The following is a 118663-nucleotide window of genomic DNA, read 5'->3' as shown; positions in this document are numbered from 1 at the left end:
AGGCACATGACTTACCATAGCTTAATATTAGTAACTAAAGTTCCTCAAACTTTGTAATCTTCTAATTCTAATTTTCACTTAAATACAATACGAGCGTATAAAAATCACAAACCTAACCGAACCTATGTTACAGATCTGCATCTCGTACTAATCTCGAGTAACTAAGCCCGAAGTATGGCCCGTAGTTGAGCGTAAATCTGGGACCCTTTAATTGGAAACAATGGTCCGACGAGAATAGATTAGAGCGTTGAAAAGGCGTGCACAATCGCGGCACGCTTCTGCCGCGCGTAGATTTCACCCGAGGGAATCGTCGATATCGCGTGATTTAATTTGTTACAATTAGGGCAAAGGGTCCCTTAGGTAGGACAGCACAGAGTGCCCGGCCAAAAGAGCGACAGAACGTGACAGACAGAGGCAGTACGAGCGAGTTCACCGCGCCCTGCTATTAATATCAGTTAACGACCCGATATGATCGCTCGTCTATACTCACAGACAGGCTGCCATCGGTAGGTTCAAGCCATGGGGTCGAATCATGTGCTTGATCCATGGTTTCGACCACGATTCACACTGACATCGATCCACTGAGTCACCGGTTAGAATCCATCCTCAGCTTTCCGGCTAAATCAATCTAGAATCTGTCGTGGTTGCCTCACCTGGAGAAGAATAAAATGGTCTGACTGGTTCGGGCTATTTATTAAGCATTTCGAACGGAATTTATCTTGATACGTGGTGTATGTGAAAGTGGAGATTGAAATTGGTATCGTTTTATTTGTAATTGTTTGAAGGTTTGAAAGGTGAGTCCGTAAAGTAAAATATTCAAGTTACGAATATTTAAAAATAAATTACATTTAAGAAATCTATATGTCCTTAAAGATTCTATTGAGATATTATTTTTGCAGTATTTTACAATACGACGTAATTTTACATTAGCTGTTGCGAATACAACCAATTTGTAATTTTGGACTAAAAGGTTAGGTTTAAAGTTAAGGTTAAGACTCCTTACAATTAATAAAATGCATCGCCTCCTTCAAAAAATCAATAATTCAACGCTTTTCGAATATTCTCTCTTTCAAAACTAACACAAAATCTATATCTATAGGAAACATAAGAATCAAGAATTGGCTGTCAAACCCTATGGACATAGGAAAAGCGGCGTCGGGTGCACGCAGAGAACGACCGATAACAATAGACAGGGGCCGTGCTCTATCTAGCAGGCATCCGGGCCAACGTCGAAACGAGGCTGGTGCCGCGCGCGGATTACCATAAGCATTCATATATGCAGCGGCGCATTATACTTGCATACCCGGCATAAAGGTGGCCGTGTCGACGCTCGTATTGGACAGCGGCCGCAGGTATATGTATTGCACCGGCTGGCCGGTCGGCCACTTACTTACGTGTACCGAACCGCCTTCACGAGTCGCTGGCACGCGAGCCTGATTGACTTGTAGATGAGGCGACACAGTCGATATACGCCAAGTCCACCGTCCGACTCTGAAACCCCCGTCATGGCTACCGATGCCCGTGCAATTCTACCTCCTCCCCTTTTCCCTATCGGTTTCTCTGTATTGTTACGAACAAACCAAGGATACCTACATGTGTATACATCGATTATATTTTATGATATAACACTACAAATATCAGTTAGGATTGATGATTTAGTATACATTGATCTGTTTGTATTATTGTTTGCAACGTGATTGAAAGTATGAAATATATCACATACTGCATTATCGTTTACCTTTTTGTTAAAAACATGAAGCGTATTGTATATAAGATGACGCGCTAATTAGTTAGATTCAGAAAAATATATACAATGAGCTATAGTGTTAGTATAATGTTTAGTATAGATAGAATGGATTAGGTCAGATTTAACAAGATGTATATTCCAGATAATTAATAGAAGCATTTAAATTATATATGTATTACAATATTCACAATGTCTAAATTAATTATGGACAAATATTACGGAAAATCATCACATTCCAAAATCTTCAAAAGCAACTCTCCATTACGAGGCGTCTTGAGGCCATCGGTAGCCATGGGATTTCTGCATCGTAGCCACGCACCCCCACGAGCATTTTCCGTCTCGCTCTTCCACTCCCTCTCGTCGAACCTCCTTTTCCAACGTTCCCTCGCAGCCACCGACCGTTATCTACTTAATTAATCTCCGCCGACGGCGGCAGCCGACTACCAGGGTGGCAAAACTCCCACCGTTTCTGCAGCCGTAACGAGCCACGACAACGAAAGTGTCGAGCGCCACCCCCTTAGTTCACTCCAGATTCGCGACTCTCCCCATCTTTTCAAACTGCGAAAATTTAATCGCTTTTAAAGAACCTTCATGCGATTTATCGAAGGGGATAATTGAAAAATGGTTGAAGAAGTGAAATGATTTTGGAAATAATAGTGGGGTGAGGATTTGAAGATAAAAACGTGAAAAGAGCGAAAAAGAATCAAATACTTGGTGTTTAGATCATTAGAAGTAATATTCTTTATTATTATTATTATACATCTTTTCTTTATTAATATTATTATTAGTAGTGGTAACTAAATTAATAACCAAAAATACCAAAAACACACGTTCTGAATATTCTTCTTGGTTTTATATCATTGCGCAATATACTAGTTTATCAGCGAATTATATATTTTAAGATAAATATTCCAACAGATTCAATCATACAATTTACTCAGATCTAAGCGGCATATAATGCAAGTTGAAGCTATAAAAATTACACTGATAATAGCCGGCATGGAATGATTTGAAAATGAGAAAACAAGCGAAACGGGTGACAAATACATTATTGAAAAAATTGGATGGGCCACAAATGAAAGGAACAATAAAGAAGGTAGATTCTACAAATAAGGAATATAAACGTAATACGTATATTTTCATATTATTCCCATTTTACTTACTCCAAAGACAATCAGTTTAAATCACAAGAGAATTAAACACATTTCTCTAACCAATCTTAATTATTCCAGTAATATTCAAAGGTTCTATTAGTTCAACATTGATGACCGTTGTTCCTCAAAATTCCTCCAAATCCCGCTTCAAGCGAAACTCTGATGTTTGAACCACGACGGAACACCAGTGGCGACATCCTGTTCAACCCACATTCTCTACCACTTGCAAGATCACTTCGACGAGTCAACGCCTGTTAACCTACCATCGAAACAATTTACCATGAAGCTCATCAGATCCACGACAGTTACCCTCCGAAACAAATCTATCGATCGCTCCCATATTCCGAACGAAGTCCAACAGCGAGTCTATCGGCGGAGCAGACAGATGTCTCAGGTCGACGTTGCGACGTGTGCGGGGTGGCTCGTGGCGTGGTGCTCGGTGGCGTGGTACGACACGGACGGTGCGCCCCCTGATGCGGGGTGGGCAAGTATTGATTGGGTCGGCGCGTTGGTCGCGGCGTCCGTGTCCAGAGTGCAGGAAGAGAGGGTGGCGGAATCGCCAGGCGCCATCACGCGGGGCCACCGCGACCGTCGTCTGAAGGGCCGTCCAGCCAGTGGCCGCGATCTCGATTCACCGAAAAGATGGTCATGATGGCTGGCATGGACGACCACGAGCGAAAAGTCGTCCTCGAGTTCTGCCACCTGCTCGAGAAAAGCAAGCAGCTGTTCAACGGGCTACGGGATTTACCACAGTACGGGCACAAGCAGTGGCAGGGTTACTTCGGGCGCACCTTTGACATCTACACGAAGCTGTGGAAGTTTCAACAGCAGCACAGGTGAGTGAAACTTGAAAAAAAAGGAAGAAGAGGAATAAAAACAGCAAGATAAAGAAATAGATAATGATGAAAGAAAAGATAAGAAAAATGAAAAGCATCATGCAACATTGTGTCGCGTATATACCACACGGAGGCCACACGGTGAGTCATCGTCGGACGAGGGTGGCCGCTGGCGTGGTTGAAGCCATCGATCACACGCGTACGACGTCCTCCACGCCACGAGGTCCTTCGACACGATCCGCGACTCTGTCAGGATAACGCTGAAACAGAGCTGTGTTCTCTTGGTGTTTCCTCTATCTCCTCCGGAAGGGCCTGACGGGCCGCGAGAGCCCGCCTCGCACGGAAAGCACACGCGTGTATCTACACATACGTGGGAGACGTAATAGGCAACAGGGGAGTAAAACGGGGATCGGTTGCGCCCGTTCACGAAGGATCACGGCACGGTCCTTTTACGCGCTCGACCCACCATGTGACGTGAACGTGAATGGAGAATCGTGCGCGCGAGTGAACACGGTCACGCGTGTGCGTATATAGCTATCGTGTATCTCTGCCGCTTACTCAGATTTTCATCACGATCTCCCTACGAGATATCGGTGCTTTTAGTGGGTTACACGTTATACTTCGTACATCTACAAAGACAGGATAATCTTACGGGTTTCATCGATTGTCGTTTTCCTAATTTTATCATTTTCGGTTTGGTATAACTGGACTGCGGCTGTTTGTACAAACGCTTTTGTTAAAGTTTTAGTTTAAGAAATGAAATTTAAGCTTTGAATATTTTATGCATTTTTTACCACTTTGCACATTCCTTGCATTTTTGCATTAAATTCCCCATAAATATATAAACATCCGTAGTCTAGTTATAATGCTAGCATTATAGATATCTTTATACTTTATTAGGTAGATCTGACACTGCAACTGGAAGAATAGGATCTAGCCAGAGATTTGTTTCACTCTTTAAATATTATAACGAATATTGGACTTTGGATATTTTATGTACTTTGCATATTATGTACACTTTATACACTTTTGAATTTTTAAAATCCACAACCCAGATATTTCTATCGTTTGGAATAAGGATTGGAGATACGAAGAAACATCGAGTATATTATATTAGACTTTTATAATTCTTGAAGCAGATTTTATATAGCGTGTTGTACGTATGATATAATACGTGTGATTTAATTTTATAAAATTCAGAGAGTATGAAAGATAAGGAGATATATATACATATATATACGAAGGAAATATGAAATTAAATAACGTTTTACAAAATGGATATATTTGTGTGAGAAAATTATCTATGTATTTAAAAGATACGTTAATTTCAATTTAGTCTGCTTTCACGTTTCCTTTGTACATCTTCCCTTTTTATACGCTGAATTTTGCAGAATGAAACTTGAAATATCCTTTAAAACGATCGCTTCAGGCTCGAGTGTTTCAATACCTTTTGCTGAGAATTAAAAGATACATCAGTTAACATAGAAACTGCACATGGTTTCTTTCAACATTAGATCTATCAATCTCTAATATGCACTTGGGAATATACTATATGAATACAGATGATTTCAATGAAAATAAATAGATACATACATATAACTATATTTAATAGTTTTCTATCCCAATATATCTTGTATGTTTCAATTAATTGTAAAGCATATTGTCAATTATTTTATTGTTTAATTACTTGTAAGATTCCAATGTCCTTGATAGTTCAAATCTTAAAAAAGATAGAGCTTCTTTAATATATTTTATTACTTAATTAAATGGAAAGATCAATGCCTTTGGTAGATCTAGTATTACAAAATGAAGTTGTTACTTAAATCTTTGAAATTCTTCCATTTGCGATGAAGATTTCTACATTATATAATAGTTTACAGTAATTATGCATTAAGAAATTATATTTCCATCTCTAAAATTACTAGACTCTGTTCAATTGTGTTTCAGATATCTTTACAGATCATATTACATGATTTTTTCTTGTAATACGATTTAGAACTTGCATGATCTTTACGTGATTTCTCCGAAGAGTTCTTGTACGATAAAAAGCACGTGACTTGAATTCTCGTGGCTATCGCTACGCGAATGCATCCATCTATGTTCAATCTTTTATATGATTTAATATACTTATTCCAATAACTACGTATTTCTTATTTCATAGCAATCATTAGTCATATTAGAGTAGTAAAAATATGGTAATTTAATTGGTTATTAGTATTATTATTATTAGCGCATGATGGAAATTAACAGGTCTTAATTCTTCAATATTTAATTATTGCAAATATTGTTAAAATTTCGTGTTCAGTGTCATAAATTATTCACGTAACTTTTTATAAGTAAAATGCACCGTGAAGGCCATTGAAAGTATGAATCTGAGACTTACGTAAATGTTAAAATAGTTCAACGTCGATTCTGATGATCTTTCATTGGGGAATAAGTCAAGAAAGGTCAGTAAATGTCACCGATAATAATATTTTAATAAAGATTATTGAATATAATTTACGGTGAACGATAAGGGAAATACTATTTCAAAGGAAACTAAATCGTTCTACGAGTATTCGTCACTTGACACAAATTGAATGAATACATAAAATGAACCTTGAACGTAGAATTTAAAGAATTTTTTAATTCTGAAACTGATTATTTATTTATTTATATATTTAGAATTAGTATAAAATACAAGGCGACAATGTTTATCTTCTTTACAATATATTTTCTTAAAAAAAGCGAGTCAAAAAATATTTTTCATTCGAAAAAGATAATTTAATTTAATTAAAGAAATAATTTAACAAACAACTATCATAGCACACGGAGCGGCTGAAAGGTAAAAGCGTTTCCAATTTCTTCTCCTTCCGTTTCTTGTTGTCTATAAATTGCAACAGAAGGAACATTACGATCGCCACGAGGATCTGTGTCACGTGGTTTCCGTCGTACTCCTTCTGGACTATGGGAATGATATAACGATCGTGCAAATGTTTGCTGCCGTAGTCATAGTATTCTATAACTATTTAGTTCACATGTTACCTTTAAATCAGAATCAATTATTCACTGCGTTTGGTACAAAATATTGAAAGACTGAAGAATTAAAATTAAGTTTAATTGTTTCTCTCTAGCGAAACTTTTTTAATTACAAATCGCTTGTTCCACTTTTTCTCTGAACCGTTCATATATATAAAGTATGATAAATTACATATTATAGACCAATCACATTATTCCATCCCTTTCCAGTCATCATTTCATTCATAAACTCACCATAGTCTCTACCCATAACCTCTTTCACTAAGTAACAGTCGAAGCTAACCCTAGACCGATTCGCTTGGGTGAGTTTGCTTCGTTGGCCCACTTGGACCACGTTACACACACGTCTTTATTTACCCTTTCGATTCTGTTGCACTGGATGCCCGGTAATCTTCAGCCCTTTGTACCTTTCCTTTTTGATCGTAAAGTGTCATCAACATGGGCCGGTTGGCTGATGGTGCGACTCGACAAAGAGTCAATTGTCTATCCGGCTATTCACACCGCTCGCGTTCGTGCAGACATGCGACACCCAACCGCTACGGTACATCTCCTATATACACACACGTACGATATACGTGCATACGTAACACGTGGCTGCAGGTATAGATAGGTAGACACGCGATCGTGCCGTGTCGACTGTTAATAAATATCGGGGACGCTCTTTCAGGATCGGTTCCACACGTCAAAACAATAGGGAAAAGTTTCTCGAACGTACGGCCATCAGTTTCAAAAGTATCGCTGGTATCTGCGCTTGTATTATGTTCCCCTGTTTCTCTTTCCTTGTTGTTCCGTTTGTTTAGTTTTTTTTTATTGTGTTGCAGTTTCCTTGTCCCTTTTTTGTCGCGAAAGGTTAGGTATTGAGACTTTGTTACTAGCGTTTCTTTGATCTTAGTCTAGGGAGGTGTGATTTCTCGTGAAAGAAAGTATTGTTAGGTTTTGCGAGGATTTTTTAATGATGATTGTTCAATGGATGGGGTTGGAAGTATTGTATTTTTGTAGCCTAGCTGGGGAAGGTTTTAAGTATAATATAGAATTTTATACAGCGTTCTCCATAGAAACGTTAATGTACCTCTCTTCCTTTATTATCTTAACTTCAAAACTGAAAATACGTGAAAGCAAAGAAAGATCAGTACGTTTTTTATAATTCGCACAACAAGATTATAAATCTCTTAATAGTTAATATTTGAACAATTGTACTCATTTCAAGCAATAGTTATTTATTAGAAGATCCAGAAGTAGAAAGACATAAAAATATAAAATTATACTTCTTTTCTTATATCTAATGGCTCTTGTTTCTGTCTTTCATACATATTCTTATATTCTCATTCTTATATCTTTATTAACTCAATATATCAATCAACACTCCTACCAAAGCGCCTACCAGACCAATAACCATAAAAGGCGCGCGTGAACACACGCGCGCCCACTTCTTGCAGGACGATACTGGATACGAAGTACGGCCTGAAGAGGTGGCAGATCGGTGAGATCGCGAGCAAGATCGGCCAGCTCTACTACCATTACTACCTTCGCACCAGTGAGACTTCGTACCTTCACGAGGCCTACTCGTTCTATGCGGCGATTCGCGGCCGCGCTTACTATAGCCGTGCCGCCAAAGAGGATAGGAGCGACCTGATGGTGAAGAAGCTCAGGTACTACGCCCGTTTCATCGTCGTCTGCCTGCTGTTGAATCGTATGAAGCTCGTCCGTGAATTGGTCCAAGAGTTGGACGCCCAAATCGTTGATTACACCAGCACCTACGAACCGGACGATCAACTCGAGTGGAATTTAGTCCTCGACGAGATCAAGGCGTTCGTGAAGGCCGAGTCGGCCGTCGGAGTAGTGCACTCGGACTCGAACCCGGTTATACTGACCCACAGGTTGGGGCCTCAGACCTCACCGCCAGTCGAACGTACGCCACCCATGTGCCTATCCCTGCAGGAGATCCTGATCGTTGGCAATTGCGCCGACCAGGTGAAGTTCAGTGAATTGTCGATGGACATGTTCAGGATGCTGCAAACGCTGGAAAGGGAGCCAAGGGACGACCCTAATCACCTGCACGATGCGTCGCCGGCAGGAAGAATGCCATTCAGGCCTGGCGCGTATCCTGGTGCCGAGAACGGTGCCCCGAGGCGGGACAATCCACATAAGTACCTGTTGTACAAGCCCACCTACAGCCAGGTACAGGTATTCCTCGCGAGCGGCTTCAAAGAGCTGCCCGCGAACGGAGCGCTGTTGCTCTACTTGTCCGCCGACGGCTGCTTCTCCACCGTCAAGCATCCGGAAGAAAGTGAGTGTTGCCTTTGATCGCGACCGATCACGCTTCCGCGAGTATCTTAGAGCCTTGGCTGAGCCGTTTTTACGTTTTGCTGTCAGGAAAGAGATATGGAATAGATGTAGGCAGCCGATGTAGGAGTAGAGCAGATTGGAGAGTTGGAGGAAGTTTGATAGATGGTTGATGTTAATGGGTTTTTCTTGGGAAGGAAAATAAGGAAGAGCGTTTTCCGTGGTTGCAATATTTCTATTGTATAGTTAGTCTTAATAGCTATGAAGTTTTATTAGCTTTGTCGATTAGAGTTGTTTCATAAAATGTACAAAAACAAATTATCATTGGGCTGAATATTTTTGACGATTCCTTGAAATATATTCTCACCGACAGACACGTGTCTATCCTAATTTGAGAGTACTATAACCACATCCGTGTATTGATAAATATCATGTGCAACACAAATCCAATATTTTATATATTTGTACATTCTCGCACTAATCCTAAAGCCAACATTTCCAAATCAAGTTTTACATAGCTTTCTTTTCTAAATCTGATACCGTATCTTAGTAAATTTGTAAAACTTCTTATTCGACAATTCAACTACCTCCACGACCTGAAAATCTCCAAGTCGAAACAGTTTGCGCCAACTAATAACCAGTTGATCGATCAAAGCATGTTCGCCTCTTGTCAACGAAAATAGTTTCCGTTTTAAAAAGGCGGTTGGCCTCCGGTCGATTCCGTTGATCGGCCGAAAATTACTTATCACGGTAGAGGGCAGTCGTTGATGCAAGGCTAAAACGAATCACGCGCTTGACGAAGCTGAATGTAAACGCGTGTCGGCATTTTCGGTCAGTTTCCTCGGCCGGTAATTCGACCGGTCGGGTAGAGCGGGTCTTCCGTGTCCTATCGATACGTCTAACTCTCCTGACGATCCTTGAACGACGAAGAAAGGATTTTTCCATGTCTATCATACAAAATATTCGTATTCTGTTCAACGAATTGAATCTAGAGAGGTAAATAAAACCACGTAACCAAAATCTAGAGAAGATAGGGTTAAATTCACAATTCTAAGGTATTATAAAATATGTAGAAGCTATTTTTCCATATATTAATCTTTTAACTGGAAAGAGTTAATTTAGCAGAGATAAAATCGAATTTAATGAGATCTTTGTTGCTTTAATTAAATTACTGAAAAATGAAGCTGCTTCCTTTGTTACAGCAATTAAATATATTTAATCAAACACGCTCAATTACATATATATGTATACTAGTAAACCGCGGGTATTTATATAGATCCAAATTTTTGTATGCTCAGTAGAGACTTTTTTTTATAAATATTTTTGAGAATATAATTAAGAAAGGAGATATTCGATCAGAAAATTGTTTTATCTATCAAGCGTTATACACTATACTTTGTATATTTTATATATTTTTTATATCATGTGTATTTTATACAATTTTGCACTTCCAAATTTCCTAGAAATGCATAAAAATCCGCAGTTTACGGATAAGCCGTGTCGCAACAGTGTTACACGATGCCTATTCCACCGCACGTAGATCTACCTTTAAACGCATGCCACTAATTGGATCATCGAATCGGACTATCACCTTTCTCCGATTCGTTCAAGGGCTTCCAGTGAGCATACGGCACACGAGCCGCACTCATCGTTGATTTAGTTACTGAAAGGAACGCTCTTTTCGTTAGTAGTATTCGGATTATGTATAGTCGAGTGGGAAAGACCGGAAAGTGTTTCTGCATTTGATCGGAATTGATGATGACAATCAGTTGCAGTAGTTAAATTTATTCTGGCCTCTGTTTTTTTCCGAATTTTGAAGATGAAGGTTTGGAAGGTATTGTATTTGGAAGGGAATGGTATGCTTATATAATGTTTTTTTCAAAATTAAATAAGTTGTTGGAAATTGAGTTGAGGTTAGGGTAAAGCGATGTTAACCCTCTATAACACTATGGAAGTTACATGTACCTATTTTTTAAACTCTATTTTATTTCTACTTCATGATTTTTTATTACAATAATTAATTCTTAGATTTTAGATTAATACGAATAACCTGTCATATTTTTGTTTCATAAGCAAGTTAAGTTTTTGTTATAAAAGGTTAAAGAATAACTTACATGGTTTTTGAATGGATTCAATTTTTTATAAGAAGTATAAAGAGCAGGAAATCTAATTATTAAGACATTTGTGCTAGGATATATTTTGTTTAGGCTATATTACTTACAGTTTTAAAGATTGGTTAGAATAGGAGGCTTATAGAGTCAGAAGCTTATATGTATATAATCATAGATACATATAGAAGATACTAAGAACTGCAGAAAAAATTATTTAGCTGTAGACAATGCTACACTAGCTTAGATGAAGTATTAACTACTATATAATAATAGTTGAAAATTTCACAGCACAAAAAATCAATATTTAAGTATCACACTTCCCTATACAGATTCAAATGATATCTATGAAATTCATAAATGAAACATACATTTTGAAAAAGTATAAATATTTATACTTTCATGTATATAATTAAGTGCATTATACATTACAAAAGGTAAAAAGTTCTATTTAAATTTGCAGACGAAATTCACATACCCCTAATACAAAAACTAGCACTACTAGTAATTCTACGAATTTCTGTTATCTAATAGCAACAAAAATTATTCATATTCAACCAATTTGTTGAGAACAATTCAATTACACGCCTAAAAATAGCCTCTTCTCGTTAACACGTTAGCACCACATTGTACCACAAAGAAAATTCCCCAGTGTCACAATACAGCTTTCCTTTCTCCTTCAGAAATCAACGCCTTTAATTGGATTGGCGAAAAGATCAGTACAAGGTGTCCGCGACTCGAAGGAACTTGAAAGAACACACGCTAGCGTCCTCTTCTTTTTCGTTTTTAATTAGTGGGCATCCTCATGAAACTGTTATGAGGATCGAAAGAAGACATCTTGAGAGTCGGCTTGCGAGATACACATGACCATGACCCTTCATCGCGGTGCATGTTGAATTAACTAAATAGAAAATCCAGGTCGTTTAGATGGTTTCCTAATATTCCACGTGCCACGACGTTCAACCGCGACGATCTATTATCTTCCGGCTGATCTGGAATAATTGTCCGTCATTCATCGCATTTCTGTCCTGGTTTAATTAGTAATTCGTATATTTAATACCAGAATTCGTTATGCAACGCTTTCGATGTATTTTGTGATACATGTACACTGGCTCACAGAAATGTCTGAATATGTACTTGCTATGAAATCTTTTATGTATACATATATTGTATGTGCTATATAAAACATTTTCGAATTTCATCAGTAGCATAATCAGTGCTGATTTTTTTATAAATTCATATTTTCATGGATATAATTAAAAGAGTAGGATCTGAGTAGAGATCTGGTTTACCTGTTAAATATCATAAATAGTACTATACACAAAAACAATACTGTATCTTTATACGTTTATGTTTTGTATGCTTTTGTATGTTGTTGCATATCATAACGTTGCATATTCTTACGTATTTTTGTATCTTAAAATTATTCGCAATTGCATAAAAATCCGCGATACAGCAATAAGAAACAACTGTTACAATATATTCATTTTCAAACTGTTTCATATAACACACATAATACATTCATAAAAAGTTTCTATAAGTATTTACTTTCGCGAGCTACTATATTTCTATGTGTTCTCGGTATTTATCAGTGTCCGCATGTAAATGTAAACAAGTATTTATTGTCGTGTGGGTATTTATTATCGCGTGTATCAAGAGGTAAATTGGTGGCAAAGTTTTGGGATCGTGTTTGATTTTACATACAGGTTAAATTACACTATTAATATGATAATATATAATAGACGTTTGTATTACATTACAGGTATTTTGGTTCAAACTTTGGAGTATTAAATCTCTGCTTTTCCGTTTCGACGAATAGAAAGATTTTGAATATCTCATTATTTATCAACTTTCATAAATTTGAAGAGTTTTTAATGATAAGAAACACGATTGTACCACAGGACGTAATGAGGTTAGGAAGGTAAATAAAAATACTTTCCTTCAGAAGTTACTATTATTCATATTTCTAACTTTTATTATACTCAAAAACTTTCGTTTCCAAAGAAGTATATACATATAAAATAAAGTAACGTTGATATATTTTCCAGTATAACATGCGTATCTCTACAACTTGAGATGAAAACGTCCGCAAATCCATAACCTTCACGTGACCCGTTTTCATCAGTAGAACCGAAACACGCTGTAAAATTTGGCCACCTATTTCCAAACGGATCTTTTGTACAGACTACTTTATTCTGTATCACAATTCCTCTCCAGTCATCGAGCAATCTCTCTCTTTCCCTTCCTGCTGTTCTCTTCAAAGTACGTAACACTTTCCACTTATCGTCCATTTGTATGTTGCCTAAATGTTACACGTAAGATACCTTTAAAAGGACGAAGGAAAAGTGAAGGAAAAAAGAAAGAAGAGAGGAGGGATAAAATAGAAGAAAAAAATTCGAGTCAAGACCGAAGGTCGACGATGTTGAAAAATTCAGCGAGCTGACCACCAAAGGAACGCTCGGAAGCCGGTATTCAGAACGCGGTGAGGTTACAAGCCGCTCGAGAAGGCGAAAACGGTCTTTCAACGAAAGTAGAGTAGCGCATCCGTGTCAAGGTCATTCCGCGATAGAGATTCCAAGCTGTCGGCCCAGTGGATTCTAAGTTTGCAATCAATATCGAAATACGCGGTGGCGCGTCGATATCGAAGAAACCCCGCCGGCTACATTCGACCGACAATTCTTTTGCCTCTTTTAAGTAAATCTCGGCTTTCGGTGTGGTTAAAAATCTCACTTTTATGGTTGCGATAGGTTTTACAGATAAACGTTGGCACTATATGACTATGGTTACAGTAGACGTGTGTTCTGATCTCAATATATCAAATATGAAGACCATAAGGAACCAATATAATAAGTCCAGCTTCTTTGTTTTTTTGATTTTTATGTTACATAATGTTAAGCAGAAAATATTTTAATATGGAAAGAAAACAACCTGTTACATTTAAAGATATCTCAAAAAAAGGTTGATATATGTATAAAGCTCTGTAAAAAATCAACAATATGATTAGAATGTTAAGGCAGTCAATATTTTTGGAATATTTAGCACAGTAACATGCGTATAAACATAGATTCTTGTTATTTTTATTTTGGCTTTCAAAATACGCATTCACCATACTGCTATAACATTAGACAAGAAATTAAATTTGACATTTTAAATTTGCATAGAGAACATATATAGGGTATTTAGTGGAAAAAACTAGGAATGGTCAGACGCGCGGGAAACTAGGTAGAATTTAAAAGCAGAACTGGTACGTTCCAAAAAGCGCGATACAAATTACAATGTCGTGGTACGATCTAGTCCGGACACAAATAAATCTTCCAAGGATACAGGCAACGATTTTGGTAACGCTCCAATTTCAAGCGGCGAGTCTCGAAAACCAACACGGTCCGACAAGCTTCTCTGCTCATTGTTTCGCCGAAATGAAGCTCGTTCTTTCAAGCCGGCCGCGCGTGAACAGCCGATGCAACTGATCGCTGTTTTATTTATAGAAACGCTCAGTGCGAAAAACAGGCCTAAGCAACCGCAAGTTTCAGTTTTATAGAGTATTCGTTCGGGTCCTTATGGAAGATTTGTTATAGTTTTAAAAAGATAGATTACATTATAATACTTCTGGTTTCAATGTTTTAAATCTCCGAACTTTTTAATTTTTTAACCCACATGTTTTTCATTTTTAGATTTCGGAGCGTTGAGTGGTTAAACTTTTAAATTTTGAAGCTTTAAACTTTCAAACTTTTAAATTCGGAAGCTTCAAATTTTTAAGCTTCTAAATTTGGAAACTGTGTACTTTTTCAGGATTTTCAAATTTAGAAGCTTTGAATTTTCAATTTACTAGATTTGAAAGTTTTGAATTCCCAAATTTTTAAATTACAGGGCTTTCAATTTTTACACTTTCACATTTGGAAGCAATGAATTTTCAAATTTGAAATCTTCCAATTTCCAAATCTTTTTGACTTCAATACTTTGACATCTCAACATTCCAACATTTATATTTAAAAATTTTAACTGCCTTAGTCCCTAATTATAAATCTTAAGCACCAAATCCCCATATTCCTCCCTACAAATATCCTAAATACTCCCTGCAACCCGAAATCTGAAAAGCCAAAACCCACATGAAACACAAAACGATGCCAAGGAAGGGCGCGTCGCCCGATAGTTAGGGTGCCGTTTCCACGTGACATCACGCCGCTCCACGAAACCGGAATTGCACGATGTTGATAAACCTTCCGATTTTACAGTGGGGTACGACCTGGGTGGCGTGTCCACGTGTAGCAAGAGGGACCCGGAGCACGGGAAGAGGCCGACAGGTGGCAAGGAACCGCACTGCCTATACCCGGGTGACCTCTATCCATTCACAAGAAAACCGCTGTTCGTGGTCGTCGATTCGGACAACAGCTTCGTGTTCCAACAGATACCTCGTTATTTCGGACAGCCGTTGATGGTGCTGATGTCGCCCCAAGACACGCCGTCAACGTTACGCGACGTTCGACACGGTGGAAGCCTGTTCACTCTGTTTCTCCACGCCCCCTTAGCCGCGTTTTGCCTTATATGCAACATCGGCAGCCTGGCCGTGCATCACTGGGAGCGGTGCCAGCGTTACATCGAGCGATTCCTCATCGAGGCCTGTCAGCTCGTCACGCGCTCCAGATGCGGTAAGGATCCAGGACGTTGTTTTTGTCGCCTGACACGGCCTGGAAGAGCTCTGCTCTGGCTTCTTTCTCTGTCTATCTATCTCTGTCCCTCTTTCTCTTCTAATTGGATGAGGAACGGGGAATGGGGCATATCGGTGAAACTTTCTTGGCTCTGGTCTGGCTGCCTTCGATCCGTGGACTGGGTGATGAGAATATTGCTTTTAGAGATTTATTAGACGGATCTTAGAATATTTAAACGATTGTAAAGGTTGTATAATAGAGTTATGTTTTTTGGAATAACGATAATGGAAATGAATTTGATACAGTATTTCACTCTTTGGTTTTCTGTAGAGGATTTTGTGATATATGTTTGAAGATTGTAAGGTCTCTCTAATAGGACATTTTGTAATTAAGAGATGTGGAATAGTGCAAAGGTCAATTGGATGTTATATTTACGTGCGAATGAATTTATTTTGGTATCATCTATCTTTTTTTTCCTCCAAAGGGGCAAGGATCGATCTTCGTTGAAAGGAGTGTGAGCTCACAGAGAGGAAAGAAATCCACCGACGTAAATTTCTTTAACTATTAAATTCATCGATTAGCAAACACTATGCAATCATATTTCAGATCTTTTTCAAATTCAAATCATTTACAAAAATTACCATAGTATTTCTCCTTATATCAATTCATATACAAGAAGTATGTTAAGTATCGACCCATTTATGGGAAACTTCTTTTTTAAGAATAACGTTTAAGTTCCTTTTAAAAAGTAAATACAACGTATGTCTGTTAGGAATTATAAAAAGAAATATTCTTTTATGCGGATACTCAGGCATTCAATTCCACGATTCTGGGATAAGCGCCCTGCTCTTTTTCATAATCTCTTTATCTTTTACCAGATATCGTTGACCTACGTGGCGTGGGTGCCAAATCACATAAAATTAGCGTGACAGCAGAACGCGTTATCTTCCACAACCAACGTCATCTTCTCTCAACATTGTTTCGCTCGTCAAACGACTATAAAGCTCCCAGCAATAATTTAAGTGACTATAATAATCGACAAGCTTGCAGATTTGAACATTTGAAAATTCAAAGCGCCACGTTTGAAAATGATAAAGTTTAGAGTTTAAAATATTGAAAACTCAAATATCTATCTATTTGATAGAAGTTTATATTTAAAAAACGCTACAGACTTCTCGATCAATCCGATGGTTATTCCTTAATAACGATTATAATCGGCTTTGCTAATAAGGAGTGCATTAGAAGAATTCTCGATCCCAGTCTTCGAAATCGTCTCGGTTCGTTCACCGGCAGCCAGAACGCGCCGAAAGGGATTTACGATTGCGTTCGAACGATAAACAGAGCTGGCCTAGATCCAGGTCGTGTTTATCGCTGAACCGGCAATCTTTCCTCCTAGACGCGTGATCTAGGGTCGGCTACAAAGGGGCTCTCCATTGTTCCTCTCGCGACAGCGATATGTCGTGTGTGAGTTTTGAACGTATGAGTGGCTTCCTTTGTCGCAGGCTCCTCTCTCTCTCTCTCTCCCTCTCTCTCTCTCTCTCTCTCTCTCTATCTCTATCTATCTATCTTTCACTCACTCACTCACTCGCTCACTCTCATTCTCTTTATAATAATCGCGTCGTTAAGTAAAGCTTTGTGCGGATACGTTTAATTCACTTTACCCTTAGAAAGTTTCACCGAAATCGATCGGGACAGCCAGCTGGCTATCTAGCTTGGCAATAATTCGTTCAAAAGTTCGAACAACAACTACAACAACAACAACAGGTTCTCTAATAGCAGGCAACAACAGCAGCAACAGTAATATGCAAATTTGTCGGCCATATCTTTGGATCTGGAACCGTCGTCGAACTTTTGTTTAGAGAAAGATCGTGGACGTCAGCAGGTGATTTCCAGTATAGTATGACAAATTAAGGACCAATTTTAGAACTTCAAATTAAGAACCAAACCAACGCAACGTTTCATTTCCAATTGTTTTAATATCAGTTTACATCAGCGAATTCTGTTTCCTAACGTTATGACTATGAAAAGGAATTCTGTATATTTTTCCTTATTTCTTTCAGCCAGATTCTATTATTTTATGAAATTCTATAATTTTAGAGAAATTTACGTATCTGTGGTGTTGGTCCTCAATCGATTTCGAAGTGTAGTCCAACCGAGCGATCGTGACAATGCTACTGCACGTCCTCGAGCGTGTAAATGATAAAAGAGGATGGATTTTCTCACCACTTTCTCTTTTGTCTCATGTACTTCAAATTTTCAGACCATAGCGTGAAAGAAAAAGATATAGCTTTCGTAGGAGAATGTTCTTTATCTGTATATGCCAATTGTCATAATTTAATTGTCTTCCCATCCTCGTTAATTACATCCTATGACATATGGGAACGAATAGCGTAATAAATGGCTGTAATGACGGTATAATGAATGACGGTAATGTAACTGCGCTGATGAAACATTTTCTGAAGATTTTCCACTACTTACTCTTAATTTCTCTTTTTAGCATCACGACCACCCGATTGGACTATACAGTTCCAAGTCTTACCAGGAGAATAAACTATCCTTGTCATGCATATTTTCGTCTGTTTAACTAGAAACAGCGCTAAGGTGTAAACTAACTCATCTAACAATTAATCTAATTTTCTAATTTAATTTTATTTGAACGCAACTATTACTATCTACTATTACTCTTGTACTTTTTATTTACTTTCTACTATTTTTAATTTCATTCATCTGATTATTACTTTATTCTATTTCAGATTAAACAGGAAAAATTTTGGTTTAGAGATACAATCTCTTCTCTTATAAGCAAACGTAATGCTAGCACAATAAAACTGTTTGTAATACCAAAGCTATTGATATACATATAATTTTATATTATAGTAGATAGGAATTATTTACTAGATGTTTAATATCAAAGATATAAGTGATTTTTATTTCCTATAATACAAATTCCATATTTGATATTACAAATGCAAAAGAAAAAAATTTAGATGAATATAATTACCTTTATAGTTATTATTCTTTCCTATTTTTTTAAATAGAAGATAATATGTATGAAGGAACAAGGAAGTTTTTTCTTGAATAAGACTTAGACAATGTTGACTTTCGAGGACTGAAAAATTCACCTTAGAAAAAATGTACCTGCCAGGTTTTTCTATCTGGAATAAGAGTTACCAACACTTCTTTTGCATCGAAATCGAAATAAACTTGTCGCAAACATTCGTAGAAATAGGGAAAGTTTATTTGCCCGTAACGGAGAGTTCGTAAAAATTTATCAAGTGCAAAAGGGTCGAGCTCGACGATGGAAGTTACCGGCGAACTGACGTCCCCGATCGGAACATAAATCGATTTGCTCGAACGTCAAAATTCTGAAACGAAACGAACGAATGAGCGTACAGAGTGTTGGAAGAGTCTCTCCATGAATCGGTTGCCCGTTAGCGTGCAGTTGGAGGTGTTTAAACCTTTCACTTTTCCATGGTATTTCCCTTCTTTCCTCAAATATTGAAATCATGTTGTTTTATGTTTCCTTTTATTCCCATTTATCCCATTTCTTTTTCAGAATTCTGAATAATAATATGGCAAGAAGTTAGAATGTGCAGGAAGACAGAATAGTAAAATTGTGTGGCGGGGATCTACTTTTTAATTTAATCCTTTCATGCTTAGTATTGTTTATACGCAAAATTGTATTTTTCAATCGTACTTGTACTTGTCAATTGTAACTAAACGATACTTACGTATAATTATTTTCGGTAAAACAGGTAAAACCTAATCTTAATGCATCGTGTATTCCTTATAACAAGATGAGGAAAATATGTTCTACCATTGATAAAAAACAGTTTCTCCCACAACTCAAAAGATAGGATTAATTATTTCGAGCGATAAACAAATTCAACGCAGTAATGTTACTACTCTCATACAACAAACTCTCTCACAATTTTGCTATTCGTTATTCACCACATCTTTCTAAATTACAAAGAAGAAACACCACAAGCTTTAAAACATTTTCCTAAAAAAAATCCGAACAACCTCAAAGGGCCTCGTTTTAATTTCTAAAACCACCGACGCTCTCTAAGAGCGAAAAGCAAAAAGAAGAAAGAGAAGAAAAAAGAAAAACAAATGCAGAAACTCCAACTGCACATCCATCGTACACAACCACGGAGACACTTTTACAACCATTTGTACATATGTATGCATGTCCGTATGTATATCAAAAAAAAAAAAAAAAAGAAAGAAAAAGAAAAACGTACCAGAACCCTCGGACCTGACCGAGCGCTTTTATCGGTCCACGCAGAAACCAGCGTGTTGCAATTCTTCGGCGACGATTTCCTACGACTGTTGCTGGTGCGCTACGTGTTCTGCGACGTGGTGTTGAATCTGCACCGGTCGTTCAGGGGTCGACAGCAGAGGCCCCGTTGCCATCCACCGTTGCCGGACGCGGAGGTCCTCGAGCATCCCACTCTTCATCACCTGGTGCTTGATCTGGCCGCCTGTCTTGACTGCCGCGACCATTTCCCGGACAGCAACGAACTAGCCTGACCCAGGCATCTTTCCTGCTCGGCCCCCCATGAGTCCACATCCCTGTTGCCGCCGTACAGCCACGACTACGATTACGATTATTGTAACTACAATTGCAACAATAAAATCGTTACACTGAGACCTCATTAAACCGCGTCTAAACAAAAAAAAAAGTAAAAAAAGATTTAAAAAAAGAAAAGAAAGAAAAAGGAGAACGAGGATAAGAAAGAAAATGAGAATCGAAGGAGTCGAAACGAAAAATGTGTATGTATGTATGTATAGGGAAGGAAGAGAAAGATAGATGATAAGTGAAGAACGGAAGAAATCACGTGTGTACAGTTCACGTGCACGTGTATCGTCGTTCGATAAATCACGGGAATTAATTGGCCGCTCGTGTTGGATATCGTCGACGCCGTCTCAGGGTAACCCGGCGTCGTACTTTTCGTTCTATCATCGTTGTTCTCGTCGTCTGTTCGTCGATGATCTCTCGATGACTTCTGGATTCTCCTTGTCAATAGGTATTTGTCGATTGGAAGGTTGAAAAAAGACACACGACGCCGGGTAACGACGCGTTTTTCTCTTCTCTGCGCGCGAAGAAACGTGTGGATACGGAAGAGGAAGTGTTAAAGAAGGTGGAGGAGCAGGAGGAGGAGAATGAAACGAACGAGCGAAGAAATTATATTCGTGGCTTCGTGTTTCTCCTTTTAAGGACTCGTTCTATGTTAATCGCGACACACCGCTGCCAGTTTTTTGCTACGGACTAGTAAACGAAACACAAAACAGAGAAAAAAGTCTATATGTATATATATATGTATATGTATATATATGTATATATATGTATGTATATGTATATATATGAACATACAAATATATATATATGTATGTATGTATATGTATATATATGAACATACAAATATATATATATATATATATATATATATATGAAATATATAATATATTCTGTCACTGCGTCGATGGTAAAAAGAAAAAAAGAAACAAAAAAAAAAATTTGGACGAGAAAGATGAATAATTATAATACGTATGAAAGAGAGAGACATTGTGATTCTCAAGTTGTATGTATAGACGAACGGAGGAGTGAATTTGTACGCACTGGTGCTTTGTACGATTTTAAGAAGCTTTTAGCGTGTCGTCGAATGACTCGGTTCGGTTTTTCCGTATTTTACGGTTTTCCGTTCGGTTCTCGGTTCTCGGTTATCCATTCGAATCGCAGGCCACGCACCTTCCCAACCCTTCTCTATCTCTTAAAAAAGAAAAAGAAATGAAAGAAAGATGAAGAGGATTGAAAAGAAATGAAAACATGTTGAAATTTACGGTGATTAATCAATTTATAGAGAAATAAAGGGAATTTCGTTATTTCAATATATGTAGTATACTGTGAATGCATTTTACGGTTCCTGGGTATCAAATTAGGACCACACGCAGAAGTTTCACATATGCTATATCAGATAAATGACAAGTTGTCTTTGACTGTCCAAATTATTAATAATTATAAGTATATATGTAGATAATTATGTATATGTAACATTAATTTATTTAATTTATTTAATTTATTTAATTTTTATTAGGTCACATCGGAGAATATTTGTATTCCCATGATCGGACAGTTTATTTGGCTTCAGTACTATTGGAAATATTTGAAATATGATCAAATCACTTGTTTACCCATTGTTGACCACTACATTATTCAACTTGAAAGCTTTGAGTGGTCCTAATTCCATCATCCGGGACTGTAGAACCATTCGGACCGCGAATTATGCCATTACGCAGTAAACCTATATCCAACACCTCTCACGATACATACATATACATATGCAGTAGCTCATAAAAGTATTTGAATACTTACAAAAGTATGTGATGCATAAAACAACCCAAAATTTCATTAGCATTGTAATTATCTTGATAAAATTTGAAACCAATCTGAAAATGTACATAAAAATTACAAGATATACATTGCAATCATATATGTATATATATATTAAAAATTTAGTATACAGCATGAACAACCATCAAACATGTAATAAGCGTTAAAGATGGTTCCATTGTATATCGAGGTTTATTAATGTAATGAATAATTGACTGTTTATTAAATACCTTTATGACATCTGCGAAATATATACTTGCACTTAATGTCTTGTAACTTTCATATACATTTTCAGATTTATTTTTAATTTTATCAATATGATTACGACAGTTGGATCTCATTAGAGTGCTGTCAAAGTGTTTTACATAACACACATAACAAATTCATAAAAGATTTCTACAAGTATCGGAATTTTTTCGTGAGCTACTGTACATACACATACATAATATATGCGTACTTTATTGTAGAAACGCGGGTCCGAGACTTTGCGATTCTATTTTCGCTGATGTGTCCGCGAAGCACAGGTTTTCCGGCGCTTTTTCTCCCTCCCTTTCTCTCTTTCTCTCTCTCTCTATTCGTTCGCGTCTCGTAATCTTCACCCACGCAGACAACGTCTCTTTCTACGGCTATCCACCTGTTTTTCCCTGTTTGTTTCTCCCATTGTTATATAATTCCCTCTCGCGTGAGGTGTTTCCGGTTTTTCCGGATAAACCGAGGGCAAATAATCCACCAGTAAAAATGCGCAAAATATATTTACAGAAAATGATATATACACATGTCAAATTTAACTGTAAAAGTTTTATCGCAAAGTTTTAGGCGAACATTCTTTTCTTTTATTATGTACGCTACCAGACAGAAATTTGGTATCATTTCCTTCTAATTGCAACTATGTATATTGAATTTTTTGCTAATTTTCTAATTAATTTGAAATTAGCAGCTTCTAAACTGCGGATTTCTATGAATACAACTAAATAATTATTATTTATTTCTTTTATTTAGATCCATTTTAATGTTATAGGTCGTTGAAACTGTCCACAAATTGGCTACAATGTTGCAATAAATTAAACTAATAAAAAGCGGATGTTAATATCAGTGATCTTAAACAAGAAAAATAGCAGCGTTGAAGATAATATTGAAAATGATCTTTTTATCATCATCGGATGATATTAAACATGCTCAAACTATGCAATCATCATCTGAAAACTGTTTTTATTTTTTTTCACTATCAATGAAATTACAAGTGGAACACCCGGTATATAATTTTCCTACAATATTACCATATTTCTTACTTTCATGTTTTCCTATTTTTTCTTTCTTTCTTTTGCTTAACCCTGCAATTTCATCTTGCCCATTTCACGCTTGTTATCTTCCTCCTCCGTTCATTTCGATTTTTCCGTTCACAGCTCTACACAGTGGCCCGCCGACGTCACAAAGTGCCAACCGCGAGGCTCGTTTATTTATAAGCAAAAAGTAGAGCGACCAGAACGCGAGAAAGAGTGGCTCTCATTGAGTCGCCGAGATGACGATTCGCCGAATTGAACTTGCTCTCTCCTATATGACGGACAATTTAGCTTACAGGATGAAGGAACAAATGGAAGACTAAGAATCATAGTGGTTGTAAGTTCCTTTGCTATAATTTACTAAAAGATCAGTTATGTTTTTTCAAATCATAAAACAGCACAGAATGCATGCAATATGCAAAAATACATAGGATATGTAAAGTACTTGTTATAGTATGTGAAGCAAATCTCTACTTAATTGTATTTATATTATAAAAATATGAATCTGCAGTTATATAACTTAATTAAGTATAAAACCAAAAGAATGATACATTTAAAAGTTGAAGTACATATTAGATTCAAATCCTCAAAATCTTGACTTACGCCACTATGATTTCCATTTTTAAATAGCTGTAGAGAAAGAAAAGAAAAGAGTACAGAAAGAAGAAAAAGAAGATAAAGAATCGAGATGGAAAACGAAACAAGTTCATTTGTGTTCGTGTGTATATAGGAAATACTATGTACAATCTAGTCTTTATAAGAAAACGAGAGGAAAAGATAAAAAATGGAGTTAGAAGAAAAAAACGAGGGAAAACGGAGAGGGGCAACGACTTGAGAGCAGAGTAATAGCAGTTTTCTCGGACGAACGTTTGTCGAGTATTGTTGTGTTTAAAACTATACAGAGTGTCCCAAGTTTTTCTACAAAACAAAGATGTTCTACGAGCAAAACTAAAAAAAGCCATAAATATAAGTTATTTAAAATTAAAAAGTTGTAATAAAAGTTTTAATTTTATTTCATCTCAATGAACGAATTAACTGTTTCTATCAGTTCACCAGATGTACTACTATTTGATTGATATATCTTTCTTCTTTAAAGTTATTCATATCTAAAAGCCCAATTGGTATGCTATTGCAGACCAAAATATTATTCTTTTTTTGATATTTCACATTTCTACTATACATTTTTAATGAAGTTGTAAATGATTTATATAACATTCCTTATTCATAGAATATATAAAAATTATTAACATTATTTTGCATGAAAAATCTGGAATACTCTGTATACATGATTCGCGGTCACTGTATCATAACACATATACATGCACACGAAATCTCTGTCTATCCTCTATGTTTTGCAAGAAAAGAAAAGGAAATGAAAAAGAAAGAAAGCGAGATCCAGAAGAACGTACGAAATACGCTGTGCGTGTCCTATTATCACGGATACGACGATTAACGCAGAAGTTTTTACGTTAACCGTTTATAATGTCCAGCATTATTAAGCGAGCAATGTACCCGATCACATATAAGCATACTTGATATCAGAGACCATACGATTATCAATCTCTATGATAGTCCTCTGGTTCCTGGGTGTCATTTAATTCTATCATTTAATAGCCGAGTTTATTTCTTTGGTTTTTTATGTCTTACTGTTAATTTCATTATAAACTGCCGTTATTACATATTATTATATTCTTGAGAATATTCGACCTTTTGTTTGATTATCGAAGAGAAGAATTTTTGAGGGAAATAAAACTAATTGAGGAAACTTTTTTGATAAAAAGGGTCTATAGGTTTATGGCAAATACATACACTTCCAGTTATAAGTATTGAAACACTTACATGTTATATTTATTGAAAAACTTTAACACATTTTACTTTCTTACATTATATTTTGATATAATTATAAACACAAACGTAACTAATATTTAAAAAAAACTAGTCACTTTGTTATTAGTCAATTTACTATTTTGTCTTCTGGACCCTTTTTCAACAAGGCTCCTTAATTATAAAATTCATTCTCGATGAACGAACAGAGTATATCTAAGTATATTTAAGATTAATATAAAGGAGTTATAAAAATAGTAGTTGAATGAGAAAGCATATTTGGTGATTCGTATCACAAGTATTTTTGCATATAATTGGCGAATACATAAGTAGAAGATTTCTAAAGTCTTCTTGTAATATTGTAAAAATGATATTTTATAAATTAATAAGTAAGAATCTTTCATAAGTAAGAATCTGCCTTTCTGTACAAGATGTTTTATAACATAGGGAACTATGTAACTTTAATGGTAGATAGAGGACACGAAGGAATGAGAAAAGTTTGCATAAATATGTGCCCTGTTTAACCTTTTTCTCGAATCATAGTCATTTTTGTACATCGATAATGTACAGCTGCTTAACCATATGGGAAGTCACTTTCGGCCTAAATTCAAGCCTGCGGTTGTCATGTTACAGCGCCGTTACACTGGATTACGTAATTGGTGTTCCAAAAAGAAAAATCTATTTCTTTAATCGTTAATATTAACTATATATATATATATCGCTAAGTTTAACTTGTATTAATGTCGAAATGTATCAAAATACTATAGTTTGTCTTTATGTTAAAAGTTTCCCAATGTTTATGCATTTTTTAAATTTACTAAATTTATTAAATATTTGCCATTAAGTTTAAATATACAAAAATATAAAGAATCTACATGATATACAAAAGTATCTAAAATACTCTTTTCTCATTGCTTTTTATAGAGATATAAATTTGCAATAACTGTCCACAGTCTACTCATTAATAATTTAATATGAAAAAAGCTAGAACTTAAGTACAAGGACAAACAGGGTTCGCGTTTACACCAACTTTTTTTCATTGTTTTCGCGACTACATCCACTATCGAACGAGGTTCCACGTGTTACAAAACACCCCTGTATCATTGTTAATTATAGTACAGGAACGATAAATATTTTTCTCACTTGACATTCCTATGCTATGGTGTACTAAAACGGCAGAAATCTCCTAAAAATATTCAGGACTTACTATTAACTCGAATAACTACCTGCATTATTCCAGAACACTAACATCTTTCAATTTTTATAGTTCTTGTAATATTCACATGTTTCTTTAATTAAAAAAATTAATCATTATTAATGATATTTCACCATGAAAAAGAAATCATAATTAATTATATTTCACCATAATTCTTCCATCAACTGTACTAACATTATACTAAATAGTATTAAACAAATTGGCTGTAAGAGTATATACTAAAAGATCGACGTTTACACCCGGAAGCCAGGACTATCCGTAGAAACAGCCAAGCGTATAAAGAGCCAAGAGAATCATGTTGAACGTAATGTTCGCGATTTTATTTTACCCATCGACGGAAACACGCGAAAGGAAGACGACGTGGCTCCATGATCGGGTGCCAAGTCATGACATAATCATCAAATTTGCACGCTCGATCATTCTGCGCGACTCTTACGATCCTCTACGTTTCTTTCATGAATCCGTCATAATATACACTGCTAGCCATAAGTACATATTAAAATACCTACTTATGTTTAATACAAATTTAATACTTTTCGTCTTTCCTATTTTTTAATTATTTCATTATATGATTATCATAATCTAGATTGCAGATTTGCATGCATTTATGGACAATTTTATTATAAAAAAATGTACAGAGTGTATATAATATGGGAAGATATATAAAATTTCTAATGTAATCTTCCCAATGTAACATTCAGAAGGTGAAACAAATTTTTACTTATAATTAAGTACCATTTTTGTAGTTGCATTCAAATATGAAAAATATGAATTCGCATAAAAAGCCTTAACCTAATTATTATAATTATAACATATAATTATAATACAATATAAAATCTCATAATAATAAACCAAAATTTGTTAGAGTTTTCCAATAATTGTAATGAATAGGTGCCCTAACATTTATGGCTGGCAGTGTAACTTCGATAACTCTGATTCACGCGCCATCTACATCTGGCGATCGTCGATTATTCTTCACAAAAGATTTTGGATCGGTGTTTCGTTCGATTAAACGTTTTGTTCGTCCACTTCGTCTGGTTCGATTCGTTAACTGCTCCAGATGGTTCTGTTGGATCTCGTGTTCTTTCATAATAATTGTTTTGTTTGAGTTTCATCAGGTCGGGTTGTTTAATGGATGCGATTAGTGGATGAACCCGCGTTTCAATGATTTTTAAGAAAAAACGAGAATGTGAATGGGATATTGTAAATGTAACGAGAAAGTGCTTTGTCGAATACTTTAAGGATATATTGTAAAATATTATGGGTAAAGCGCGTTTTAATAATTCTGGAAAGAAAAAGAAATGTAAGATATGCGAGTTTCTTGAGTGATTTCGTTAAAAACAGCAACGGAACCCTACGACATAATTCGAGAAATTGTTCGACGATTCAAGAAGGCAAGAAATAGAAAAAAGGTATTAGTATCCTCTCTTTGAACGATCGGTAACTAAATTAACCTACCATGTGATCGTTGTTTAATCCTCTATAACCAGGATTTTTTTCAGTTATTGAAAGATATATTATAGTTAATTAAGATTTTTAACTGAATGATAAATAAAGAAGACGAAGTTTAAAAAATATATGTATACGATTTCTAAGTTTTATAGTGTTATAGAGGATTAAGAAGCTAGTAATTTTGTTATCACCCTTTCCCATAGGAAAAATGAAACACTAAAACTAAAAAGTTAAAAGTACATACCTATAAGAATTCATTTTTAATCTTTAAAAGTTCACAGTTAAATTCAAAGAGTTAATATCTTTAACAATTCCCTGGAATTTCCTTGGAATTTCCTATCTCCTAAAAAATCTATAAAAAGTAAATTTAAATACAACAAAATAAGAAAGAATTATAATATATACAGACTATGAAATAATTTTGAACACTTAAACATTATCAAGATGTGCAACCAATTCTTTACTATATTCAAACAATTAATGTCTTGAACATTTTTCTATAACTGTCCATCCCTTAAAAAGATCATTAACAAATCAGATTTAAATCAAATGAGATAAAGAAATATATATAAATCAAGAAATAATCTTAAACAGCAAAACTCAATAAGATTTTCAACCAATTCTTCGTAATATCATTACATCACTTTTCAAATCCAAAAGATTAAACATTTTTAACACGTTCAACGTAGTGTCGATATATGTATGTATTTTTTTTAATATTTTTTATCAACAATCTAACATATGTTCTAAATATTCTTTAAGTAAAACCAAATAAGGAAAATCTTTCTCGAATTGTTTTCTTCACGAAAGGTAGAAATCGTAGAAATTCTTCCGCATTGAACGTGTTAATCTTCACACTACTTTTCCTAAAATCGCAATCCCTAGAGCGCCATATAAGGGAATTGAATTCCCGCGCGCCGAAAGCTCCTTACATGGCGCATGCGCGAAAACCGTGCAATTGCCACGCCGTCAGGTGGTACGATGATACGCGCATGCAGGTGAATTCTGGTCGGCTGAATTAATAGACATTCAAGACGAAATGTTTCTATAAATAATCTTGATGCCGTGTTGCGTAGATGGACCAGAGAGGGTACAGAGTCGCCTAGAAGCCGCTGCAGTGGCGGGCTGCTCTAGGTAAACCAACTCTCCACTCTCTCTTTCTCTCTTTCTTCTATTTCGTTGTTTCTGCCCCTCTTTCTATCCTTTTCCCCGTGTAACGTACGGGGTGGTGACGGCGTCACGTAACATCGACTCACCTATAACCTCCAAGAATCTTCACCAAGAATTTAAAGCAACTACGTGAACCAACAAACTAGAACTACTTGTAAAAGAGAAAGAAAATATACTAAGAAACGCAACGTGGATTCAAACTGGAGGAGGAAAGGGCGCGATCGTGAATAGGCCAGACGCGACACTTCAAATCAGCCAGCACATCGTCATCAGGTAGGCAGAGAGGAAGAGGAGACTGGAGGTGGACAAGTGGAAGTTCAGGGGGTGGGGATGGAGCCGGAGCAACGTGGACGCACCTCACGAGCGTCGTCGACGTCGAGCCTCGGCCGCGAGGTCCGTTGTGGCTGTCAGTACTACCAGAGCGACTCGCTTCTGCCGGAACGACGTGCTCTCCACGGTAGACCGCCGTCCAGGACGATGCAGCAGCCACCTGCGGTCCGCTGCAGGTCAGTAACAAGTCAGACCAAACATTTTATTCTACCACCGACTAATAGACCAATCTTGGAATTGCGTCCAAGTATTTGAAACACAGTTTGGAGCTTGTCTATTGATAGTATTCTTATACCTCTGTATGTATAAATAATACGTGTATATTTGTATATATGTTATACATGTACATGTATGTATAATATTGTCTACGTGTCTCTAGTTAGGTTATATCTAGCTCCACGTTTATGTATGCACGATAATAACTAAGCAACGCTTTGAAGCAAATGCTAGTAATTTGGTATCCAGGCTAGTTCATTCCTTTTCCAGCTGAGAATAAATGAATATTCCTCCCGATAGGTATCCCACACGCATAGATACCAGTCGATGTTGTATAGGTTACGCGTCTCAACTATGCTCGCGTTCCACCGCAGCTATTTAAGGTTCGCCCGGCTGGCTATACATAGAATCCTCGGTCAGCTCGGTTCCGCGTCCAAACTCCTCTCGTATCCCTCTGTCTATCTTTCCAATGATGTATGTGAATATACCTATGGGCGGAGACAGTGGATGACTGTAATGTACAGGTATATACATGTGTGCGTATATGTATATGATTGGAATTGTATGTGATTTTGTATGTGAATGTATATGATTGCAGGTGTTCATGATTGGAAATCTGCGTATATGTATGTGAGTATAAATAATTGTAGATGTACATGTGGATAAATGGTATGAATGTAGATATATACTTTTGTTCATAAGTTATAAGATATCTAGTACATTGAGAATAAGAATAAATTTTGTTACAATTATGAAAGGGAGTTGACACTTGTTAACCATTTATATTACAAAACAAACTATATTATATTATAATTACCATATATCTTAAAACTTTGACACAAACTTTATCATTTTAAATATTTTCTTCAAAATTAGCGAGTGACTGATGGATGAGTATGAATATGAGAAATGTACACGTGTAGGTATAATTTGATGGATAGGGAGGGGGTTGATGACTGTCGGAAGCGAAAGGGCGCGATTCTAACCTCCAAGTTTAAACTCGATGAAAGGGATGGATGAATAGACACGACGCGATTAAGTGGGCATCGAGTCATTGTATCGCGATAATAACAGCACTGGTATCGATGATCGGTCTGTGAAAAGTCGTGATAACGCTCAACCAATCAAGACAAAGATAACAAGGGATTCTGTGTCGAGGATTCTTCAAGATAACCGAGAGTAACCTGTGCTGGATGATTTTTAGATGGACTGTCGAACGTATCCACCTTTATAGAAAAAGAGGCATAAAAGAAAATAAAAATTTTAACAAATCTAATTTAAATTGCGTATGAATATATTCGCATTATTGCTGCAAGTATAGTTGATTGAAAAAATCTGGAGCTAGATATTTTTGAAAATTTAGTATTGGAAGACTGAACGCCTTTTTATTTAAATTATAAGACATCTTGAAATTTATGAGGTATGTAAGAAACTATCAGCAATATTCAATTTAATATAAACAATTTAAAAAATTATATATAGAGTGTCACAGGGTTTAACAACCAAACTTTTTCAATATATTCCATCTTATAATCAGTTTTATTGTCTGTCATACTATACAATTAGTCATAGCAATTGTTAAAATTTCTTAACAAATTTTTAAATAATTTATGTTTATATAACATTTTGTGTTTGATTATGTATCGAAAAAGTTTAGCTGTTAGCTCTAGAACACCTTATACACATATAATAGCTGTAAAAATATTTTTTATTAATTGTTACAAAGTACAATTAAACTAAAATTTAATATTTGAAAATTTAAGAAAGATTTAGTAGAATTTAAGAATTAATTAATATTGTCACTGTAACAGTATTCCTGCCGCCCTCGAAGAAAATTATACCTAAATAAGGATGTGTCTTCCTTCAATATTGCCCTTCTGAATGAGCCGTCTGCAAATTAACCCTGTGATCAAAACACGAATAATCTAACTCACCGCTGGAAGTCTGCGGTCTGTCCGACTAGTGGCTACTTTTTCCACTGTGACGTCGTCTTCCAGTGAAACGAGTTTGAATTGGTCAGACCTCGTTCCCTGGCGTTTGCTCAATAATAAGACTGACTCTGAAACTAACAGTATTCGTACTAATGGTACAAACGTAATCATGCTCAAGATAAAATGGATAACATTAACAGTTATTTAACGTAAACGTGTAAATTAGTTGATAAGTGTTTTTTGTATAATTACTCAAGTACTTAACGCCCAAATTTATAAGAAAATAATTAATACAAAATAATTACTACAAAATAATAACAATATTTAAACTGATCATTAACTCCAAAGACTTAAGTTAGTACGTAACATCAAAATTCATGCTGACAACTAACTACAAGAATCACTGCACAAATTAACAAACTTTAAGCTATCACAAATTACAAATACCACTGCAAAGATCAAGAAAATGCAAGATAACAAATAAGTAAAAAGACTGTACTATGTGCAAAGATTAACAAAACTTGAATGACCAATTACCTATTATCACCAACCTAAAGGAACCATCTTAAGAGTTAACAAAATCCAAATTGTGGATCACATCCAATAAACCAGAATAACTTCAAAAATTAACAATACCTATAATCATCATTTCAATCAAAATTAACCATTTGTACAAAAGTCATCAATTACCTCCAAAAGAGAACCGCTTTAAGAATTAACAAAGTCCAAGCTACAGATCACATGGAAAAAGATAATTCTAAAAGTTAATAATATCCAAATTGTCAATTAACCATTTGTATATGAACTAATTTTGAGAGAAAGAAAGAAAGGGAGGAAAACATGCCAGTTAGAGCGAGAAGAAAACAAGTGACTTTTCGTAACAGCGAGCACGAGTACGAACCGATCGCGGCGCCGTCGCCATCGCCAAAGCCGGCGACGGCGCCGGTCGTGCGAATCACCGACACGGATGTGGTGCCCGTCGCTGACAGCGACGACAGCATCGACGACCGGGCAAGGTTACCGCCGGAGCTGACACGGGCCGGCGATGTCGTCCTTCCGTTGGACGGCAAGATCGAAGACACCGCGATGGAAGCTCGCGAGCTCGTGGAAACCGGCGACACCTCTGAAGAATTGGAGACCCCGCAACAACTGCAGGAACGGCTCGAGGAACGATTTTTAAGCACTGCTACTCCAGGCGCTGAGTCCAGGACCGATGGAGAAGTCAACACTAGTCAAGTGAGTAATTTTTTCTGAATATATAATTTTTGCATATACTTATGTACAGTTTAATTTAATTGATAATTTTTATTTATAAATCTTTTATTTACAGTTTTGATCTATCTTTTCTTTCTTGCAAAATAGTTTTGATGTATGAAGTGGGTTATTGATAAATTGGAGACATTGAGAATTTGTATTAAAGTATCGAAATAGAATATTGAATATTGAAAAGACAGAATTATTAAATATATTTTCAGTTCCATTGTAATATTTAAAAATTTTTGGTTTCCATTAGATTAATCATAATGAATTTTCTGAAGTTGATATTACCAAGTATCTGCTATTAAATTAATGTTATTCCGTGTTTTTATTTATTAACTTGATATATTTATTTTCCTAAGATTGTACTACTAATTATTACTAAAATTATATACAGTATCTAAGAATAAGATACATCGCGTCAGCTGTAACTAAATTCTTCCAATGATACGGATGACGCACTGACAGTAGGTCACTAGAACTGGAAGACTCAGTTTCTGAATACTTCATACGAATAAGATTGAGTCAGCAGAATGTGGAAATTATTTTGATATGGTGAATTCATATTCTTGAAGTTACACTCTTTAATATTAAAAATATCAGCTACATAAGTATCAATATTTTTCTAATTAATATTTTTTCAAACTTCTTATGCAAAGTTTAACCTCGTCCATATTTGAATCTATTTACAATAACTGTTTTCTTGCCAGAAGTATGCAGTTCCAGTCTACTTAAAACATTTACATTTGAAATTTTCTAACTTTACATTTTTCCAATAAGAATATTTCCAACATTAAATTTCCTACACATAGAATACAATAATAAAATTCAGACAAGAATTTTTCATACACCCTATATAACAATATTCAATCGTTTTTTTCTTTCATCTTCCTACCTTAGGTCAAATTACTACCTTCATCATCTCGAAGCAAACATTTCCAAGCCAAACATGAAAACCAACAATCTCCTTGGTTAGATTTACCCGGCAGTTATCCCAGCAATTCTCCCCATCCAAAACAACAAATCAGTCAACAGTAACAAAGTATGTAACAATTACCTTGTCACGATTTGGACTCTTTCTTTTTTTTATACCTTTTTTTTTTTTAAGGAAGTAATTCGATGCTCATCGATCAGGAGAAGAATTTTCCAAAACGAACACGAATTAAGGAATGTCGCGCGAACATTCATTCGTTTGTTGCCCACGAAGGCCTATATTTAGCAAAACACGCGTATAAAAAGCATTGGAGCCAACGTGTCACTGTCCGATGGCCATTGTGCAATCGCGTCGCATACGTTCCAGAAAACTCGGGCTTTTCCCATTCGTTACACAATCTTATCTTGTCTCCTCATAAATCCTCAAAAGATACCTACCGTATTTAGCACAGTGAATTGCCCTACGTTTTGTTTATTTGTAATTATAATGTTTCTAGAAAATTTTATCACAAAGATTTTTGACATTTATTTATTTGTTTTTGAGAAATATTTTTCTAGATTCTAGATTCTAAAGTTCAGAAGAATATCCGACTCCACATGAAAATTTTCTTCGGACAAACGCGAATTCACCATCGATGAATTCCGACGTGCATCTGGTCGATTACGCAACACTTTAGAGGCTTTGGTTAGCGAAAAAATAATAATTGATGGATAGAAATGCAAGGTCTATTTCGAGACGCAGTAGTTTCCGCGCTCTTCGCGAACTCAAAGCGTTTCTGACTCATTAATATTGCGAGATGTCTTGGAAATGCAGTTTGAAAGAAAAGGAGGTGTAAGTCCAGTAACAGTAATCTCTCATTGTGTCTATTTCTGTTTTGATTGTAACGACTGACTCCTGTTTTACTATTTGAGAATTTTGAAGAATATCGAAAAAATATGAAAAAAAGAAAATTATTAAGTTTATTAATTCAAAGATCATTACATTATATAAAAAAAATATTGTTATATTTGATAAAAAAGAAAATTTTATTAATCACAAAAGTGATAAAAAATTTGTTAGATTCTATTTCTGGAACTTCACTAAGGTTTCATACAAAATAAAACACAAAAGTTTCACTATTTCTCCTTTTCTCTTATCCTTTTGTATCCTCTTTTCATTCACATCATACTATTTCTACCAAAATTTACCACCTACCTCACAAACCAATGTCCCCAATCTGTTTTCCTTCTCAAACGCTTCTCCAAACTCTAACATTACGTTCCTCAACCTGTAGAAACGGAATTCGATTGCATCAAACCTAATGAAACATCTCAACCATACCAAACATTGCCATCGGCAAGATAGCTCACAATAAATCTCAAGCATCTCTGCAACGTCATCTGCATTCAATCTCGATCCTCGTGTGAAAGAGAATCCGTTCGATCGCTTGACGAATTAAGCATACCAATCTTTTTATTTCAGGTAGACTCGTTGGCATTGGAGGAACTTCCTCTCCGTCGCGGTGCTCGCGGCTTGCCCCAACGGCTAAAAACGCAAGCTAACAAGCTACGTTCGCGTCTGAGAAACATGCAACGACCCACGTTCGCCTTCACTGAGCGACAAAAGCAAGACAAGGCCAAAACGACAAGCAGCGGCCGCTCGGACAGGTCCAGATCCGATAAGAGACCCAGTCGAATGGATAGAATACGATCTTCCTTCTCAGAGAGACCTAGATTTAGCTTACCTGATCGCCCGAGGTTATCCTTGCCAGACAAATCAAAGTTTCATTTACCCGAGCGACCGAAATTCAACTTTCCTGATAAGGCAAAATTCCATCTACCTGAGAAAGCAAAGTTCAATATCAAAAAGCCTAACATTCGACTACCTAACGCTCTGACTCGCAAGAAATCCCCTGTTCACGAACAACGATCTACAGATTCCACGATGGGCTCCAAGAAGAATATCTTCGACTTTCCTACTTATCCGCGGATATTCGATAAAAAATCAAAGAGCAGAGGCGAATACGCGACCTCTACGCCAAAAGATTCGAGGGCACAGTCAGCAGAGAGTGCTACGTTTCCACGAACACGTAAAAGAACCGACAAATGGACTCAGAGATTTAGCAAGACCACTGCTTTTGGTGACGAGGAGCAATCGAATGGAGAATCTGCGGCAGAAAGGGCTCAACCTTGGCGACATCCTTCCCTGGAGATGCCTAGATTGTCTATGAGTGAAGAAGGAGCAGTCACGATACCCTGGGAAGAAAAACACAGGGAGGAAGAGTTTCAATATATGGATTATGAACAGGAATCCCCAGAAATTTCTGATCGTCAGCCGCATCCAAGGTCAGAAACTCCCAGGACAGAAGAAGAATCGTATAACAGAGATAGACCAGAGTCAGATCTGATATTGTATCCAAATGAAAAGGAAATATATCAACGTGATGCTAGAGAAGAAGATGTGGAAGAAGATCAAGAAGAATGGAGACCAGAGGAAAAGATATCTAAAAAGCAATTCAGACCTATTCCAAGATCCAGGTCCTTAGAAGAGGTTCTTCGAGCCAGGCAAGAGGGTTATGAAGGATCTTTTGCAATGATGGATCCAAGAAGATATGGAGTACACAAGACACCATCCGAAGAAGAAGAATACGAAGAAGACATGGATGAAGACGAGGAACATGAACCATCATCCGCTCAATCGGATAGAGAACAACAACATTCGAGTGCCAGCTCCTGTGATCGACGTCGACATGGGGTTATTGAAGAAATTGATTCCGACGAGTTCTTCCTACGAGAACGTGGACTCAGTCAGGATGACATGACTCTTGGTAAATATTTAAATAGTGAAATCAGAGATGTTTTGAGAACAGAAGGAAATGTTTTAGCCAATGACGACATGGTACCGATTCCTCCCATGAGAAAGAAGTCAATAAGAAAGCAAAAAGAAGGTTCCGTGGAATCGTATGATGTAATGCCACCAGTCAGGCCAAAAAGGGATCCAAACAAGGTTCGTCGGAGCGAATCTACGGATGAACAGTTCCGTGATCAAACCAGTAGCGACTCCAGACACAGGATAGTCTACCAGACAGAAGGAGAACCCGCGAAGCTTCCAATTGAACCGTTGGACGATATTGTAGTAGTGAAGCCTATGCGCAGAAAATCGAAATCCTTACAACGCAGTCAATCACAACTTCCTGTGGATACTCCTCGTCCACCATCACCAACGCCAGTGGCACCAACTCGGCGGAAACGATTGCGTAAGGAACTTGAGCGTAGAAATGACGAAATAGAACCTATTTGCAATGGACACACCGATTGGACCAGTGATTCTGCCCCTGAGAAACCTCTTCCATTGCCACCTACAATGACCACAGAACAATTAGAGAAACAAGAAGTATACACAGCTGAAGAAATCATGACAACGAGTGAAGAGAACATTCAGAAGCTTGGAACGAGACTTCAAGGAGAAAAATATGTGGAGCCAGCACCTATACCACCAAAAAGAAGATCTAGGTCTAGGGGAACTTCTGTAGCACTTGATGAAGATAGGACATCTCATGGTGCAGAGTCATTGCCAGAAGCTGGTTATGTGGAGGAGGATATTCCACGAGATGACCTTGATCTAGAAAGAGAATTAATAGGTTATGCCATTATAGAAAAACGAGAGAAGCCACCTAGACCTCCTCCTCCGAGGAGAAAGAGGGACAAATTTGCTACTACTCCCAGATCTGTTCCTCCTAAACGTCCCCAAAGAGCGTACAGTACTCTTGGCCCAGCTAGATCTAAGGAGACTAATATATTAACTGACGATACTTATGACATGACCCTGCAAGAAACTGAGTCTACTCCTTACATAGAAATCGACTCCGATGAAGGAGAACACAAAAACCTTCGTAGCAGTGAAGTTTTGAGTAAAATGCAAGGACGACCACTGCCAGCTCCACCTAGACCACCAAGATCTAGAAAAGATAGATCTATAGAAAGATCCACTCGTGAGATACAACAGGAAATTGCTATGGAAACGACCACTGCCACGCAGACAGATCCCTTACCTGATGACATGGTGATAGAAGAAGAAGTAACACAGGCGAAGCTACTTGTAGCACCATCCAGCTCAGGCTCCCAGATTATGGTATCCACAGAGAGAATACCCAGTCCATCAAGTATGAGCACACCACCTGTTCCTCCTTTACCAATGTCTCAAAGATTACGCAAGGATGAACAACCAGAATCTTCATACGATACTGTCTCATTAAAATCTCCATCTCCAACTAGAGAAATGGAAGCTTTTGAAGATAAACACTTATCCGCGCCACATCTAGGTGAACCGATTCATAGTGACGAAGACACGCATTTAAAGTCCATTAGATCCGCCCTGTTTTCAGATGAACCTGTGAGGATCAGCAATCTAGAAGTTACTGACCTAAGAGTGGATCGTCTGAGCGTTTCTCAAATTGAAGCTGGTAAAATCGTTGCATCTGAAGTGGATGCATTGGTCGTTACTGCGTCTGAGTTGAAGAACGTAGGTGGCAGCATGGAGGAGAGTCTGTCTCCTTCTATTATTAGGGAGTTGATGGCTATAAGAAGCCATTTAGAGACTGTGGCTGCATCCAGGATTCAGAGTCAGAAGGAAGAGAGCAAAACGATTGAGGTGAAGACAGACATTCCCGTTGCACAGAGGCGGAGCGTCGAAAGGAAGCCTGAAGAAGAGTCAGTTTGTCGAGATGCAGAGGAAGAGAAACCAAAGAGCGAGGATCAAAAGGTTGTTAGAAAAAAAGTAAAGGATACATCAAGCACACATACACTATCGGTCGCGCAGGTAGAGGACAAAGAGTCGACACACACCCTAGCAATTTCGCAAGTAGTACCGAGTAACAAAGATACTCCTAGCACACAAACATTACTAGTTGGTCAGGGTACTGAAGATAAGTCCTTACGAATTCTAGATACAGAAACCCCTCTTTCATTGAGCCCGGATACTATTAAGGAGTCCAACATGGAAGAATCCCGCGCGTCCCTTCCCCCATCCGTAACGACCGCCATGGAAGAGAGCACGGAGCCCAGGGTGTCTCTGGATCTCTTGTCCGAAACTAGCAACGAACCAATGGATCCCACCTTCGACTCTAAACCTTCAGAGTCACAAGAATTTATGACGTCACAGGAAAAGGACAAAGAAATTTCGCCAGAAATCAGCGAATGGAAGATACGAAAGTCAAGGTCCAGGTCGCCATCTCCAATAGGTATCCCTAGAACACGACAGACTGCTTCTCCAGTTAGATCACTACCACCTGCCATCTCTGTGACTCCGGACACACCAGACAGTATCGTGAGTCACGGCATTACCAACGAGATGCAGCCGCAACGTGCTGTAATTTCTTACACTTCATACACAGATCAGTCAGACAGAGAGAGTCAAAGAGAATCGTCCCAATCGCCAATTTCTCCCTTTCCTATAGGGGGCACTCATCTCATAGCGTTTCCAGCTTCACAAGTTCCGTCACAATTTTTATCCCTGACCAGTCCTAGCCTTGACACAGAACCGAGTATTGCAGACAGTACCAGGCAATTGATCAGAGTTCTTCGATTAGCTGGTTTAAAAGTTATGAGACATTTTGTCGGATATATGTCGTCTATGGTGGGAGAGGAGTCGAGGGAGAAGATCAGAGAAGTGGAACTAACGCTGTGTGCATTGTTGCTTCTGGTTGCTGGCTTATTGATATTCTTCTTCAGCAACCCTCGAACAGTTACGCATCATCATCATTGGGACTATTTTAACCCACCAAAATAATGAGGTACAGATGGTGTAAGAACACTATCTACGAATAAAATCTATGCTATTATGTTTGTTTCAATTGTCCGTTGCAAAGTGATTTTATATACGCATAATGGGCATTCTATTTTTACGATCGATAAGGAATAAGAAAGTAGACCTAATACTTGCAGTAGAGTAATAAGTACACGTATTTAAAGACAATGAAGATTTGGTCATGCAATTAAGTAGTTAGGTTTGTACTCTATAGTTAATTGTTAAACGCTTGTTATGTGTTGGACAAATATGTATGAGTTACAGCCAATCAATTGACTGACCAACTTTTCCCAGGCGAATATTCATTGTGTTAAATGATACATGTGAAAGAAATAACACCTACCATAATTTGCTACGAAAATACTTGTATTTAATTTCTTAAGTAATGAATATGTATAAATACAATGTATATACATACATATATATCATGTATGTGTATATGTATAATCCAATTACAGATACCTATTACCAAAAACAAATTTTGCAACGACTATTTTTTTATCGACATAGAGACTTTGTAGAAAGAGATCAAATACAAAATATCATCTAAAACTCAGCGATTGACAAAGTATAATACGTGACAGAAAATAAGACAAAGTTTTTTATGTCTTGTTTAACCATTTGACTAGATACGAATATACAATATCAGTTAAGATGCACTTGAAGAAAATATTTTTTGATACCTTACAAACATTAGAGGCTATGTACAATTTTATTTTAAAGTAAGATTCCATATACTGTAACAACAATAGACTCTAAGGAAACATAGAAAAATTAAAAAATATTGCGTTCACACAAAAAGATCTTCCTCGTACACTATTAAATCTCTCCTATCTTTGTGTGCACTTTTCTGTGAATAATTCGCCGCAATCGGCGACCACATGGAACTAGACGTAGCATCAGTCATAGCTTCTATTATGGGTTGTCTTCGTGCCAGTGATACTTTCAACTGAATAGAAGACACCATACTGCCGTCCATTTCGCTAATTGCTCTTTCGGCAGCTTCCGTTTTATCAAACGTAACAAACCCACGGCTAAAAAGTAAATAAAAAAAATAATATAAATAATACAAATTTAAACTTCCAAATAGGATAAAATATCTGGAATTAATAGTAATTACTTTTTTTCTGTTTCCATCGAAATATTTATAATATTTCCAAATGTTTGAAAATGCTTTTTTAAAAAATCTTCCGATATCTTGTAACCACATACAAATATTGTATTTCCAGCTCGTGGCTTCATTTCTTGCTTAGATGGTGATTGAATATCTCTACTATTACAATCCTCTGGGTCTTGAGCACTTACAAAACTATCGTACAAATCTTTAACTCTTGGCCTTACTGTTTCTGTTTCTTCTTCTTCCATTTGTGTGGCTGAGAATGGTTGATATGAGCTTACCGTCTTTTCTGTACTGTTTAATTTTCTTACTAAACCACGTGGTCTTTTAAAAGATTGTTCTGGCCGTTTAGGAGTTTTTGGAGCAGTAATTACTCCAGATTTTATCAATTTCTTGGCAACTTCCCTGGCATCCCTAGCTTCTGTTGGCCGCTTTGGAGCTTGTGGTATTCGTTCAGCTTCTTGCTTTGGAGCTTTCAAATCTTGCAATGCCTTTTTCTATAAAAATATTAAAATAAAATACATAAAAATTACACAGAAAATAACAAAAACTAAAAACATTATCTGTAAACATATCAATAACTTCCTATCGTAAAATAAAATTTACTAGAGATTTGAAATAAGAAATCAAGTAATTTAAATACGATTTATTCTAATCATGCAAATACATAACAAATAATTAATTCGTAGTATTAAAAATTAAAATATTTATTACAACATTAAAATGTGTAAACATAACCTATACCTTTCTTTTAAGCTTATTATATTTCGCCTGTAACATCAATTCTTCTTCTGTTAAATTAGAAGGAAAGTGTAAGTACACCATATTTTGCATGTAATAGAAACAAGTATAAATTTCTGTTTATTCGCACAAAAATTTTAAGGAAACATTCAAAGTCAAGAATCACTTAGCGTCACTTTTCACTTCACTGTTGGCAAGCATGAAAATGAAAATGAGTGAGATTTCTGAGAGTGAAAATTTCTTTAGATTCATACATTATAGATTTATCTCCATCTCATTTATAATAATATTATACCAAATAATACAATGAAATAAACAATATATATTTTCTAGAAATATTTTTTGCTCAATTGTAAAAAATTGGATAATTTTTAGGTTATGTTGGAATATAAATAATATTTTTTTAATCAATCAGAATTAAATAATAGCTTATAAAATTGCTAATAAAGTTACAAAACAAGATTTTTATTTAACTATTTTATAGAAGAGAATCTTTTTCATTAAGAAAAGGAAGGAAGATATGAATTTTTGCGATTTTATCATCAAAATGATCGATTTATTTCTTCTATAAAGTATTATATATATAGTTAGATGTTACATAAAATAAACAAAGCTTAAATCGAAGAAAATAGATTCAAGGTACTATTTATTCAGTCCATTTCAAACGATTCACGTAAAGAAAGCATATTAAATATGAATGAACGTAACAATCGGCTGAGATAAAAAGGAAACATCGGTAAAATTCAAAAAACAAAATTCAGTCACTTCGGTATTCAATTATTAATAATTATAAATAATAATTTGATTTCGTAATCATAGTATATGATACAAAGAACAATATTCGAATTGTCGATGATGAAAAGAATTCGATAGAAACTACAATCGTAACTTGTAAAGTCCGCGCGCTACAATTATCGAGCGTTGAATTTATCCGCAAAAAGGATATAATATGATTCTTCAACGTTGTTTGCATACTCCTCCACTAACATAAATATACGTAAATACCTTAAATGTTTCAAACGATTACCAAAAAGACAGCGAAATACTCACGTCCAATTTAAATATTTAAAAAGATACTTAAGATAGTAGTAGGTACACACAAATATCGCGAGAAATCAGCGAAATATTAAATATAGTCTTATCTTACAATAACAAAGAGACATTCCATTTTGTTCGCGAAGAAAGTTTGAAAAGTATTAATTTAATAACACTCGAACTATCTAAACGAAAAAAAAGAATTTCAAATTCATTAAATGAATCTTACAGTCTTACAAACGATTCGTTAAATTGGTACAAATAAATATGAAAATATCAGTTTAAGGATTGCAGAGAATGCATAAGTTCAGTTTCAAAAATTTCTCAGCAATTTTATAAATTTCCAAATTTATTATTCGCACATACCCACTATTATGCACAAGGGTCACTGTTCCAATATTTGGTAATTACAAAAACAATCATTAAACAATATCAAAGCCTAGTTCGTTAAATTACAAGTAATTATAGATGCGAGATAATATAAAACTAGAGTATATTAAGTAGTAATGACAAACATGTAATCAATTATTAAACAAGAAACTATAAAGCTATATGAAAGATAATTTTTTAAGTTTAGGTTTTTTAATTAATTTCCATTTTCAACTTTCCCAATTTCCTATTGTTTAAAATTTCTTTACATGATATGATAGGAAAGAAATAATATTTATTATTTCTTCCTTTCTTGTACATATCGATATATACAATTGCTTCATTACTAAAATTTTAAATGTTTATAATGAAATGATAAATTGTCTTAAATTTAATAAATTGAAATACAATTAATAAGAATTAGATAAATTTTTCAATTATTATAATGATATCCATCAACAAGACTTTCATGGCATTGAACTTACAACTTTTTTTATTTGTGTTTTCCTTACTCTATAAACATCTAGATTGTCATGTTTATAACAAGTTATCGCATAATCATACACGAACGATTTGAACTAGGCTTTCATGTAACAAATATATCATAAATATAAATTACAGCTATACGTTGAAAATTGTGAGAGCATTGTAAAATTGTCATACAACAATCAATATCAGTATATCTCAAAGGTAATACATATTTATACTATATAAATTTCTTCTTTTTTTTTAATTTATAGAATTTTCAGTATCTATCGATTGTTGATTAATTAATTCAATGCACTCACCTCGTATGGTGAAACAATTGCAAAGAAATAATATAGATAAGTCTTAGACAGTCTATCAAAACGTTCTAATAGTGACAGGAAGTAACAACAACTTCGTATTTAACCCTTTCAGCACCAAAAATTTTCTAATAGTGTGGAATTAGCAAAAAAAATGCCAAGTTGAACTGGTGATAAATGCAAAAAGGATGATGTGCTATGTATATGCATTGCATTATCATACATTTTAATACAAAACATATTTTTTATATGTATATATTTATATATATATTTATATATTTCTGTTTATGTATGGTGATATTGATATGAAGAAAGATATCAATATTTGATTCATAAGTTTTATTATTTACAAGCAGTGGTCTACAAAATGTAAATTTGGTGAACTTCCTTCCAAGAGAAAATCTTTTATTTTCATTATATTGAAAACTCGATTCGTAGGAAATAGCAGCAATTGCCAAAAAATGGCTAAATGTTCTTTTTTGGTTTTTTTCTAGTGGTACAAATTTCCATGTACCAATAACGTGTAATGAATGATAAACATACATAATTAAATAAATTAAAATAGACTGTATAGGATAATATGCCTGGCCAAAATTGATCTCTATGTTCATATTGATAAATCTTTTTTTAACTTGATAATAATAGCGTCAAATCTATGTGTAAATAATAAGTATTATGTAAATATGTAAGTATGTAAGTTAAGTATTATGTAAAATTGTATTACCAATTATCAATAAATCTCGTAGAACGTATTTGATTCATTCAAAACAATAACATACATAATGTTGTTTCGAAGTAGTAATTTCTAACGAAATCCAAGCGCTACTACTACCAAATTAAATGATTGAACTCAGGACTTATGATATTATTATATTATAAGAAGAATGCGATTTAACCTATACTGGCATTAAAAGGGTTAATTATTGTTGTGTCAGATAAATGTTTTCTTCTCTTTTTTTTTTATCAACAAATGAATATACTCTGTGCTGCATTTCGACATTAAAAATCTTTAACATCTTTAAACAAGACGATTAGCTAAAACGTTTTGATACAGATATGTGAAGATATCAAAATTCTTAGGATTAAGAAATATATCAAGGAATTTGTGAAAATAATGTAGCTGCAGGAACTCCAATTATATGTACGTCAGTTACACACACACGTATTGTAAGAAGTTCATAGTGTAAATTCGGATTATCACCAAGCAATTCAATCTCCCCCCCTTCTTTCTTTCTTATAATTCACTCTTAGTCAGCACTTGCATTATTTTCATCAGTATTTGTGCTCTTGAATGAGATTCTATAACTCAGTAATCCGTACGTTATTGGAAGTTTCATTATCCTTATGATCTCGAAACATATTAAAACGAAACGAGATAATCGAGGTCTGAAATCCCTTGGCAACGCGTAGTGTTTCACAAAGTTGCAGAATTTTACGAATCCGATCGATTCCAAGAGCCAAAAGGCTTTAGAGATGCGGAAGCTTTGAAATATTGAAGACTTACTGAAGCACAGAATATTTTGTAATTGTTGATTACTTAATTCCACAAATACCTGACACGATTTAATCACTTTGTACGCAAACGTTTCATGCTCCCACACATGCCTATTTAACAAATGTTTTTCAGTGTTATTAAATGTATGTTCAATGGAGGATCATTCACCATCCAAATATATTCTAAGCGCTTTCTCTTTACGCGCATTACAACGTGACGCGGAAGAAAGTGGTAAAGAAGGTGATACTTCTCGAATTGCGATTTCATCGTACTCTTCTTGGGTTAATGGATGTGAAGTTTCCCTGCTATCTCTGTTAGACATAAATTTTACGAATCAACTATTCTGACATCTCATTATAATCTTTTAGTGTATACCAGTATATAATTATTTCATACATACCTATATAAGAACACAGCACCATCTTCAACATTAAATTCAACAAGAGTTGTTAATCCAATCCAGTCTTCCTCATTCTCAATTCGTACAATAGGCATATGTACTGAACCTTTCCCTCTTATTATATTTATATGTTCTTCAGGTATATCCGATATTAAAGATAACTAAATCAAAATTCAATATGGTCATTTTATTGAATTCTATTACCAATTAGTTTTTTGTAACTAGGAAATGTACAAGATATCCAGTTCACTTACTTTTTTCATCATTTCTTTCAAGGTCGTTTCATCTAATACGATTTCTTGTGGTGGACCAACATGAAATTTTATAGGATACCAACGTCGGACAAAAACAATGACTTGATTGCTATTGGTAACTGGATCTTTATCAGGTAACTCTTGTACAATCATTTCAAATTGAGAATAATATTGAAAATCTTTAAACTTTTGATGATCTAAAAGTACTTTTGAAGGTAATACAAAACACTTTTCCCTTAATCGACATCTTTCGTATGGTATTTCTATATTATATCTTCTTTTCATTTCTACAAGAATCTCTTTTTTCGCCTGCCCAACAGTCATGTCTTCCGAGACTATCCATTCGAACAAAAATTTGCTCTGTAAAAAGTGTCGAAAAAAAAACATCATTTATAGTAAAAAATAAAGAATTTTTATAAAAGATCTTAATAATTTGCGTATTCGTACCTTAGCCGAATCAAGGAAAAACTGATGTAATTTTACTGTAAATTCACCATTACGTAAAGCCCGTCCTATTTCTATCCAAAGTTTCTCTCCATCTTCATAAGAAACAAGTTGACTAAGTAAACAGCTACATTCTGATTCACCACAATCATCAAAATAACGACAAATTTTAAAATATTCTGCAGGTACACCAACGTACGGCTCTAAGTTTTTCTTCAAAGTATTGAATATCATTCTTTTATCCACTAATACTTTCAAAACTGTGAACAAAATAATCATCATTAAATATCTTCCCTATGTATTTCCCTATATTTCAAATATTTTATGAAACAAGTTTAAGATACATACATTTCTCATTATGATTTGTATATGGGGTGGCTTTGAAATAATATTCTGAATCATCGATGATATTATCCCAGTTTTCAAGTCCAACTTGGTTTAACATTTTAATGGCGCGATTACTTGTACTCGATGGAAGATAAGGTAATTGAAAGTCTTCGTCTCCTGGAGCATCTCCAACTAAAGTTTTGTCACTATCACTGAGACTACTATCTTCGCTATTACTTTGTTCAGGAGTATGCCATTCCTCACCCTCTACCAATTGTGGGCTTGCATTTCTTACTGAAGTATCTTCAACAAGCTTTCCACTTTTTGAAGTCTCGTTGCATTTTGTACTAGCATCTCGATGTGGTTCAGCAACGCTTACTTTGGATGGACTATCAGTCACAGGTTTTTCTTTGTCTTTATTCACTTCGTCTAACATTGGAATATTTAATTCTTCCAATATTTCTGCATTCAACAAAATATGATATTATTATTTAACTATAATTTTAGGAAATATTATGTTAGTTTCATAATTAAATATAATAATCGTCTTACCTTTGTTTGAATTAGGAGGTAACTTTATACGTAATGTTATAATGTTTTCTAACTGCTCAGCAATGCCACATATTGTTGTTTCAAAGTAAGATTTGTTACACTCGACATCGGCATTCGTACATACAAAAACTTTAATTAAATTACAAAAGTCCGCAACTGCTAATATAGCGTCGTCATTCTGTACGAGTATAGCATCTGTTCCATGTTTTCGTAAAACTATTTTCATGTCGCCCGGATCCATATTAATAAATTTTCCTACTACCTGCTTATATTCTCTCACTGTTTGTGTAAATAAACCTCGTACATTTAATGGTCCTTCAATAAGCTTCTTTCTAGATACGTCGACAACGTACACTTTAGTTACAATACCTATCAAATAACAGAAAAACATTATTTTTCTTTCTACTAAAAAAAAAATATATATATATATATATATACATATGCGTAAATAAATACATACCACCTCGTAGGTGTGGCTCGAATTTTTGATCTTTATCACGTATTTCTAATAATAAACTATACCGATTCACTCGATTACCCCAAATACTTGCGAACGTTTCATTTTCTCTACCTTCGTAACTAGCCACGATTAACTCATTATTGTGATCATAAACAACTAAACGACATTGATTTAAGCTCACCATTCCTTCCAAGCAAAAATTCTTATAAACAATCTTTGTCGTTTGAGCCCATGTAACATTAGGCGAAAAGGAAAGTCTAAAATTCAGTTTCTTATCTTCTGTAGGATGTTGACAATATACTTTCACCTTAGGTGTTGCAAGATCTTTTTCACGACTCTCCCTGTCGTTATCTTCATTTTCTTTCATCTTTTTCAACAATTCCTGTATATGTTTTGGAAAATCTTGCACTTGTATGGGCAAAGCATTGCGAGCAGAATCAATTTGTCTATACATGAGCATGTACGCATTAGTACTACTATAAGCTCCAGTAAAATATGACCTGGTTGAACCACCACCATACGTTTTCTGAATATCGTCATGAGTTATCTGTAATATAATCACACATTTTAATACTCCGTTTTAAAAGTATTACAATATAAAATAAACATTTGCAAATACCTGTGTTACGCTTTGATCATTGAAACAAAACCATTCGTTTGTTCTAAAATCTTTTATATAAGCATAATAATGACCACCACTAGCACTACCGCTATGAATCATAATTGAGAACAATTCATAATTGTAAGGTCCTTTTGCTGCATTACTGCTACGATTTTTTTCATTTTCATGATTATGTACAGCACAATTCGACGTTGAAGGTCCATTACTCATATCTATACCTAAAAATAAACTACTTGAATAGGTATTAATTATGGAATGCATATAATTTATGGAATCAATATACCTTCATCATCATCTTGGTCATGATTTGTTGAATGATTACTACTAGGAAGACTGTTTTCACAGGGAGGACAATCATCATCTAATGTGCCGCTATCTGTTATAGAGTTATCGTCGCATTTCACTAAACTAATATTTTCATCAGTACTAGGAGATTCTTGATTTGGCATAGAAGCAATAAAAGAATTTAAATTTAATGTATCTGGAAAAGTAACCCTAAAATTAAAAGTTTAGTATGAAAGTATAAGACTGATAAAAAATGATTAACGAGAACAATTTATATGCACTCACTTATCATTAAGTTTTATTCTATGAAAGGTTTTGAAATCAAAATCGAATCGTTTAAGATGAAGTGTCAGAAGATAGGGAAATTTTGTGAATTTTAATCCTTTATGAGCATCACATTTTTTATTACATTTTTCGCAATGATACTGATTACTTCCTTCCAAAATTTCATGCTGAACAAATGCTCTTAAAGCTTCTTCCTATTACAAAAATAAATTTTTATATAAATTTAATTCATATATTAGAATATAACATTATATATACTTACCACACTTGTGTATGCCACATTACTACCAAAAGGTCTTACTGGTAATGGTATATCAAGAAAAGTGTCTTCTCTAGATTTTTCAGTACCACACTCAAGACATTTAACATAATCAATCATCTTTCCTAACAATATAAAAATCAAATTAGAAACTCATTTCTGATATATCTAGATGTTTCAGATATATATATATATATTTATCCAAATGGTGTATGTATATACATATATATATATACCTTCATAAAGTCTGTTTATTAAATCAGCTTGTTCCGTATTTTTAAATTTTTGTTCTAAAGCATCGAACATAACTCTACATAGTTCTTGAATGTCATGTTGTTGCCAAGCTTCTGTAGAATCCCAACCAAAACTTTTTGTTAGTGCTGTAGTCTCCACTGCTGATTTCGTTGATGTCTATAAACGTGGATATTTATTAAATATTTTGCAACAACCATACATTTATTAATCTTGTAAATATCTGTAGATAATATTAATACCTGTAAATTTAAAAATAATTTCTGTAGTTGATATGGAATACTATTAGCTTCATCTTTTTCTGATCCTTCTACATATTCCCAATTATACAATGCATTCCGAAACTCAGGAGTCATATATAAGGCTTGTAATAGACTATTTAAGTAACATGTCATTGCTTGATTGACTAAACCGACATAGCCTTTAAAAAATAAACAATTAATGATAATACACATCTTATTACAAAAATATAAAATAAATATTACATACTTGTTTCAGACTTAATAAGACTTTTGAAATCAACATTATTATCTTCACCCCACACTGATGAGTGATTAGGAGATGGTGGTGGAGGATTATATGCATTATATGCAGTCTGTTGGCGAAATTGCTTCTGCATCAAAATATCTGCTGGATCCATAACTACAAGTGTGTGCTTATGCTCAGTTGATGATTCCCGATCAAAGGAAAAATCCACACCAATTTCTGACATTGTTTTATCTTTCTTTTCTGATAAATCGATCTAATAGCAATAAAACAACTTTAACTTCTACATGAACAAAACATTAAACCATTGATAAACAACTAACAATAGAACAAAAAGAGATATAATTACTAACCAATTTTCCACCTGATACTAAATACAACTTAAAACTGTCTGGTTGTATTTGACACTGCTCTCCAATATAAACATAAAGATCCTCACCACGAGTAGATTCATGAAGCAGAAGTCTGTCAGTAGTAAAGATTTTATTTTTAACTCCGGGTAGATTGCACTGAATGAAACATATTTGACCAGCTCTACAAACCATGGTCTGTAATAAAAAATTAGATACAACATACAATATTTGAATGAAATTTCTGTCTAAAAATAATATATATTAGATATCAAAGAAGACACAATATAATACCTTATATAGATTCTAAAAAAATTATGTAATTTAATATCATTTTAGCTTACACAACATTAATTAGTATTTGTTCCTTAGAAAAGAAACAAATTACTTTTAAACAAATTATACATTAATTGAAATACTTCAATATGAGTAGCATGAAAATATTAAAATTCCAATAAATAAATTATACTTTACTTATATCGTTTTTAATATATATTAAGATTATTAATCAACAAAAAGACTAAATAAGTATTACCCTAAATGTATGTAAAATAAAGGAATAGTCGCTTTTAATTAACAAATATGATATTTAGAGATAATGTTACAAATGGATCAGTAATTTTCAGACAAATAAAATTGGCATTATGCCATACTAAAGGTAGAAAATGAGCGAGATCTACGCAACACAGTAAGATACTACTCTGCACAGTATGACACAGTAAGGAAAGCCTATAGAGCCTCCAGTTATATTTAGAATGTCTAAACGAAGACTTGGAAAATGGCTCTCTTCTCCGACATCAGAATTCTCCCCTCTTTCCCTCTTTCTTCCTCACTCTATTGCCACTTCCCTATTCTACACTTTTCTTTTTGTACAACTGCCAAATAAATGAAAGTGAGTTATATTAAGTTTAAAAAAAACTAGACTTAATTTCCTAATAGAAAATTAAAAAAAACAAAAATTACTTTTTATTACAAATACAAATGATAGTTTATGAACATAATGTGGTATAATAATTTTTTGTTAGTGTAATAAAATATAAAGAATAGTCTACAATTACAATGAATACAAGTCATTCTTGATATTTATAATATCTCTCAGCAGAGTTACATTCACTTTTAATACTTACTGGCAATATATATACGTAAGAGTCCAGTCCACGTATACTTCTTTATTGTTTCAATCTAAAAGATTTCAGAACAATATAAAATTACAATTAACATTCGATCGAACTCAACATTTCAAAAAAAAAGTTTTAAAAACTAACATTTTCAACTTGAGATATGTATATGTACAGATATATATCGTATTAAATTACATTTCACCAATAACTTCTTATTGTTACAGTCGCTGAAAGTAGCAATAAAAGTCACTTCTTCTTACATTTTTTGTAAACACAAACAAGATGACCATTCTTTTCTTTTATTCAAACCAACAAAACTAACGTTTTCTTTAACGAGGAATACGTGATCGAAATTTAATGTCCTAATCCTTAGCTAATCTCATACGAATAATGTGTTAAAACGTCGTCGTGTAACAGTACTTCATTTTCTCTTAATAAAAACAACACATACTGTAAACAAGTCACAATACGAAGAATCCACGAAATGCCAAGCACAGACAAATATTTTTCACACTTTTACCGGTGTTACTGTGTTGTGGAGCCAATTAGACGAGAAGATGACTGTGTTAGCGCGGTTGAAACGAAATGTTTATGCGATGAAAAAGCGATTGGCTAGACGAACGAAAATCGGCTGCGTAATAACTCAGGAGATCGGAATGCGCTCTCGTGCCAGTGGAACCGAGTTAAAACCCTCGGAGCCCGGACCTTCTGAAAACGCCGGAGACGGATCAAAAATGATCTAGTATATGCATCACTAAATTTTCTTATTCTTTGTCATTATTTTTGAAAAATATTTTTTTGCATTAGCTCAAATATGACTCAGTACATACATATATAAATTTAACACATATAAAAAAAAAAAAAAAAAAAAAGGAAAATAGGTTTTTAGCATAGGCTCGAATGTGACCCGGTATATATACATATATGTAAATTTTGTTATCTTTTCGTTATTATTTTCGAAAAGATAGGTTTTTAACGTCGGGTCAAAGTGATCCATCTTTAAGGGTTAGAACAAGAGTTTAAACGTACAAACGTTTTCATCACACGACGAACGAAACTATTGCCTGTCGATATGTATGACTGTTGGATTATATTAGTTAGCCTAAAAAGAAATGGAAACATTCAATTGATGCGACGCCAGTTTGTTAACTAACCCGACACTAATAAGAATAAACGTAATAAAAATCTTATAAAATGGTTTGCCAAATACTCTGCTCTTGTTTCATCTCAACTTTTTAAAATGACTTACTCTTGAATGACTCTCGCATTTCACATTCGTTAATCATTTTTAGGTTCTTTTATCATATGGATGAATAAACGATGTAGTTTTCTTGTATGTCGATAGAGAAATTTTTCGGTGTAATACTTGAACTCTTACCGAAATCACTAAGAGACATGTGCGACGTTCACTTTACGCCATATTTTCTACACAACACAAGTTTAGTGCTGCCATGTAATAATGCTATTATACCAGTCGAAAGCATTTAAGCATAGAAAAGATGTAATGCAGATAAAAGATTTGATGTATTTTTATAGAACTTTGTTTGAGGAGTCTGTAGCCCCCTTTGATATTTTTATGTTACTTTTAATACCACTAATAGTGATGTACAGTTATTTACGAAAGTATATTCGAACATTTAGAAACCTCTTATAAATTTAATATGTATTATATGTGTTATACGAATTAGTTTTAAATTTCATTAGCACTGTAGCGAAACTCGAGAATAATGATTATATTGGTAAAGTTTTAAAGAAATTTGAAAATGTATATATATATACTTGTATATATATAATTTATCCAACAAAACGAGGCAGTGAACGTAAACAAATCTTAATTGCTGCCACGAACATACAAACGTTTATACGATTGTGGTTGCTGCATTTAATTACAGCCGCAACAATCAAGTTTTCAAGTTCAGCAATCAAGTTCATTGGACAGATCATAAAAGTTTTATATGATACATTTTCTATTATAATCATGTTCAAATACTTTTGTCAGCAACTGTATTTCTAAAACGCTTTGAAACTCGTTGAATTGAGATCATAGATATATAAAGATAGAGTACCTAGTGAGTTGAAAAAGCAATATAGGAATAGAAAGAGAACATTGCATAAAGACCCTTTGTGTTCTCTCTCAGAGTCCAAAGAAAAAATGTCCTCTCTGTAAACATTTAATTATGGTGATTATTATAAGATCCACTAGAAATAAAGGTGTTGAAATTTGAATAATTTTTGGAACGTATATGGAATTGTTGAGCGATCGTAGCGCTGCTGGTATTGTAGCAATATCAATGCGTATCAGTCTATGATATATCTGCGATGGTGTACAAGTCGCCATAGAACTCGTAAAATTGCTTGAAGTACTCGATGAATTTCGGGTAAGATAACTTGTTAATTTTTGTCAATATAATCATTATCGAAACCAGGGTTTGATGCATTATTAAAAAGCCGAAATGGTATTTACAAGAAGTATTTCTCTCTTGCAAACATGGTTCTGAATGACCTTTTTATGAATATCATAGGACCGAACCGACAAAATTTTTTTTTTATACATACAGAATGAAATATTCATTGATAATACAGAAATATCGTATATGAAATTCTTCGTTGAATGACCGAGAGATTCGTACCGTTGAAGATTATTTCTATGCCGGATTATAGCATCAAAATTTAAATGCCGATTTATATATGAAATTGACAGTTCGTGATAGTTGAAATTAAAAGAACTTTATCCTTTTTGTATTTCTTCTTCTGTATCTTCTTCTGAGATGTTATGCTCTTACTGTTACAGGTATTCCAAAATTTCTTCTGCTTCTAATGAAGCCAGTTTTACATAACAAATGACAGATGGATGAAATTAGGTTTTATAAAGTCACTTCTACTTCCACTATATGATCAGACAATTAGGATAAGTATCATTTGTCCATACCGGAATACCAACTACCATCAAGATGAACATTAATTCAATAGGCATAGCTGATCTGTTTAATTTATTGGAATCCAACAAACTTGCGGAGGTAGAAGAAATAAAAAAAGTATTCCATGAACTTTTTTTATCTAGTAAGTAAGATTATGAATTGAAAGATATCTAATAATCTTGCCTTTTGTTTTTCATGACTTCTTAAATTTTTCAGCAAAAGACAATTGGTTGGTAAATGGTCTTTTTGATTATTATCTGTCCACAAATTCCTTAAGAGCTGTTGAGGTATTAGCTGGTGTTCGTGATCCACATGACAAGCATCTCTTAGATCGTTTGTCGGAAGCTCTTTCCAAATCTGGAAGTAGCAGCCAAAGAATTCAAACCCTTACTTTGTTAGGTCATATTGCCCGTCGTCAGCCAACTTGGTTATACAAGCTTGCCAGTCATACTTTATTTCGAGATTTACTTAGGTTACTTAAGGTAGAATTCAATTTTTCCAAAATAACTAAAGAATATATTGAATTGATGATACCTCTCTAGTTAATTTGTTTTTAGATGGAAGCAGATACATTATCTCTTATGAGTGCGCTTCTTCTCTTGGTGATGTTATTACCGATGTTACCTGCTGCTTTAGGGCCATACCTCACAGAAATTTTTGAAGTATTTGGTCGATTGGCCTCTTATTATTATCATCAGTTATCATCTGTGTTTTCATCTCCTATGCGTTTTACTTCAACAACAATAACAGGGACAATAGATAAGAATCATTTATATTTATTACATTTGCAAGTAAGTATTAGTATTTATTTATAAAAGTAAGGAAGGTTTATTGATGTTTCTTGAATTTCTTGTAGGTGGGACTATATAATTTATTTCACAGATTATATGCCATGTATCCTTGCAACTTCATTTCATATTTGAGACAACAACAACAAGATCAACCTGCTACTTTTATCCATACAATTAGACCAATGCTAGATTCTGTGCGCATGCACCCTTTACTTGTTACTGCATCTAAAGATACAGAGATTTCTGCTGCTAGGTAGATATATTTCGTATTATGAAAGTAGTTGTAATTCAGAGAAAGGATTTTATATTTATCGTTCGTCCATTATTTTTAGATGGAAAAAGATGGAGCATCATGATGTTATAGCAGAATGCGGTCGTTTTACATTAGATAAATGTCGAGAAGAAGTATTTCGTACTACGAATTCACGTTCTACGCCACCTTTAGGTTTGTGAGTTTTATTATAACATATAACTATGAATATACAAATATTTACAGTATCGGTACATGTTCTAGATTACTCTTCTATATGTACTCCAATAAACATTAGTGGAGGGATAGCGCCATCAGAAATCAGTAATGGTGAAGATGATACGTTTTGGTCGCCGAGTATGACAGTGCCGCCACATAGTCCGCAATTTCCAGTTACATCTCATGAACAACGGTCTACTCCTTCAACACCTAATAATAACAGAAGCGGTACGTCTCCACCGGAAGCTGCAGTCGAAGCCACTCCAGAAACAACTCCTGTTAAGGTATACTTTAGAACTTCCGAGAATGAACAAACTAAATCGGGTAATATTTAAAATTGTATACATAGGATTTACGAAAGATGCCGAAACCTACTGGTTCTTGCGCAGTTCGTGCTCTTACTGGATTTGGTAATGGCACAGTAGGATCAAGTTCACGACCATCCACACCAATCCCTTTAAATCCGTCTGTATCTGGCTCCATAATTGGTAGTGGGGATACAAATAATGCACATGGAATTTTTTCGCACAAGCTGAGTAAAATTATCGCAGATAGACAAGCCATTAGTCAAACCAAGTCATCTATCAACGTTGATGAAGATGGAAGATTCCCAGAAATGAACACAAATCAAAATGGAAAAAACGATTCTTGGCAAGAAGATCAAGAGGTTCTGTATTTTATGTACTTTTGTATGTAAGAATATTGTGCATTAATGAATATTGGTGCGATATGTTTATACAAAATTGCATTGTGTAGGTTTTAGAAATTGTAAGCTCTCAAACTACTGGAAAATTTGAAAGTTCAAAATTAGTCGAACAACAAGAACACCATAATGAAAAAATGCAAAATGCTTTTGCAGATTTGTCTCAAAAGGTTTATCAGCTACGTTTGTATTCTCAAAGCCAAGCTTCAACACAACATTTAAATTTGAATTCTCTTTACAAAGTAAGATATGCAATATTTGTTGCAGACAAAAATTTTAATATGATAAAAATATATATGGATTTACAGATTCGAGAAAGCAGATCTTGCCCCGATATCAAAGTTCATAAAAAACTGGAAGATACAGCAACCCAAACATCCGATTTACTTCCATATGAAGATTTATTGCTAGGAATTTTGGAACAAAAGACACAAATGAATTTACAAAAACGTTCTGTACAAGATACCGAATTTAGATTATCACCAACTGCAATGCTTGATCGATATGTTGAAACTTGCACGCACGGTAGTAATTATTCTGGCGAAAAAATGAGTTAGTAAAAAGTAAAGTTTAATAATAAGTTTTATTGTAAATCAACAGAATTGTGAATTAAGTATTTTTTCTTCGAAGGGACAAATGCAATTAAGCAGAAACAAAGAAAAGAAAATGGTGGGGAAGATGAAGTAGCAGAAGAAGATACTTTCGATGTCGAATGTGCGAGTCAGTTGTTACAGCTTATGCAAATGCAACTACAGTTCGAACGGCAACGTAGAGAAGTACATGCCGAACGTAATCGACGGCTTCTTGGCAAACTGAGGGATTCGCGTGCGTTAGAAGAACATAATTATGCTTTGGTCAGTTGACATTATTTGTTCAAAGTAAGGTTCGGTAATATTTTTAATTCTTTCTATTGTTAAATACGAAATTCTTATCACGTAGACTGATCGTTTAAAAATAATGGAAAAAGAAGTAGAGAGTTTAAAAGCTGAACTAGAACGTAACAAGAGAGAAGCTTGCCAAGCTGAAGATCAATACAAAGATGCATTACACCACTGGCAGACTAAGGTAATGTCTATGAAAATTCTACTGATTGTATTGTTAGTAGAAATTTGTATAGTAATGTGAGTAATAACGTACAGTGTATAGAAGAACAACGACAGAATCAAATACTGAAGGATCGTCTCGAATCTGTAGAAGTCAAACTAAAGAATGAACAAAAAAAGGTAGCAGATTGTGAACAGCGGATTCAGTCTACAGAGGCCTCCCTGTTCGATGCAGGTCATCAACTAAGAGTAGCTTTAAAAGCTGCAAATCGCAGTAAAGAGCTAGAACGTACTCTTGATACTGTACAGAAGAAATTTCTTTTACTTGCAGAGGTATTATTAAAAATTATATATATCTTTACATGATATATTAAATTTATTTTTATATATCTATAGGCACAAACAAAATTACAAGAAAGTACAGGGGGTCTTTCACCAATGACAAAACAAGAAGTAACACAAATACAAAAGTCATACGCAGAAGAATTAACTAGTAAGCAGATTTCAATTATTCACAAATATAAGAACATATTTGAAACAAATAATTTAAAATATAAATTGGTGTTCGCATAGATTTACGACGACAGTTGGAATCGCGAATATCTCTTGTAGAAGCTTTGAAAATACGTTTAACTGAACTAGAAAACAAAGAAGCACGAAAAGAAGCGCAACTTGTAGAACTGCAACGGCTTTTACAAGAAACAAAAGATCAACACGAAGCTGAATTGGAAGCCGTCGAGTCAAAATATAAAGCACAAGCTGAAATAAACCTTCTTCTCGAAGGCCGTATACTTGAACTTCATGGAACATTAGAAGCAGCAACTTGTAGTAATACTACTGTAAACAATCTAGCTTCTTCAGCATCGCCTAAAGAAAGATCACCTCCATTGTCGGCTAGTTTAGCCTCTTCCAGTGAGGGAAGTCTTGCCTTTATTCATTCAGGTACTGGAATTATAATGAATGACTGCTGTGATACCGCAGGCGAAATTCCTAATCTTCAAGCTATCGTCGAACCTGTGCCAAGCCAGGCTACTTCACCATCTCGTCAAAATCAGCAAAGACGGAATCCTAAACAAGACTAACGCTACGCAAATTTGACCACCGAGTCTTTTCGTATGCAGCTATTCCGTTCTGCACGCGTGCAACTGTTATCCAATGACGTGGTATTAAATCAGAAGAAAGTTATTTATAGCTTTTTATCGACATATTATGCGGAATTCATAAAAATATTATTATCGCGTGATTTCGATAAATAATTGAAAATATACTGGTAATTAATAAAATTACTAGCATGATATAATTTCACTCTTAAGAAATGAATTCGCAATGAATAAATGGTTGAGATATTTTGTGAGCAATTTTATATGTCTCAACTAAACACATCCTTGTATTACTTCCCTTCAATATCTGTTTGATGTATATGATGATACATGTTCTATTTATCATTTTTATTTATAAATTTTATCAGCGCATTTAAAAAAAAATGTTACTTCAGTCTAAGAAAAATGAATATATTACAGAACATGATACAATTTACAACTACAGTATAATACTGAATAATCAATATTTGTCTAAAAAAATGAGTCACGAATGTGTTAAGAATTGAACTGTCCGATAATTATAAGAAAAGTATATTTTTTACTACATTCAATCGAAATCATCATATCAAAATAAACAAACAATGTATATACCGAATTTCTAAAAAGAACACTGTCGTTTGCCTTTTACTAATAAGTTTCTAATTCGCGACTCATGGACATAAAAATAGCATCATCTGGATTAGCGTAATTTACCAAATCTGGAAAAGATCAACAAAGAAAAGATATTTTTCTTCAATTGAAACAAATTTCTTAAGTATTTAAAATTATTTTTATCAGTTATTTATGTATCCACATAATCGTTACTCACGATTATGACCCAAATGTACCGCCGATGTTTTAAATTTTCGTAAAAACAATTGAATCAACCAGAAGCAAGATAGCCACAATAACGCTCCTACTGAAAATGCTCTTAACGCTATAACACCGCCATATGTGTTTATTAACCATCCACATATTAAACTGCCACTTGATACTCCTGAAAAATAATTATGACCATACAAAAAATAATTATTTAAAATCATTAATTTTTATAATTAATTTCCTACTACTTACCAATTCCTTCAAATATAGCACCAATAAATCCTTGTATAGTAGCTTTAGTACCAGGTGGTGTTACCTTATCACCATATGACACCATTGTTGGCCAACAAAGACCTAAGGTAGGTCCATGAAGTATTTCAATAACTAAAAACCACCATGGGTTTGATACAGTACTGTATGCCATAAACCTGAAAAAATAGTACAATTAGTAATATGAAGCTACATTATATATTTACAAGAAATTTCATTATTTACCTAATTGCATATATCAATAATACTAAACTCATAACATTCACGTGACCTAATCTTTGTAAAACATTTCCTGAGATAAAATTAAATGGTAGTTCTCCTAGAAAACACTGTACACCAGTCAAAAGCCCTTGTAAAGTTTTCAGCCGTGTTATTTGTGAACTACTGGCTAGGTCTTCAATATACCAAAATAGAAAATTCCACACTACGCTAGTACACATTCCAGCACCTATGCACCACCATCCAAATGACAACACATTACCCTCCCTAAGGATAGTGAATAGTTCCCATAATATTGAAGGTTCATCCTCAGAGTGTTCTGGATTTTTCTGTAATGATACTGCTTTCTCCCATTACCTGGCAATTTTTTTATTCTTTTGATAAGTAAGAAGTATCAAACTTCTGTACTATCTACATTTTTCTTTACTCATAATATTATATACGATAAAAGAATTTTACCTTCCTTAAAGTTGCAGATACAATAATATCAAAAATCATAATGACCAGCATGATATAAAATATACAAGTATAATCTTTCTGAATCTTTCCTTCGCTAAATAAGTCTACCAAATATCCTGCACTTATTCCAAATATGCCAAAACCAATGCTGCCCCACATCTTTTGTTTTCCATATTCCTTTCTTCTCTCATTTCCTGTAACATATCAGTATGAAAAGCATACTAGATATTTAATTAACATATATAGTACTAACCAAGGAGATTAAAGCATATAGCATCAGCTATGCTAACTACAACTGCCATTCCAATCCAACTTATTATAGTTGCCCACAGAAATGAATGAAACTGGTATGTTGAATTTTCTGTGGAACTCTGAGGCACATCAACTTCATGCAACAATTGATTAAAGGTTGGATTATCATGACATGTAGCTAGGCACGATGTTTTTACATAATTGTCACAAAATGGTTCATGTGGTATATTATCTGAGAATTTGGCAGTAGAAATACGCACATACATGCATCTTTTTAGCTGTAAAATAAAGAGTTTAGCTGTTTATCTTTAAATATAGGAAATATGCAAAATATCTTACATAAATGTTATGATATATGTCAAATGTTATGGTAGAATTAAATGTATCATTATTTAAAATAGAGCTTGAATTTGTTAAGTCACAGAATTGAGGTACTTTCCAATTTGAGCACATTTCATGATAAAGTTCTTTCGAGGCTTTGCACGATATCTAAAAACAAAACACACAAAATATAAATTAAACACATCTAATATAGTAGGAAAATAAGATAAAAAGACATCATACCTGACATGATACATTTAAGTGGTTGATCTTTGTTATCGTATCATTTTTAATTCTATCAGGAAATCCATTTTTTGAACACATTTCTATAGTTGCCATTTTATTACAAGTAAGTTCAACATGTGCCCTATTGTCTATTTCAGGTATAAAATATATTGAAAACAAGGCTATCGCAACTACAACTTGAAATATTAAAAACACTATCTTATGAATTTTGAATTTGTCAGCTAATGCTCCAAATAAAGGTTTCGCTACTAAACCAGAAATTGGTAATATCGTGTATATTGTGCCAGTTAAGAAAGGAGAGAAGCCTAACTGTTTTGCTATTGTTGGTAAGAATGGTACTATTGGTCCAGTAGCTGAAAAATAAAAAATACAATTACATATATATATTGTATTATGTACATAATATTCTATAAGATGTGATATTTAATCTGTAATATAATCTATTTACCTGCATTAAATAAAAAATAATGTGTCTTTATTGGTAATAATTCCTTATTTATGCTTTCCATCATTTTGGAAGTACTTACGCCATGCAATAAATTAAAAATAGAAATTACAATCTGCAAACGATTTAAAAAATTATTTTAATTCATTAACATTATGACACATGGATTGATATTAATTAATGCCAATTTCATCAGGTTTTATCAACTGTGTTTTAATTCAAATGTTTAATTTAGAAATTTGAGAAATTTCACGAGAATGTTTTTAGAGTTTAGATATTAGCATAACTATTGAAAAATATGTCTGTTATTAATGAAACATACACTGATACTAAATTTTAACTTCACGTAACAGTTTACTATAACGACTTTTCATATTATTTTAGAACCAATCTAGATTTTTCTACAAGTGCACTTTGCCCTGTAGCATATCGCCATTTTATGAAAACGTAAATTTTATTTGCTGCATGTGCAATTTTCGTTATCAAAATCATGAAATGTAGATATGAGGAGGTGGAACTCGTGGGTATCATATTTGCATTCCTCAAGCGCTATTATGTTTCATTATCTGTATATTTTTGGAGGATATGTTTCTATAATTACAATCTTATTGTTACCAACTTGGTACGTTATGGTTGTAAAAAATTTTCTCTCTGGTCGCAATTAACTTTTCCTTAATATCCTTTGTCGTATATTTTCTATAATTGTGTATTTAAATATTTGTATAAATGTTTCTATAATTTATCGTAGATTTCGATGTGTTATAGCATGAATTAATCACATGAAACTATTATTACGTCGAGCTTATTTCAAAATGAAGACTAGTTATCTTCAGAACTTGTTAACTTGGTAATGAGAACGACTACCATTTCAACAATTTCAAATCAATTGTCATTACTAAACTATATATAATCGATTGAAAGATATGACACAATATATAGTTACAATTATGTAACTATAGATTCTTATTTGATAAAAAATATTGCATGTCATAATCCACAATTTTTTAAATTATAAGTTTCAATAATGATGTAATACGTATCTGATATAGAGTATTATCGAATTGTACAATTCTACTATAATACACATTATAGTATTTTATTTTTTGCCTAAGTATGTCATTCGAATAAATTTTGCAAAGACTGTAATAAATAATTATGAGACTATATTTGATGAATAAGATAAAGATGAACATTCAGATACGACTCAAAATTTCTTGGATATTGTCTCAAAATGAAAAAAAGAAACTTATTTTGTTAATGAATTTTGAATCAGCAATTTGTTCTTAATTCATTTTAGTATCCAACAGTATTTAACTAAAATTATTTAATAGAAATGTATGAAAAGATACGTTATGAATTTTTCGAACAACTCAATATAGCATATTGGATAATATTGATGATATAATGCATCTGGACATGTGGCAAATAATTCAAGTAGAAGTAAATTTTATTTCGATTTCTAGCGGTTTTTGAATTATCATTTGCGCTATTATGTTTCATTATATGCATAATATACAAACCTACATAAAAACATAATTAAGACAAATTTGTAACAAACTGTGCTTTAATCTGTCATCAGATACATTTACAATATACATTTACAATATATATATATATATATATATATGTATATATTTATAAGTTTTTAATATTCCGCTTCCTTCTGTTTTTTAGCAATAAGGTGGGTTAATGTATGATTGCGGCGTATTACACTTTATTTCGTTCTCGACCATGAGATACGACGCACACTCATGCCCGCTCACACATACACACGATGTACATACATCTTTCATCCTTGTCTATATCCCTACAATTTCCCATTGTGTTTTTATTCATCTTCTTTTTAATCTACCGCGGACGATTCTGCAAGGTCTTTGACTTCGTAGATCTTTCTTTACATCGAGCACATCGTCTATGAAGGAGATATGTATTTTATATACAAAGAAACAAATGTTCTAGCTTACACACTAACGAATCTATATACTCTACACAATATACGCCAGCAACAGTGCGCTCGATATCATACAGAAATCTTTTGAAAATCAGACGTCACGTATACTCTCTCTATATGTTTCTTGCATGTCTAGTAAATTTTTTCTTATTTTTTATTTGTTTGAACACAAAAGAGAGGGAACAATGTATTTTTCCACGGGCAAGACAATTACGAGCACAGTTATGAAATGGGCCATCATTTTTCTTCTCTTTTATGTTAAAAAAATCGAATATTGCATAATCCGTATCTCAATATAGATTAAGAAAGAAAAAGGGACGCCATCGAGAGCGCGATAGATAAGAGGAACTTTTGATAGAAGGTTACTTCCAGCTACTAGCGACTCAACTTACGTCTAAGTTGTCGACTAGTTATTAGAAAAAAACTATCAAAAATTCCTACAATAAGTAGGCTTATTCTTTATGTACATATGACTACATAATAGAATACCCTTGAAAAGGTAAACTATTTTCATTCTGATATATCGTGTAAAAATTTCAAAGATTCGTACGGTTTTTAATAAAAAAGGAAATAAACGCGAATGAGAAAGACAAGCCGGTGGAAAGACCACAACATCCTGATCTCGCAGAGAGCTTTTAAAAACCCGTTATTCGCTAGTCAATCAGTAAAATAATATTTATAAAAGAAAAAAAGGAGAAAGAAGGAAGAGATCAGAAAAAATAAATGATCGAAAATCTTGCACCGCGTTTTTTTTTTACTGTTTGACCTTTCACGAGTCTGTAGTGCATCGACAATCTCAAGGGATATAGTAATCAGTACAGTCTTCCACCCTTATCACAGTACCGAGATTTTTCTTTAAAAAAAAAAGAAAAAATAAAAAAATAAAAAAATTGTTAATGAAAATAAAAGAAATCATTGTGAATTATACGTGTATAAACGAAAAATAAATAAATTGCTTCATTAAAAAAGAAAAAGAAAAAAAATTAGGAAGGTCATTATCATTCTATAATACAGAAGGGCTTCATGCCTAGTCACATGGATTAAAGGGGAAAAACATCGATACCGTTTCCTTTTCCCTAGAAAGAAGAAAGTCTTGATTACAGTTGAAGAGCGAGATAAAGTTAGACGAAATAATATTTACAATTGCGATAAAATTTTTTATCGCATTTCACCCGAATAGGTGAATAAAACATTAACGCAACTTGTTCGGTAAAACAGAAATCTACTGCCAATGTCATCAACAGATAACATATTCGAAATATCATTTCCTCCAGCTTCTCGATGGGGACGGTATATCCACCGAAATGTCGCATACAATCGTTCCAAAACGCCCATTACAAAGATTTTAACGGCTAAAGCCAGGACGGTCGATGATGATGGGGCGGCGGTTGAAGCGCGTACAGGGAATGAATGTACTGTTGATAAGCGGTCGGATCCATCGTTAAGTTTGGCCCATGAGGCGTTACATAAGCAGATACAGGAGGCCCGTAAGCTGCTGATCTCTGAGCGGAATGAAGGAAAGGGTGAGGCGGATAATTTCTCGGCGGTTGATTGCTAAGCTTGTTACAGGCTTGTTGCGTGGCGTCTGTAACTGGCGGAACTTGCTGTTGTTGTTGCTGCTGCTGTTGCCTGAGCGCCATGCTATAGTAGCTATTTGGATTTCGAAACTCATCCAAAAATGCGAACGCAGCCGCTGCAGCTGATGCGTCTTTATCGTAGAAAGGTGAACTGGTCGTGGTACTGGTTGACGCAGCGAAATTAAAGGCACTCCCAGCTGGTGGAACCATGGTGGTATTCTTTAGACCAATCGAGTCAGCTGATGTTCCCGTGTATTGTGGAAAACCAGGTATACCTGTAGCAGATTGTGGTTCCGTGCTAACCGCCGACGAGACGCTTGTTACATTTTGTTGCTCTTGCTGTTGCTGTTTGCTCTTTCTGCTCTTTTTCGTTTTCACAGGTGTCGACGTAGAACTACTAGATGCTTCTCCACCTCTGCGAGACGACGACATTGACAAAATACTCTGTGTATTCTTCGCTGCTGCCGTCTGCAAACTTTGAAGCAAATTCAGATCTATTTCCGCTGCGCCAGATGCTGGACTACGAGCATACGCCAGGTGTTCTGGCTTCGTCTGTGGTGGTCGAGGAATGGTCAACAATTGTTGTTGTTCTTTACCAGTACGACTGACCAAACCTAAGCCTAGACGTGCATACGCTGGATTCGTCGCTACAGAGTCGGCTAGGTTGCCGACAAACGCAGTATCGAACTGACTAGCTGAAACTGCTTCAGGTTGCGGCAATGCCATTATGGGGTCAAAGCTAAATTGTTCCTGGCCCGTTCTAGCTGCTGTTTCCTGCGTCAAACCGCGAGACGCCTCTGTAGATGATTCATTGTAAATTCGTTTCTTCACTGGAGGCAAATTACTGGTCGAGCTGTTTACCGATCCGCTGTTAGTCGCAGCCTTTGAACTGGCATCGAAGTAATGTGGACTTGGATACACGGGTCTCGAATTTGGCATCGGATAACCAGACGATTGGAAACCACTAGGATAAAGAGATTCGTGAGCTGTCAGATTTTGTTGGAATGCTAGGATTTGTGACTGATCCTGCGTTGTGTGCTGTTCGCTGGTACTCGACGTCTTACCAAGGAACGACCGCTGTTGAGCGTACTTCTGAGCGTTCAGAGAATTGCTGAGGTCGGTGAAGCTAGGCCGCTCCTGGGACGATTGTTGCTGTTGTTGTGGCTGTTCCTGACTGCCGTGTCTCGAAACAGACCTCTGGAGGTCGATATTAGGATAGTTATTGCCAAACGTTGGTGGGTATTGGTTTGATGACTGATAAATCTGATGATTCGCATTTAGGCTTAACGATGCAGTCTCCGGTGGTACAGCAAAATTCCTCTGCTGCTCCGTGCTCGAAGACTTCTCCGTAGTGCTAGATTTCAAGTAATCAGTCCGGTGTTCTGTTTCGTTTAATGTTGACGACGCTGAAGACTGAATATACGAATGGTTCTGTTTATATCCGTGGGAATAATTTGAAGATGTCGACGCAGCTTGTGGATATTCTTCTGCGTTCTTTTGTGATTGTGGTTGCGGTTGCTGTAGACTGTAGTTTGTACTTTGTTGTGGAGACGGTTGCGAGTAATTCGAAGGCTGTTGCGAAGATTGCGACGCTTGTGATGTGCATGCAGACTTTTGCTGAGGTGACGGTTGAGAGTAGGTGCGGGTTTGCTGAGGCGATGGCGCTGGTTGAGTGTAAGTATGTGATTGTTGAGGAGATGGCGATGGTTGAGAATAGTTACGGGACTGCTGAGGCGATGGAGACGTTTGAGAGTAGTTCCGGGATTGCTGAGGCGATGGTGAAGGCTGAGAGTAATTGCTTGGCGTTGGTTGTTGAGGAGACAATTGCGAATAATTTTGTGGCGTTTGAGGCGAGTGTATCGAATGTGAGTAATTGGCAGGTTGTTGAGGAGAAGGTTGAGAATACTTAACTGATTGCTGAGGCGATTGTTGAGGCTGTGAATATGCTGCATTCTGAGGAGAAGGTTGAGAGTATGAAGGCGGTGCTTGTGGAGAATGTTGAGGAAAGGTTTGGATTTGTTGAGGCGAAGGTTGAGAATAGTTTCGAGGTTGAGGCGATGGCTGGGAGTAGCCTGTTGTGAGAGGTTGAGGTGAAGATTGCGTGTAGCTGGCAGAATGTGTCTGAGGTGATGGATGTGAGAAGTTTGAAGATTGAGACTGTTGAGAATACACTGGAGGAGGTTGAGGTGATGGCTGGGAATAATTGGAAGGTGGCTGTGGTGATGGTTGAGAATAATTGGAAGGTGGTTGTGGTGATGGCTGAGAATAATTGGAAGGTGGCTGTGGTGATGGCTGAGAATAATTGGAAGGTGGCTGTGGTGATGGTTGAGAATAACTGGAAGGTGCCTGTGGTGATGGCTGAGAATAATTGGAAGGTGGCTGTGGCGATGGTTGAGAATAATTGGAAGGTGGTTGAGGTGATGCTTGAGAATAATTGGAAGGTGGTTGCGGTGATGGCTGAGAATAATTGGAAGGTGGTTGTGGCGATTGTTGAGAGTAATTGGAAGATGGTTGTGGCGATTGTTGAGAATAATTTGATGGTGGTGGTTGAGGAGACATCTGGGAGTATCCAGACGATTGCTGTGGAGATTGTGCATATGGAGAAGGTTGTTGTTGTGGAGATGGTTGAGAATAATTTGGCGGTGCTTGGGGAGAAGCCTGAGAGTAAGGTGAATGCGGTTGCTGAGGCGAAGGTTGAGAATAATTAGCAGCTTGCGGAGATGGCTGAGAATAATTGGCAGCATTTTGTTGTGGAGATAGTTGTGAATATTTAGGAGTAGATGGTTGCTGAGGAGATGGTTGAGAATAATTTGATGGTGGTGGCTGCGGAGAAGGTTGAGGATATATCTGTTGTATGGGTTGTGGTGAATGCTGTGGATAAACAGGAGATTGACTCTGATTAGAAGATTGCAATGGTTGATTATATGACTCGTTTTGTGTCGAATTCTGAGGGAAATTAGTTTGAGGAGATCGCTGAGGAAATGTAGGTGATAACTGATGATAGATCTCCCCAGAATTTTCTTGAGGTGATTTCTGAAACGTTTGATGCGACTGTTGCGTCGGTATCTGGGAATAGAGAGGCGCCTGTTCGTACGATGATGATGGATAGGCTGGAGATAATGGATGATTTTGTGGGGATGGAGTGGGAGGTAATTGAGCGCTGTATCTTGGAGGTGTAGCATAATAGGGACTATTGTAAGGGCTACTTCCCGTTGATAAAGCGTCTTGATAGAAACCGGCTCCTCTAATCTGTGGCTCGACCGAAGCCATTATCGGTTGACCTTGCGGAGATCGACCTGAACGTCCAGGTGGTGACTCCTGAGAGAAACTCGAAACAGATTCACTTACACTACTACCACCGGTACTCATTCTTCTTTGTCTACCACAAAACACTTCCTGCAATTCACCATCTTTCTTCATTATACCGTCCTCCGACTCTTCGTCTTTCTTCTTCGACTTTGGCGCTCCGAACGCTTTAAACCAAGCACTCAAATTTGGCGTCGCTGTTTTGGGCTTCTGCGTGTCCTTCGCGTTAGATTGATTATCTTTAGACTCTTCTACAGTGGCAGGTGTTTGCGTTGTCGTTATTCCAGATGTTTTTTCTTCTCTAAGACTAGACACCGGAACTGCAGGAAGAGTATTGTGGTCTTCTTCTTCATCGTCATTAGAAAAATTAGGGTTAGGCGAAGAAACTAAACTTTTACAAATTAACTGTATGGAATCCACGTTTTTCAAAACAGTTCCTAAACTAAGTTTTGGTTCCTCGTTCGTGTTCTTGTTCGTTTGATCGTTGTCGCTGGTCAATTGCACGGTCATTTCAGCAGCATTAACGTTAGGTAAGTTCAATGGTTTTTTTAGAAGCAAATTTCCCTTACTTTTTCCAGGTTGTAAGCGATCTATCGTACGTTGGATCTTTTTGGGCCTGTTAGGTCCATGAGGACCGAAGATTTTAATGGAACTTGGTCGTTTCCTTGGTGCTTCTACTTTTGGACCTGATCGGCCAGATTCGACGGACGAAGAATGAAATATTGGAGAATCACTTCCTGAAGAAAATTCAGAGAGTCTTGGTGCGTCATCTAACCATTTGTTGATGTCCTATTCGGAGATAAAAAAATAAAGTGCATTTATATACAAAAATATTAAGTTACGTCTATCTATATTATGTAAACGTGAAACATAAACTATTCTTACATGAAGCGTCTGTTCTGTTGCTTGATTCAATGCTTGCATGGAGCTTTCTTCTTTTCCAAATCCTTTGGTATGCTTTGACTGAGCTACTTTTACTTTCTTAGTCTCAGCGACTTCTTGGTCTTGAGTCTTGACAGGATCTTCCATGATAGGAACTTTTTCTTCTTTTATTCCCTTTTTTAACTTTGGTCGTTTCACGCTGGATTTATCGCTGTCATGAAAGGTACTACCATTTGAAGGCACTTTTTTTGAATACATATTGTGAAGGTCGTTTTTTCCAGTTTTCTTCTGTTTCTCCTTCTCATTTTTCAATTTCTCCTCTCGCCTCCTCTCGCTTATTTTATCTTTTAAACCATCCAACGATTCTATATCTTTATCACCTATAAATGCAGGAATTTTCTTAGACGTATGTATTTCTTTTGAATCTACATCGCTTTCTAAATCTAAATCTTTGGAATCTATTTCACTTGATATTTCTCCGTTTTTGAGTTCATCGTTCTTCTGTTTTGATTTTTTCTCTTTGTCTTTAGTACGGTTTTTTTCAGACTTCTCGTCAGATTTTAAAGCCTTTAATCCCGTCTTTTCCTTCTTTCGATTCTTCTTAACTTTGATATGCTGCGTTTTCTCTTTATTCTCCGGTAATGGTTCATTTTCGTGAGATTCGGTTTTCTTCAATTTGTTCTTCTTCGCGTTATCTGTAAATACTTCCGTCTCCTCGAGTTCCTTCTTCTCGATTTTCTTATTTTTACTTTTTACGACGACTAGGGGCTCATAATCTTCTTCGAAGTCCTCTTTTCGCTTCTTATTATTCTCTTTCGATTCTTTTATTGGCCGTACATTTTCCGCTTCCTTTTTTTGTTGATGACGTTCTTTACTAACTTTTTTATCTATCTTCTTAAACTCCTCTGATTCTTTGGATGTTAGCTTTTTGGTTTTTAACAATAAATTATTTCCGTCAACGTGCTTCCTTCTTTTTGCTGTTATGACACTCGATTCAGACGTTGCATCCTCGCTTTCTTGCTCTTCTTGTTCTTCTTCGTTTACCGATTCTTCGTCCTTTGCTCTTTTACTCTTTTTCTTACCCCTTTTTTTCTTAGGAAGCTTATAATTTTTACCCCGTTTTTCTTCTTCGTCGTTCTTATCATTCGCTTTAGATTTTCCTTTGCTTTCAGATTTATATGATTTCGATCTTTTCGTAGATTTTTTCGAACGTTTTCTATTCTGATGAGGAGACGTAACGCGAGAAGGACACGACGGAGATGCGGGAGTAGCAAGAAATGACTTCGGTGACGAAGGATCCTCGTCGCTAGATGTTTCCGATTCCAAGTAACGTCCCACTGCTTTGTCAAATGCTTCCTTAAGGTTAAATGCCATTTCTGTGTACTCTGTAATAGAAACAAATATTTAATCATAAAATATGTATATCTTATTAAGAATAAAAAATACTAACCATTATCAGAGCCATTATATTGTCTACAATTATCTACTATAAGTCGAAAATCACGTTTGAATTCACTTAAACTTTTGTATAAACCATTTTCAAGTTTCTCCTCCATTGTACTAAGGTCCATGGGTTTTCGCACCACGCTATAGTATCTAAAACAAAATATATACGTAAATAACAAGAATAATGACTTTTGTATTTTGAAAATACCTAAAATTATATATACAACTTTAGTATTATACCTTGGGGCATATTCTTCATCCACAGGATCAATGAATGGCCAAGCATCCACATGATCTTTGAGACTTTCAAGAACTTTGTGCATTCCAACACGACGTTCTTCTTCTTCAATTCCAAACGAGTAACCGTATTTATATCCGTAATTAGAGGATACATAATTTCCATCGCTATTACTTCCAATGCCTTTCTTTTTTTCTAATCCCTCTACTTCGTCCCTAGTGTGAATCACAATTTGACCAACAGCTGAAGCCAACGAATTATTAGTTTGCCGTCCTTTTTTTTGAATCGGCGGTGAAGGTAAGGGTGGAGGTGTCTCCTCTTTAACATAAACATTCTTTGAATTCTGAGTCCCCTTTTTACTCCCTTTGTTTGTTTTAGTTTTGATCTTCGATCTAACCATGACTGTTTCCATCTGTGTCGTTGGTTCGTGACTTCGAAGTACACGCGAACTATTACGTTGTAACAATTTGCGCCTTTGCTGTTTTTCTTTTAAATCAAAAAGTTTCGGGATTTCAGGCATGAAATCCTCGGACAGAGTACGGTAAAGTTTACGTTCGGTATCGTACTCCTAAGTATTATAATAACATCGTTAGCAGAATCTAAGGAATAAAATAATTAATTCGTTTAATAGGACAATTACCGAATCACGAAATTTTTCAACTAGACGGCTCCAGTCCTGCTGAGTAAAGCAGACAACCTGCCAAACACTTTCTTTTGCTTTCCCGTGTATTAAACTGTCCTCCTTCTTCTCCTCCTCTTCCTCTTCCTCCTTCGCCACTCTGTTTCGTCGTCTTTTACGCTTTTTATCCCTAGGCTTACTTTTCTGTTTGTGCGAGATGCTGTTAGAAGTATCAATGTAGTCCTCCCTATATAATCGAGTGCCGTAAAAGTACCAATAGGCAGAATTCTTACGATCATGTCCTAAAGGTTCGACTCGCAGGCTATCCGAGTCCAAATTACCTAATGATTGCTCCTAAAAGTTACAAAGCATAAATACACTTGTGACAATTTTTATAAAAAATACTTTCCCAGGCATTTTTTATATACATACCACGTCTTCAGCGTCAAGCCGAAAGTCGCAGAGAGCACGTAAAATTTCTACTTTTTGACGAAGTGGTAGTAACTCAAAATCTACATCTGTATTAAAAGGATTTTCACATTTGTATTCCTGAGACCAAAATGAATCATGTATTACTTTTAATGATATATATATATATTATATATATAAAGAGGAAGAACCAATTTACCTGACATTTCTTTCTAAAAAGTCTGCGAAGAAACATCTGATAGTTAAAGGTTGAGATGTCATTGCGCGTGTCATTTGGTAAACAACCTTCAAGTAACCTGACTATTAGCTCCTGTACTAAACGTCCCTCAGTTCCACCATCCGTTAACAAAGCTTCTTCTAAATCCTAAAATAATAAATGATTAATATATATATGTACACGACTGAAGATATATAATCAAAAAATTGATGCAGCCATGACAAAATAATGCATAAGCTTTTAAGAACATAAGGCTGAAACATGGTCTATTTAACTTCCTATAAGCTGAAGCAGTACTAGCAAGTCTCATGTACAATGCCTACTCGTACAAGTCAGCATATAGGTAGTAGGTACCTCAATATCAAAGTCCAGGAGATTGAAGGCAGCCCTAAATAATGAGCAGAAGTGTGCTATACTTGGCACCTCCCACCACGATTGAATGTCTAAAAAAATAAAGGAACAATTGAGAGTTCCTTCATATTATATTTCTTTGATCTCTGGAATATCTTTTTGTATGTGTTTAGAATATTTTAGAAGTTATTGACTCAAAAACTTCATTGATGGAATTAAATATATATGATTGTGTAAGTACAATCTATATAAAGAAACAACTTCTATTTTAATATCAAAATTAATACTTATTTGTATATGTATATATTGGTTGTAGAATTGTACATGTACATCTTTATTTTAAAGTAGTAGAAAATATATATTTATATTTTTATCTCTGTATTTTGTTATAAATTATGCATTCTTGCAAAATGTTAATTTTTATTTTATATCATTTATACTGTTATTTTAAAATGATATAAATATCTTTTAAAAATTTATATTTGCGATTTTTTAGTGATAATAAATTTATAAATAAAAAAGTAACATTGGACTCATTTCTTAATGTGGTAAGAATATATTCTAAATAATTCTTAACAAATATATAAATATATAAAAAAGATATACAATTTCAAATAACATTATTTTTCTCTTGTTAATAATAATTATTAACTTCTATATTTCCTTTAACTTGAAAATACAATTTTTGATAATTCACTACATAATAAAACTACTATTAACTAACAAAACCAAATATTTATAATAAGAAGAACTATATTTCAAATAAGCACAAAAAATTCTCTAAAAAAACATGTTCCAAAATATAATAAGATCAAAACTAATAACTTGATATAACAATACTAATGGACAAAAATACGAATATAAATGCCGTGTACGAATATTCTATATAGAACGTAATACAATAGAGGAAAATAGCAAAAAAAACAATGAAAATGATTCTCTGTTGCTAAACTTGAGGTCATTGACAAGGGCTCTCAATCGTAAGCATCGATCTTCCTAGTAATACGTAATAATTACTATATAATAATTAGAGAAACAAAAAAAATCCATAAGATATTTCATAATAATAGTTTCATTTTCATAACTAATAAACAATAAAAAGTTCACCTAGGATTCCGATGAAAGTGGGAAACATAACCCGTCCTGTGGCGGGCAAACCGGGCGAATCACGTCAGGGCGGATAAAGGTTGTTGAAAACAGCACGATGAATCGCGTGTTGCCTTGGCAATTTTTCCTAGACGAAACTTTATTTTTTTTCCTAGAGCAGCGTGTGATCCAAACTGAATCAGTTATGACTGACGAAGAGAGAAGAAAAACGCAGAAGGTGGATGGTTAACGCGTGTAATAGCCAAGCAAAACACTTTTCAGCTCAGTGGAGCTGAATCGTTTTTAAAATACCGGGATGCACATCAGAGGGCTATGACACCCATAGTCTTCGTAGAGATAAAAGAGCGGGCAATTCCACATAGCTTGGTCCTGCCTGCGTTAAACTGTGATTAGCGAAGTACATTCGTCCACTGGCAGTTCCCAAGGAACGGCTACCGCCGATTTTATTTTGGCTGCGCGACAACACTGCACGGGTTGCCAGCGATGCGCGCGACACTCGCAACCATTCTAATCGGGTAACACTCCAGTCTCAAAACAACCACCAGCTTCTTCCTCGACAATAAATCGTGCACTAGTTTCGATCTGTGACCACATTAACGCAAAATAAGAAATGTCTAACGTGTATATATGGTCTCACTGCCGCGACAGTTTCAGTTTTCCCCTGGTTTTAAAATTCGATTTCATGTACGCATTTGTGTGCGTACGTGTACGTGTGTTATGTCGACAAGGATAGTTTTCTGAGACGCACTACGCGGACGCACGGGTGCGGACTGTGCATTGGTAACTGCAACTGCGGGCGTATGCCTAAGAGGATGAGGAACATAGATTGGTTGATATGTTTCGCGCGAAATTCATTTAATTGAACTGTTGGTACTACTGTCTGGGTTTCTTTTTGTTAAAAAGGAAGATCTTTATTAAGATCTTTATCTTCATGAAACTACAATAAAACGCACAAACATATAGAATTGTGTAACATTTAAAGTTTGCGTCAGAGATATTAAGGCAGATACTCGATCCACATTTGCAACGTATCAAGAGAGAGGTAATAACAGATATGTACATTATTTAATAAAAGGAATCTTTTATGAATATTAATGAGCAATATTATTAGACTATAACACTATAAAAATAAAGCTGCGTTTACATTTTTTAATTTACATTTTATTCTATATAATTATGTAATAGTACAAATAATTATAATACATCAATATATAGATAAGTAGATTTTATTACGACATAATACACATCTGCATTTTGTTGTGACAATTTCTATGACGTATTCCTGATGGACTAACAATCATAAATGTAAGCACGCGCATTGGCTGAAAATCTCACATATACGTATATATGCCTGCATATCATACGATATGTGTAGTATGAGAAAATTACAATATGAATTTTTGAACAGTTGGTATATAACTCCCGCGTTTACTACCGCGTGGTGATGCATTGCATTTGTATCAACATTATGAATAAGCTTCGAAATTAAGTGTTATTCAAGAATAGTGTTTGTACTCCGAATTATTTGACACTTTATGTGACGAAGAAACACTAAAAAAAGGTTGGTCATTACAAAGTGTGATTACATTTCAGTAGCTCAAACAATGTCGTCGTTCAATTTGAACGATCTTAAAGCACAATTACAAGATGTTACTGAAAATAATGCCGGTAACGGTGTCTCTTTCGCAAAGAAATCGCTTAAACTTGATACTGAAGAAGACGGTAAGTTATTCACTATTTCAGTTTATACAATCTATTATCGTACATTTTTAGTATTTTTTAGAAGATTATACGATATTGTATAAACACTTTGAAGGTTATGTGAACTAAATGTTTAATTTTCTGTTTAATTAGCGTTGGAAATAGTCAAAGCAATACGAGCATGTACAAATCTGGAGTATTTAGACTTAGAAGGCAACACTTTAGGACCACTTGCAGCCAAAGCTGTAGCTCAGGCATTACAAGAAAATGGTACATTAATGAAACGTGCTCTTTGGAAAGATATGTTTACTGGCCGTGTAAAGACAGAAATACCAAAAGCTCTTGAATATCTTGGCTCTGCGCTGTGTATTGCTGGTACCCGCCTCTTTGAACTTGACTTAAGTGATAATGCTTTTGGCCCAATTGGTATTGAAGGATTAGCCAATTTCCTAACTTCTAGTTCTTGTTACACTCTTCGTGTACTGAGGTTAAATAACAATGGACTTGGAATATCAGGTGGAAAAATATTGGCAAAAGCGTTATTGGATTGTTATAATAATAGTTTCCAGGGAGGTAAGACTTATCATTCATTCTGTTAGTTATTGAAGTAAACAAATAAATTAATATATTGGAACATCTTTCAGGATCATCTGCCTTAGCACTAAAAGTATTTGTGGCTGGAAGAAATAGATTGGAAAACGATGGTGCAAAAGCATTGGCATCTGTTTTTGAAAAGTTAACCAGTTTAGAAGAAGTTGTTATGCCTCAAAATGGTATATACTATGAAGGTATAATAGCACTTGCCAATGGATTGTCTTCTAATCCTGGATTGCGAATTTTAAATCTCAATGATAATACTGTTGGGCCAAAAGGAGCCCAAGCAATTGCCAAAGCATTACCAAACTTTCAAAATTTAGAACAACTTAATCTTGGCGATTGTTTGCTCAAAACACAAGGTGGTGTAGTTTTAGCAGAAGCGTTAGGAGTTGAAGGGAGTTATCCATTACTCGCAGAACTTAATTTAAGTTATAATGAAATCAGAACAAGGGGTGCCAATCCCATAGCTCTTGCTATGGCTAAAAAAGAACGTCTTATAACCCTACAATTGGATGGAAACCATTTTGGTCAAACTGGCCGTACTATTTTGCGCGATTCGCTTATAATTTCTGAAAGAATTGGATCATTAGGTACATTAAATGATGATGAGAGCGAAGATAGCGAAGAATCTGATGAAGAAGATGAGGAGGAAGATGATGAAGAAAGTGATGAAAAAGATGAAAGTGAAAATGAAAGCAAAGAAAATATAGATAATAACAAGGACATGATTATAAATGGCAGCATAGTACCACCAAAAGTAACTATTGTGGAATTTTTAAAATCACCAACAGGAGAAAAGTTATTGCTATTACCGGATGATGTAGTGCAAGATTTTATAACTCACGCCAAAGTAAGTAAATAATATTACATTTTTATTATTAACATTGCCAGCATTGCATTATGTTTAACATTCCCTTTTTTACATTTCAGAATTTGTCGGAGAATGATGCATCTCCTGAATTAAAATTCATTGAAGAGTTTACAAGAATAATTATGAAAGTATCAGCACTCAGTACAACTGGTTATGCTGACGTGAAACTAAGAACTCAGTATCTTACAGATGCTTTATATTCAAAACTATGTTCTTTTGTAACAGAAAATAATCAAATTTCTGTTTGGAATAATACATTGCTAGTCAACCTAGGTTTAATAAAAGTAAGTATTTTATGTCCTTGAATTACATGTATTTCAGACAAAGGGATTTGTTTTATATTTCAGGCTGAAGATAAAAATAGTGGGAAAATTGATTGGAATTTGGAAGGATGTTTCAAAGCGTTAGAAACAGTTAGTCAAAAAGATTATTTTTTACAAGAGACACGAAGTACATTGAAATTTTTTTTAGAAAATCCAGTAAAAGTGAACAAAAAAAAAGTTATGGATTCGTTTGAAAATTCAAAAAACTCTCTTAAAGCTGTTCTAAATCGTATGCAAAGTACGTAATAATTATTGAATTATCTTTTGTATAATTGGTTTACAAAACATATGATATATGAGATATATCTATTTATTTTTAAATGCTTTGCAACTTGTAAAAATAAAAATTATAAATTTTTGCAAAATAAAAGTGTTCCATCAAATTTTTACAAGTTTTTTTATATATAAACAATTACATTACTGTGCACGATTTTATTACTTACGATTTTCTTTTTCATTAAAGTAAAAATCTTAATTATAAATACAAATTTCTAGATTACAAATACCGAAATTGTATTAGTAGATTGTTCAGCGAGTCGAATTAGTTGAGGCAAACAGACGCACGTGACTGGGTAGGAGCGTATTCACAACCTTTAGATACTGCAGAAGAAAATATTGATGCATTGTTCATCATATATTTAACTACTTGGTATAGTAAACATTTTTCGGTTTACACAAAATATTTTAAATTGTGTAAACCAAATTTTGACCAAGTTCTCAGTCCACATTGTGCATTATGCATATCATAAACCTGAGAAGTCAAAGGAGAAAAGGAAAATCAACATCTACCAACTATTAACTAGAATCCTTTGTATCTATCATGTGCTTAGCAATCCTAGCACACGGATGTTGTTTACCTTTATTGACTCGACTCATTGAACGGAGTATAAAACTCAAGTGATAAATACAAAAATTTTAGTTGAAGATGGTATCTTTATCAATTTGGAATATAAAAAACAGATTGAAATTCTACAGAATAAATAACGTTTATCAATAAAACTTAACGTCAAATGCATTAAAAATTATTATGACTCTTAAGAGTTCCTATTACCATAAGAATAAGAATCTTGAATAAAACTCCTAGTAATTAGTCATGTCATAATATCATGGAACTTTTATTCTGTTATTGACATTGCAGATGCAGGATTCCAACCAGGTTGAAACAAATCCACTGCTAATGGTGTACAATGTGATGATGGTTGATCCTTCATATACATTGTTGCCTAAAATGATAAAGATATAAATTATTAGATATTTATTTTACACATTCCTTAATCACATTTACATACAAGAAATACAATAAGCTGTTGTTTTGTCGTAGAATCACAGTCTTCTCCAAGAGTGGAGGGATACTGTACAATATCACCATTTTTTTTTATATCTGCTCCAATAAGTTTCAAACATTGTTTTTCATCAACCTTTGCTGTTTCGATTATTGATTCTATAAAAAATATTGATATGTATCATTACATAATAATGTTGGAAGATTAACTTGGAATCTGTATTTAATAATCTTTAAAATTATTTCTTACTTCTAGTAGATATATCTGCAGATAAAAATCTCACTAAAAGTGTAGCACACTCTGAGGTTTCCGCAAAAATATGTGGATAACGTCGTATTAAAAGTTTTGTAAGCAGCATATTACCACGATTTCCTGATAAATTATTACCATTGGGGGTACATACTACTTCATCTTCTGTTCTTCGTATAAGCAATACCGTGCCATTATATCTTTAAAAAGAAGCAAAAATTATACATTTGTCCATATATATACATGATGCTTCAGTAAAATTTTATAATACCTATTTAATTGCTCAGCAATATTCAAATTGAAATAGTCCCTAATAATGTTTCGTACCAAACCCTCTAGCGACGAGGACATTGTCATAATAGCTAATGGAAGTACATCATCAAATGTAGCATCTAATACCTATAAAATGTAATAACTTCTTTATATAATAATTTTATTTTTCAAACAATTTATATAAAATTTGAATTAAATTAATGTATAAAATGTGTGATGTAGTGATCTTACCAAACTTTGAATAGAAGGATAGTTCATAGCAGCCCATGTTGCAGTGTATCCACCAATACTCCAACCATAAACAATTATTTGTTCTTCAGGGAATTTTAAATGATCGATTGCGAAGCGCATTACGCAATCGATAGCATTCTCTTCTTGAAGAGGATACGGCGCACCCTTTGTAGTCATTTTCATGTCTTACTGTTATCATGTTATAATCGTAGTTTGACTGAAGGAGAAGTCTTGCCATTACTTCAATTATATTTAATTTACATACATGATTGATATTAACTGTAACATTGCCAAAATTTCATCTTTGCAATTTAAAATGAGATATAATAAAGTAACAGCAATTCTTCTCATCAAAGTATCAACATAAAAAGTTGTAAAGTTTGATACAAAAGTAATACTTACAGTACTGCTACCAAAACCTGGGTGATTCCAACCCAATATAGAATATCCTTTACTCATTGGAGTTGATATAATACCAGTTTCATAAAATCCACAATTTCCTTCACAAGTGATAACCAACATGTTACCATTTGTTTTCCTATAAAATTAATATATAAATATAGATAAGGATAATGTATCACAAAATAATATTTTTAGAAAGAAACGTTACTAATGTTTACATTACTTGTTACGTCGGTCAATGAATATAGCATCAATTTCATTATTATCTGCAGTTAACAATTTGTATCTTTCCCCACCATGTTTTATTAAATGTATTCTTCCTTTTAGAAGTGTAGATCCTATATTAATCATAAATTATATCAATAAATAAAAGATAATACAATGTATACAATAATGATCTATATAACTTACGAAATGCCCAGTTAAGAAATGTTATACTTCCAGGATATATCATCTTAATAGCAAAAGTCTGAGCTACAATATATGATAAAAACTTACAAGGCAATGTACATATAAATTCTTTACCAGTTTGCCTTTTTATACGACCACTAGAAGCTGCAATTTTTTCTAAAGTCAACTTCTCTTTAGCTGTAACCCTATAAATACAAATTAAAAAAATTATTCATTAAAATCAGATATATATTAGTTTGATGTTAGTTTAGTAAAAAGAATATGTACTTTTCTATATCTCTGATGTCAAAATCTACAGGTCTTGCCCAGAACTCAAATTCATATTTATCAAGTTCTTGCTTTGTTTCGCCAGTATAATGCGCATTTACTTCATTCAGTGTTTTCAAGAATTTCAAATATATTGGATTATTGGCTCTAGAACAACCACGAGCAGCTAATGATGCAATAAAAATTGTACTAGCACTTGCTGCTAATTTACACAAGAAAGAAATATACTCGGTTATAGAATTGCTATGTTGATACAAAAAGATAGTCACTAATGGAATAATTGCATATAGACGTATGGACCAAATTGCTGCAAACTAAAATAAATTTATTAACAGATTTGTTTCACAGACAAGACATTTGTTTCCATTATGTAATTAATTTCATGATAAACAATTATCATAATTAACAGACTGCAAATTTTTATGCATTTATATGAGAACTGAAAATACAAAATTGCAATAACATAAAAAAATATATGACGCATCAAAAATATAATGCTTTCTATAACACTTGGTAATAAAACAATCTTTTACAAAGGTTCCACATTTTTAATTATATTTTCGAGAATATGAATTTGCATAAAAATCCGTGGTCTATTGATGATTAATGATATCAATCTCTAGAAACACAATTAATATTCTTAATGGATCAGTTTATGTTATTAAAAACAAAGTTTGAATATAATCTTCCTTTTAATGAAATACTCACCCAAATTACGATTTGATCACCCCATCGTTCTAAACTGTTAGGCTCATATGATTTCTGAAATAAATTAATAAAGACATAACCTAAAAATACACTAGTCTAATAAATTGTGTGCAATTATTAATAAATACCTCAACTAAACGACCGATCCATGTTATTTCATAAACTTTAAAAAGGCGAGGACCAAAATTACATTTCCAAAGTGTGCGAATGAAAGACATTTCTCATTTGTTTCAAATATTTCAAACAAATCAACGTTCCAAATCGCCAATGTAAAATACAGGACACAGCAACTTAGCAAATCATGCACATAAGAAAACAAACCGTTACGATTGGTAACGTATTTGGTGGATAAATGTGATCATGTGGTCCACAAAAAAAAAAAAGACTATTAAATTTGCTTATGATGAATATATTCTGCCCTCTTTCTTATATAACAATAATTTATAATGGTTCAAACATAATTGTATCATCGAATATTATAAAACTTCTACGAACACTTGTTAGTAAATTTCTAAATAAAATTGATTTTATAAAAATATCTAGTTTTACCAAATTTTGTCTCTTTAATAATTTATTATTTTTTTACAATTTAAAGGAAATAATGAAAGTTCTATGTTTTTACAGAATTAGTAATTACTTTTTTATTGTAAATTATTATTAGACTTTGGATGTTTATCTAATTTCATATTTTAATAAAGCTGACTATAAAGAAGTGGAGCTTAAATAGAGATTTGTTTCATCTATTAAATATTATAACGAACATTTTAGTTTTGATATTTTATAAATTTTACATATTAGGATTTTGTATAATATTGACTTTAAAAATTTTTTATAAATATATAAAAATCCGTGGTCTAGTTTTTACATATTTTCCAATTTATTGTCAATTATCCATATGTATTATAAATGTATAATGATCCATAGTATAATTATTACATATTTTTGAATTTATTGTTAATTATCCGTACTTATTATAAATGTGTAAATGTGATTCACTGTCTAATTTTTTTGTTACCTATTGTAAAATTTATTCGACATTTTTTAAAAAAACTTTACAAATGATCCCTATCAATTAAACACGAAAATCAATAAAACAAGAAACATTCGCAGAAATTGCTTATACATGAAATCGTTATAATTTTGAATAATATATTTATAGCTATTTAAACACCGCGGTCATTTGATTTATACGCATTTCGTAAATATAGAAAATCAATTGTATCTATGTATAATAGTGTATGATCTTGCATAACAAACGACCTATTGCAAAAATTAATATCTAGTAAATTTTCAGTAAAAATTTATAGTTAAACGAATAAAAAATAAAAATTGTATCATTCGAAGCGTGTGTTTGAAATAGTATGCGAGGAATTGGACAATTTGGTTGTGTATGGGTCGATTCTGGGTCCGTACGTTAAATCGTGCTTTTTGGAACGTATAGAGAAGTTACTGGAAGATTCAGAACAAGTATATACGATAGTGGATGTGGATAGTATTACGTGCGATATTGATAATATAATTTTTTATTTCTATCGGCATATTCAACTTTTTTCAATATGTCAGACTGGAATACCGCTCCTATTACATTACGAAAACGTCCACCAAAAGCTTCAGTACTTAAATCAGAACAGGTAACTTTTTACGGTAGATATTTTCCATCTATTTTGTCTAAGATGATCCCTAGACCAACATCTATTGTTGTGTAATTGTATTTATTTACAGGCAGTAAATGCTGCACGTCGTCAAGGATTTGTGATTGAAACACAAGCAAAATGTATGTAATTCTCAAAATCGTGTATTTTTAAAATTTGTATTATTAAATCTTAGGAATACATATGTATATGTATACATACAATTGTTTAAATTTCATTTCATTTCAAAACATGTTTCATATGTTTGAATATTATGATGCAATACAAGACATTGGGTTTCATTATATCGTTTATATTTTTTTCTTAGCATATTATATACATTCTAATTTATTTGAAAGTTAATAAGAAAATTATTTTTTCTTTTGAATTATATAAATAAATTGTTCTTTTTTTTATTAGGGGGTGGAGGAACAAATAAACAACATGTAGCTACTAAAAACACAGCTAAGTTGGACAGAGAAACAGAAGAATTAAAACATGACAAAATTCCACTTGATCTTGGTAAATTAATTCAACAGGGAAGACAAAGTAAAGGATTATCTCAGAAAGACCTTGCGACAGTATGTTATTATTTATGTAACTTTTATACTTATTTATGTTGTTATGTAAGATATATTTATATATATTTGTTACTTTTCTATATAGAAAGTAAATGAAAAGGCACAGGTCATCAATGATTATGAAGCAGGTCGTGGAATTCCAAATCAAATGGTGATCGGCAAAATAGAGAAAGTGTTGGGAATCAAATTGCGTGGTAAAGATCGTGGTAAACCATTATCACTTCCTGGGAATAAAAAGTGAATCTTGAGAGGAACAATCTGTATTTCTTACCTTTATATATTGTTCCCTACACAGAACTGCAAGAAATATTGTAGGATTGAGAATGATTCTCACACTCTTTACCTTTAGTTATTTTATTATATACTTTAAAATAAAATATTATTTTATTAAATATATTACTGTCTATTGTAAAGTAGGTTGTTATAGTACGCCTTTGTGTACAGAGTACAAGGAGTACATTCTTATTTAATTTTTAAAAGTTATATATGTGTTCAATCTTCAAGTATGCAAACATTAATTTATGAATTATAATTTGTGTACCGTTTTGTTATATTTTTAAAGTACATCCGACTACTATTATTGTGATATACATCTATGAATAATATTTTACAATTTGGTTAATGTAGGCTAAATAAAATAGTATTAATGCAAATAGAAGTAAAAGGTCTATATGTGTATGCATACAAATCATTGGTTTGATAGCATTTATACACACACATACACACTCATTTCAATGTATAATACGATACAAATCACAATAGTTGTATATAAAGATAAGAAATTATTAAATAAATATTAATTATACTTTTTTAGCGTTAACTTTATTCATATAGAAATTTGATAGTATATAAATTTTATTTCATTCCATTAATCTTTTCTCAATTCAAAGGTAGAATCCTGTATGCCATCTTTTGTTATAATTTTGATACTTATAGAATCACCAGTGTAAATATCTCTTTCTGCAGCTGATATGAAAACATCTTTTATAATTGCAACAGCTTTTTCTTGAGTTAAAGGGACAGGTTCAACACCTTCTTGATTTTTATATCCAATCTAAAGAAATATATTACTTTGATAAGTAGTTACAATCTAATTTAATATAACAATAGTACTGCTGTTCATTACCTGATTGTCCAGAAGAGGCTGCAGAAGAGCACCAGCAGAACCACCTGCTCTATATTTTGTTACTTCACAATGTCCTATGGGATCATAACTGTATACACAACCTTTACCATCCTCATCTAATCCACCAAGAATGTTGCTCACATAATAAGGAAAGAAACGTTTATAATATAACATTGTTGATAGCATCTGTGCAACTGCTAATGTTGGCATTTCTTTTTGGTGTTCATGTTCATACATCTATCATATACAAAAAAGGTTATTAACAATTATTAAGATTATTAAGAAATACCTTAACATTAAATTGTAGTAATTAAAAATGAAACTTCATCAAACTTTACCTGCATTCTTGCAGACAAAAGTCTAGTTAAAGTGAGCGTATCGCACCAGCAGCCTGAACAACCCAAAATAGTTTTAGATGACAAAGGGAAGAGTTTTTGTTGTTCACGTGTATAAATGGAAAATCCTGTACTGAGACGTGTATCTGCTGCTATTACACAGAAATCATCTCCTGCAAGGGCTATGACACTCCTATAATTATAATAAAAGAAATTTGTATATAAAATGAATTTGTAATAGTTTGAATAATTATATTATTGCATTAATTAAAATTCAAATATTATTTATGATAGAAAAATATAATAAAATATATAAATATGATACATTAATATTAAGAAGATATAGGTTATGTACAACTTACCCTCCGTTATCAGCGTACGGACTGAAACTTCTCATTTTTGCTGCTTGTGTCTCGTAATCAGGTAACGATCTTCCCGAATTTTCACTTAAAAGAGCCATTTTCTTTAATATTATTTTGTAAACTAAATCTTAATCACTCCTCAACCTGAATGACAATACACTTTGCAGTGAAAATGGCAAGCAAAACAGCACTTTTCTCACACATAAACATGTATGATTGTCATACTTATGATTGGCTAGTTCATGCTTATCTCTACACGAATACACCAATGGCAATAAAATTACTTTTAAATTTTGTAAGTATACGACAAATTACGGATACTTCCAAAAGAACTCTAAAACACATATAACATACTTACGCCTTACATATTGTATAACTTCTAATACTTTTAGATTATACTATTACCTTGTTAATTGGCCACTTTTATCCCCACTATGTTTGATAAATGTCTAGGCGCGCAATTCTAGCATCATACGTGTTGAGTTGTTCAAAAGATTCGTAGCTTTTATCATTTTCTATTAAATAATGAAATATTCAAATAAATACTGTTCTTAGTTGGATATTAAAAAGAATTAGATAGGAACATTGAAAATTCGTTAATAAAATACATATTTCTCGCATATAGTATAGTCTCATTATTATTTATAGCATCTGTAAAGTAATATAGTTTAATTTGGAGTAAATGAGAGATATATAATTGTTAAATCAAGTAATACAATTTTATTAATTCTAAATTAAATATTATTCTTTTTCTTCTCTCCACTTGTATAAACTCAGAATTTCAGAGTGTTGAATTTCTATTGGTTATCGTACCTATTCTATTAACTGTATTGCTGTAGATATCTATAATGTGAGGTTTAAAGCTAGCAGCCGAATGTATTGCACATGAATGAACGCAACAAATTATCTTATCAGTATTGATAACGTTCGGACAGGTTGGCAAAATTGAACGATATTGTAGAACAATAAGACAAGTTTTTAATAGTGCATCGAGATGGCAACTGACGGCAGAAGACGCGTCGCATTAATTACTGGTATTACCGGACAAGTAAGGTTGCCATTTCATACTTTGTTGATATATAGTGGCTCAAGAAGACTGTATTTGGAACTTATCATAGAAAATATTTATGTATCTATTACACTTGTTCCGTAAAATTTTATTGTGATACAACACTATCTTTCATAGATACGTGTTAATTTTTTGTATTCTGTTTGGAAATTATATTATTTCAATTTGTGATATTATTATGTTTTCTTTCTAGGATGGTTCCTATTTAGCTGAATTCTTATTAGAAAAAGGATATGATGTACATGGTATAATTAGGAGAGCTAGTTCTTTTAATACTGCTCGAATTCAACATCTTTATGCAGATCCAAAATGTCACCGCCAAGGCAGAATGAAGCTTCATTATGGTGATATGACAGATTCCAGTAGTTTAGTTAAAGTGATTAGTTCTGTGCAACCAACAGAGATTTACAATCTTGCTGCTCAAAGTCATGTCATGGTACACATCTATTTTTGAAACTGTATTTTATGATTATTTATAAGAGTTTATTTGGTAATGTATTATTATGTTTTCATAGGTAAGTTTTGAAGTAAGTGAATATACTGCTGAAGTAGATGCAGTAGGGACAGTTAGGTTATTAGATGCAATACGTACTTGTGGCCTTGAAAAATCTGTAAAATTTTACCATGCGTCAACATCTGAACTTTATGGCAGAGTAACTCAAGTACCACAAAATGAAAAAACTCCATTTTACCCTCGTTCACCGTATGGTGATTACATATAAATATTATCTTACGTTTAATTTAATATATTTTAAAATAACATTAATTTGAATATTAAAAATTTCAGCTTGCGCAAAACTATATAGCTTCTGGATTGTAGTAAACTATAGAGAAGCATATAATATGTTTGCATGTAATGGTATATTATTTAATCATGAAAGTCCTCGTAGAGGAGAGAACTTTGTTACAAGAAAAGTAACTAGATCTATAGCGAAGATACAGTTAGGTTTACAAGATGTTCTCGAACTAGGAAATTTAGATGCTAAACGAGATTGGGGACATGCAAAAGATTATGTTGAAGTAAGAAAAATATATATTATTCTTTATAATACTTGAAATATTTAGGAAGTTTCTTAAAATCTGTATACTTTACAGGCAATGTGGTTGATGTTGCAACAGCCAATTCCGGATGATTATGTTATAGCAACAGGAGAAACACATAGTGTTAGAGAATTTGTGGAGGCAGCATTTCTATATGTAGGTCGTACTATTAAGTGGGAAGGTGAAGGTATAAATGAAATAGGACAGGATGCACAAACAGGACAAGTATTGGTTAAAGTGAATCCTAAATATTTCCGTCCAACGGAAGTCGTAAGCATTAATTACATATAACAGTAACTACACAATGTTGTCACATTATAAATTAATTATAAATATTTGCTTGTACAGGATGTACTTTTGGGTGATGCTAACAAAGCGAAGGAGAAAATTGGCTGGAAACCTACTGTTACGTTTGAGGTATTTAATTATTAAAAAATTTGATGTTAATATTTATAATAAATATAAATATATCCATAAATATAGTAAATATTTATATTTATATATAATAATATATAATAATATATAAATATAAATATAGTATTAAGAAGTATTATTTTAGGGTCTTGTAAAGGATATGATGGATTCTGATTTAGAATTAATGAGAAAAAATTCAAACGCCTGAAATCATTGTTTATTGATGATAAGAAGTTGATAAGGAAGTTGGTAAGATAAAATTATCGAGATAAATATATGACAGAAGTTAATGCATTTTTAAAATACATTCTGTGTCTCTATAAGACAAAAATATTTAAAGTAGGTTTACTATATTATAAGAAATTCTAATATAATATTATATATTCTTGGGTCAGAAATAGATGAGATTTTTACTACTTAAGATACTAAAAAAAAATAGCTCTTCTTAGTTTATTGATATGTACTATACACATGTGAATACTAAATATTATTTAATTTCATTAGGTATAATCTGCATATACCATACGTTTTGTAAAAGGATCGTTATAGATTTGTTATTTCTCGTTTGCTGTTGTGTTTTAAAGACTACATTCTAGAAGTTAAAAAATTATTCAACTTAAAAAAACATTTAATTGCTGAAAAATAGCACAATTCTTATATACAACAAGTCTTCCTTGTACACACACTATAATTTTGTATATAATGTACCATATTTTAGATTAATCGTTAAATAATACTTTTAATCTTTATACGCAACATGCGATATATAATTAGAAAAGTAAGCACATTTTTATAATAAACAGCATTTATTTTATATTGTATTTAAGAATTTTCAATAACCTTAATTCAGTATATCGAAGAAGTATACAATAAGGATATCAAATCAATTATTTATTTATTTTACAATTAATTATTTTGATATTAAAAATATATAGTTCCTATTTAAATAGGAGATTCGTTCGTGGATTTTCGCAAGATATTCTCGATCGTAAACATCATCGACTTTACACAATGTCCTTGAGTTTGTTCAGTGTTTTTCTCAATTGTTTCACATCTCTGTTCATCTTTTTCCTTGCGTGTCAAATTGGATATGATTTCCGGCGAAACCTAAAATAACAAGGTATAAATTTACAAAAAGATATAATCATCTTCCACATCATCTAAAAATTATTCCAACACTTGGATCAAGTAGATCCAGTTTCTTTTTAAGAAGGCACTGTAAGAAGTTCTCAAACCAAATTCGAAAACTAAAAAAGAAGAAACAAAGAAAAATGGGAGAAAAGAATGAAAAAGAAAAAAGAAATAGTAAAATAAAATTTTTTAAAGACACAACTCAATTTCATTTTGCATACCGAGACCACCGTGTGATGCTGCTCCTGTTTATCCTGCGTCAATCCTCGTTGCCTCCTCATCCTTCTTCTTCTATAATTACCATGCTCGAACATTTCGCTTGCAGAAGGATCTAAAGTCCAGTAGCTTCCTTTTCCAGCTTGATCTTCCCCATTATCGTTTCCAATCACTTTATCCCTTGGTATCTTCACAAAGCAATCGTTTAAACTCAGATTATGCCTTATACTGTTTTGCCATCCTTGACGATTTTCTCTGTAATAAGGAAACCTATCCATAATGAATCTGTAAATCCCTGAAAGGGTGAGTCTTTGTTTAGGCGAAGAATTGATTGCCATGGCTATTAAAGCGATGTATGAGTATGGTGGTTTCTCATAGCGTGGCTGTGGTTTGTATCTTAGCAGGGGAAGGTCCCACGAAAGAGGCACGCTCCTCGTGGTCAACACATCCGGGACTAAGTTATAGCAGCTTGGTAGAGGACACATTGTTGGAAATGTTTCTTCTGTGCTCCAAAATTCGTAATTTCTGCGTAGATCGCAGTTGTAAATCTTCGACATGGAGCAGGGGTGGTTTTGGTAGCTGTTTGGCTCCATTAGAAGATGGAATGATCAAAACATTTGATATTGGTGCACTTTCTTATATTGCTATCGATATTTCTTCAAGTTATGAGGGACCGAAATTAGAATTTTTATTATTATTTGGATTTTTAGGATCGAAACTGAATTCTTTATTATTTAGAGTATTGGATTTTTTTTAGAAGCCTATTATAAAATTGAAATCTTTGTAGTTTCATACAATTTCACTATCTTCTTCCTCTCTTCATGTTCTTACGCGTTATTCTCGTCGACCTTCGTTCTCATCGTTATTACCAGTGCCATTGTCCAAATTTTCAAAAATCGTTTCGAGACTGTGATTCACAGATACAATTTCACAAGTAAATAGCCTAAATCGCAAGCACTTTGTTCCCTGTGTCCACTTCTTTTGTCTTCAAGGACCAACAAGATCCAAGAAAATCCTCGAGTACCTCTACAGTCGAACCATGCATTCTTTCAGATTGAACAATCACCTAGAGCACTTCACAATCATTCACAATTAATTCTATGATCTAATATCGTAATCCAACACCAGAAATTATAATTCAATTGTTCAACACCAAGAAGAAAATTTATGAATAATTGAATCATCCAGGGGGGAAAGTAGTACAATAACAGTACAATGACAATATCTTCAAAAAATTAATGAGGTTAATTCCGTAACATATTGTGGATGGTATATAATCGCATGTATGTAACTTCGATTTCCGCAGAAAATCGGAAGGTAAATTAATTGACCAAACTGAAGATGTCCAATGCAAAGTAAACGAAAGAGGTAGATTTACGTCTTCCGTCCACAATATTAATAAACTTAAACTTACATATGTAAAGAAATAATACTAAATTTTCTTATATTATCTAGCTAATTAAAAGAGAGACACACTTGTGTCATTTTTCTATTGATATCCTCAATTGTACTTCTTAATAAAAATAATTACTTTTGCTGATTGTTTAACGTGTTAAAATGACACGACTGGTTCTTCTAGGTGTTAAACGTTGTATAATGGTTTTAAGATTGGGAACACTGAACCGCCTCGAACTGGTCCGAGTTCGTATACGTCGAGAACTGACTACGATTTGCGGCTGGTTAGACCAATTCTCTAACGAAGGGTGTTTAATTTGACACGGAGATTCAGAGGATGGACCAGCTCCGCCCATCGTGGCTTCCTGGAGGTACGTCGTTCGCGCGTTTTCAATACGAGGGAGGCGTCGCGTTACCTATCTGAGACCCGTGGGTACATGTTTTATTGCTATTTACACATATGCTGTCCCAACACCCACGCCGGCAGTAAACGAGCCGATATGTAAACAAAGTTGCGGTAATTATACCGAAACCGTGCCGCTTCTTGGAACCGCTCTTGTCTTCCTCTTCTGTGCTCGCTACCCTCTCTTCCACGTTAGCGGTCCACGGTGACTTTGACTAGGGGGAAAACCGTCAAGTCACCCCTTTTCCAACGAAGTTTCGCGATTCACTTTCTGCTGGACTAGAAATTAACGTTATAATTAATATTGGAACTATCGTATGTCTTAACTACTAACTGCTAACTACTGATTATTATAAATTTGGAAAATTTGTAAGTGAGTTAGATATAAATTTTGTATCAATGAAATCCAGATTATACACGTATAATCTTGTTAAAATCTATTTTATTAAAAATTTATCTTAGTAAATTCCAGATCTATAAAAGTTGTATATGAAAGTTAAAATTGTATCATGAATAATTTAGATCTACATGTTTCAGGTTTATCAAATTTTTGTTTAAGATAAAATTGTATTATAAATTTTGTTATTTACAATCATCCTATATAATTATATTATCTATAATCGGTCAAAGTAAATATCCTTTAAACAGAAGCTATCTATGTTTTCCTATTCTACTCTTATAGATCTATTTTACAATTGAGATAAAACGTTATCAATAAACTTTTAGAGAATATACTTTTATCAATGCAGCTATTAAACGAAGATATGTTCTTCGCTTATTTTTGAATTGCTTTTACTAGGTTTGTTTTCACATTCTTCTTAATACTATTATTATCTCATTCTTAGTGATCATTAGTTGTCAGCATGCTGTTGTTACTAAAACAAATCAACATCAAGATATTCTATTATAAATACTCTTACTTTTATTATAGTCAAATATTTTTCCAAATTTATGAAACCTTGATTCATGAAGATTATCTAAAAAAATATCATCGCATGAAATAACGTTTCGCTGGTAATTTTTAACGATTCAGTAACTTAAAAATATTTCTTTCAATCGTGTTTTTGAAGAGGCCAAGCTACAGCTACGGCCATAACCGAAGATGAAGAGATTGAGGGAAGAAACGTCGTTATTTGTTTGTTCGCCGTTTCTGGTGCCGTCCTTCGAGCTTCGTTCCATCTTGAAATATTAAGAAACAAATCACCGTGGATCTGACGGCGGAAGGAACCGGCGGATTAGCGTATTCAAAGCTCCAAAGTACCTTGGTCTCGTATCCCGGGCATCCTCGGTATGTTCTTCGAAAACAACCAGAATTGTCTTCGTGGTGTTAATCCTGCGCCCCTGTTTTCCGTTCCTTAAATCATTCCGATGGTATAAGTAAAGAAAAACATTTACAGAAGCTGCGGCAGATGGTAAAAATAATTTTCGTCTGAAAGAAAGTACATTTCTATTTTTTATTCAATACTAGTATACTTTTTTATATTTGTAGTTTCTAGTTTTATCAGGATATTTTTAATTTCTTTTTATTATTTTTAAATTGATATAGAAGTATATGAAATATACTACTATAATATATAAAACTCCTATAAAAGATTTTTAATTAATTTCATTTAAAGTCAAGATTATCTCAAGTAATATTACCTACTCATTCAAATTTTAGATCAAAATATTGAGTAGTTATTTTTCCAGTTATAGCAAATTTTTCTAAACTATATATAATTTTAGATAGGATTATAGGAATTTTAATTGCCATTAGAAGAAACTCTTAAAGAATTTCTTTATATAATATTTTAAAGAAGAATGCAAAGATATAAAAATTCCTATGAGCGTCTTTCGGTGATTGGGCTGGGAAGAAAGATTTTTTCCTATGTTTTATTTACAGGATCGGGCAACCGCAGAAGCCTTTCCTCTTTATCGGCGATACTGCCCCGCAAGCGCAGGCGGTCTTGTTTGCGGATCGTTTCGTTTTACTGCCCAGTATCCGCTCGAATCTAAACAATCGTTCCTTATTGACAAAATCGGCGGGCGTCTGCGGCTTAGCCAGTTTCGGATTGTTGCTTCTGCGACGTTTTACGAGTGTGGGAAAATTCACAGCGCGAGCCAGAACCACGTCGTTCCGGTAAACCATTTCGCCTCAGGGCCCCCGCTAAATCGCAAAAAATAAACGAACAGTCCCTCGTGGTGGTGAATTTTCTTGGAAATAACGAGCATCGCTATCTTGCTGTTGTTATATCAGACCTTGAAAACGGACAACGCGATCGAAGAATCTGGCGACCGAAGAATCTGGTAATCGAATTTTTTTTTTTTTTGGCCATTAGTAGTTAAGTGGTTTGTTTGTAATTAACATAGAATGTCGTGAATTTGAAGTTTAATAGGTATGATAAGGTGCAAAATGAATTTCTGTAGCTTTCTTAATTTATTTAGTTCGTCTTAATTTTCATTCATTCAATGTTGGGTTCCGTTTCATACAATCAGCCCCTTCAAATGATTTGCTTGTTATTTTGTAAACTCCTTTAATATCCATGCCATTGCTGCTGGATTATCCTTTGGTACCTGCATGACGAAATAATTTTCATATAACATCTTTATATGAAATAATTACATTTATATAGAATAATCAGTTATAAAGGATGTTTCATAACATATGGGACTAACTACAATGATAAACAGAGGGTACGAATGACAAGTTATGAAACAACCTGTATGGTTAGATTTCTTATTTACCATGTGTCCGGCTCTGTTGACCCAGTACATAGAGAAATTGCCATAAGACTTCACATAGCCTTCGGTGATGTTCTCTACTACCAAGGGAGCTCTGTCGGCCCTGTGCCAGGAATTAGCGTCCTTCCACTGCATCTTTTCAACCCAGCGTAGAGTGCCTGCATCGTTGTATCAATATTATACTTTATGTAGTTATCCGAAAAATTATAGTTCTTCGAAAGCGATGCAAAACGATTGCGCAGAAATGTATATTACATTTCTTATAAATAGTTTTCACATGAAATGTTTTTCATAATATTGCAGTATTCTTTCTTTTTTCATTATTCTACTATTAAATCAAGGAATTGAAGAGATGTTAAGGTGATTATTTTAGAAATGAAGATACCTGGAGTGTCAACGATGAGATCCATATGACCACTGATTACCACAACCTTTAGTTTAGTTTCGTTCAGCAAACTCTCCACTAGAAAAACAAATTCGATGTTAATTGATTAAGATTCTCTATTATTTGTAGAGAATGGTGTTTGTTTGATGGTTGCACATAACGGCGACATTGTTTTGCCCGGAGTTTATTTATTATTACATTATGTATGCCCTAACGATGTTGATACTCCAAGGCAAAACAACAAGATGATTCGAATTGTCGTTTAGCTCATGTGCCGCTACATATTCTTAATGCTTCTATTATCTATTAGACAGCACCTATATGGATAACAGGCTTCATGAAATCTCCTCTCAATCTGCTGAATACCATACTGGATTGGGTGCCATGATCAGAAGGTAGATTAAGGCTTTCTTTTACAGGGCCGTTCATCAGCGTGCTTAAGGATTCCTGGCTGAAGACGGAATATTCTAAAATGATCAAATAATTCTTAAAAATTATCGTCCTGTATAATCAATTAATATTAACATTATTATATATCGTTATGTATGGATCATTGACAATTATATTAAATAATAAATTATATTTTTACCTTGAGCAAATGTTGGTTCTGATACAAGCCTTTGCTTAAGGGAGAACTGATTGGTATAAGGTTCTATTTTCGTTAGAATGTTATAAAAATCGATATTATTAGTAACTTCAATAATCGCTCCTTCGGTATAGCTCCACAGCCTGGTTGCGTCTGCCCATCTTTCGCTATCTACGGCCTCTTTTGTTCGTAGAGCTGCTTTGTTGACCTTCTCATAGCCGTCAGTGTCTACCATACCCTACAAAAATATTTTGCCAATTAATATAAAAAATGGATAGTGTATAGATGATGTAAAAACTGAAAATATATCTGATAACATTAAGGAAGGCATGTCATACTGTGGCGAGTAAAAAGGGCGCCCAAGTCATCACGGAATCAATGGGGGAGATCCAGGCGTCACCAAGGGCTACACCCTTCAAGTTACTCTTAATTTTTTCCTGTTGTTGTGTCTGTAATTTTAAAAAGAAAGATGAAGCAATGGTAAGAGGAAACTACATGCAAAAGTCGGAAATTAAAAAAAATAATTTAATTAAAATATATTGCCTTACCTTGTACCATAAAAGAGCAAATTCTGCACCCATTTTTCCTCCATAAGACTCAGTGGTGATATATGTGGGCACATCAGCGAATTCCGGTAACTGTTTCAAGAAACCTTTTATACATTCCAAGAGATCCTCTGCGATCTCTGCATTCCTTGTCGTAAATCCTCCTAGCGTGGTATAACTAAAGCCCGTGCCGACTGGGTTGTCGATAAAGAGAACGTTGTAATCTCTCACCTGTGAATATTTTAATATTTATTTATGATATTTGTGTCTACTTAATTATTCTTAAAGCTTTAAGAAATTATTTCAGAGGTATTTTTACTAACGACTTTTTTTCAACTAACTTTCCGTTTACATAATGAAAATACTAAATGTAATATTAATAATAATCTTCGATAAACTTTTATTCAAAATTCTATGGTTTGTCTACAGAAATATTGATTTATAAAGGAAGTATACATATACTTATATAACATATCAATCTCTAGTTTTAATATTACATTAAAACTGTTACATTAAAACCGTGAGAGTATCGTATCGAAGAAGATTAATTTCTTTTTAACAACGACTAAGTTATAAAACCGGAGATCTATTTACCAATGATCTAATTTTACTTGACGAATTTCAAGTTAACACCGATATCGAGGCTTGTTTAAATGGAACACGATAAGACAAGAAAGAAAGATCGACCAAATCGATAAGTTTTAACTCATGTTTAAGTCATCTGTTGACATTTTGTCCTACCCAAGTGAAATTCCTCGGCTCCAAGTTGACGTCCAGAGGTCCAAGTTCCTCAAAGTTGCCATAAGATGTGGAGGATGCCCCGGGTCCACCTTGCAACCAGATGATCAACGGTTTCTCATAGTAGGAAGACACGTTCGCGGTGGTATAATAAAGCCACCAGAACATATGCGAAGTCGGTCGTACTTTCACGTATCCCCATTCTTGTTCTCCAGGACCGAATCCTTTTTTTGCTGTCGAGTAAAAGCGTTGTTTGATTAGAAGCCTGATCTTCGGTGTATTTGCATAAGAATTTTAAAGATTTCGTAATTTCTAGTCGAAGTAAACGAAGAATAGATGGTGTTAATATGTTGATACTACTAAAATTACTAAAAGTGATCATAGTTGCATTACTTCAAAAAGAAATGCGACATCACAGAATAGCCTGTGGAATGTAACGTTAATTCTATGCTTATTTATTTATTTTTCTTTCTTCTTCGTTGAAGGATATCTGATCTGCATTACAACAACTGAAAAATATGATGCAAGGAAGTGTAAAGACGAGTAGCTCAAACTATGCAGATTTTAACTTGGATATCTACGTATATTTGCTGAGCTTTAGGATATGACAGTACAAACAGGAATATTCTTCTGTAGAGTAAACAATTTGGTCACTTTTGCATAACTATTGACAGAACTTTTTCTTTTTTTGTGCATAAACGAGTAAACGATATCTTGTAGAAGATTAGTGGTGTTTAATTGTTTGAAAAAATATTTGAAATAAAGTATCGCAATTAGTCTGGAAAGATCTGGTTTGAAAATGATAATTTCATAAAACAGGAATTTAAAATACAAAATGGTGTTGTTGTAGAAATCTAATAAATAGGATATACATACTTATACTTAAATATCATATTTTATTAACATCATATCTTAATACATAACAACATCCTACTATATCTTGAAATATATTTACAGTATAGGTACTATTATATATTGTTATTATATTACTATTATATGTACGTGTTATACATTATTACATATAATATATATAATAATATATACATATAATACTTAGATATAGTACTTATATTATACTTATCCAGATTATACTTACCAAGGCCTTCAGAAGCGAAGCACAGTGTTACAAGCAGGAGTGCCGAGAACTTCATTATTGTTGCTTGAATAGCAGACAATTAAAGACTGAATGTTTACACCATGAATCTCGACAGGATGGTCTTATCTACCATTAACGAGCGATTGATTAGATATACAGGGACCGATTAATCCCGTTGTTTAAGGTTTCCACATTTTTCGGTGACCCAATCTGCTGCCATCGAACAGATGATTTCCTATTAATGATATCTTATCAATTCCTTTCGCTCGAAGGATTTTGTAAAATGATTACCATCCTGCTCAGGTGATCACACTAAGCTCATCAGCAAGTCACAAGCGTATAAATACCTCGTCTTACATGTTGTTATTTTGTTTCCCGTTAGTCGATTCTGTCGAATTGTATGCGATTCTCCAACTGCTATTCGGGACATCAAGCTGGTTTCCAGAAATGTTTAAAAATAATGATAATAAAAAAAAAAAGAGGAAAATAGGGACGAGTACTGCTTTCACGAACGAAATGTAAATAACAGTTATTCCGTGTGTACCAGTTCTGTGCAACAGGTTTTACGGTTTTTTGACTTTTTAAGTAATTTTTTAACTCCTGTTTAACATCTTCTATATATTTTTCCTTGACATTTTCTGGAACGTTGTCTTATGCTTTTTTTTATGTTAAACATTTTAATTTTAACTGACTAATTGTTTCATAAAAGAATCGATCAATCTTATTAGTTGAACGAATAATAATTTAATTTTATTTCTTTTCGATATCTTTAATCAATCAAAACGATAAATTGGTGATTTTCTACTTTGTATGGGTGAGACGATTGATCATTAGGACTGGTAGATCAACTATAGCTATATAAATAATTACTGCGAAATCAAGTTATCCCGTCGAAGGTCAAGTTTGAGGAGAATTTAAAAAAGAAACCTGAAGAACTAGCTAGTCTCTTGATTTCGATATTATTGATGTAACTCGTAATACTTGTATCTATGTGTTAGAGATGTATGGAACAGGAACTGCGGTTAATTTCTGTGTCAACGCTCCAGAATGTGGACACAGACACGAAATCTTATAAAGATACGCATTTATCGATTTGAGCTGTCGGATGATTTATTACCTGTCAGAAATTGTATTATTTGTGAAATTTGTTTCTTCCTGGGAAAATATTTCCGACATAAATACGATGGAATTCTTAAAATTCCTCCAGCTAACATCTTGGATCCACTTTGATACACGTTTATCTACGATAAGATGTTACCTTTATTATTGATTTAATCGTATGATTATTTTATTAAATACATTGTGTTATTATTATATTATTATTCAGTCTATTATTCATATCAATATATATTATATTATCGTACCACTATCAAGACTTTTCCTAAGAATTTCTTCAAACTCCATTATTGCGAAATGCATGTTTTCACTCTATCATAATCTCGACAATCTTTCTCGTGGGTCGAAATTTCTTAAGGCTACAAGCAAAAGTCACAGTCATCCACACAAACATTAGTTTGTTAACCAATTAACACATTCAACTCTGCCGCACAACGGTGAAATTTCATTTCCGTTTTCCCTCCTTCAAAACATTCTTTTCTTATTCTTTCCGTGCTCGGGTCGCAGGTTTTCATTCGCCTTTGTTGTCGAGACTGATCTCATTTGCATAACGTAGGAAAGATAATAAAGAATCCGAAGAAGAATGGAGAAAGACGATGAAGTTGTTAGAAAATTTGAGAATAACGTTTAATTAGTGAATAGTACTTTCAAGTGTAAAACAATACGAGCTGCTTGGAAATGGAAGAATTCTGATCACTAATGATATTTAGGAATGTCTGAAGATCTTTGGTTCAAATAACATCAATAAAAATTTTGTTCGTAAAAACCAATTTTTTTTCCCTCTAATATTTAATTCTTCGGTATATGTGTATATAATCTCTACAATTTTCAATATGTGTATTTATAATATATACGCTGTATTAAAGTATCTTCAATATCTGAAAAGGATTGAAGAGTGAATAAAAAGAAAAAGGATACTTTAGAGAATATGGATAAACGGACATAAATTTGTACCTATACGTACCTATAGGTACCTACATGCACAGTAAGACAGTGAATAGTTTGTAGAATAAACAAAGATTAATGTACACAGTTTAGTTAAACGAACCTTATTTTTAAGAATAAAGAAACAAAATGATAAGATGGGAATAGCTATCATAAAACATTAAACACACACGTGGTTACTATTTCCTATTGATGATTGTTGCCTTCGGTTATCCTTGATCCCTCTTAAAAAGAGAAATCGCGGTTGACCAGTCGATTCGTAGAAAGAGATCCACAATTGTAGGTTCTATGCAAAATTTCGCAAAATTTCCTGGATACCATTACTATTTTCTGTGTCCTCGATGCACATGTAACATGGAAAATTGTAGTCGAGGGTATTGCAAATATACTTGTTTTTCTTATTCATTATAATTGAGATTTTCTTCTGCTTTTTCTTTTTCGTTTCTTGTTATTATTTGATTTATCGTTAGATATTTACCTAGCATCTTGTGAATTCTGTTGGAATGCAAGGGTTTTCAGATATACATATATGTAGCTACTGTTTTACGACACGGATGACACGTGTGTACGTGTTGCGCAATTTGCTGTGTTACGAAGTTGAAGAAGTAAGGCACGTCGGATCGTCTCGTCGTTAGTCGTTATCGAAATCCTAGTCACGAATCGAACGTTGAACCGTTTCGGAATACAATCTTTTTTCGTATTTCGTTAATCGTAGTAGCTTAATCAGATGGATGTTCACTCTGAAATTTTACGCATCGTCAGTCTTTCTTTACTTCAATATTTTTGGTAACTTTCTCTGATTTTTTTAAATTTTACGGTGTTGTAACTATAAATAAATGTTTCAAGGTATATATAGATATATGCCTAAAATATATTTGCCTTATTTCTGACTCTTTGTTTTTCTTTGATAGATAATTACTGAATTTCTTCGTCATGAAGGGGTTAAAGACAATAAATCTTCCAAGGTCGTTAAAGTATATTAAAAAGTTCAATGGATAAATAAACATACAAAAAAGAGGAAACAAGGTACATTTCCATTCATTATGTTTCGTTTGACCATCCTTGAAGCTAACATTGAGAAATAGTTTTTTCTTAATCGCACCTCAACGACGAATGCTCGACTGATGACGTTGTCACTTTCCCCTCGTAACTATTTTTCACTTTCAAAGTGCGTACGCGATCGATAGGGAGCATTTCTCCGGCGTTTTAAACATCAATTTACTCGAATTTGTTCAGGGCAACAGCCAAGCGATCGATTATCGTTAATCTTGCTCGTTATGATCGCTTCTATTAAAGAGAAAATAATTAGCAACACTCTTTATCGCAGCACTCGAACTTCTTGACACTTCGATGGCATTTGATTGAATTGTCAACGAAATAATAATTAATTTCATAATAGTCACAATTGAATTGAATTTCGCAGAGTTCGTTGATTTCAGATTTTTAAATACGGATTGATTGATCGTTTCTTTTAATCAGAAACATAAGAAATCTCTTGTAAGATCTAAAAAAATTGTGTTTGTGAGAATTGTCTGGTATGGAAGAGATATCTTTATATTAAATAGTTGGATTGAGTCTCTTAAATGAAATAGTATATTGTATCGGTGTATTATTAGTAAACAAAAGATTGTCTTAATTTATTTAAATAAAATATTACGTTTTTATGGAATACTACTTTTATGTTCAATCATTGTTGTGGTCGAATAGGAGCTCTCTCATGAATGCAGATGATTAACTTGTACCTCATCAATACCACTCTATTCCTCAACTCACAGCTATGAGATGACAAGTAAAATACTAAAATACTAAATAAATAAGTTCTATGAATTTTCATTTAATGTACGTACTATTATTTGAAGATTCTTTGTGATGTTACAAAACGAACAAGGTCATTTTTTCCTCCTACTTTTAAACCATCAACCTTATACTATTTAATTTTATTAAATCATTACCCAATTTATCATCTAAAAATCAGAATAAAGAAATAAACTATCAATCAATAATAGTACGTGATAAATAATGCACAAACTGTACCTCCGATAAAGAGGATGTGCACGTATTATGCAAATCATGGTTGTGGCTTCGTTTCCAAATTGAAAATAATTATCCTTATATAAGTCTCTTCCGGATTCTCTTCAGGAAGAAGCAAACAATTTCGTCCGGGCTCTATGTCGACGTTGAACAAAAAATCGGCAGCTTGCGTAAGCACTAGTATTACCCATTATATCGTGAAAGTTCCACCAACAATTTAGAAAGGAAGAAGAAGAAAGTGAAAAAAATGATGTGTTTAACGAAATTTTTTTTATAAAATTTTTCTTGCTTACATTTTTTCAAGTTAAAATCATAAAACTACTAAAATAATAATTACCATACCTTTGAAAAGTGATACACACATAGAAATATTTCCCCCATATCTTGAAGAAACGTTGGAAGTTTTCTTTCATTGATGCGTTTATTTGATCGTTTATAGGCTTTTGTATATTTTCAATTCTACAAAAAAGAGAATTTTTATTTAATTTTTACTTCTGAGTGATAAAAAAGAATACAGAAAATTAAGAGTCTAATTTTTATACATCTTGTAGTATTTGTTTTACAACCTTCTTGTTGGCCATTTTGAGAGTCCGATAATACGGAATCAATGATAAGATCAATTACTATCGACGCCGAGTATGCAATTAGAAAGATTAGTCAAACCGTGAACGTTCCGTTTGGATAAGTTCAAGTAATAAAGATAATGGGAATAATAGGCGGCAGGATGTGACGATTGAGATAGCAAAGAAAAAAGCGATAATGAGGGACGAGTGTCGATTGACGAGAATTCTATGTTTTCCTGAACAACGGTCTCGTAGCGTAAATGTCGATTCTTTCAGAAGCGAATTAAGGGTGAGAACAAGGGTAGCTGATGATATTGTATGTATATGGAGAAGAAATATGCAGAAAGAATATTAATTGTAGTCACACGCTATGTGAAGATGTTTATAGTTATTCTATTGATTATGAGAGATCCAGTGCTTTGAATTATTCTCCATTTTCATGTTCAACACATCTTTGGTTCCCATTTTGGATTTGAAATTGCATTAAATATTATTTTAGTAATAACATTTCAGAAATATATTACTTAATCTAAATATTTATATATACTTATTCTTTAGACTTTATTTAATTATTAAAAAAAAAATATCTTTATGACTATTGAAGTATTAAAATTGAAAAAAAGAAAAAGTTCGTGGTACATTAAGAGAGACATCAGATTTGCGGTTGTACTTCTTGGTTGAACTTTTACTCACGTTCGGAATGCAGTTCGTACATGGATTCTTCATTACACACTTTAGAGAGTATTTCACTTACGTATTTGACATAATGGTCGGTAGAAAACCCGCCTTTTTCATTGTAGATATGTCAAACATTTGTCTTCTCTTTGGTTTTTGAAACAAACCTGTAGAATTTATTTATCTACTTCATGATACAAGTTTTTTGTAATATATTCTGTAAACATATATTCAGAAGAGTGCAGTTACTTCCTTAAACGGAAAAATTCAAACTTGAGTCTTTAATTTTAAATAAAAATGTCTAAATTTAAATTCAAATTTTAAAATTTAAATTCAAATTTATATTCAAATTTAAATAAAAATTTTCAAGTCAAGGGTCTGAAAGTCTCGCGCGCGACACTTACTCTAATCACCAATAATAAAGATCGAAATTGAGGAAAACCAGAGTGAAAATGTTAACAGTTTAACGTAATCATTTTGCAGCTCACGTGGTCGCTTGTGTATTCGAACAATTCTAAAATCACAGTACGTGCTACTTATACATATCGTATTTGTTGCATGCAAAACAGTATCATGAGTTTCTAACGTGTTTTCGGCCATTGAATTCTCAAGGATTTGCAACAATTATATAACATATTACAAACATAACTTTCTAACAATTCTAATAAAATACCTTCCAACATTGATGAAACACTATCGCTGTTCTGAATATTAAAATCTAATTAAGATATAGTTACATTTTTATATTTAGACATTTGCGATTCATTGTTTTTGAAATGTAAATCATTTTAAATATTCATTAATAAAAGGATACAGATATCAGTTGATCAAATACAAATATTTCATAATAGGTAAAGAAGACCAAATGAACCTAGAATTTCTTAATGACTTTTAGACTAATTTTTAATCCTAAATCCAGTGCTAAACATGGAATATTAGGAACAGGATTTGTAAACTTTGACAAACTTGTAAAGAGGCTATATCAACAGTTCGATCGAATTCTCGAAAACACGAAACAGCATCAGTCGTGTATTTTCGGCGAATTTTAATGATCTGTTAGTTTATCCTCGCAGACGAATGGCGTAGAACGGATTGGTATCGTATATTTCCACAGACACGCCTCCAAAGGAACAAAAGTTTTTGCTGTCTTCTTCTAATCGTATCGTTTTATGTATATTAAAAAGTAACGAAAATATTTATGTCAATAAATAACGTAACATAAAATATATATAATACAAAAATATTTACCTTTGCAATATGTTACCGTAAAAATTCATTGACATAACAATTTTCATAAATTACGTTTAATTATTATTATTAGCGGGAAAGAGTATTGTTAGCCTCGTTGAAAATGGTAAACCGGAAGAGATGTCATCGTGAATATCTTCTCCTCGTTGATGACCACTTAAGAATCTACTTATTTAGCTAAAATAGCTGATTTGACCACTGTGGCTCGCCTTATCAATATAGAAATCGTGAAATAAAGTCTCATGTGATGCAATTGCCTTGTCGGAAGCCAATTTAGTCTTCTACAAAAGTACTTACAAACTTATATTAGATGTGTCTTATTAATGAGACGTATCTAAATAGGCAGAGGAGAGTATTACTTTCATTCTTACAGACATTTTACCGTCGTTCTTCATACGTTCTGCAAATTAATCTGAGATCACCACCGACTTCTCTCTCGTATTCAAGTTATTCGTTCCTTTCCATTTTGGTTTTGTCATTGTATCCATTAAAAACTAGACAACTTCTTTGATATCTTTCTAGCCGGATCAAGATTAATTTCCATGTAAATCAACAAATCATTATATAGCACTACACTGACAATTGGTTGAAAACTTGTAATAATAATAAATGCTAAACTTTAATTATTGTTAATCAAAGAAAATTTTGTCGCCGATAATAAATTGTTATGATTTCTGTACGAAGGAATTTTAATGAGGAACTTAACCTCTTAAGTAAATATCAGAATTCTTTCTATAAATGTAATTTAAAAAAATTGGTAGCAACATAAAATCGTTGGATAAAGACAGAAAACAGAAAAGTAACGTAATCAACGGTGCCCGTACAATAGTTGACACACAGTGTTACAAATGTGACAAACCACTACATGTGAATGCAACTAGTTAGTTGATTGATTGCACAAGCCACCAGCAGAATCGCCCGCAGAAACTGTTAATACACAGGGAACCGAAACCGAGTAATCGTTTTAATTCTACCCGTTGAAGCTTCCTGGTTAGATCAAGAACTTCTTCACCGGAAAAGTAGTTGTTCCTGATGTATTGTTCTGATGCTGTAAATAACGTTTAAAACATTATTTTTCTGCATCATTGTGTTGAAGGCAGTGGAAGCGCATTTAAATTCTAGAGGTTTATTATTCTAACCTAATTTGCAAGGCGACGTCCTTGTGAATACTAACGAGATTAATCTTCCCTTTCTTCATCGCTTGAATCACATAATTGTTGCTACATAAATACGGAAGGAAAGTCTACAGGAAAGTGTGTTCTGTAGTGGTAACCATTAAGATTTTCCTGCACGATGGTAAATATTAATGCGATTTGTGCATGCGCAATAGATTCATATACGTCTTTTATATAATGTAATTTTGAAATGTTTAAAATTTAATGAATTCCACAATAAATAAATTTACTTTTTTATAATGTAATCTTAAATGTTTCAAATTCAACGAATATAATAGTTTTAAAGATTCCATAAACTTTTAATAGTTTCACCTGTGGATCTTTCTTTTACAAGAACATCTAATTGTGGAAAGTACGAATTCTTTTCGATTAACTAAAGATCTCCGATACTACATAAATATTCTTTTTTTGATACTGAATGATGTTATATGTAGGCATTAAAAATAAGATTAGCTAAAGTTACTTTCTCCAGCTGTTTATCTCTCATCTTCTAGCGATATTCGATACTGTTTAGAGGCCTCACACAGATTTTGCATGGTGTGCATCTGTGCATTATTATGTGCGCATCGAATATGGAGGGAACTTATGACGATTGATCCTTATCCACATACATTTTCAAAGATATGAACCATAAACAATATTAAATTTCAATTTTTTTGTTATAATATACTAAACTCAATAATAATTCATAGTACAAAAGAAGTTTATACTTTAATTTTTTAAATGTTTTTTAACACAAGGAGCTTAACTAAATATCGAGTGAAACATGAAGTTTAAAATTGGCGCGTACTCTCGTTTCTGTCGGAAAATAATTGCAGATAGAATATGGAAAGTAAAGGCAGGAAATTTATATTGATTAAATGAAGAAAAATGTAAAAACCTACTTACGTTTTATTGCTATTACTTTTCACGACTGCATATTTTGGCATAGCTCGAATATTTCTTTTTTACTTATTATGTCACCAATAAAAAATGAATTATATACATGTATGTATTAAATGGTTAGATATTACTATGGCTTATAAAAGTAATTGGACACTTTCATAGAAAACATTTATGTTTATATTGTATGTATTACAGTGGCTATAAAAAGTATTTATACACTATTGTATTTATTATAATATTAATATACTAATCAACGAAGTTCATAATACCATGAAGTTCAAAATATTTGTAAATTGAATAACGTAAGGTTAATTAATTAATTCGTAATGAAAGTAGATTTTTAAAAATGCTTGTTTTTTAAAAAGTGAAATTTGCTTTACTATAGTCTTCACATATTTAAAGTATGTTTTGATATGTAACCCTTTGAAAAGATTAGAAGGTAGGTATGACATCAATCTTTTTTCCCTACTTTATAGGTTATTATACATTTCATAATTGTTATGTCAATTTAACTCGAGCTGCTTCTACACCAGCAATCACATACAAATCACATACATTTCGAAATGATCCCGAACGTATAGAAATAAAATAAGACACGATGTAATGATCCCTCTATTTTTAAAACGAACTCTTAAGTAGCGAGGGACGATGATCATGCTTGTTTCGCAGAATGATTCGGATCTCCGCTGCAGGCATAGTGAAAGTAACCAAGTATCATTATCCTTTGGAATATAAAGTGCGGAGAAGGCAGCTGCAACCCTAAATTGAAAGAAAGTCAAAGTGACCTGATCATGAGCGTAATGACGACTTTCAGTGGCTGGAATCTTTCACACGTGTATCTGAAAATTTTTATCGCGAACACTATATTTCAAATAAAACCACAAAAACTATACTGTTTGATTATTAACATTATATTTATGTTTTAATCAAATGTTCATGAGAAACGTAACAATAATTATTTAGAAGGAGAAGATACCAGAAATTCTTTGAAAATGGAATAATAAAAATTGGCAATAGATTATTACGCCAAATGGACAATATATTATTTAACACACAGCTAATATTTTTGGATTAGATATAATTACAGTAATTTGAGATGAATTACTTATTTTTGGAGTGTATTATTTTGTACTTAACATTCTGTTTTATTACATTTTATTTATTATTTTATCCCATAGATTGAAGAAAACAAAATTAAATGCTCCAAAATTAAGGAATCAAATTTAAATTATTATATTAGAAATTATTGTATAATTATTATATTAAATATGATTCAACAATATGTTCTTTAAATTTTATTTGAAGTGGCAAGAATGATTTTTAGTCAATTGTATATTTTAAAATCTATAAAAACAAAGATTTAAAGAAAAGAAAGTAATAATTGGTTTAATTAATGTTTGTATTTAATGACAACGATATGCACACGAGCGTGATGCATCATACTGTTAGCTGCAATTTATTATTGATGCAGTGACGTGCGCTTAAAAGGATTAATGATGCTATGTTAATTGAAACGTCTAATTTTCCAAGGAAGAATGGGGATTTTCATTTCATGCAGAACGCTTGAACTTTCACTCGAAAATACGAAACACATATACTGGCGCGTGTATCTCACGGTCTACACTCGGTATGAAGATGATAGCAGGGTCAACGGTACTTTTATTGGAAGCGAGAAACTCGCGGTATTCTCTATGCTATTTTCTCTGCTGATGCATCGAGATCAAGAAAGCAATAGTTTACGTTCGGAGCAATTTTTGGTCGCGACCTAGTATTATAGAACTTTCCTTCAGAAACATTATTTCTTGTAAGGTCAAGAGGATTTACTTTCATTTCCTTCAGAAATTGTACTTATGCTTCAAAATTTTACAATTATTATTTGTATTTATTTACTTTAATACATAAATATTTTAAAATTTACTTTTAGTATATTATTCTACCAATATTATTTTTCAGGGAAAGATTTTTAAAACCAGAAAAAAGATTGAGTAGTAAGATAATTTTAGGATGCATTATTTTTTTCCGTGATTGTTTTTCTGAAAAATATGAATGCTATCTAAATAACAATATTCACTTTTTTTTTTAGAACAAAATCTTCAAAATTAAAGGCAATATTGAGAAGAAGTATAATTTGTAAATGCATTTCATCGAATAATAATCACATAATTTCACCAATATACACTTTCTATATAACAAGAAAATTTTCAGAACAAGAAAGAATTCTGAGAAGTAGGACAATTTCAAGAGGTACATTATAATACTTACATTCATTAGTGCTCAAATATCGGAAGCTATTACTTTATTAATATTCTACATCTGTATGTTCCATAGTAAGTGTTTCCAGAGGTCACAAGGAGTCTTACTTCCGTGTCATTCTAACGCTGTTACGGAAATAAAGGATGGTACCGGTGAAAGGTATTAAATCGATAGCAGGCCATGAGGAGAATCTAAAGAAAGTCAAAGTGACTCTTTAAAAGGTAAAATCGAGTTGATGTAGTTTCTTGGCGGTAAAACGTTTATTGTGTGCACTTCGTTTCAAACAAGTCGTTTGTGAGCTTCTTCTCACGTTGTGGCCTGCGATGCGTTTCTCCGATTTGTCGCGTCTTCACCCACATTCTAAGTCAGCTAAATGCACTTCCAGGTTGGAGGTTCCAATATACTTGCTTCTGAATATACTGTGTGGTTTCTTTCTCTTTTTTACTTTAGAAAATTATAAATATTTTTCCCCTCTTTCGTTAAAGGAAAGTTTGTTAAAATTTTATGTTGAATCGCGTTTCTATTATTGTTAGTTATTGTTATTAAATGAATAATAATTTATTAGATATAACAAGAGAGATAAGTCGACCATGTGCTAATAGAAATATGAAAAGGAATTTATACGAAAGGAAATAAATGAAAAGAAAATGAAAGGAGAAACAGTTATAGCTGTTTTACGGAGGTTTAAAAGGAGAGCTGAAAAATAAGCCAACATTATTAGAATACAAATAGGTTGGCTAGTTTCCATATTACGTTGAGAGAATAAATAAAACCGGATCTAGAATTATTGAGAGATATCTGAAATAGTAGGGCATATCTGTATGTCCAAAAAGAATGTGAGCATTTACATAAGGAATTGTAGAACGTAGGAAAATTTATATCATGTTATTATGTATTGTCTGTTAAAAGATAATAGATGTTTAAACTCATTAAAAGAAAAGGATAAAAAAGAATAGTCCTTTCTAGAATGTTGAGTATTAATCGTCCTTTTAAAGATTCATTTTTGAAATTTCAAGAGGATGTTGTGAAATAATTATTCAAATCATAAACTATTGGCGATGTATTAGGAGCACGCTCGTAAATTAGTCGATTGCTCTCGTCAAATCCAGTTGGACATTCCACAGATTTTCTAAGCACTAATTAAACAACGAAGGATACCAATTTCGTACAAACTGTTACTATAGATATCTCTGTCTGATTTCCATAAATTTCGGTAACTATCTTTTAATTAAATAGTTACTATAATTCCAGTCATAATTCCAGTATTTCAAGATTTATTAGAATATCAATCTTAACGATGAAACTGGAAGAGGATCCAAAGTTTTCGTAAGTCAAAGTTGAAACGCTGAAAGCTAAGAAATATTACAAAAGTTAATGAGATGAAAAATGTAGGTAAGATTAATATTTTTAATCTTACCTATATTTCGAAAAAATTAATAAGATCAGAAAGATCAAGAAGAACTCAAAGAGGCCAGAAAAGTTCAGAAGATTAAGGATAAAAAGATAAGATAAAATAAACAAAGTTCAAAAGATTAGAAATGGCAGAAAGGGCTGAAAAGCTGGAAAAGTGAAATATGTGGGGAAGATGAACAAATTTTGAAGATTAAAAATAACATAAAGATCAAAAGTCGATTATGTTAATTTCTCTCCATATTCGACAAGAACTCTGCATGCTTCCTCTTAATACCTGCGTCCTTTCTCTCGTTTTTAGACGTGTTCTTCATTCTCTTAAGTCAATCAAAACAGAGGTTTCATTGAGTCGATGATCAAAGTACGTTTCCATGACAAGTAAGTGAATTTCGCGAGCTCCACGAGGGTCATTAATATTTTATACGGAGTACGACCGATAATGTTCCCATTCCTCGTTCACGACAACTCTCACATCGTATCTAATCTTTACCGACAGTTTGCGTAATCGAGACTGTGGTCCCTGCTGCGTGGTCGATTTGGTTGGGCAACGAAATCCCTAACAGAATACAGGTGGATCCAAATTTCTCTCCGTTCTCTGTGGGAGAAAGAAAAATTAATCGACGATCATACGTGTTACCAAACTACTTGATCCCTAAAATGAGATTGGAAATCGTCATTAATTCAATATTTGGAGATAAACGAATCTGTATGACGATAAGCAACCGATTAAGATTGACGAAGTGAATGGAATTCGAGAAAATTTCTAGAAATTTAGAATTAAAGATTATCGGGAAATTGTGTTTTACTTAAGAAAAGAACATGTTGGGATAAAAAATATTAGATGTTTCAAATGTCTGATTTAGTCAAATTAGATGTTTCTTATGGAAATGAGAGGAATAATGAAAGAGTAATAATTCGTAATAATTCGTCAATTATCTATATTGGATTTTTCGTAAACTTTCTAGCAAAATGTTAAACAAATTTTATAATAGACAATATATTTTTATAAAATCAATATTTTGTTAAATATAAATCTTTCCTATCGATGTATTTTAATCATCATGCACCATGGCACAATTTTATAATTGCTTTCTTGATTAATTTCTTGTCTTTTTTTCACTAATTCGCCGAAATAATTTTTACAAGCTATTTTATTATTTGTCAAAGATTAATAATAAAAAGTTCTTTGTCAGATTCTTATTCCAGTCAAATATACAACATAATATAAATTTCCAGAAGCTTTACGAACTTCCAAAACAGCCCAACATTAAATAATTCATCCCATCGTAATCAATTATACTTAAGATTATATTACATGCATATTAAATATGGTATATCTGATTTTCAAGAAGGCTATAATCGAATGATTAATAGAAATTATGACATTGGAAAATACCAATTGGTTGTCGTTTTGTAACGTTCAGCGCTTTCCTGGGATTACATGTGAGTCGGAGATCCAGCGGGTATAGACGATTGCATAAAACGCTTTAACTGTTTTAGCAGTGAAAGCAAACAAATACACAGCCGTACAATGTTCTTTCTTGTACATACTCGGATACCAGGATTCAAGAGACTGACTTATCTTTGATGAGTCAATTCTACAATGTTAATTGATCTTCTATGCGTAGAGTGTAGACAGATGTAGATTTTACATGCTGCTGTATCATTTCCTTAATTTGCATCTACAAGATGAGTTCTAATAAGAATGAATTCGAAGTTTGCCAACAATTTTTTCTGAGAAGATATATCAAGGTTTTATTTTCTTATTTTTGATAATGAGAACTTTGCAAAAAAAAGACAACTATTTATGTACAATGTATACTACAATTTTGCTGCAGTTCGACTTTATAAACAGAAATCTATCACCAAGATATCACAAACTTCTGGTTAAAGTATGTATTCGCAAGTGATTCGAATTTACTTGATCAAGATTTGATTAGACATGGAAGTGTTACATAATCTTGAAGTACTTGAAAAGATGTGAATCTATTTTAAAATAGGACTTATTATCTTTTATCTCTATATGTTAATAAGATGTTCCAATCTTTATAGTTAAATTTCTACTTAAAATGCTACTAACATGTTTTAAAATATCTGGAAAGAATTCTGCAAAGGAATCTTTAAACAGACTCGAACACAAATCAGATAAACTGTAAGTATGCACAATAGATTTTATCTATCTTATTATATTTGATCCCACCATATTAAGTATACTATATCTGAATCCACTGCTAGTTACGAAGATTCAATCTCCCCTGAACAATACACTTTACTTGTATCTTTTGAAAAAGGATTTGTTAATATTTCCATATAAAAAGACGAACTGCCTGCCTTCACTAAAAACAATCAGGCAATGGAAAGAGCTTCCAGCCAGCAATCTGACTCGAAAGTGTTCACCTGGTTAGGACGAGTAGCACAACGTTCTGAAAAAAATCCACGTTTCGCGTCTGGCACGGTGATGGCACCCAAATGCCCCTTTTACCTTCGACGATGATCATAACGCGTTGTAGATCCCCTCCAGAGGTGAGTTGAGGATGTAAGTGCCACAGAGACCCCCGTATAGCGTTGCGGATGCACTCATGGATATACCCCTCCTCGAAATATCTCTATGCTTAGGGCGACTAGCCGTCTAGGCGGAGGAAACATTCGCTATAAAAGGCACCGTAGCCACGAGAAATTCGTCAGAGGAGTGACGAACCGTAACCAAAAAAAAAAAAAAAAGAATAATAAAGGCGGCAGCCTTTGCCGTTTTTTCCTCATCATCGCGCGGTGAACGACACCCCTCAAACTTGTGAAGATGCGGTCTAGCCTGGTCAGTGTCCAATTTTTGTCGTCATCTTTGTCAGTATTGTTTCGTGGGACGGATTCGTGTAGTACAAGTGCATCTGTGGAACAAAAGAAATGTGATATCTTTTAACGATATTCGCGGGGGAGTGATGAGAGAGTTATTGGAACCGAGCTTTGGTGAATTAACACGTTCACTGCGAGCCATGCAAACCATTGGATCGTACGGATAGGATACTGAATTAAACGTGGAACGCAAGAAGTCACAAAATTGTGGAAAAAGATAAATAATAATTGTTATAAAGAATAGTAATTCACGTAAAGTTTTGTAACATACAGACAAGTGTTATATGGGAACTGTTCGAGTATTTCAAGGAAAAAGTGGTACAAGTGACAAAATCTTTAATTTGAGAAATTGGTAAAGTTAATAATTTCTTTAGTAGAGAAATTCGTATGATTTTAAATATTCGGTTGTCCGAAATGTTTCTTTCGATTTATAAGAAAATAATAGAAGCACAATGTTTTTTGTTTTATATTAGTTTATGGAATTATGCACGAACATAATAATAGAAATATAACGAAATACTATAATTCTATAAAATAATATAAAACAGAAATTGTTGTTCATCTATTATCACCTTATGAAATGGAAGAAACTTTTCGGACAACCTAATATTAATATACTATTTTGTCATATGTATTCATATAATAATATTTGGAAATTTATAACAAAATTTTGTAGATAGATGCGGATGCTTCTTGTATTTATCTTATTGGAGGAAGAAACACTTGTACCATTTTTTCACTGGTAGTATATAACATTGTAATTAATGAAATTCAATCATTGCGATCCACAGTGGGCGTGTTAATAGAGTTTTGTTCCTCGAGATATCAAGTAGAATAGTAGGTTGGTTTTAAAAGTCAGAGTGATAGTGAATCTTGATATCACGTGTCTCAATGTATCATAGCATTATAACGGTTGGTCTTCGTGATTATATAGTAATTCTCATCTTGAATTGGTTGAATTATCTTGTTAGGAATTATTGATCTTGTCTATACTAAAACATGAAAATTTTGCTCATCAAAAATTTTTGAATTCCTTGATTTTTGAATCTGAAAATTTCAGAAATCATGAATTGTAGACATCATTTGGGTGATCAGTAGATATCATTTTGATGTCATACTACTAGATTGAAGAACTTCTCGAAAAGCTCAAATTACAATTCTGAATGAATATTTTATTAGCAGGTTCCATTTGCTTCTTCGTGTCATACTACTGACTTGAGGAATTTCTTGAAAATCTCCCTCGTTTATCTTTTCGACGAGTAAGGTTACAGTTTGAAACGTTGATGGAAACCAAACTATATAGTTTCGTTCACGAATAGTTGGTGAAGTTAACATTCCGTTCGAGTCACCGAATTCAGTACGTCGGTGCTATTTTCTAGGAGCTATCCTAAGTAAGTATTCTCGTCGCTTCACGTTGTGCAGAATGGAAAGTCGAACGTTGTGCTCGTGCCTCGAATGATCATCTTTCGTAAAATTGTACCAAAGATATCAAACTCGTTCACCTTCCACATTTAACCCAGTTACGGAAATCTATTTCCGTAGAAAAATTCCAATTCCATAAAATTATTCACTTCTCCAATATTTCTTTTCTCAAACGTCATTCCTTGAAATTTGTAAGCTCTTCACGTCAATTCTTAATGATTGTTCAGCGGTTTATCTCTAATGTATGATGTGAAAGAATACGCCGAGATGTCACACTTTTGCCTTTCTATCGTTAGGTTAATGTCATCTCCAACAACTTTCTATCGGTTCCCGATACTTTCATAAATTTGGATTATCGATATTATCATTGATTCAATCAATTAACAGACTATCAACCTTGATACAAGTTAATTTGATTAAAATTTATCTCTAAAATTGCTAGTTTATTCTGAAACTATTACCTATAATAGCATAGTGATAATCTTCTTTAAATACTCTTGACAATAGCTTATTTGATAATCTCTGATTTTAAATTCTAGTATCGTGGAAATGTTCTCAGAATATTTTCTTATTAAAAGATATCATCTATAATAGCATATTTTTTAATCTGAGACTTAAAAGCCTGTAACAGTATTATAATAATTTTTTAAAATATCATTGACAGCGGCGTATTTTTTAATCAAAGACTGAAAATTTCATTCCCTAAAAAAATTAAAAATTGAAAAATTGTATTAATCGAATAATCTTTGGGTTATTACTCTCTTGAATCGATCCGGGTATTGATCTTGACAAAGCAACTGTGGCTTACGGTAATCAACGTAACCGGAAGACCAGTGATAAGCCGGTTCACCAAAATGGCTGCCAACCAAAATAAAAAACAAACACGTTTCGGAGCGAGAAACGAAACTGAGAGGCCCACTTTCCCGTCGGTCGGTCTTCCTGGCGTTAATGAACAGCTACGAGTTTCACGATCAAGCTCCTGTTTCCACCTTGGTAAAGGGGAAAAAGAAGAGGAAAAAGGGGGCCACCGTTGACCCCATTCCTGGTCTTGTTTATGTCCATTCGTTAGTTTACACGCGGTCACTTTCATTTTTGAGAGAGACGATCGTAAACCATCCTACAAGATATATCGTTCGTAACTTTTTAAAGACGTCTGCAGAAAAAGTGGCTATCGATCTTCTCCATGAATTATTTTTCTTGTTGAAAATTACTCTTCTCTTTTGGTCTTTGAGTTTTGTGCAACCTTTATCGTTATTTTTAATCTAAAAAGAAAAGAAGAGTATATTACTGGGATGAAGTTGTAAGCGTTGCAAAATTTTTGTTATTGAAGGTGAAGTTTTTGAATGTAACTTTCATTGTTCTGGGAGAAGTATGAAAGACAAATTATTTTGCAATTGCAATTAGCTTTGTCAGAGGTTGATACTATACAGACACAGTTCACATTAAAATAATTGTAACTTTGATAACTGTATGTGATAGCGAACAATGAAAATTTTAAACTTTGCTCTTCTTTTTATGTTTAAATGCATATTGCAGAACCTACGTCATATTTAATTCACATTTGTTGGAATTAATATGGATTTGATTAGAATTGATTACTACTTCATCAATTTTTAATTCTGAATGAAATCATAATCAAGAAACAGCTCAATTAATTTCACTAAAGGCGAGGACTACACTTATACAAGGATATTTCTGTTAAAATTCTTCTCCTCCTTTCAAATTTCAATTTTAGCGTATGGAATAAATTATAAGAGATACTTGAACGCTCGCGTGATCGATGGTCAAGATGTAAAGAGAGATAGCGCGTGAAGGTCGAGCGGAATATAGATTGAAATCAGCCTGTAATTATAAGTATAATGCTCGTGTACGAGGTACTGTTTCAGTTAGAACACAGTAGATTGTATCTGCAGTTGGTTGAATATTTAGAGGTTGTTACTATGTTACTAGGTATATACCAAGTATAATTATGTATTATACAGTCACTAGAGTCGCCTAGATGACTAACGTACCATGATTGGTTCATTTGCATCTCTGCTTAGACGATGAGTGTATTTTCTTCCGATAGATGATACCGACTCGATTTCATTTACATTTCCGTAAATATTATATATTTTACTTCTTCTTTATTGTTTGTATACTTGCCTATCTCGTATGCCTGATAATAAAGATGTGGAATAAATGAATAAATTATAGATGCGAAAGGAAGTAATAATTCTTAAATAATTGATAATTAAAAAATAATCTTTGCAGTTATTCCTGTGTTGCTTCCTTTTCGTCTCTGCTCTTGGGGACCCGATAAGGACCAAGAAAGAGTGAGTAGATGACTTTTTAATTAATTGGCGAAATAAATAGTTGTGAAATTTGTAACAATAGATATATGAATTAAAAAATTATATTTAATTAATAGTGAATAGTTAGCGGATATTTATACAATTATGGGAAATTTAAAAGTACAGAAATGCATACAATGTACATCATACGTAAAAATATATAAAAAACCGAAAGTACTCGTTATAATATTTAAAGGATAAAATAGATCTTTGTTTAGATCTTATTTTTTTTTAATTATGTTTATAAAAATATGAATTTGTATAAACACCTGCGATTAAATATTATATATTATATCGTATATAGTAATAGTAATAATATGATACAAAACAAATATTATAATATAGAAAAAAATAATTACAAATTTCAGAGCACCTCTAAGCCCACCTCCAAGCCAATATGGCCCACCTGCGACTTCTTATGGAGTTCCAAACGTAGGAAGCTCTTACAACGCACCATCTGATTCCTACGGTGCTCCACCACCACCATCTTCCTCCTATGGTGTACCTTCCTCTTCTTACGGTGCTCCATCAGGACCATCTTCTTCTTATCACGCACCATCAGGATCATCTTCTTCTTACAACGCACCATCATCCAGTTATGGTGCTCCATCAGGTCCATCTTCTTCTTACGGTGCACCATCGTCCAGTTATGGTGCTCCATCAGGTCCATCCTCTTCTTACGGTGCACCATCGTCCAGTTATGGCGCTCCAGCAGGCCCATCTTCTTCCTATGGTGCTCAATCCGATCACGGTGCTGATCACGGTTCTTTTGGAGGCGATCAAGGATATAGCAGCGGTGGATCCTTTGGTGATGATCATGGAAATGGAGGTGGTCATGGATCTTTTGGAGGTGACCATGGATCCTTTGGAGGTGGTCATGGATCCTTCGGAGGCGGTCATGGATCCTTTGGAGGCGACTTAGGTTCCTTTGGAGGAGACCACCATGGAGGAGGAGGAGGCGGAGGAGGAGGAGGAGACCACCATGGAGGAGGAGGAGGAGGAGGAGGAGGAGACCACCATGGCGGTGGTGGTAGTGGAGGATTATCAACTTCCTATGGTACTCCAGCACAATCTTATGGCCCCCCCGCACAATCTTATGGACCACCAGCGCAATCCTATGGACCACCAGCGCAATCCTATGGACCACCAGCTCAACCTCAAGGAAAATGGGAGAAGAAATTAACGTGGAAAGCAGAATGGAAGCAGATCTGGAAAACAGAACAGAAATTAATCTGGAAACAAGAATGGAAAAAGGTTCAAGTACCTGTTTGGAAGGAAGTTCAGGTTCCAGCGTGGAAAGAAGTTAAGGTACCAGTTTGGAAGAAAGTCCAGAAGCCTATTTGGAAGGAGATCCAAGTGCCAGCGTGGAAAGAGGTCCAAGTACCAGCCTGGAAAAAAGTTTGGAAGCCAGTTTGGAAAGAAGTACAGGTACCTATATGGAAAGAGGTTCAGGTACCTGACTGGAAGAAGGTCTGGGTTCCTGAGTGGATTAAAATAGGTATTCCTGGTGAACAATATGTTGGTAAGGATCATCATGGTTGGCAGTATACCAGTCATGATCTTTGGAAGAAGAAACTGATTTGGAAACCTGTATGGAAGAAGATCTGGAGGACGGAGAAGAAGCAAGTTTGGGTTAGTGAGAAGAAATTAGAGTGGAAAGCTGAATGGAAACAGATCTGGAAGACTGAAAAGAAACAGGTCTGGGTTAGCGACAAGAAATTGGTTTGGAAAGAGGAATCGGTTCAGGTCTGGGTACCTGAGAAGAAGCAAATTTGGGTAACACAGAAGAAGCAGGTATGGAAGGACGAGTGGAAGAGCAAATGGGTGCCAGTGTGGAAAGACATACAGGTACCAGCGTGGAAAAAGATATGGAAGCCCGTTTGGGAGAAAGTTTGGGTACAGGCTGAACCTCATCACGTCGAACACCATGGATACAAGTAAAACTCATGTCATGAGATTCTTCGTTCGATCTTTACTCATCTGGACGATAAAATCATTCATCGTTGTTCAAATTTTTTGCTAGTGTAGTCGTAGCCTGGGGGCGGGGGTCAAAGGTTCGCGAATCGCGAAAGTCGCCATCGTTGCGTTCTTTTTTTGTTCTCTTTCGCCTTTCGGAGAAAAAACGAGGACTCCGCTGTTGTTTGCGATTACGGTAACGGAGTCCAGATTGTCTTATTTTATGTCTGTAGGAAGCCATGTAAACCATGTAAAATCACGTGAAAGTATCGTGGAAAAGAGGAGACTTTATTCTTGGTAGCGAAAGAATGTCACGTTGAGGAGTAATTTTATAATAGAAAATTTGGAAGTTATCGATGTCAAATGATTTTAGAATAGAAGAAAAATAATATCTTTCTCTTTTTAGAGAAATATCAAGAAATTATTTTGTTGCGAGATTATTACTCGTATTCTACCTTTTTTCTAGGTGAAATATTTAGTTAATTACTTTTTTATTTTGAATATTTGTTTCGGGAGATTATTATCGCGAGATCTTATCATTTGTATTCTGTTTGTTGTTTTGATTGAGATTTTCTGTTTAATTATGTTTTTGATTAAATCTTAAAATGAACGATAATATTCATGTACAACAGAACCTACTATCGATTAGCAAAACTGCAAATTCTTTAAAATAAATTCTGCCACGCATTTTGAAAGAACCGGTAGTTAGAATAGGAAATTCTATACGATTCCGTGTTACATAGTAGAGTAAGAATCGTCATTCGTGTTTGAACAAGCCATGTATGACAAATTGAATATAATTATTTTCTTTGTTTACTTGTAAATAATGATTCCTCATGGAAGTATATGTAGATATAGATATTTTTGTACAATGTTTGCGTATGTTACCGTAATAAAGTACATTTTTTTTTAATTTACGAATTCCTTTAGTTTCACATAAAATATAATATATGAATATTCCAATTAGAATATTTATAAATTTTATGTTATATTTTAATATGAATAAATGAAAAAATATTCTAATCCTAAAGGAAGTAGTAATTGAAAATATTAGAAATGTAGAATTAACTTGTAGTATCCAGTTTTATGAGTAAACTGTATTTTATTAGTTTGTTTAATGGATTTTCGCCTTTAAACAAGCGTTTCTACGCAAAGGAATTATTTGCTTACGAGTAATTAATGACTCGAAGCTTCTCAATTCCTGGTAGAACAATGTGTGGCTCCCAACGAATGGACGTAACGCGAAATAAATTTCTCTGTTTGACAAGAGAAGCCACAGCAAATTCATACTGGATGAAAGTGAGTTAAAACTGACTAAAATCGTAACTGCC

General features: G+C 33.8%; 15 protein-coding genes and 1 long non-coding RNA gene across 38 annotated transcripts; 8 read left to right on the top strand and 8 right to left on the bottom strand.

Annotated features, from left to right (window-relative positions):
• Positions 1 to 3382: 3382 nt before the first annotated feature.
• LOC132916604 (protein SCAI) lies at positions 3383 to 25948 on the top strand. 2 transcript variants are annotated; one of them, XM_060976743.1, is made up of 4 exons: positions 3383 to 3737; positions 8192 to 9042; positions 15379 to 15792; positions 23590 to 25948. In XM_060976743.1, exons 1-4 carry the CDS (start codon positions 3544 to 3546, stop codon positions 23658 to 23660), a joined length of 1530 nt encoding a protein of 509 aa, XP_060832726.1. In that variant the 5' UTR covers positions 3383 to 3543; the 3' UTR covers positions 23661 to 25948. The 2 variants fall into 2 exon arrangements, with proteins under 2 accessions (XP_060832726.1, XP_060832725.1); XM_060976742.1 differs by lacking the exon at positions 23590 to 25948 and adding an exon at positions 20081 to 20455 and having other exon boundaries at positions 3388 to 3737.
• A 2821-nt stretch (positions 25949 to 28769) lies between these two features.
• On the top strand, positions 28770 to 39941 carry LOC132916597 (serine/arginine repetitive matrix protein 1). Of its 5 annotated transcripts, none has more exons than XM_060976718.1 (4): positions 28770 to 29634; positions 32490 to 32841; positions 35258 to 38593; positions 38721 to 38971. In XM_060976718.1, the coding sequence occupies exons 1-4, from the start codon at positions 29459 to 29461 to the stop codon at positions 38742 to 38744; spliced, it is 3888 nt and encodes a 1295-aa protein (XP_060832701.1). In that variant the 5' UTR covers positions 28770 to 29458; the 3' UTR covers positions 38745 to 38971. The 5 variants fall into 5 exon arrangements, with proteins under 5 accessions (XP_060832701.1, XP_060832702.1, XP_060832699.1 ...); XM_060976719.1 differs by having other exon boundaries at positions 28771 to 29634; positions 35258 to 38536; XM_060976716.1 differs by having other exon boundaries at positions 28777 to 29634; positions 35258 to 36602; positions 36660 to 39941.
• LOC132916609 (negative elongation factor E) lies at positions 39929 to 41623 on the bottom strand. The gene is made up of 3 exons (XM_060976749.1): positions 41442 to 41623; positions 40701 to 41194; positions 39929 to 40614 (listed from the first exon to the last, which is right to left on the bottom strand). The coding sequence occupies exons 1-3, from the start codon at positions 41529 to 41531 to the stop codon at positions 40371 to 40373; spliced, it is 828 nt and encodes a 275-aa protein (XP_060832732.1). The 5' UTR covers positions 41532 to 41623; the 3' UTR covers positions 39929 to 40370.
• A 444-nt stretch (positions 41624 to 42067) lies between these two features.
• Positions 42068 to 52726, bottom strand: LOC132916600 (ubiquitin carboxyl-terminal hydrolase 47). Of its 10 annotated transcripts, none has more exons than XM_060976726.1 (17): positions 52598 to 52690; positions 51226 to 51280; positions 50102 to 50296; positions 49752 to 50004; positions 49505 to 49683; positions 49247 to 49421; positions 49014 to 49135; positions 48752 to 48945; positions 48465 to 48676; positions 48179 to 48399; positions 47560 to 48106; positions 47100 to 47468; positions 46569 to 47009; positions 46224 to 46480; positions 45777 to 46136; positions 45523 to 45683; positions 42068 to 45433 (listed from the first exon to the last, which is right to left on the bottom strand). In XM_060976726.1, exons 3-17 carry the CDS (start codon positions 50291 to 50293, stop codon positions 45283 to 45285), a joined length of 3834 nt encoding a protein of 1277 aa, XP_060832709.1. In that variant the 5' UTR covers positions 50294 to 50296; positions 51226 to 51280; positions 52598 to 52690; the 3' UTR covers positions 42068 to 45282. The 10 variants fall into 10 exon arrangements, with proteins under 10 accessions (XP_060832709.1, XP_060832711.1, XP_060832716.1 ...); XM_060976728.1 differs by lacking the exon at positions 52598 to 52690 and adding an exon at positions 52469 to 52594; XM_060976733.1 differs by lacking the exon at positions 52598 to 52690 and adding an exon at positions 51364 to 51919 and having other exon boundaries at positions 48179 to 48393.
• Positions 52727 to 53466: 740 nt separating this feature from the next.
• LOC132916601 (hamartin) lies at positions 53467 to 58501 on the top strand. 2 transcript variants are annotated; one of them, XM_060976737.1, is made up of 15 exons: positions 53467 to 53597; positions 54011 to 54279; positions 54354 to 54619; positions 54695 to 54928; positions 54994 to 55181; positions 55261 to 55373; positions 55443 to 55681; positions 55747 to 56086; positions 56257 to 56342; positions 56409 to 56652; positions 56731 to 56954; positions 57040 to 57165; positions 57240 to 57476; positions 57540 to 57636; positions 57717 to 58501. In XM_060976737.1, the coding sequence occupies exons 2-15, from the start codon at positions 54171 to 54173 to the stop codon at positions 58223 to 58225; spliced, it is 3012 nt and encodes a 1003-aa protein (XP_060832720.1). In that variant the 5' UTR covers positions 53467 to 53597; positions 54011 to 54170; the 3' UTR covers positions 58226 to 58501. The 2 variants fall into 2 exon arrangements, with proteins under 2 accessions (XP_060832720.1, XP_060832718.1); XM_060976735.1 differs by having other exon boundaries at positions 53468 to 53597; positions 55747 to 56064; positions 56154 to 56342.
• A 132-nt stretch (positions 58502 to 58633) lies between these two features.
• On the bottom strand, positions 58634 to 62024 carry LOC132916603 (major facilitator superfamily domain-containing protein 6). Of its 2 annotated transcripts, none has more exons than XM_060976741.1 (10): positions 61876 to 62024; positions 61260 to 61371; positions 60809 to 61164; positions 60584 to 60733; positions 60246 to 60522; positions 59993 to 60186; positions 59540 to 59862; positions 59297 to 59472; positions 59052 to 59219; positions 58634 to 58941 (listed from the first exon to the last, which is right to left on the bottom strand). In XM_060976741.1, exons 2-10 carry the CDS (start codon positions 61321 to 61323, stop codon positions 58871 to 58873), a joined length of 1779 nt encoding a protein of 592 aa, XP_060832724.1. In that variant the 5' UTR covers positions 61324 to 61371; positions 61876 to 62024; the 3' UTR covers positions 58634 to 58870. The 2 variants fall into 2 exon arrangements, with proteins under 2 accessions (XP_060832724.1, XP_060832723.1); XM_060976740.1 differs by having other exon boundaries at positions 61579 to 62008.
• A 226-nt stretch (positions 62025 to 62250) lies between these two features.
• LOC132916614 (uncharacterized) lies at positions 62251 to 68810 on the top strand. Its single transcript, XR_009660135.1, has 2 exons — positions 62251 to 62696; positions 68669 to 68810. It is a non-coding gene; the product is annotated as an uncharacterized LOC132916614 (long non-coding RNA).
• Positions 64071 to 74144, bottom strand: LOC132916596 (protein split ends). Of its 2 annotated transcripts, XM_060976713.1 has the most exons (9): positions 73380 to 74144; positions 72276 to 72364; positions 71904 to 72068; positions 71708 to 71824; positions 71297 to 71629; positions 70659 to 71224; positions 70423 to 70568; positions 68976 to 70357; positions 64071 to 68879 (listed from the first exon to the last, which is right to left on the bottom strand). In XM_060976713.1, exons 1-9 carry the CDS (start codon positions 73405 to 73407, stop codon positions 64560 to 64562), a joined length of 7146 nt encoding a protein of 2381 aa, XP_060832696.1. In that variant the 5' UTR covers positions 73408 to 74144; the 3' UTR covers positions 64071 to 64559. The 2 variants fall into 2 exon arrangements, with proteins under 2 accessions (XP_060832696.1, XP_060832697.1); XM_060976714.1 differs by lacking the exon at positions 72276 to 72364.
• A 9-nt stretch (positions 74145 to 74153) lies between these two features.
• Positions 74154 to 77254, top strand: LOC132916602 (ran GTPase-activating protein 1-like). Of its 2 annotated transcripts, XM_060976739.1 has the most exons (6): positions 74154 to 74421; positions 74973 to 75101; positions 75234 to 75653; positions 75725 to 76527; positions 76608 to 76832; positions 76896 to 77254. In XM_060976739.1, the coding sequence occupies exons 2-6, from the start codon at positions 74984 to 74986 to the stop codon at positions 77115 to 77117; spliced, it is 1788 nt and encodes a 595-aa protein (XP_060832722.1). In that variant the 5' UTR covers positions 74154 to 74421; positions 74973 to 74983; the 3' UTR covers positions 77118 to 77254. The 2 variants fall into 2 exon arrangements, with proteins under 2 accessions (XP_060832722.1, XP_060832721.1); XM_060976738.1 differs by lacking the exon at positions 74154 to 74421 and having other exon boundaries at positions 74767 to 75101.
• A 317-nt stretch (positions 77255 to 77571) lies between these two features.
• Positions 77572 to 81018, bottom strand: LOC132916605 (phosphatidylserine lipase ABHD16A). The gene is made up of 11 exons (XM_060976744.1): positions 80824 to 81018; positions 80696 to 80749; positions 79988 to 80301; positions 79721 to 79905; positions 79533 to 79647; positions 79310 to 79445; positions 78908 to 79072; positions 78675 to 78802; positions 78404 to 78603; positions 78161 to 78312; positions 77572 to 78094 (listed from the first exon to the last, which is right to left on the bottom strand). Exons 1-11 carry the CDS (start codon positions 80911 to 80913, stop codon positions 77987 to 77989), a joined length of 1647 nt encoding a protein of 548 aa, XP_060832727.1. The 5' UTR covers positions 80914 to 81018; the 3' UTR covers positions 77572 to 77986.
• A 926-nt stretch (positions 81019 to 81944) lies between these two features.
• On the top strand, positions 81945 to 83716 carry LOC132916589 (endothelial differentiation-related factor 1 homolog). The gene is made up of 4 exons (XM_060976707.1): positions 81945 to 82326; positions 82418 to 82469; positions 82747 to 82907; positions 82993 to 83716. The coding sequence occupies exons 1-4, from the start codon at positions 82252 to 82254 to the stop codon at positions 83146 to 83148; spliced, it is 444 nt and encodes a 147-aa protein (XP_060832690.1). The 5' UTR covers positions 81945 to 82251; the 3' UTR covers positions 83149 to 83716.
• Positions 83708 to 85034, bottom strand: LOC132916587 (proteasome subunit beta type-1). The gene is made up of 4 exons (XM_060976705.1): positions 84731 to 85034; positions 84372 to 84561; positions 84034 to 84270; positions 83708 to 83961 (listed from the first exon to the last, which is right to left on the bottom strand). The coding sequence occupies exons 1-4, from the start codon at positions 84826 to 84828 to the stop codon at positions 83776 to 83778; spliced, it is 711 nt and encodes a 236-aa protein (XP_060832688.1). The 5' UTR covers positions 84829 to 85034; the 3' UTR covers positions 83708 to 83775.
• Positions 85035 to 85456: 422 nt separating this feature from the next.
• LOC132916582 (GDP-mannose 4,6 dehydratase) lies at positions 85457 to 92542 on the top strand. 5 transcript variants are annotated; one of them, XR_009660132.1, is made up of 9 exons: positions 85457 to 85778; positions 85993 to 86235; positions 86315 to 86507; positions 86587 to 86819; positions 86895 to 87110; positions 87189 to 87257; positions 90209 to 90367; positions 91470 to 91687; positions 92282 to 92542. XR_009660132.1 is itself a non-coding variant. In XM_060976695.1 (7 exons), exons 1-7 carry the CDS (start codon positions 85725 to 85727, stop codon positions 90296 to 90298), a joined length of 1098 nt encoding a protein of 365 aa, XP_060832678.1. In that variant the 5' UTR covers positions 85457 to 85724; the 3' UTR covers positions 90299 to 90768. The 5 variants fall into 5 exon arrangements, 3 of the variants coding, with proteins under 3 accessions (XP_060832678.1, XP_060832680.1, XP_060832679.1); XR_009660131.1 differs by lacking the exon at positions 91470 to 91687; XM_060976695.1 differs by lacking the exons at positions 91470 to 91687; positions 92282 to 92542 and having other exon boundaries at positions 90209 to 90768.
• On the bottom strand, positions 87946 to 90209 carry LOC132916586 (forkhead box protein I1-like). Its single transcript, XM_060976704.1, has 2 exons — positions 88607 to 90209; positions 87946 to 88361 (listed from the first exon to the last, which is right to left on the bottom strand). Exons 1-2 carry the CDS (start codon positions 89192 to 89194, stop codon positions 88197 to 88199), a joined length of 753 nt encoding a protein of 250 aa, XP_060832687.1. The 5' UTR covers positions 89195 to 90209; the 3' UTR covers positions 87946 to 88196.
• A 254-nt stretch (positions 92543 to 92796) lies between the features above and the next one.
• Positions 92797 to 96622, bottom strand: LOC132916580 (retinoid-inducible serine carboxypeptidase-like). Its single transcript, XM_060976693.1, has 9 exons — positions 96471 to 96622; positions 95378 to 95607; positions 94640 to 94867; positions 94430 to 94540; positions 94095 to 94329; positions 93823 to 93972; positions 93506 to 93583; positions 93124 to 93278; positions 92797 to 92952 (listed from the first exon to the last, which is right to left on the bottom strand). Exons 1-9 carry the CDS (start codon positions 96523 to 96525, stop codon positions 92896 to 92898), a joined length of 1299 nt encoding a protein of 432 aa, XP_060832676.1. The 5' UTR covers positions 96526 to 96622; the 3' UTR covers positions 92797 to 92895.
• Positions 96623 to 111466: 14844 nt separating this feature from the next.
• LOC132916574 (one cut domain family member 3-like) lies at positions 111467 to 118242 on the top strand. The gene is made up of 3 exons (XM_060976678.1): positions 111467 to 111583; positions 115297 to 115358; positions 115745 to 118242. The coding sequence occupies exons 1-3, from the start codon at positions 111569 to 111571 to the stop codon at positions 117315 to 117317; spliced, it is 1650 nt and encodes a 549-aa protein (XP_060832661.1). The 5' UTR covers positions 111467 to 111568; the 3' UTR covers positions 117318 to 118242.
• Positions 118243 to 118663: the final 421 nt, after the last annotated feature.

Source organism: Bombus pascuorum, chromosome 2 (assembly GCF_905332965.1).
Source record: "Bombus pascuorum chromosome 2, iyBomPasc1.1, whole genome shotgun sequence".
In the NCBI taxonomy this organism is placed as follows: Eukaryota; Metazoa; Arthropoda; class Insecta; order Hymenoptera; family Apidae; genus Bombus; species Bombus pascuorum.
This window is presented reverse-complemented; position numbering and strand designations above follow the sequence as displayed.

What these genes read in the sequence shown, in the direction of transcription:
- LOC132916609 (XM_060976749.1), bottom strand. Translation starts at nt 41,531, where the DNA reads ATGCAAAATATGGTGTACTTACACTTTCCTTCTAATTTAACAGAAGAA. An exon ending in ATAATAAGCTTAAAAGAAAG is followed by an intron (nt 41,195 to 41,441) that starts GTATAGGTTATG and finishes ATATTTTTATAG; the next exon opens with AAAAAGGCATTGCAAGATTT. An exon ending in TCGATGGAAACAGAAAAAAA is followed by an intron (nt 40,615 to 40,700) that starts GTAATTACTATT and finishes TTTACTTTTTAG; the next exon opens with CCGTGGGTTTGTTACGTTTG.
- LOC132916589 (XM_060976707.1), top strand. Translation starts at nt 82,252, where the DNA reads ATGTCAGACTGGAATACCGCTCCTATTACATTACGAAAACGTCCACCA. An exon ending in GATTGAAACACAAGCAAAAT is followed by an intron (nt 82,470 to 82,746) that starts GTATGTAATTCT and finishes TTTTTTTATTAG; the next exon opens with GGGGTGGAGGAACAAATAAA. An exon ending in CTCAGAAAGACCTTGCGACA is followed by an intron (nt 82,908 to 82,992) that starts GTATGTTATTAT and finishes TTTTCTATATAG; the next exon opens with AAAGTAAATGAAAAGGCACA.
- LOC132916586 (XM_060976704.1), bottom strand. Translation starts at nt 89,194, where the DNA reads ATGGAGCCAAACAGCTACCAAAACCACCCCTGCTCCATGTCGAAGATT. An exon ending in AGCATCACACGGTGGTCTCG is followed by an intron (nt 88,362 to 88,606) that starts GTATGCAAAATG and finishes TTGTTATTTTAG; the next exon opens with GTTTCGCCGGAAATCATATC.
- LOC132916601 (XM_060976735.1), top strand. Translation starts at nt 54,171, where the DNA reads ATGAACATTAATTCAATAGGCATAGCTGATCTGTTTAATTTATTGGAA. An exon ending in ACAGAGATTTCTGCTGCTAG is followed by an intron (nt 55,182 to 55,260) that starts GTAGATATATTT and finishes CATTATTTTTAG; the next exon opens with ATGGAAAAAGATGGAGCATC. An exon ending in ATTTGAATTCTCTTTACAAA is followed by an intron (nt 56,343 to 56,408) that starts GTAAGATATGCA and finishes ATGGATTTACAG; the next exon opens with ATTCGAGAAAGCAGATCTTG.
- LOC132916574 (XM_060976678.1), top strand. An exon ending in CCGATAAGGACCAAGAAAGA is followed by an intron (nt 115,359 to 115,744) that starts GTGAGTAGATGA and finishes TACAAATTTCAG; the next exon opens with AGCACCTCTAAGCCCACCTC.
- LOC132916596 (XM_060976713.1), bottom strand. Translation starts at nt 73,407, where the DNA reads ATGTTTCCCACTTTCATCGGAATCCTAG. An exon ending in TTTTTAGAAAGAAATGTCAG is followed by an intron (nt 71,825 to 71,903) that starts GTAAATTGGTTC and finishes TTTTGGTCTCAG; the next exon opens with GAATACAAATGTGAAAATCC. An exon ending in GATGAAGAATATGCCCCAAG is followed by an intron (nt 70,569 to 70,658) that starts GTATAATACTAA and finishes ATTTTGTTTTAG; the next exon opens with ATACTATAGCGTGGTGCGAA.
- LOC132916580 (XM_060976693.1), bottom strand. Translation starts at nt 96,525, where the DNA reads ATGAAGTTCTCGGCACTCCTGCTTGTAACACTGTGCTTCGCTTCTGAA. An exon ending in CTTCGCTTCTGAAGGCCTTG is followed by an intron (nt 95,608 to 96,470) that starts GTAAGTATAATC and finishes TTTACTCGACAG; the next exon opens with CAAAAAAAGGATTCGGTCCT. An exon ending in TCTCATCGTTGACACTCCAG is followed by an intron (nt 93,279 to 93,505) that starts GTATCTTCATTT and finishes ACAACGATGCAG; the next exon opens with GCACTCTACGCTGGGTTGAA.
- LOC132916582 (XM_060976695.1), top strand. Translation starts at nt 85,725, where the DNA reads ATGGCAACTGACGGCAGAAGACGCGTCGCATTAATTACTGGTATTACC. An exon ending in TTACCCTCGTTCACCGTATG is followed by an intron (nt 86,508 to 86,586) that starts GTGATTACATAT and finishes TAAAAATTTCAG; the next exon opens with CTTGCGCAAAACTATATAGC. An exon ending in ATGCAAAAGATTATGTTGAA is followed by an intron (nt 86,820 to 86,894) that starts GTAAGAAAAATA and finishes TATACTTTACAG; the next exon opens with GCAATGTGGTTGATGTTGCA.
- LOC132916587 (XM_060976705.1), bottom strand. Translation starts at nt 84,828, where the DNA reads ATGGCTCTTTTAAGTGAAAATTCGGGAAGATCGTTACCTGATTACGAG. An exon ending in TTTTGTCTGCAAGAATGCAG is followed by an intron (nt 84,271 to 84,371) that starts GTAAAGTTTGAT and finishes TGTATATGATAG; the next exon opens with ATGTATGAACATGAACACCA. An exon ending in AGCCTCTTCTGGACAATCAG is followed by an intron (nt 83,962 to 84,033) that starts GTAATGAACAGC and finishes ATATTTCTTTAG; the next exon opens with ATTGGATATAAAAATCAAGA.
- LOC132916600 (XM_060976725.1), bottom strand. Translation starts at nt 50,293, where the DNA reads ATGGTTTGTAGAGCTGGTCAAATATGTTTCATTCAGTGCAATCTACCC. An exon ending in AATTATTTTTAAATTTACAG is followed by an intron (nt 49,422 to 49,504) that starts GTATTAATATTA and finishes CCACGTTTATAG; the next exon opens with ACATCAACGAAATCAGCAGT. An exon ending in ATGTGGCATACACAAGTGTG is followed by an intron (nt 48,946 to 49,013) that starts GTAAGTATATAT and finishes TTTTTGTAATAG; the next exon opens with GAAGAAGCTTTAAGAGCATT.
- LOC132916602 (XM_060976739.1), top strand. Translation starts at nt 74,984, where the DNA reads ATGTCGTCGTTCAATTTGAACGATCTTAAAGCACAATTACAAGATGTT. An exon ending in ACTTGATACTGAAGAAGACG is followed by an intron (nt 75,102 to 75,233) that starts GTAAGTTATTCA and finishes CTGTTTAATTAG; the next exon opens with CGTTGGAAATAGTCAAAGCA. An exon ending in TCAACCTAGGTTTAATAAAA is followed by an intron (nt 76,833 to 76,895) that starts GTAAGTATTTTA and finishes TTTATATTTCAG; the next exon opens with GCTGAAGATAAAAATAGTGG.
- LOC132916605 (XM_060976744.1), bottom strand. Translation starts at nt 80,913, where the DNA reads ATGTCTTTCATTCGCACACTTTGGAAATGTAATTTTGGTCCTCGCCTT. An exon ending in GGATCGGTCGTTTAGTTGAG is followed by an intron (nt 80,750 to 80,823) that starts GTATTTATTAAT and finishes AATTTATTTCAG; the next exon opens with AAATCATATGAGCCTAACAG. An exon ending in TGCAGATATATCTACTAGAA is followed by an intron (nt 78,313 to 78,403) that starts GTAAGAAATAAT and finishes TATTTTTTATAG; the next exon opens with AATCAATAATCGAAACAGCA.
- LOC132916597 (XM_060976715.1), top strand. Translation starts at nt 29,459, where the DNA reads ATGGAGCCGGAGCAACGTGGACGCACCTCACGAGCGTCGTCGACGTCG. An exon ending in CCACCTGCGGTCCGCTGCAG is followed by an intron (nt 29,635 to 32,489) that starts GTCAGTAACAAG and finishes TTTTCGTAACAG; the next exon opens with CGAGCACGAGTACGAACCGA. An exon ending in GAGAAGTCAACACTAGTCAA is followed by an intron (nt 32,842 to 35,257) that starts GTGAGTAATTTT and finishes TTTTTATTTCAG; the next exon opens with GTAGACTCGTTGGCATTGGA.
- LOC132916603 (XM_060976741.1), bottom strand. Translation starts at nt 61,323, where the DNA reads ATGATGGAAAGCATAAATAAGGAATTATTACCAATAAAGACACATTAT. An exon ending in TTATTTTTTATTTAATGCAG is followed by an intron (nt 61,165 to 61,259) that starts GTAAATAGATTA and finishes TTTATTTTTCAG; the next exon opens with CTACTGGACCAATAGTACCA. An exon ending in TATATGCTTTAATCTCCTTG is followed by an intron (nt 60,187 to 60,245) that starts GTTAGTACTATA and finishes GATATGTTACAG; the next exon opens with GAAATGAGAGAAGAAAGGAA.
- LOC132916604 (XM_060976742.1), top strand. Translation starts at nt 3,544, where the DNA reads ATGGTCATGATGGCTGGCATGGACGACCACGAGCGAAAAGTCGTCCTC. An exon ending in AAGTTTCAACAGCAGCACAG is followed by an intron (nt 3,738 to 8,191) that starts GTGAGTGAAACT and finishes CACTTCTTGCAG; the next exon opens with GACGATACTGGATACGAAGT. An exon ending in CGTCACGCGCTCCAGATGCG is followed by an intron (nt 15,793 to 20,080) that starts GTAAGGATCCAG and finishes CGGTCCACGCAG; the next exon opens with AAACCAGCGTGTTGCAATTC.